The following is a 121,896-nucleotide window of genomic DNA, read 5'->3' as shown; positions in this document are numbered from 1 at the left end:
TACAAGATGGACAAACTTTGAAGACATTATCCTGAGTAATGTAAGCCAGAAACAAAAGGATAAATATTGTATGATTTCACTTACAAGGTTCTTAGAGTAGTCAAATTCATAGAGACAGAAAGTAGAGTAGTGGGTGCCAGGGGATGGGGGGATGGGATACTGGATGATTTTTGTTTAATGGGTTCAGAGTTTCAGTTTATGACTGTGTATAAGTTCTGAAGGTAGATGGGGATGATAGTTGCACAACAGTGAGATTGTACTTAATGCCACTGAACTGTACCTGTCAAATGGTTAAACTGGTCAATTTTATGTTATGTATATTTCACTATAATTTAAAAAGTCATATCATTGCAGACGTTCTTGATCACCTCACATAAATAGTACTTAACATAATAGGTTCTAAATAAATGTAGAATAAACCAATACATTTTCCAGGAGCTCTGAGGCAAGTTATGAAACACTTCTGTAAATCTTTTATTTAGTTATTTTTTCATTCATTATAAAAATCTTTAAGCATTTATGCATAAATTGTGGGGGAATTCAAAAGTGAAATGAGACAGCATGTTTTTTCAGAAATGAAACTAGCTCTTGCAAGTAGAAATGCATTCCCAGCCTTTGGTTAGTTCTCGGCTAGAGCTGGGTCAGAACAGCACACAGATTTCAACTCAGTGTGACAGATCAAATTGTTTAGTATTAGCTGCTTCCAGAGTTTGTTGAAAAGGATTCTGAGGCCCATCAGGGCTCAGCAGTAAAATAAATATCATTAAAAAAGAGTTAGCTTTGTAAACTTAGACAAGTTAAAAAAAATTAATAATGTTTACATGAGCCCTTGAAAGAGGCATGATGGCATGGGTATTGTGGATTTTGCTATCCATCCTTAGGCTTGTCTCTCACCAGCGGTGTTGCAGATGTGAAGCAGAAATCAGATTGAACCTGAACTAATAGATGACTTCCAGGTCTTTTTCAACCTGAGGGTCTTTGAGAATAAAAATGAGTGCCAGTGCTTAATGGTCCTCATGGAGCTAAATAATAAGCTTCTTTAGTTTCTTTTCTATAAAATGAGAGGAATTATTACTGTTATTTTATTGCATAGGTTCACAGACATATCAAGGAGGTAGAATCCCTAAGATAGAGTCTGTAAGTGAACACACAGTTGGATATCTTTTGAATTTTGATGACAGCAAAAGGAATGAATATCAGATAATAAAATTATTATTACAACTGACATTTTTGAGAATCTATTGTGTGCTATGTAATACGTTAAGTATTTAAGGTAGCTTATAGCATTGTGCTTTTGATTTTGTTTTATTTTATTGATACAGAGTCTTGCTCTGTCACCCAGGCGGGAGTGCAGTGGCACAATCTTGGCTCACTGCAACCTCAACCTCCTGGGTTCAAGCAATTCTCCTGACTCAGCCTCCCAAGTAGCTGGGACTACAAGCACCCACCACCACTTATGTTTGTATTTTTAGTAGAGATGGAGTTTCACCACATTGGCCAGGCTGGTCTTGAGCTCCTGAACCTCCCAAAGTGATCCCCCCGCCTCAACCTCCCAAAGTGCTGGGATTACAGGCATGAGCCACTGTGCCTGGCCATAGCGTCATATTTTAACAACAAGCTGATACAGTAGGAATTCTTACAGTTTACAGAAAAGAACAATAACTCATAGAAAAGCTTAAAAACTTGCCCTAAGTCACATTGTTAATAAATAATTGATCTGGGATTGAACCCACATCTTTTCACACATCAAGGAGACACTGTAGGGACCCAGGACTGCTTCTCAGACATTGCAATCTCACAAAAGGGCAAGGTCAGACTTGCTGTTAAAGGCAAATGTCCTAAGTACCTGATCCTTTGTCAGATGTTGATGTTCTTTTTTTTTTTTTTTTTGAGATGGAGTTTCGCTCTTGTTACCCAGGCTGGAGGGCAATGGCGCGATCTCGGCTCACCGCAACCTCCGCCTCCGCCTCCGCCTCCGCCTCCTGGGTTCAGGCAATTCTCCTGCCTCAGCCTCCTGAGTAGCTGGGATTACAGGCATGCACCACCATGCCCAGCTAGTTTTTTGTATTTTTAGTAGAGACGGGGTTTCACCATGTTGACCAGGATGGTCTCGATCTCTCGACCTCGTGATCCACCCACCTCGGCCTCCCAAAGTGCTGGGATTACAGGCTTGAGCCACCGCGCCCGGCCTATGATGTTGATGTTCTTGTCCTCTCTCCCAGCTCCTGTCCCACAGGCAATCAGGGCCCTCACACTGTCCACCATCCTTGTCTACACACTCACCCTGACTGAGGCCCTGAGCATTCCCAGATCCCTCACTGCCTTCCCACCCAGGGCTTTGTGCCTAGAGAGCTGCTCTTAAGCCCTTCTCTGAGGTCTTCTGAATATCCCTACTCCATCATCAATCAGAGCAGCTGTGCTTTTTTTTTTTCTATATCTGTTAGGCTTCTGTTATTTTGAACCATGGGAAACTGCTGATATTCAACCATATTACATTCAAAAATATCAATTTCATATAATTCAATATAATACATAAACTTCCTGTGCCAGGCGCGGTGGTTCAAGCCTGTAATCCCAGCACTTTGGGAGGCCGAAGCGGGTGGATCACGAGGTCAAGAGATCGAGACCATCCTGGTCAACATGGTGAAACCCCGTCTCTACTAAAAATACAAAAAATCAGCTGGGCATGGTGGCGCATGCCTGTAATCCCAGCTACTCAGGAAGCTGAGGCAGGAGAATTGCCTGAACCCAGGAGGCAGAGGTTGCGGTTAGCCGAGATCGCACCATTGTACTCCAGCCTGGGTAACAAGAACGAAACTCCGTCTCAAAAACAAAAAAAAAAACAAAACAAACAAAAAAAAAACTTCCTTGTAAACAGAAAGTCTGTGGCTAAATATTTGAAAGTCATTGCCCTAGGCCTTTAATGAGCTTGATGTTTTGCTTGGCCTAGTAAAATTAAACTCTATTCCTTCTCAGACATAACTTGTTGAAGAATAAATGGGTACAAGCCTTTTCCAGGGCAACTTGTCAAAACATATTTCTTAAAGCTTTCCAGTTCTGACATCCAATAAAGCAGTAAATTTACTTCCAGAGATTTATTATAAGGAAATGATTAAAGAAATGAAAAATATTTAGCCACCAGGATGTTCACATCTTTGTATTAATAGTGGAAAAATGTAAAACATACCCAACCCCATACATATATAACTAAATGTTCAATATCAAGAGTTTGGTTAACTCATGGTATTTTTATATAATGCAATACTATACATTCATGAAAAACTATATATAAGCAATAAAAAAGAATTCGGTAAAACAAAAAAATGTAAATTTAATATTGAATGAAAGAATCTATAGCTTTCCTATGCACAAATGTATTCAGTTGGAATGTATCATGAAAGAGAAGATCCCATTTAAAAAAGCAACAGGCCAGATGCAGTAGTTCACACCTGTAATCTCAGCACCTTGGGATCACTTAAGTTCAGGAGTTCAAGACCAGCCTGGGCAACAGGGCAAGACCCTATCTCTATGAGAAAAAAAAAAAAAAAAAAAACTAGCCAGGTGTAGCACACACCTGCAGTCCCAGCTGCCTGGAAGTCTGAGGCAGAAGGATTGTTTGAACCTAGGAGATCAAGGCTGCAGTGAGCTATGTTTATGCCACTGCACTCCAGCTTGGGCAACTGAGCAAGACCCTGTCTCAAAACAAAACACCAACAACCAAAAAACTATAAAATACCTAGAGAAAAAAGTGGAACAAGAAACATACAAAACCTACATGAGGAAAACTTCAAAACATTTCAGAAAGACACAAAGTTAAATGAGAATTATTAGAACACATACTATATTCCTGGATAAGAAAATTCATCATCATAAAGATGTTAGTTCTCCCGAAATTAACCTATTTATTTATTTATTGTGATTCCAACAAAAATGCTAACAAGATTTTTCATAAAGACGACAAGATCATTCTAAAGTCACACGGATATACCAAAATCAACTCAAGATGGATTAAAGACTTAAACATAAGACCCAAACCTATAAAAATACTAGAAGAAAACCCAGGGAAAATTCTTCTAGATATACGTCTAGGCAAGAATTTATGACTAAAACTTCAAAAGCACAGGCAATAAAAACAAGCAAATGGGACTTAACTAAGTGAAAACACTTCTGAACAGCAAAAGAAGTAATCAACAGAATGAACAAATAACCTGCAGAATGAGAGAAATATGTGCAAACCAGCCTACAGGCAACTAATATCCAGAATATACAAGGAACTCAAACAACTCGACAGAAAAATAAAACCCAAATACTATCATTAAAAAGTGGACAAAGGACATAAATAGACATTTTTTCAAAAGAAGACAAACAAATGGCCAACAGGTATATGAAAAAATGTTTGACATAACTAATCATCAGAGAAATGCAAATTAAAACCACAAAGAGATATCGTCTTACCCCAATCAGAAACTATTATTAAAAAGATTTTGGGGAGGATGTGGAGAAAAGGGAATTCTTATACACTGTTGAGGGGAATGTAAATTAGTACAACCTCTATAGAAAACAGTAGGGAAGTTTCTCAAAGAACTAAAAATAGAACTACCATTTGATCCAGCAATCCCATTACTGAGTATTTCGCCAAAGGAAAAGAAATCAATATATCAAAAAGATACCTGCACTTTTCAACTACTCACAATAGCAAAGATATGGAAGCAACCTACGTGTCCATCAACAGGTGACTAGATAAAGAAAATGTGCTATCTATACATAATGGAGTACTATTCAGCCATAAAAATATGAAATCATGTATTCTGCAAGGATGTGAATGGAACAGGAGGTCATTATAATAAATAAAACAAGCCAGACATAGAAATATAAATATTGTATATCCTTACTTCTAAATGGATGCCAGAAAAGCTGTATGTATGTAGAGAGGGTAATGATAGACAATGAGACTCAGAAGAGTGAAAGGGTGGAAGGGGTGGATAATTAGAAATCACTTAATGGGTACAAAGTCATTATTTGGGTGATAGATATCCTAAAAGCCCTGACTTCACCATTGCATGTAATAAAATTATACTTACATACCATAAATTTATACAATTAAAAAAATAAAGCGATATAGGAAAAAGGACAAGCAAGAATAGCCAAGAGGCAAGAAAGACAAGCGCAATGGTGGGGACAGGAGCATAGCCATATCAGATATGAAATCATATTGTAGTTTCTATAATTAAATTAGCATAATAATAGTGCATGATTGGACAGACAGACCAATAGGACAGAATTTGAAATCTTTAAAATAGGCCCAAACACATACATACATTTAATATGTACTATAGGTGACATCTCAAATCACTAAGTTTGTGAGGTGAGGGTAGGAAGAATGAACTTCTTAATACATGATATTGAGACAAATGGACAACTATTCGAAGAAAACATAAAACTGGATCCATTCATCATACCATGTATCAGTATCAACTCCAATTGAGATAACTATATGCCAAAAAAATAAACCACACAAATACTAGAAGAAAATACAGGTAAATTCTTTTATAACCCAGGAATAGGAAGGCCTTTCAATTCATGGCTCAAAAATCTGGAAACAATAAAAACTTGATGATTGATGATATGGTTTGGCTGTGTCCCCACCCAGAGTTGTATCTCCCAGAATTCCCACGTTATGGGAGGGACTCGGGGGGAGGTAACTGAATCATTGGGCGTGTCTTTCCTGTGCTATTATCATGATAGTGAATAAGTCTCACAAGATCTGATGGGTTTATCTGGGGTTTCTGCTTTTGCTTCTTCCTTATTTTCTCTTGCCACTGCCATGTAAGAAGTGCCTTTTGCCTCCTGCCATGATTCTGAGCCCAATTAAGCCTCTTGTTTTGTCCCAGTCTCAGGAATGTCTTTATCAGCAGCAAGAAAACAGACTGATACAGTAAATTAGTACCAGTAGAGTGGGGCCCTGCTGAAAAGATACCAGAGGCTGGAACTGTTTGGAGGGTTCAAAAGAAGATAGGAAAATGTGGGCAAGTATGGAACACCCTAGAGACTTGCTGAATGGCTTTGACCAAAATTCTGATGATATGAACAATAAGGTCCAGGCTGAGGTGGTCTCAGATGGACATGAGGAACTTATTGGAACTGGAGCAAAGGTGACTCTTGTTACGTTTTAGCAGAGACTGGCAGCATTTTGCACCTCCCCTAGAGATTTGTGGAACTTTGAACTTGAGAGAGATGATTTAGGGTATCTGGCAGAAGAAATTTCTAAGCAGCAAAGCATTCAAGCTGTGACTTGGGTACTGTTAAAGGCATTCAGTTTTAAAAGGGAAACAGAGCATCCAAGTTCAGAAAATTTGCAGCCTGCCCATATGATAGAAAAGAAAAACTCATTTTCTGGAAAGAAATTCAAGCCAGCTGCAGAAATTTGCATAAGTAGCAAGAAGCCTAATGTTAATTCCCAAGACCATGGGGAAAATGTCTCCAGGCCATGTCAGAGACCTTCACAGTAGCTCTTCCCATCACAGGCCCAGAGGCCCAAGAGAAAAAAGTGGTTTTGTGGGCCAGGCCCAGGATCCCTTTGCTGTGTGCAGCCTAGGGACTTGGTGCCCTGTGTCCCAGCCACTTCAGCAGTGGTTGAAAGGGACCATCATGCAGCTTGGGCTGTGACTTCAGAGGGTGGGAGCCCTAAGCCTTGGCAGTTTCCACATGGTGAAAACTGTTGGATGCACAGAAGTCAAGAACTGAGGTTTGGGAACCTCTGCCTAAATTTCAGAGGATTTATGGAAATGCCTGGATGCCCAGGCAAAAGTTTGTTGCAGGGATGAGGCCCTCATGGAGAAACTCTGCTAGGGCAATGGGGAAGGGAAATGTGGGGTCAGAGCCCCCACATGGAGGCCCTACTGGGCCACTGTTCTCCAGACCCCAGAATGCTAGATCTACCAACAGCTTGCAACATGCACCTGGAAAAGCCGCAGACACTCAACACCAGCCCGTGTAAGCTGCTGGGAGGGAGGTTATACCCTGTAAAGCCACAGGGGCAGAGCTGCCCAAGATCATGGGAACCCACCTCTTGCAACAGCATGACCTGGCGTCAAAGGAGATCACTTTGGGGCTTTAAAATCTGACTGACCTGCTGGATTTCGGACTTGCATGGGCCCTGTAACGTCTTTGTTTTGGCCAATTTCTCCCATTTGGAATGGCTGTGTTTACCCAATACCTGTACCCCCACTGTATCTAGGAAGTAAGTAGCCTGCTTTTGATTTTACAGGCTCAGAGGAGGAAGGGACTCGCCTTGTCTCAGATGAGACTTTGGACTGTGGACTTTTGAGTTAACGCGGAAATGAGTTAAGACTTTGGGGGACTGTTGAAGGCATGATTGGTTTTGAAATGTGAGGACATGAGATTTGGAGGGGCCAGGGGCAGAATGATACGGTTTGGCTGTTTCCCCACCCAAATCTCAACTTGAATTGTATCTCCCAGAAATCCCACATACTGTGGGAGGTACCTGGGGGGGTGGGGAGTGGGTAATTAAATCATGGGGCCAGTCTTTTCCATGTTATTTTCATGATAGTGAATAAGTCTCACAAGATCTGATGGGTTTATCAGGAGTTTCCAATTTTGCTTCTTCCTCATTTTCTCTTGGCACCATCATGTAAGAAGTGTCTTTTACCTCCAGTCATGATTCTGAGGCCTCTCAGCCACGTGGAACTGTAACTCCAATTAAACCTCTTTTTCATCCCAGTCTTGGGTATGTTCTTATCAGCAGTGTGAAAATGGACTAATAAACTTGAGAAATTTTTTAACATAAAAATAGTTTTTTTTTTGAGACAGAGTTTTGCTCTGTCACCCAGACTGGAGTGCAGTGGTGCAATAATGGCTCACTCCCTGTCACCCAGACTGGAGTGCAGTGGTGCAATAATGGCTCACTCCAGCTTCAGACTCCTGGGCAAGCCACCTAGGCCTCTTGAGTAGTTTGGATTACAGGTGCATACCACCACACCTGGCTAATGTTTCCCTGTTTCCCTGTCTCCCTGTCTCCCTGTCTCCCTCCCTTCCTTCCTTCCTGTTCCCTTTCTCACAATGTTGCCCAGGCTGGTTATGAACTCCTGGCCTCAGGTGATTCTCCCACCTCAGCCTCTCAAAAGAGGTTATAGTTAAAAAAAAAAAAAAAAAAAAAAAAAATTGTATCACAACAATCACCTAAGTAAAGTGAAAGTACAAATGCTTAATTAGCAGAAAAATATTGGCAACCTAGAGTACAAAGGGCTTACCTACTTAACATAAGGAGTCCTTAAAAGGAGAGGGGGGAACAAAGTGTAATAGAAAAATGGGCAAAATACAAGAATAGGCAGTTTATAGAAAAAGACAATAAATGATCCTTAAACATATGAACAGATGGTTAATCTTCCTTGTAACAAGAGAAGAGCAAATAAATTCATAATGCAATTAACATTCCTGACCTATCAGACTAGCAAAAAAATCTAAGTTTGAGAATAAAGTGTTAATGGGGCTGTGGAGAAACAGGTAGTTTTGTACACTACTGGAGAGAGTACAAAATAGTGCTTGGTCCCTGTGAAGAGTAATCTAGCAATATCTAAATAATTGTATTTACTCTTCAATCCAGCAACTCCACTGCTAATAAAGCATTTAGATGATATATCTCCACCAACATGAAACAGCATGCATCCAGGAGTTTTCATTGTGGCCTTATTCACAGTCAAAAAATATTGGAAACACTCCAATGTGCATCAATGGGGGATTTGGTGAATATACCACAGTAACAACCACACAATGGAATATAAAGCAGTTTTTGAAAGAATGAGGAAGATATCTATGTACTAATATGACATAATCTCCATGATACCTTAAACAAAAAAAGCCCTTTTTTTTTTTTTTTTTTTTTTTTTTTTGAGACAGAGTTTCACTCTTATTACCCAGGCTGGAGTGCAATGGCGCGATCTCGGCTCACCGCAACCTCCGCCTCCCGGGTTCAGGCAATTCTCCTGCCTCGGCCTCCTGAGTAGCTGGGATTACAGGCACGTGCCACCATGCCCAGCTAATTTTTTTGTATTTCCAGTAGAGACGGGGTTTCACCATGTTGACCAGGATTGTCTCGATCTCTCGACCCCGTGATCCACCCGCCTTGGCCTCCCAAAGTGCTGGGATTACAGGCTTGAGCCACCGCGCCCGGCCGAGCCCTTTCTTTTTTGTAATACTTTGTTGTTTTTTAAGAGATCTTTGCCTCCTCTGATACTCCAAGGTATCAGAAACTTTTTTGTTTTCCCCTAAAGCTTTATTGTCTTACCATTCACATTTAGATTAACAATCCAGCTGGATTTATTTTTTGAGTATAGTGTGAGGAAGGATTTTTTGAGCATAATGTGAGAAAGGATTAAGAACAAGATATATTTTTTCCACATGGATATCCAGTTGACCAGAATCTTTTTTTTTTTTTTTTTTTTTTTTTTTTTGAGAGTGAGCCTCACTCTATTGCCCAGGCTGGAGTGCAATGGTGCGATCTCGGCTCACTGCAACCTCTGCCTCCCAGGTTCAAGTGATTCTCCTGCCTCAGCTTCCCAAGTACCTCAGATTACAGGTGCCTGCCATCATACCTGGCTAATTTTTGTATTTTTAGTAGAGATGGAGTTTCACTGTGTTGGTCAGGCTGGTCTTGAACTCCTAACCTCAGGTGATTCACCTGCCTCACCCTCCCAAAGTGCTGGGATTACAGGCATGAGCCACTGCCCCCAGCCCAACACAATTTTTATTCATTCATTCATTCATTCATTCATTTTTTAGAGACAAGGTTTCACTCTGTTTCCCAGGCTAGAGTGCAGTGACATGATCATGGCTCACTGCAACCTCATGTAGCTGGTACTACAGGTGTGTGCAACCATGTCCATCTAATTTTTAAACACTCTTTGGTAGAGGTGGGGGCCTCACTTTATTCCCTGGGCTGATCTCAAACTCCTGGCCTCAAATGATGCTCACGCTTTGGCCGCACACAGTGCTGGGATTACAGATGTGGGTCATTGCACTTGCCCAACATCATTTATTAACATGATCATCTATTACCACTCACTGCACAGCAGTGTCATTTTTGTCCTAAGTCAGGTGACTAGTATGTGTAGATTTGTTTCTATCTTTGCACCAATTGCACTCTTAAGTTGTATTTTTACAAGATCAACATAAATAAAATAAATTAATTGGGTATCTGTTACTGCATCACAGTAGAAGATAGTCGCGTGGGATTTTGATCAGATTTGGAGGGTCTGGCTATGAAACGCCTGATCCACAGTCATAGAATCCTAGACAATACAGCATCTGATCAGGGAACCTCCTGAAAGTATGGGAGAGAAGGAGGTATGAGAGTGAGCCATAACCAGGAGACTTACTGGTCATATCACATACTGCCCCATCCAGAAGCTGCCAGCCTGTTAGAGTAATGAAATGACTTGCTGAAAAGCACAGCTGAAACACTAACTCATAGGCAATACTCTGCAAAAGGCACAGGTGAAATACTAATTCATAGGCATCCAATAGGATGCAGTACAGATACTGAATCGGACACCTCTATATGGTGCTGGGTCTCCAGCAGGAACCAAGGTATAAAAGCAGAAGTGGCCCTACTTAACATCATTTGCAATGACCCACTAAAGGACTTCTATTTCTGTCCCCATAACTCTGGGCTCTGCAGGATTAGAGGTCCTGATTCCAAAAGGGGACACACCCTTGCCAAGAGACACAGCAAGGCTTCCATTAAACTATCGGCCTCGGCTGCCATCTGGGCACTTTGACTCTTTACATTCAGGACCAGCAGACAAGAACAGGAGTCATTTCCTTGAAAGGTGTCATTGGCCCTGACCAGCAGAAAAAGGTGAGGCTTACACCTCTTTCTTACACAATCGAGAGGAATATGTACAGAACTCAGGTGATCTGCAGGGGTACTTCCTGTTACTCCCTTATCCAGGATGGACAATTGCAGCCATCCTGACCTGAAAAGAGTGTGATTACCAAGGGTGAAGACCCGTGACGAATGGGAGTTAGAGTCAAATCAGTAGGTAAGCCATGGAGGTGGCAGCTGAGGAAGCAGGGAATTTAGAATGGACATTGGGTGTGGAAAGTGGGGATACGGAATGCCAACTGGAGCTTCCAAATTCCCTCTTCTCAGTTTCCCCTTAGGAAGAGAGGCTCACTGGGACCCCAAAGAAGCTGCTCTGCAAATGTATATGGTGACATGAAGCCACACAGTACAAGGGTGGATTGTGGCAACCATGGAGGTTTACTGCTCAGAACTCCCTTGAAGGAAAAACTTGCTGGCAGCCTCAGCTGTTAATGCATTCAGGATCTGCCTTCACTTTTAAGCTGAATCTGCATTCTTCCAAGGTAATCCCCTGCCAGTGACTGAGCACAGCGAGAACACTAAGGCCTGGCCATTTCTGTGGGCTTCTTTAACGAGCAATCTTTGCTCTGGAGCTCCCTGTTGGGTCGGCTGAGATTCTGTCGGATCTGCATCGTGGTCTGAGGTTCCCACATCTGGAACCTTAACTATAAGAAAATCAGGACATGGAATTTTTGGCTTTCCAGCCTGTGTAGTACAGGAAAGCATCCAAGAAGGAGTGAGAAGGGAGGCTGAGCACTATTCTACCATGTACCTCACTGCCTCCAGGACGAAAAAGCGGGCAATGGGTTCCGGAAAGCCACAGGTCAAGGCATTTCCTGGTTGAAAAACAGAAATGGTAACCAGGAAAGAGGAAAGAGAAAAGCATAACCTAGTGGAGCATGCAAGCAGGTCCTATGTGGACAAGCTTTTCTGAATTTCTGGAATCCCTATCAAATGCTGCCCTCTGATGTTTGTGGAATAAACTACCTTTGAGAAATGCTAAAATAGCCTGATAAGAGAATGCATCTAGCTGTAGTTTTCTGGGATAGTTTTAGATGTCTGAACCTCATGGAAACCAGGAAATATCCATCAAACTGGGCACCAAAACTACTTCCAAATGATTGGGTCAACTGACATACAGATCAAGTTTTAACGAGGTGTTATTAACTTAGACCTCTAGGTATAGGTTATCTTTTCTTCCACAATCACAGTGGGGCAGTTTTAAGCATTCCTCGTGGTTCATGGAATGATCAGAAAGCACATGGTCAATTATGAATCATTTATACAAGTTATGAATCCAAGTGAAGTCTTCCAATAAAAGTGTTTTATTTATTGCCAGTATTATTCATATCACTTCTCTTTATAATCTGTCTTTACAAGGTGCCTCCCAACCATAAATTTTGACTAGGAAAAGAGTGACATCATTGATTGTCAGAATGCTATGTGCCAGCAGGGAATAAGTTTATGTCAACAAGGTTTAAGTTTCTGAATATAATACTGACCAGTACAATCAAGGAATGAAAGTCACAATGCTTGAAAGTATTACATCTCTAGCTATCAGTCGAGATACAAAATACTTGCCAGAGTTGCAGATTAAATAGTAAATAAAAGCCAAAAATCAGAAGATGACCCTTGGACATGCCAAGCATGCTCCTGCCTAAGTGTGCTCACCTTTCCTGCTGCTTGGAACACACTTTCCCTCAATATCACATCCACAGGAGTGTGGTTCTCTCATCTTCCTTCCAAGCTGCTAAAGTGGTAAGGTCCAGGGTCTATGTTAACAGAAGTTTAAGTCACAGTCACATCTTCCTATTCCCCCTTTATCCCCCATGGTCATTTTGTGGTCCACTGGAACTATGGTTCGGGATCTTTGGATGGAGGAAGGTGGATTAGAAAAGGTCTTGAGGTAGACAAATTTATCTGAGTTGTCTCTATTGGGGTTGGAGGTCAAAAGCACCTTTATTGTGTTAGTTTGTTTCCCTTTGCTAACCTTCTTTCAGTATATGCCTTCCTTTGCTATTTATTCTTTGGCAGGATTTAAATATTCATGGGTTTCTGTCCCTAGTAATTTCTGATAGCCCCTCCATCTCACTCTGATTCCTAACGGGAGTCACACTAGAGAAGCCAAGTAAATTGCAGCACTCTTTTCTGAGAATTGTCTCCACCCTAAGACCACCATCTTTGAGAACCTCTAAATATTTGCAAACTATTTGGCAAACAGTATCAAACCATCCAAGTTTGAGGCTAGAGTAGTAACTAAAATACGACAAGCTGGAGATGCTCAGCAGAAACTACTCAGTGCTTGTACAGATCAAAACTTCAGTTTCCAGGTGCCGGAGCTGTCCCCATTCTCACTTTTCTCTTTAATCCTCTAGTACTAGGAAAAGGTATTTGCAAACAAGGCAAGGCAGAGATCAGAGCATGTTCCCCTCTGCATAGCCTGGGGGATGCATATCACACTCTCCCTCTCCACTGTTTGCTTTCCCACTGGGGAAGAGCGGGACTCATCTCCAAAATGCAGGGATGAAAGGCTGCAGAAAACAACAAGCTTGGGGCTATGTGTGGGGTCAGAGCTGTGTGTGATCAGTCATTAGGGGGCCCTGATCTGCTGATCTGCTTTAAGGCTTTGGAATTTGACTTAAGGGATGTCATCCTGCTGAGTTCACAGAAGAAATTCCCAGAGGCTAGAGGTAAGGTCTAGCCACAAAAGTGAGATCATAGATGGAGAAACACTTAGAAAAAGTTTTTAGTGCTGTTGTTGTGGTAATGAGAAGAATAATAAGCTGACCACAAAGATCCTCCCAAATCTCTCATGTTGAGTAGGTTAGTCATTGTACAATAAAATAGCATAGCTGTGAGAGCTAGATAAATATGAGATAGAGAAACAATTACAATGTTCACAAATGACAGATAAATTCAACAAATTACAGCATCCCTACCATAGAACAATACGTAGTCATTTAAAAAGAACGTACTACACTGGAGGGCAACGTGATACAATGGATTAAAAAAATACAGATTCATATACCTCTAATCTAGCATTCCACTTTAAGAATTTAATCTATCTTACAGGTGTATTCATAAAGGTGCAAAATAACATGTATAAGATTATTTGCCCTAGAAGAAAACCTAAGCAATACCATTCAGGACATAGGCTTGGGCAAAGATTTCATAACAAAAATACCAAAAGCAATTGCAACAGAAGTCAAAATGGACAAATGAGATCTAATTAAACTAAGGAGCTTCTGCACAGCAAAAGAAACTATCATCAGAGTGAACAGGCAACCTACAGAATGGGAGAAAAATGTTGCAATCTATCCATCTGACAAAGATCTGATATCCAGAATCTACAAGAAACTTAAAACAAATTTGTAAGAAAAGAACAAATCCCATCAAAAAGTAGGTAAAGAATATGAACAGACACTTCTCAAAAGAAGACATTTATGAGGCCAACAAACATGAAAAAAAGTTCATCATCACTGGTCATTAGGGAAATGCAAATCAAAACCATAATGAGATACTACCTCACAGTAGTTAGAATGGTGATCATTAAAAAGTCAGGAAAAAACAGATGCTGGAAAGGATGTGGAGAAATAGAAACACTTTTACACTGTTGGTGGGAATGTAAATTAGTTCAACCATTGTGGAAGACTGTGTGGTGATTTCTTAAGGATCAAGAACCAGAAGTACCATTTGACCCAGCAATCCCATGACTGGGTATATACCCAAAGGATTATAAATCATTCTATTATAAAGACACATGCACACATATGGTTGCTGCAGCACTGTTCACAACAGCAAAGACTTGGAATCAACCCAAATGCCCACCAGTGATAGACTGGATAAAAATATGGCACATATACACCATGGAATAGTATGCAGCCATAAAACAGAATGAGTTCATGTCCTTTACAGGGACATGGATGAAGCTGGAAGCCATCATTCTCAGAAAACTAACACAGGAACAGAAAACCAAACACCACATGTTCTCACTTATAAGTGGGAGTTGAACATTGAGAATACATGGGCACAGGGAGGGGAACATCACACACCAGGGCCTGTCAGGGGATGGGGGCAAAGGGAGAGAGAGCATTAGGGCAAATACCTAATGCATGCGGTGCTTAAAATGGGTTGATGATGGGTTGATGGGTGCAGCAAATCACCATGGCCATGTATACCTATGTAACACGCCTGCATCTTCTGCACATGTATCCCAGATCTTAAAGTATAATACAAATAAAAAATTAAAAAATTTAGAAAAGATTATTTGTTTCACCACTTTCTGTAATACCAACAGTTCAGAAACCTGTTTTTAAAAAGTTATGGTATAGCCATACAATGGAATACAATGCAGCCTTTTTTTTTTTTTTTTAGAAAAAGAAGCTCCCTATGTCCCAATATATAAAATAACAATAACCCCCACCAGAAAAAGAACAAACCTATTTTTATATTACCACTGGAGGTTAATAATGTAAAAAGGCCTAGAAAGGATATTTGCTGGATGAAAGGTGAGCAGTCTAATCCAGCTTGCCATTAGCCTCTCATGCCTTCAGCCTCAGTCTATTGGATACTGAGCTGTACCTGAACTGGGCAGCCTTAGCTGAGGAAGAAGCATATATATATACTCTAGTACAGTAGATTTTAAATTTTAGTGAACATAAGAATCATCTGGATTCGTTGCTGAAAATGAAGATTTAAGGAATCTGTCTTTAGAGATTGTGACTCTAAATCTGGGGTAGGGCTCTGGAACTGGTGTGTTTTTTAACAGGAACACCAGGTGATTCTAATGTGGCAGATCCTTGGACCAATCTCTAGGAAACCATGCCATAATGACCACAGAATCAGCACCTGAGGTGAACTAAAGCCTCCTCACAGTCCGCTCCAGGATCTATGAGAGGAAAATCTAGCTGGGTGATTTGGCATCAACATCAAGCTCACAGGGGCCTTGAAAAGTGGCTACTGCTAAATTTGCTTATGGAAGCAAGAGCCCTTTCCACAGATATTTATATTTTGGTTCTTTTGAGCATGAGGATATCAATATCATTTTCTAATCCTTATAATGAAACCACAACAGAAGTAATTTCTGGTTGCCCAGATATATTCCGATAGAAAGATGAATTTACGAGCACAAAACAATTGGTTGCCCAGTTTATGGCTTAAGGGTGTTTTATCTACTTCTACTTATATAATGACAGCTTTCTTCTCAGAGACCAATTTGAAATAGATATATCCTCAAATGATCATTCACATAATTTCATATAATTCTGTATTACACATACCATAGTTCATGTGCATGTACACAGTGTGTATTATAACTTCATTGTTCTGTCAATTATTTTTGCTTAGTCTTTTTCGGTATTAGTTGTCTCTTGCCATTTCTATATTGTGTTTACTTTTTAATTTTTAAATAATAATAATTATTAGTGGGTGACTAGTTCTCTCTCACCTTAGTGGGAGGGCAGTGGTGTGACCATAGTTCATTGCAGCCTTGACCTTCCAGGCTCAAGAGATCCTCCCACTTCATCCTCCTGAGTAGCTGGGAGTAGAGGCATGTGCTGCCACACCTGGGTTTTTTTTCTTTTTTTCTAATAATTTTGTAGTCCCTGGGTCTCACTATGTTGCCCAGGCTGGTCTCGAACTCCTGGCCTCAAGCAATCCTCCCACCTCAGCCTCCTAAAGTGCTGGGATTATAGGCATGAGCCACCTTGCTCAGTCCACTTTTTTATTTTTAGATGTTATTTTTGGATTCAGATGAAATAGAAATGCACATATACATGCAATATTTATAATTTTTTCTATGTTGATATTTATCATTTTTCATCAGTTCTGTCATAGTCTTCAAATCCACCAATATTTGTAGTTTCATTTACAATTGAAAAAGTTCTGATTACTCACTGAATTTCCAAGACTGATATTCTATTCAGGAAAGTACACTGTCACCTTTGTTACATACTGGATGAGTAAGAATTTAGGAATTTCAAAATTTGTGCAATTTCACAAAATTTTGTTCTAAGACACAGGTTTCCTGATATTTAATGCTTACTATGTACAGTATTGTTCTATATGCTTGATACATACTAACTAATTTGATCTTCAAAACAGGACCGTAAGGTAGGTGCTACTATTACTATGCCACTGTCAATATTGTTTTCAAACTTGGACTTCTAACCCTAATTGAAATCCATCTTGAATTGAAATCTCTCCATACTCTCCTAAATTGAAGAGTAAGAAATCTCAAAATCAGAATGCTCCAACCTTTCCTAGGGCTCTCAGAAGAGTTTATCCAACATCTCTTACTACTCCAGGTCAGTCCCAGCAACTGCATATTGTCTAGATGGCCCTGCTGGAACTGGGGCCCTTTCTTGAACTCGGGTCTTCTTGACATCTTGCCATGCCGTTGGCTTAGAAACCTTCTCTGGTGTTTGTCTCCCTGCGTCTCTGCCTGGCTTAGTGAGCCATTACTGTTACTATGACTTGTCTCTGAGTATTGTCTGTTGCCTGCATTCTCTCTGAGACCTGCACGTTTCACCTCCACCTCATCCCTAATTGGGCCATTGGATTGGACCATCTAGAAACTGGTATCTACTTGATCTAGTCCTGAATTCAGTAGTCCCTTTGAATGCCGACCATAAATCCACAATTGGCCAGTTTCTTCTAATCCAGTTCTGACTTCCTACTGCCATTTTGGGTGCTAAATCCAAATTCAACGAATCTATCTAAGCTATGACACTTTTGTCAGAGGTGAACCTTCCTCTGATTTGGAAGTGATCAGGGCACTGACAAGCTAGGTTTCAGTGATGTGACTCAAAGCATAAAGCTCTCGTGCTGTCCAAGGAAGGAGTTGAAACGTGACAGAAGCCCTGTGGCAAAAGGAAGGTTAACTGACTACCCTCGACCCCTCCTGCTACAGTTTCCTATGCTGTTTCATATTTGGTGTACTCTTTCAATTCATTTGAAGAACCATCTATTTAGAAATTGTAAGAAGTGTTTTCCCCCAGGTAGTGGTACTGTTTCCAGCTGGGCAACTCAACACATCTGTACAACCATCCTGAATTTAATTTTCATCAAATTTACTTCTCCCCCTAAGGATGGTGTTCTCATTGGAAGGAAGAGCAAGTGCTCAGCCTTACAAAACCCTGCTTCACATCCAAGACTCTGTGTTAACACTGGAGTTGGTTCATCAAATGAAAATTCTGAGTGCTCCGGAATTCTCTAGTGTTTATTAACTTGCTGTTTTTATCTCAAACACACTGAATCAGCCTCTTTGAAGGTTTTTGTTTTGTTTTTGTTTTAGACAGGGCACCCTCATAGAAGACCCTAGAAGAGCTGAAAATGTTTAACAAGGGATCTTATTGATTCACATATATATTAACATGAAAAGTGTTTTATCTTGTCTACTTTCACTCATTTTTAAAATTCAGTGTTTACCAAGTACTGAGTATATGCCAGGCAGAATTCTAGGTACGGTAGTACAACAGAGAACAAAGATTTCTGCCCTCCTGGAGTATACAATTCCTAATAGCAATACATAGTCAACATAATGAGGAAATTATATAGTATTTAGAAGTGTTAAGGTCTACAGAATAAAGAGCCAAGAGAGATGGGAGTGTGGGCACAGAGACACACGTTGCCGTGTCGAAAGATATTTAGAGTGATCCTCTTTGAAAATACGACATTTGAGAAAAGACTTAAAGGAAAAATAAGGGAGAGACACTTATGGATCTCTGGGGAAAGAGAATTACAGGAAGAGAGAAAAGCCAGAGTAAAGTCTCAGAAGTGGGTACATGGTCTGATGTGTGTGAAAAATAGCAGAGGTGAGGAAGAAAGTTATGGGTAGAATACTAGAAACTAAGGTCAGACTTTAGGATAGGGAGTGAATCTGTAGCAGCACTAATAGGTCTGGTTCAAGAATGAGTGACAGACTTTTACTGCTTTGAGTAAAGATTTATTCTTCTGCATATTTCCAATGCAATTTCACTTTCTCTTTAATATTTGTAAAAACCTAAAACATATAACTTTATTGAAGTGTAATTTATGTACAATAGGCCGTATTCATTCAAACCATACAAGTCAATAAATTTTGATAAAAGGTTACACTGAACTCACCACCACACTCAAGTTACAGAACATCTCCATGATCCCTAAGAGTTTCCTCACAAAGCTTTGCAGTGTGTCACTCCATCTACACCAGTACCAGGGAATTAACAGTCTGCTTTTGCCACTAATGACTGGTTTGCATTTTCTAGTATTTTAATATAAATGGAATCCTACAGTATATACTCTTTTATGCCTGGCTTCTTTTAGCACATTTTTGAAATTTATTCATGCTAATGTACACGAGTAGTTTCTGACTTTTTATTGCTGAGCATTCTATCATATAAATACACCTTATTTAGTTTATTCTTTCCCTGATAGGTAGAAATTCGGTTTTTATACCTCCCATCAAATTATAATACATTAATGTTGCTTTTATCAAGTGCATTCAGTAACAATTACAGTGATCACACTATCCAGAAATTTTAAGTACTTAAAGCCTGAAGACATAGGAAATCTTAAAAGTTAAATCCAAATTTATATAGGTATTCTTGCTCCAGAAGAGTTATGATAAGTTAATAAATAAAAGACATCCCTAGTTCTCCTCTATTCTCTTTTTGTGCCTGTTTTTTCCCTCATCTTTCTTTCTTGTTGTGATATTCCCTACAGTGATGAAAGATGAAACCAGGATTTGAGATCAATGCTAAATTCCATGATTAATTAGCCATGTTACCTAGTAAATAATCTATAAAATGAGTATCATTGTTGTTTAGTATGGTGAGGTGAATGGTAGGCCCAAGAAGGAAATGCTTGCACCCTAATCCCTGCAGTCCATGAGTATTACTATAAAGCAAAAGATACGATTGAGTTTCTTGAGATGAAGGTTTTTCTGATTATCTGGGAGGACCCTAAATGAGATCACACGTATCCTTGGGAAAGAAAGGCAGATTGAGTTTGGGGACACATAGAGAAGAGATATAAAAACAGAGCAGAGGGAGCTGCAGCCATCACAAGCCAAAGAATGCTGACAGCACCAGAAACTGGAAGAAACAAAGAGCAGATTCTTCCCTAGAGCCTCTGCAAGGATTGTGGTTCTGTTGACACTTGATTTTTGACTTCTGGCCTTTTAAAAATTCTTTATTTTTTAAAGACAAGGTCCAGCTCTGTTGTCCAGGCTGGAGTGCAGTGGTGCAGTCTCAGCTTACCGAAGCCTCAAACTGCTTGGCTCAAGTGATCCTCCCGCCTCAGCCTCCCACGTAGCTGGGAATACAGGTGTGTATCACCATCATTACCAGCTAAATTTTTACTAGAGATGAGGTCTCACCATGTTGCCCAGGCTGGTCTCAAAACCCTGGCTGAAGTGATCCTCTTGCCTCAGTCCCCCAAAGTGCTAGGATTACAGGCATGAGTCAGGATTACTTCTAGACTTTACAACAGTTAGAGAATAAAATTACATTGCTTGAAGTCACCGAATTTCTGGTTATTTGTTACAGCAGCCACAGGAACCAAATAATCCTGGTTTACTTCCCAACACAAAGAATAAGCCAAACAATGTACAAGTGCTTTATAAACTAAACTGTTACACAAGTACAAGCTCTCTTTACTGGTCACTTTCCACAGGGATTTCCAATACCATGTACGCAGTTATTGTCATAGATCAGTATTGATGGAAAAGACTTCAGGAGAGTTCCTGGGGCTTTCCTGTCTCACTGCATACCCTTCTCCCTAATCCTTCTTTCCAAAAAGTTTAGTATTTCTTTCATTAGTGGTGTGGATATTGCTAATTTTAGCAACTCCAAAGAAAAAGAGTAGTTCTAACTACCTTAGCCATGTCTCTTGAATCTGGCAAGCAATTATTCTCTTTATTACAAGATCCTATGTCAGTTCAGGATATGGAGCAGGTTTTCTCAACAGCAGCAAGACTGGTGTTTGGGACTGGACAATTCTTTGCTGCGGAGAGAACTCTGCACATGCTGTATGTTTAGCAGTGTCCTTGTCCTCTACCTACTAGATGCCAGTAGTACCGTCCCCAGTCATGACAATCATGTATTTCTCAGAATAATGCCAAATGTTCTTTTCTCTTCTTTTTTTTTTTTGAGACAGAGTTTTGCTCTTGTTACCCAGGCTGGAGTGCAATGGTGAGGTCTCGGCTCACCGCAACCTCCGCTTCCTGGGTTCAGGCAATTCTCCTGCCCCAGCCTCCTGAGTAACTGGGATTACAGGCATGCGCCACCATGCCCAGCTAGTTTTTTTGTATTTTTAGTAGAGCCGGGGTTTCACCATGTTGACCAGGATGGTCTCGATCTCCTGACCTCGTGATCCACCCGCCTCGGCCTCCCAAAGTGCTGGGATTACAGGCGTGAGCCACCCCGCCCAGCCAAATGTTCTTAAGCAAACTGCTCTACCCTCACTCCCCGACAAACAAGTCAAGAAACCCTGCTTTAGAAGATGCCAGGATATGACTCGCCAAAGATCTATCTAGTGTGACTGAATTAGGGAAGCAGAAGCCTAGAAAAGCCAGTGACACATTTTAAAATCAACTCCATCTTAAACTTCCCAGTCATGACCCATGGTCCTAAGATGGTCACAGCTAAGAAAAAACAGCTTCAAGACACCTCTAAGAACAAACTCCTACAACACAAAGTCCAGATGTCCCAATACCCATAACAATATATGCTTCGAAGAATTATAGTAATGCTTTGATGCACTTACACACTAAGATGTCAAGGATGGATGGATTGATTGATTTGAGATGGAGTCTTGCTCTGTCACCCAAGCTGGAGTGCAATGGCATTATCTCAGCTCACTGCAACTTCCGCCTCCTGGTTCAAGCGATCCTCCTGCCTCTACCTCTTGAGTAGCTGAGATTACAGGTGTGCCCCACCACACGTGGCTAATTTTTATATTTTGTAGTAGAGATGAGGTTTCACCATGTTGGTCAGGCTGGTCTTGAACTCCTGGCCTCAAATGATCCACCCATCTAGGCCCCTCAAATTACATGCGTGAGCCACTGCACCTGGCCAAGGATGGAGTTCTTTAAATCAATAAAGGACTAAATTTGGTCATGCTATCTGCATTATCTGCCTGTATACACACCTGAGTCTTTACATAGAGAAGACCCCTATATAAGAAAAATTTAAAGACAGTGCATTCCTCTACTTGTTTCCTGAGGACACCCTAGTCTGTAATGGAGCTTTCAATAAACTATCTCTTCTCACTGCACTTTGCAAGTCATTTTGAATTCTTTCCTGTGCAAGATCCAAGCCTCTCTTGGGGTCTGGATCAAGATCCCCTTTTCGGTAACAGCTCTACCTCAGATAGATAACCCCAATCTCCATTCATACATTAGGATTTGTCCTAGACCTCAAAAGAAGATATACAACCTAGCAGCCTGATGATTTCATCATGAAATTGGTCTTTTTGATAGTCCCATCAGTGTTTCTTTTTTTTTTTTTTTTTTTTTTGAGATGGAGTTTCGCTCTTGTTACCCAGGCTGGAGTGCAATGGCGCGATCTCGGCTCACCGCAACCTCCACCTCCTGGGATCAGGCAATTCTCCTGTCTCAGCCTCCTGCCATCAGTGTTTCTTAAATGATGATCAACATTCCTATTTGTGGTAGAATCACTTGAGCTTCTTTTTGACCTGCTGAGAGAAAGATCCAGGAATTTCCATTTTATAAGTTTTGCAGATGATTCTTAAAGTTTCTTTGATAAACATTAGTTTGGAAGAACTTCAGACTCCAGGTGGATGCCATTATATTTATTCTACTCTCCTGGTTCTGGAAACACATCCCACTTCTCCCTGACAAAGTCCTCCTTCACACTTGCTGTCAGTTGAACATCTGATTCTGGAGACCCCAGCCTAACTTATGCCTACACTGACATCTCAGGTTGTCTATCTTCACTTACAGTACTGATGCCTCACCTTTCTGTCCCCAGTAGTATTGATGTCCTTGAATGCAAGCTCTGATTTCTTTGGATGCATCCAGAGCTCTTATGTTTGTCTCTATACAGATAAAACCTTGCCTATGACTAATGTAGTAACTCTATCAACACTTACAGCCTTAACATATTTTTGTATTCCTTCCTGCATCCTAAATCCTGGCCTTGTCCCTCCCACCTCTTGACCCCTGTGGATACAATAGTCTAGAGAGACCAGAAATCTATAGGTCTAGGTAGAGAAATAATCAAGTTGAAGGAATTCGGTTCCTTTTTCAACATTCCCCATCTTGGCTGCCTAAAGAAACTTAAGCATAATCTTTTCTATATTTCTCTATCTTATCTCACACTCCACCAATTATCAAGTCCTGTGGATTCAACCTCTTAAATATCTCTTGAATAAACCAAATTCTCTTCATCCTGACATGAGACAATGAATGCCCTGTTCCTCCTGCCTTCCCACAAATACAGAAGACTATTAGCTGCATGGTAGCCACTCTCACTGGTAGGTTAGCCCACAATTGTGCTCCAAAATTATGTAGAGAACAAATTTATAATCTGCCATATGCAAGTTAATATGAAGATGCCACTGATGACACAGAATACTAGAAGCTAATATACAAAAGCACCAAGTTTAACTATAGACCCAACATATCCCTGTCAAAACCCAGCTGGTTTCTTTACAGAAATTGACAACCTGATCCTAAAATTCTTATGAATATGAAAGAGATCCAGAACAGTTAAAACAATCTTCAAAAAAAAAAAAAAAAAAAAAAAAAAAAGCAAAGCTGGAGATCTCATACTTCCTATTATAAAACTTGTTAACAAATTACAGTAGTCAAGACAGTGAGGTACTGGCATAAAGGTAACATATAAATCAATATAATAGAATTGAGACTTCATATATAAACCCAAAGATCTGTGGTCAATTGATTTTTCACAAGTGTGTAAAGACAATATAACAGAAAAAGAATAATCTTTTCAACAAATGGTGCAAGGAAAGCAGATATCCACAGGCTAAAGAATGAAGCTAGACACCTATCTCACATCATATACAAAAAGTAACTCAAGATGGATAGACCTACATGTAAGAGCTAAAACTATAAAACAGAAGAATATACAGAGGGTAAATCTTCACAATCTTCAGTTTTGCGATGGTCTTTTATATATGACACCAAAAGCACAAACAAAACGAAATAAACCAGACCCTATCAAAGTTAAAATTTTTATGCTGCAACTGATACCATCAATAAAGTGAAAAAACAACTCCTGGGAGAAAATATTTGCAATTAATTTATTTTATAGTGGCCTTAGATCTAGTATATATAAGGAACTCTTGAAACTCTGTAATAAGTGAGATAACCCATTTCAAAATGGGCAAAGAATTGAAATAGATATTTTGCCAAAGACATACAAAGTAGCCAATAAGCACATAAATGGTCAAAATCATTAGTCTGAATGTTAACACATCAAAATCCTGAAATACTTCACACCCACTAGGATGGCTATAACATACAGTAACAAGTGCAGGATTGCCACATACATGATTCATTCACTATCAGCCACTACTGCCAGCTTAGGAAGTTAGGAAGCTCTGAGTTATAGCACTACTCCCACAAACACTACATACACATTTTTTAACCTAAAGAACTTTTTTAAAAGGCCAGTTCCACCCTCCAGATTCTGGCCCAGGTATCCGCATGCATTAAGAGTTGATCCTCCTCAGCCACTGTTGAGAATCACAGCACCTGGCTTAAAAAAAAAAAACCTACCCTACATTAGCATATCACTCTACTTTCCTCAGTTTAAGTAAAATATTCACTGGAGACAAAAAAGCAAACCTTATGTCTATGCACACTTACCCCTTTCCTGCCCCCATGCACCCCCTAATTTCTCTCCAACCACCTTAAGGGCTTTTTTTTAAGATAGGGTCCCTCCATGTTGCCCAAGCTTGAATCCAACTCCTGGGTCAAGTGACCCTCCCATCTCAGCCTCCTGAGTAGCTGGGACTATAGAAACCAGCCACCACACCATCTCCATGCATCTTAGGGTTGATCTTGTTACTAGCCCTCACTACTCAGAATTGGTGAGACCTCTCCATTTCTGCTTCACTCACACTATGTGGTTTGCTCACACGGACACCAACAAATACCTGTCAATCCCTATGTCCCTCCTATCTTCCAAAAATACCTAGAAATTGCTGTTCTATTGATGGTGTTATTTCTTGTTTTCTAGTGTTGCTATTATTTGTCTACTGTACTTGGTTTTGCATTTTAGTCACCTGAATGATATTTGGAAGAAGGTGGTTTCACCATTTTCAAATCTTTTTTTCTTCACTTTATTGTCATTTAGGTTATTACAAATAGTAAGTAGAAGCTCTGCAAAAGTAAAAATTGAGTGGGAGGAAATCGTTTTGGGAAAATATTCTGAACTATTTCAGTCCAATTAATATTTGATACTAGGCTTCTACAACATTAGATGTTATTTATGTCAGCATTAGGAGAAAATTCCTATACTTCAAAAAAATTCTCCATTACACCCATCTAAATATTGCCTGATAGTCACAGTATAAATTCCAGCTTGGAAAAACTACTGGCATCAGTTAAGCATCCACTGACACTAAAATTCCTCTTCATCTTAGTTACACAACTACTAATGACCTATTCTAACTGGTAACTTAGGGGAAAAAATAAAGAAATGAGTAAGATGGTTGGTAATATTTCAGCACTTTTCAATGATTAATAAATTTAGAGCCATTGTCCCATCACTTAATCCTACCCAACATTTAATGCACAAAATTTCCAGTTAAAAAAAAAATAGAACCTCATAGATGGGTCTAAATATGCACTTTCTAAAAATATGAAGGCTAGCAGTCAGTAACTTATATAATAAAAAGTCACCATGTCCTAACTATGTACACCTTTCGTTCTCCCCACTGTATACCTGATTTTGGGGAAGGGGAAGATGAAATGGAATAAATTTTAAATTAATACTGGCAAAAAAGAATAAAGTCAGAGATTTTCTTAGACATCACATATGTAAATCAGAAGCCAATATATAAATGATGATCGGTGATTAAAAAATGTTTAGTTTATTTAAAATTCTTGTTTAGGGTCAACTTTATTTACTGGCTCCTTAACCAGTGAAACATTTTGAAATGTATTAGAGAATGGTTGTATGTTTTACATATTTCATATCAAATATAATCAGTGATTTAATAAACTATCAAAAGTTCTTCATTTGTGAACGACGTGAGAGACTGACACTAGCTTTATACGGTTTTGCTTTCTGTTTGAAAAGCCTTACAAATTTAAAGTAATAAATGTATTAATATTCTTATTCTTTCCAGAAGTTCAATTTTAAAAGGAACATTACTGCTTTAAAATTTCAAAACATACAACATAGTCTGTGCTTGTAACATTTTCAGATTTGTCTGTGATAGCTTGATGCTATGAAGAGAAGGAGGGAGAGTAGCTGTGAATGGAGAAAAGAGGGAGAGAATATTCTTACAGTAAATGTTAGTAAAATTAAGAGAAATAATGGGGACTGTCACTCACAATATAAAAATTTCCTGCTGTTTTAGCACAACCTGGTGGTGATAAATTTTAGGTACAGAAGACATCAGAAAAATATTCTAATTACTTTAAATCTACTTAAGTATGCTACTATAATTTTTTCAATTCAGAAATCGAAATATATACATTCAGAGCAGTCAGAAAAAAATAACATACACCCTGTACAAAAAAAAAAAATGTGTTTCCAAAAAAGGAGTTAGCCAAAAGCAATAACATAGTTACAGAATTATAGTACCCTGAATTTGTACATACTATTAAGATCAGAAAGTAAAATAAACACACAACCCTCTCTCCCCTCATCTAATTACTTTTATAAAACCTAGTATTGGTACTCCAAAGAACAAAAGTATAAAAACTACTGTATGACTATTCATGACAGTATACACCTTGCTTTATTTCATTTCTTCAGCACCTTTCCTTCTACCACTCAGCTCCTATGACAACTACTTTGTTGGATCAAATTAAGAAAAGTCTAAAAAATAATAGCCAGGTCTAACGGTTTGCACCTATAATACCAGCTACTCAGGAGGCTGAGATGGGAGGATCTCTTGAGTTCAGAAGTTCAAGGCTGCAGTGAGCCATGATCATGCCACTGCATTCCAGCTTGGACAGAGCAAGACTGTGTCTCCAAAAAAAATAGTAAGGCTTTATTTACGGCCAAGCATGGTGGCTCACGTCTAGAATCCCAGCACTCTGGGAGGCCAAGAAAGGAGAATCGCTGGATGCCAGGAGTTTGAGACCAGCCTGGGCAACACAGCAAGACTCCATCTCTACAAAAAAACACAAAAACTAGCCAGGCATGGTGTTGTGTGCCTACTGTAATCCCAATTATTTAGAAGGATCACTTGAGCCCAGGAGGTCAAGGCTGCAGTAAGCCAAGATCACAGCATGACCTCCAGCCTGAGCAACATGGTGAGACCTAACACACACAAACACAAAATAATAAGGCTTTATATGAGTGATCACTGGTTACTGATGCTCTTATTCTTTATAACAGAAAATACATGTCTACTGTTAAAGCTCAATAGCATTTGGTATATGGCATGTCAGTCTGCCACATGTACTGAAGTTCAAGAAAGGCTTGGATCCAGTGTGCATTCTGGATGTCAGGAGGGGAAATAAGGCTTGGAAAACAGATATACTATTATTTAAAATATTAAAAATTACATTATTTTAGGAACAGAGAACCAAATCCAATTTGAAATTACCATTAAATTATCATAAAATCGTTTTGCTCTAACTCTTCACGTTTACACCTTTCTTCCCTATATGAAGTTGTAGGTATTTGAGAAACATACTTAACACTGAACTTCCCAATATATTTGGGAAGGTATGATGTGAATATTAATTATAAAACAGTACAGGTAGTTAATGTTACAAGAGCTCAGAGGAAATTTCCCTGCAGAGTTAACTACGGCAATGTTTTTTATGCTGCATTTGTCCTGAGATGTTTGCATAACTCATTCCTCTACCTCACTCATTACAAACACTCCTATGTGCACTCTGAGCTCATCTGAACAGAATAGAACTGAGTCAATGATTTGAGTTACAATTGTCTCCATTCTCCTAAGGAGATGATACAGGAAATTAGGGCTGCATTTTTTCCTGAAAACCTAATTGAGAAAGCCTGTGACAGACGCTAGCACACCTCTCTTTCCCCCTACTCCCAAACTGCTGGCCTCAAACCCATCGTATCTATTTCACCAATGGCTGACACTGTCCTGTCTACACCCAGAGGGAGAAGCAATCATAGGGAGAAGTTTTTGTAAAACATCCAAACTTTATATATTTAAGTCTCATCTTTCCTCATAAACTATTATTTTTTTCTCCCATTTCTACCTTTGTCAAACTCAGCACATAACAAGTCATCCTTTTGTGACATCAAAGGCTTCAAAGTCTTTCTGGAGATCTAGAGTCTACAATTTCTAAATATTTTGCATAACGTATACAGTGCATATAAATTGAGTTATCCTGTACCTGTGAACTGATGATGAAAGATGAGGTCAGGCGCGGTGGCTCATGCCTGGAATCTCAGCACTTTGGGAGGCTGAGGCGGGCAGATCACAAGGTCAGGAGATCGAGACCATCCTGGCTAACACGATGAAACCCCGTCTCTACTAAAAATACAAAAAAATTAGCTGGGCATAGTGGGCACATGCCTGTAATTGCAGCTACTTGAGAGGATGAGGCGGGAGAATCACTTGAACCAGGGAGGCAGAGGTTGCAGGGAGCTGAGATCGTGCCACTGCACTCCAGTCTGGGCAACAGCAAGACTCCATCTCAAAAAAAAAAAAAAAAGATGAATTATTCTGCTCAAACAGGTGGCGTGGATTTTGAAAACCTTTGCTTGCCTCTCCTGAAAGGATGAACAAATGCTAAAGAAAGCTGGCTTTCAACAATAGTGAGGTTTTTGTGATATGTGCCAATTGGAAAAGGTACATTTTACTAAGCCATAGCAAGTAATTTTAAAAGACTCTCATTCCACACTATATGGATCTTTTTCATTATACTGCAATGTAATTTGAAACTAGATTATTTTCCTTGCTAATACTGAGAAACAATTTGTTAGGCTTACATAGTGATAACCTATTTTCTCTTAAAGGTGACAATAATTCTAAAACCGTAATATCTGAAAACAGTTGAAAAAACTATCCCAACACCTCAATACATTGGAAGTCATTAATATAATCACACTATATTATAGACCATGAGTTGGCAAATTTTTTCTGTAAATAGACACAGTAAACATCAGGCTTTACGAAATGTAGTTTCTTTGGCAGCTACTCTGTCACTATAACAGAAAAGCAGCCATAGACAAGTAAAAGAACGATCTTGGTTCTGTTCCAATAAACTTTATTTATGAATATTCATGTTAATAATTTTCATGTATCATAAAAGTCTTTTAAAAAATTTAAAATTATAAACATAATTCTTAGCTCACCGGCCATAAAAAGCAGGCAGCAGGCTGGATTTGGCCCACAGGCCATAGTTGGCTGTCTCTTACACAAGTTTTTATACGTTATGCAAAGTGTTTCAAATTCCAGAGACTTTGGAGACTTTTCATTTTTTAGATTTCTCATTTTAAAATATATACAGGTTTTCTTTCTCATCAATATACTCACATGAGAGAAAATAATTCAGAAAAAAATATAATTCCTTACTTAAAAAAAAAGAGAAAAGCTGTAAAACAAATGTTTCATCTTAAAATATATAATTAGAAAATGTAAAATTAAAGATTAAAATTTTGATTCTATGCAACATAAAATAATATGCATAGATCTGGTACATAATTTCTTAGTTTTCACTTTAGAAAAAAGACAGTGAGAAAAAGGTTTATAAATTTCTCAGCCCCTTTTATAAAAAGTTGCAACTGAAACTAGCAATCACTTACATGTACAACCATGAATTATACCTAGGAACTGGAATTTACCTCGATGAGTTCAGGCTGCTTTTTGAAAAATGCACAATTATATCACAGAACACTGTGGCTTCTACAGTTTGTAACAATTATGAAAAGGAAACTCCTGCCTCCATAACATAAGGAAACAAGAATACTCTTTACATAGCCATCGTCTGTACAAAAAAACTTCATAGTCTGATTTACCTTTATCAAAGGTAAAATAACTCACATTTGCACGGATTACTTTGATCCTCAGTAGTTCCTAAATACAAAATAAATTTTGCATAAACCTTTATCTGGGTTTTCCAAAGCAAGTATTACACTGGCAGAGGTCCATGAGCTGAAGAAAAAGAAATTTCTAATTTTATGACAGCTTCAGGGATTGAGACCTAACTGGTTTCTTGTGCCTATCCATTGTGAACACGTCTCAATCTTCTAATACATCGGTGTCATCTTTTGATGGTTGCTTCACTCTTCGTAAAAGATCCCTTCTCCCAACTTCAATCATCTGTGCTTCCCAAGACTTAATTTCATTACTATAACGAATTTTATCATCTTCAGAAAGCTGAACATATATCTGAGAAAAAGCATAACCGTTAAAATGATTTACTTATTTACTAAAATAAAGTTATTATTTAAAATAGCAATTAATTTCTGAAATGCTTCTGTATATACTTTAGAAATTACATTACCATTCAGCATGTATAAAGGGAGACTGGAGAAGAAATATTTTCATGAGATAAAAGTTAGATGAGGAAAATGTAAAGAGATAGACCGTTATCTCTTTGAAATTGTTACAAGTTCAGACTATGAGGTGTAGGAAGGGATAGCAGGGTATGCAGCAGCAGGGTAGGACTGCCACTCAATACAGTGGACACTCGGGCTTATGAGTGCTATGGTTTCAAATACCAATTTTATTTGCAGATAAAAATTACCAAAAGAAAAATGCCAAATTGGTTCTGAGAATATAAAAATTATTATTACTAATAATATAGGGTTGCTTTCACATTAATCAGGACTTGCCCTAATACATTCTCTCATAGACATCCTAACTAGACACTTGAGACTAACAACCACAATACTCACTTTCTTTTCAGAAAAAGGCAGATTTTTCCAGCTTTCAACTACAGCCTTCAGCTTTTTCTGTAAAACAATGTATGTTTAGGTTAAGGCAGTTAAGGGACTTCAGTGAATAAGGACCTTTATTATTCATTCCAACAACAAAAACTCAGATAACAAAAATTACAGGCAAAGTATCATCAGTTCTTAACATCTTTTCTCTTTAAACAAAAACGATCAAATTGTTAACATTTACAAAAACGAATTGAATGAGGCACTTATTTTTGATTCAGAAACATTAACATTCAGGTATAATCTATATGTTGTCATAAACGAACCTCAAAGTCTATTTTTATTCCTTCCCTGTAGCTTTATGTTTCACTTAAAAATTTGTGCTTAAATGTTTAGATACAGTAATAGGAATAACACAACACAAATCCAGCAAATCTACTTAGCTGAACTTAATTATATGACCTGGAAAAAGGTCATTTTACCTCCCTTGGGCTTGGCTCTTGATTTATAAAATTAAAGGGAGAGGAAATGTTTTTTTGAGACAAAGTTTCACTCTGTCACCCAGGCTGGAATGTAGTAGTATGATCACAACTCACTGCAGCCTTGACCCCCTTGGCTCAAGTGATCCTCCTGCCTCAACTTCTGGAGTACCTGGGACCACAGGTGTACATCACCATGCCTGGTTAGTATTTTTAAAAACTTTTTTGTAAAGATGAGGTCTCACCATGTTGCGCAGGCTGGTCTTGAACTCCTGAAATCAAGCAACCCTCCCACCCCAGCTTCCCAAATTGTTGGAATTACAGGCCTGAGCCACAGTGCCCAGCCAAAGATGCTGACTTTTGCTCCCTCTAAAATCCCATTAAACAATGAAACCCTTTTAAGGCATAAATTCACATGAACAAAGACAACAGAAGAGGGCACTATCAACACAAAATTCTGGAAGCTGAAAAGCAAATGCATGAGTGGCAACTGACTTAACTGATGAAAGAAAGCTAACTGTAAAACTGGCAGTGGAGAAAACCTAAAAGCAACTTGATTTACAATACAGAATTCCAAAATATCATAGGAATTGGCAGCACCAGATAGGTGTAAAACAGGTGAAGCTAAGGTTAAACACAAAATTGGTTGAAAGACTGTTTAAAAAGAGATTAGGTCAGGTGCAGTGGCTGACACCTGTAATCCCAGCACTTTGGGAGGCTGAGGTGGGTGGATCACCTGAGCTTAGGAGTTCGAGACCAGCCTGGGATAATAAGGGTGAGACCTCTGTCTCTACTAAATACTCAAAAAAATTAGCTAGGCTTGGTGACTATACACCCAGCTACTCGAGAGGCTGAGGCGGAGGAATCGCCTGATCCTGGAAGGCAGAGGTTGCAGTGAGCCAAGGTCGTACCACTGTACTACAGCCTGGGCAACAGGCTGCTTGTCTCAAAAAAAAAAAAAAAAAAAAAAAGGTTAAATTTCTACCGTGGCAAATTTTAGGACATTTATCCTCTCCAGAGAGTAAAATACTGTCACTCTGTAAAAACCAGGTACAGTTGGGGGAAATGGTACCATGCTAAAAGCAGAGAGAGAGATTAAGTTAAAATGTATACAGTAGCTCGGAGCGGGGGGAGCAAAGAAGGCTAAAGGAAAACATTACAGAAAAAATAAGAAAATTAGAGGACCAGCTCAGAAGATGCATATACAAGTAAAAGGAGTTAGGTCTAAAGGAGAGGAAAAAAAAGTGCCAGATCACATTCAAAGGACCAATAATCAAAACAGTTTTAAATTTATCAAAAGCAGTACAATAAGGTAGTAGAAAAGGAATTTTTACATTTTGAAGGAACATGCTTTCCAAACTAGAATTCTATGCCCAGTCTAACAAATGAACGCGAGAACATTTTCAAACATGCAAGAGTCAAAAACTTAATCTCCCATGCACCCTTACTGGGGAAGATGCTATAAGGAATCAGAGGTAAATCAAAAAAGTTAACAACAGAAGCAAAAGCAGCACCACAAGGATAATGAGGGAGATCCCAAGATGTTAGCTATATACTAGGATTAGAAAGCAACAGTCAAACTGAACAAAACCCAGTTTTCAGAGTAAAACTGAAGGAAAAATACTTCCTAAATTTACTAAAATCTGGTGAATACTGAGGAGTTTGAGGGTGAATTACTGGTAAGTACAAAAAAAAAAAAAACCCTAAGTGAACAAACAAAGAGACATAATTAACTTCAGGGAAAATAAGTTTTGTAAGAAAGAAAAAATAATCATAGCATATGACATAGTTCAGCTGTGAACAGGGCTTACATAATCATAGTCACAATATTAGGATGGTACAGAAGTAACTGCTGTGTTTGCCATTACTTTTAATGACAAAGATCACAATTACTTTTGCACCAACCTAATATAAACATACAAGATAACTATATTGCGAGGTAGGAGAATGCAAACATGAGAACAGTGGGATGACAGTTAAACGTCTATCTTAAACCGTGGAGGTAATGCTTAAAACATAAGATAAACAATGATTAAAGTTGAAAAAAATCAAGAAGCAACAATATAAGAATGTTACTTAGGCATATGGAAACAGAATTTCTAAAATGAACAACAGATCTTATAATCCTGAAGGCAGAGTGCCAAAAACTTCATATATTAACATGGGTTAAGGATCTAAACATCAATTTCTTTTACCAGGTTATATGATACAAGGAAAAAAAAGCAATCGCCCATTTGGAGCTTCTAAGAACCAAAAATTAGGTAAGACTAAGCCACAGCGGGGATTGACAAGCTTCCTTTTTTCTTTAACACACTGATATGACATTCACATGTATAACATCCCCATGGGCATAACCAAAATTTTATTAAAAGATATAACATGAAGCAATAGGTTACAATCAATTCCCCATAGAAAATATTCCAGCTCTACTCTCATTCTCTGTAGTGATTGTAAAACAGTTAAGAACTGCTGGACCAGAAAAACCTCCAGAAGAACTTTAACATCCCCACATATTTTAAAAATGTAAGTATTTAAATTTAAAAAGTTGGCTATGTATGTATGTATGTATTGGCAACTACATACCCAAACTGATTGTATGTGGTAAGAAAAAGGTTTTTCTTTAAAGGCGGCCTTATCAAAAGAGTTTAATGTCTGTAATTCACTACTTTTCTTCATCACCTGACACATAGCACCCTATATTTTTCCAGTATAAATATTTTTAAAATTAAACAAAAATGTTATTTCAGCTTTACCTGCGGTGTATCACCCTCAGTTTCTTGGAAGTGTTCAGCTACATAAATGTTAAAAGCTGAACGAGCTTTTTTTGGTTTTCCAAGCAGTGATAACTCCTGAATAAAAAAAAAGTAGAGGGTCAGAAATAGTGTTAACCTCCATGAAACTTAATTTTACCTAAAGAAACTCTACTCACTACTACATTACAGAATGTCCCTTAAAGTGAATGTTATGATTCTTATATAGGGTGATTATTACATCTTGGGGTCAGAATTTTTTGACAGCAGTGTTTTAAAAATATTAGATTTTATGAGTTATTTTCCATACAAAACCATTTCCTTTACCTATTATTCTCATGATCTCCACAAACTAAATAACTGAATATATACATACAAAACCTTTTTAAAAGATAAAACAATCTCAGGTTCATCCTTGCGAGACACTACGTCCCCTTGACCAAATCACTGCATGCTTCCACCACAACCCACGAACACTGGACTATTGTTTAATAATCTTTCATCTCATTCCATTCCCTGAATGTCTCTACCTTTAAAGCTTCACAGTTGTGTTAAATTCAATTTTACTAGTTACCAAAAGGGAAGAAACTATGGAAAAGAATACAAGTATCCCTTACTATCAGTTTAGTTCCTGAGTTCAGGGAATGATATTGCATCATCATACTTACTTTCTGAATTTGGATAGTAAGTAGTACGTATAATTTATAAAGTTCTGTGGCTCTTAATAGCAATTTGATTATAATCAATAACAATTCCAACTTTTATTCCTAAGTATAAGCAGGAATCCTCTGATTTAGTTTCTTCTTCCTGAATCTCTAAGTCACTAAGTATTGAAACCACCATAGACTTTAAGCGCTTTACAACTTAAAGTCTTATTTCCCTCTCTGTTTCTAGAGCTATCACTAGGGATTTCTCTCCTAAGGGTTTTAGCTGTAACTTCCTAGTCCCCACACTTCTCAACTGATTTCTGAACTAGTTGGTACTGGGAGTCTTTAACAGGAAGAACAATTACAAAAGAGAGAATGGAAAGGAAACTTTAAAAATGCCCAACTGTCATGTCTGGTCCTCTCTAGTTTTAGCACAGGCTGGGTGCATTAAGGAGGAAGGAAGAATGAAAGAGGGAGAACATACTTTAGTAATCACTCTTCCAAATACCATCCTTATGTAGGTACTCTTATTTTTCACTCTTAGTATCTCTTCTGGCTCCCTTTTACTAATTAGATTGGCCACCATAAAGCAGCAGCTTCATGGACTTGAAACTGGGCAGGTCCTTAACCCTAGTGCTAGGACAGTTTAAAACATTAGGGTAAGGGAAAGATGTATTAGCATCTCACATTCAAAGCTGTAATCCAGTCTTTCAAAGAAATAGTTTTAACTCTGATGATCATTTTGTAATAGTGTAGGTGCATGACTAGCAAACTGACCACTTCACAATACTGGCTCTATGAAATAAATGTATAACTTTCACATGATGACATTTATGTGAATTAATACACTAAGCTAGGAAGTACAAATTTTGAAGCATGTGAGGTTTTTAATAGTTATTCCTTTGAAGAAAAAAAAGAATTCCGTCCTAAAGGCACTTACTTGATTAGATAAATTAGCACTTTTCTGATGTGTTAATGAATTAATGCAGTCTGATGTGTTAATGAATTAATAAATACTTGGCAATATTCCATATCAAACTCACCACAATCTATAGAACAATTCAAATTAATAGGTTATTCTAGAGAAGACTCAAAAGCAAAGATTTGGTTATAATCAATAACAATTCCAACTTTTATTCTCTGTTCCTGTAGTTTTCATTACTGTTTTACTAATGTACACCTTAAATGTGGATACATCTGAAAGCAGCAAAAAAGGATTTCCAAACAGACTCAATGACAAGTGGTCCTAGTGGCTATCTCACTTTTCAGAAGAGAACGATCCCACTTTTGCCTAACTGGAGAATACCTAGTAACATTCTACCATATTGTATCTGCCTATTATTAAGAGAAAACTATCTATATTCATAGTTACATAAATCTCAAATCTTTACTGTAACAAAAAAGGTATTTCAATGACACTTACTTTCTTTCTTAACGTAAGTTTCCTTCTTAAATTTTTGTGTACCATTTCTTTTTTCAAAGAGGTAATCTGACATGGAGTTAGTTGTTCTTCAATTCTGTTCACCTCTTCTCTGTATACCACCCAGGCTGCCCTAGATGCATCTTCATATATCTATAAATAAAAAACCCAAATTAAGTCAACAAACCATTGCTGGCAAATTCAACATAGCATGTGCCAGGGAAAGGCAACTGCATGACTTCAAATAGACAGATTTTTCACCAGGTGGAAAATGTGCTCTGGGATGAGATGTATCTGGATTAAAACATGCATTTTCCTTATACATACTAATCAAGGTAAGAGTTTAGTAATCAACCTCCATTTTCAAACTGCTGCCACTTCTTCACCTCCACTCCATACAACCATATTCTCATTATTTATATAGATCAGAAGATATAAAGTTTCTTTGTAGGTAACAGATTATTTTTTTAAATTTTTTCTTCCTGGAAGATATCACACTAGTCCAAATAACAGATTATTTTTTAAAGGTCTGATTCATCTAGTCCTTTAAAGGACATGACAATTGCTCCCAACTGCTGAATAACTGGTCAGCACTGTTGAAAAATTTATGTGCTTACTTTTTTCTCTGACTCAGGAAGTTCCCTCCAACGCTCGGCGATCATTCTAACTAGTTCTGTAGTTTTTGCATCTATGGAATGAAATAAAATGAAAAAAGATGCCACAATTTTACATCTCAGGATTAATTTCTAAAGATTTCAAAGAAAGCACAATACATAGGACACATTATACAATGATTTAACTTTCCCTTATTTAACTAATTTAAATATGGTAAGTAATTTATCCAACATTATTAAAAGTCTGTTCTCTAACTTCTAAGGAGTATATCATATACCACGAGAAACAGTCTACAGCTTGATTACTAGGTTTTGTTTTTTGTTTTTTGGGTTTTTTTTTGGAAACAGGGTCTGGCTCTGTCACCCAGGCTGGAGTGTGGGAGCACAACCTCGTCTCAATGCAACCCCCTCCTACTGTGCTCAATTGATTCTCCTGCCTCAGCTTCCCAAGTATGTGGGACTACAGGTAGATGCCAACATGTCCAGCTAATTTTTGTATTTTTAAACAGATGCTGTTTCACTATGTTGCCCAGCCTGTTCTCAAACTCCTGAGCTCAAGCAATCTGCCTGCCTCAGCTTCCCAAAGTGCTGGGATTACAGGCATGAGCCACTGCACAAGGCTGATTACTAGTTAAAGAAGATGAATGATCGACTGCTTCAAGTTTTTTACTTCCATATTTCAATCAAAAACACTTTTTCAGGTCTTTGAGGAATTATTAAATTTATAAAAGCTAACAACAAAATAGTCTTGATTCATATAACACAGCCTCATATTTCAATAACAAAAATACCATTTGGAAATAAGCTATTTGAAATTCAACCTGTTATTCTCCACTTTCTTCTTCATCTTAACCGGAATGATGGCGTGCAATTGATTTTTGTTGTTGTTTGCTTGTTTTTGAGACAGAGTTTCACTCTTGTTGCCCAGGCTGGAGTGCAATGGCGCGATCTGGCTCACCACAACCTCCACCTCCCAGGTTCAAGCGATTCTCCTGCCTCAGCCTCCTGAGTAGCTGGGATTACAGGCATGCCCCATCATGCCCAGCTAATTCTGTAGCAATTGATATTTAAAAATATCTGTTAGTACCAACTCTTACATTTAAAAGATGTGGGTACTTAAGAATGTCTCTGAAACTAGCTCCTTAGCTATAATGTGAGCTTTTAAAAAATTAATTATTATTATTATTATTATTTTGAGACAGGATCTCACTGTCACCCAGACTGGAGTGCAGTGGAGCAATCATGGTTCACTGTAGCCTCAACTTCCCAGGATCCAGTGATCCTACCACCACAGCTTCCCAAGTAGCTGGGACTATAGGCACCACGCCCCCACACACAGGTAATTTTTGTATTTTTGGTACAGACAGGATTTCCATGTTTCCCAGGCTGGTCTTAAACTCCTGGGCTCAAGCAATCCACCCACCTTGACCTCCCAAAGTGCTGGGATTACAAGTGTGAACCACCTCACCCAGCCTAATGTGAGCAGTTTACTACAGTTGGTTAGATTTTCACAAGTGCCCTGTGATGTCTTAGAAATAAAAATAAAAAATTAGCTATTATCTTTACACTATAACTTACAATAAGAGCCCTACAGGTTTTCTAAGGAGTCAATAAACATCCTACCTGGAAATGTTTTCTTGGAACCCAAGACAATAAAAGATTTATCCTTTACAACCCACCAACCCCTTGGCAAGGTCGAGGTCTGAATCAAAGAACCAGGGTGGCTCTGAACTCCTAAGATGGAAAGGTTTATCCTTTCTTATCTTGAAAGCCCTTGAAATTAGCAGTAATTTGCATAGCGCTTTATACTTTATGGATGCTTCCACAGAAGCTTCAACTTTATTAACAATTCCCTGAGGCAGAAAAAGGAGGAGCTAAGCAAGAGAAAATAATTCATCAGTGGTCCTCTAGACCAAAGGCAACTAGGCCCCAAATTCAGTATTATCCTCTTCCTAGGGTGCTTTCAACACTATATGTTATTTTTAAAATACCTTTTATTAGTTCTCATTTATGTTTAAAGCATTTTTATTTGGTGTAAAATAGAACTTCCTATTTTACAGACATCAAATGATTGTTCCTGCAGTCACTGAATGCTTTAGTACTGCAATTCAGCATTGCTATTAAAACTGCGTAGTGGCATTTTTATTACGTGAGAAAAGGGTACACGCCCCAAAACTCCTTACCTGGGTTCTGAGCTTTAAGTATAGGTAGTTGTTCCTGAGAAAATCGAATGTAAGAACTTACAGGTTTCTTTGGATAATGTGCCACGACAGATGAAAACCATTTCGGTGAATAAACAAAACTACATATAAATAAAAAAAAAAACAAACCAATGTCAGATGTTTAACTGTCAATATTCACATGTATATGAACATAGATCCCAAATAAGAGATGTCATCAAGACACTATGTATCTAACACCTTCAACAAGAATGCTAGAGACTTATTAAAACCCCGTCCCAACCGGAGGAGAGCGTCTGCGGGACTGAAGTCTCAAAGCTCTCATCTCCTAGGAAGGGCAGGAACTGGAGGAAAGCGTCTGCACTCCAGCTCCTGGGCCCCGCCTCCTCCATGCCTAGACGACCGCTGGAGACTCGGCGGGAATCCGCAGAGGCCGCGGAACCGGTCCAAAGCTGGACAGTGGGGAGGGGTGGGAAGAGGGACTGGTGGGTAGCAGGAAACAAGATACAGGGTACTAAGGGAGTAAGCCTCAAAGCCACCGTCCCTTAGCAAGGTCGAGGTTTTTGAATCAAAGAACCAGGCTGGCTCTGAACTCCTACGAGGAGCAGAAAGTGGGGGACAGGGTCTACGTTCCAGTCCCTGGACATCCTGGGCCCTGCCGCCCCTTAGGGCACAGGTGAGCTGGCCTACCTGAAAGGGGAGCGCAGTCGGCTCCCACAGCCGGTGCACAGCTCCGCTCCGGACCTTCCCAGGGCACTGAGCACGCCCCACATGCTTCGGAGAAACGCCATCGCACCAGCCGATGAGGCAGACAGCGTGCCCCAATTTCGGAGAACCTCCTGGCACCACAGAACAACCCCAGCAATGACAACCCGAACCCGCGTGCGACCCTCCGGCGTTCGCTATCAGGCCCACCATTCGCGAGGAACTATGGGAAAGTTGTTAACATCCGGTCGGCAGGCCGGGGGCGGGGCAGGGCGGAATTGGCGCAGGCGTCGGAGAACGTCCCCGGCGGGTGGCGGAAGAGGATCCGCGGAGAAGAGAAACCGCGAGCTGTTAGCCTGGGGAGAGCTCAGGCCTCGAGGGGGCGTTGCTGAGCCGCCTCTGGCCCGAGCCGCTTCTGGCCCCAGCCGCCCGCAGCAGTGGGTTCCCCGCCCGGGCCAGGAGGGTGATGGAGGGCCCGCAGCGGCCTCACCTCGGCCTGGCGTTGACCGTTGTCCGCCCGATGACGGCCACAAGGGCTGTACGTAACAGACAGTCCTGCATCCAGGACCCCGAGGTCGGGTCGGCGGCTGCTGCGCGCCCAGCCGAGCCTCTTAGTTCAAGCCGGGGCTGCACCTCGGAGTTCAGAAATAGTACCGGGAAACCAGGGGATTCGCAAACTTAAAAATGCAAATTCCAAAGCCTTACCGCAGAGCTTAATTCCGTGCAGGGCCTGTGAATCTGCATTTTAGCGAGTTCCCCAGAGTTTAACAAGTTATAATGTCCGTGGTCTTGGGACCAAATTTAAAGTAACATGGCTTTGGACTGTTTATCCTACCATCTGCTGCAGTCTTCCAGTCTGACCTCCAATCTGCTTAATTTGAGCAGCGGAAATTGGCTAGTTGTCCACAGTCTCTAGTCTCAGTTCTAGTTCCATTAACTTCTTGACTTGAGAATACTGCATTCCCTCGTTAAGATTCAAAGATTCAGTTTCCCTTCTGCAAACGAGGATATTAGACTAAATCAGTTTCCCCTCCAAAGCCATGAGAACGTGTGACAAGTATTGCTGCACGATTTTTATTTGTGTTAATAGAAATACCATTTTCTGTATAGGCAACGGCATGAAAAAGATTAGAAAGACCTAACGATTTCTAAGGGCCCTTCCAGCCCTTAAATACCAGTTGTTTCCAAGCTAACCACCTCCTGAGACAGTCTTTCTTCTGTTAGCCGTAATTGTTAGAAAATTCTTACCAGTGTAATATTGAGCTGACGGTCTATTACCTTTCTGTAACTGTGAAAATATTGGCCCTCTGGAAGTAGGACTAAGCATACTTCTATTAAGGGGTAAGTAATAACCACTTCCCTTTTCACAAACTCTAAAGGTTGAAAAGGACTTTCCAGGTTATCTGTTCAAACCTCCAGAATGGCATGGAATAAACAAGTATTTTTTCCTTAGTATATGCTATGTACAACGCCCTAAACAGAAATAAAAGACACAGTGTTGTGCCCCAGACCCCACCAGCCCCAAAGGTAAGGCAAAGTAGTAAGTAATTACAACATGGGGCTAAGATAGAAGTTATATTTAAGTTGATTTCTAAAATAATTTGTTTCCCTCTTTGTTCTAGAATATTTTTGTTCTTTCAACTGTTTGACATAAACTTCTTTTGAATATTAAAGAAACTTTTTGTTGTTTTCACATTTCATTTTTATAACTCTTGCTGTAAAGACCTTACAAATCAAATCCATAACATTTTTCATCAGATACCAATTTTCCTTAAAACTTACATTGGAGTGATAATTTTACTTCTAAAAGCAGAATTTACAAAGAAACATTACCCACGTATTCAAACTGACTGAACAAAAAGACGTGGTTTATAATTACTTTATAAAACATGAAGACTTAACTGCAGCCTTTCCCAGGGCCCATTTGTTGTGAAGTTCATCCACTCCCACGACTCCTATTAGTTACAGCCTCATGACTGCCATATTGAATCCGGACCTCTCCTTTGAGTTCCGTATCCATATAACCACTGTCTTCTGGACATCTTCACCATCATGTCCCGCAAGTACTTCAATTTCAACATTCCCTCAACAAAATTCACTATCTTTCCCCCATCTTGAAGTCCTTCTGTTGGTAAGAGGCACAGTTTTCCCCTTTAATCATCCAAGCCAACAACTTGATAAATCATTTTAGAATCTCTCCATTGACATGCCACCCCCCATTAACCAACTGATGATGAGAACTGCTGATTCTACCTCATTCATCCATCTAGTATGTACTTCCTCCTTTCCAGTACCATTGCTTTTGCTTTTGTTCAGGCCAGTAATATGCTGGTAAATAGCTCTCCAAAAAAGAAAGCCCCAATATGTAGTGTTTGCTGAGTTCTATGGTGTAAATATTCCCACCGTGGCAGATTTCATGCTACCAACTTGAAGTTTTTCTTTTCCAATTAACATGCAAACACACATATTATATAAACAGCATTCCTCCTCTCTTCCTATTGAGCTCTTAATATTTCTTAAATTATTAACGTGAGCAGAAACATTGTGGTAGTTGAGGAAAAATTAAAACAACACATCCTTAAGTTGGATTGCACTTTAATATTCTCAGAACTTTTTATATAATTTCATTTGATTGTACGACTCACAAATCAAAGAAAAAGATAGAGAAGGTATTGTCATGATCATTATTCCTAATTTCCAGATGAGAAAAATGAAGTTTAGAAAGCCAACTCATAATATTCCAATAGTAAGTTACGTAGGTAAAAACCTGGTCTTGCAATTCATTGTCCTGTGCTTTTTGTTTATATTAGATCACTCTCAGACTCAGTGAACATACCACATTATTCCAGCCCAAAATATCTTTCTTGGATCATCTATAGTGTGTGAGCTCATATCACTTACTTGTGATATCACGTACCACTATGGTTTCTGATCTTTTTCTCTATATATGCATATTTTTTTCCTCAATAGATGGTAAGTTGCATTAGGAAAAGACTAAATCTTATGCCTTCTTTAATCCCTATTGTACCTAGCACAGTACGTTATGATGAATGAAGAGATGGATGGATGGATGAACTGACAGATAGATAGATAGAATAGATGATAGAAAGACAGACACATATAGATACATAGAGAGAGATGGATGATGTGAAAAGGTTACTATGCACAAATTATTTATATACAAATTTGGCCCCATAGAGAACAACTACCTGTTAGAAGTGTCATTTGCTAATAGAATGCACAGTTATGTGTGGAGATGGGAACCATGTAAAATTCTAGAATACACATATAAAAGTAATGATTATGGTTCATTGATACTTGCAAATTGGTAAAGCAAACGGTACCACCAATAAACAGCAGGAGCAGCCAGAAACCTGGATAATTTCCTGACGAATAATAGAGTTAGATGCACAGATATCACTCAGATGAAGAAAAAAATGTTGCTAAGAGAAAGCAGCCTTACTTTTTTAATTAGATAAATCATTTAGCTACAATAGGAGCAATAACCTAATAGGTTTTAGCAGAATATATAGATATGATTCTGAACATGTAAGTATGATATTTCTAGCAATAAGATCATGCTATAAACACCACATTTAAAGACAATTTCCCCATCAGCAATTACATGGCACTGTGATAAGCACTTGAAAGGGGCACAAAAACAATAAGACATTGATCCTGCCCCCACAGACCTTACAATGTGATTGGGGAAACAAAGAATAAAGACACAAAAAGAATAAAAGTATAACAGTGCATTGCAGCAATATGAGAAAAAAAATTTACACTTTGAATACCTACTAGCTTATTTTTCCTGTGAATCAAGATGAGAAAAAATTTTATACCTTGAATATCTCCTGGCTTATTTTTTCTGTGAATCAAGATTTTAATAAATTATGTATGAAAAACTAGTTGCATGATTTTTTTCTTTCAAACCATTTTTATTGACATAGAGTCTATTTTTATACCACTAGAGTTTGCCTTTAAAATCATACAAAAAGAAGGAAGGAAAAGAGAAGAGAAATTATAAGGAAGACCTTTTGCATGTTAATTGTTCCCAGCTATCCAAAGTTATTATTATCTGTGAATTATTTCTCAATTAGAACAAAGTCTGTGTGCAGCCTTAATTATTAAGAGCATATCAGAATTATTTTAAGCCATTGCTGTAGCAGCATTACAAAATAATGTAACTTGTCTATTTTAAAGCTGATTCTATGAGTCAGCAGGAGGTAGGACAAGCAAAAAGAACAGCTATAATTTTATGCAAATGTATAAAACCGCAATTTATATTACTGAATGTTACTGAAAGCTGACTTCATATCACTGAAAGCTGACTTAAAGATTGAAAGAAATCCAGAATGATTACATTGAAGGAATAATGCTGTTAATAAGGCTATATATCCTAATGTGTCTGCCTTCTCAGTCATAGTAAAGTACCTGATCAATACAAATGGTAATAATTATAATTTGTTGCTCAACTACATGCAAAGTATTTTACATACATTATCATGAATCCTTTCATAAATCAAATAAGATGCTATGATTTCCACTGTATAGCTATGAAAACTGGTATTCAGATATATAAAGAATAGAAAGAATATCTTCTTCGTTAGCATCTTACTAATAAAAATTGCCACCTCTGAATCCACAGTTTGCAGCTTTGAAGTTATACTTGACTCTATGTAGACACATTACAGGCAAATCAGTCATGAAGCTGTAGTTTTCTTAAACACCTGCTCACTGGATTGCTGTGTGTGGTTGAAAAAAAAATACATGCTCACATTCTATTATTTGTTTCTAGTCCCCATAAATACTTTTTTATTTAACTGAGTGGCTTATTAAAATATCTTAAGCCAGGGCAGTGGCACACCCCTGCAGTCCCAGTTACTTGGGAGGCTGAAGCAGGAGGATTACTTGAGCCCAGAAGTTTGAATCTAGCTTGGGCAACATAACATGGCCCTTTCTCTTAATAAAATACAGGGAAAATGTGGCACATATACACCATGGAATATTATGCAGCCATGAAAAATGATGAGTTTGTGTCCTTTGTAGGGACATGGATGAACCTGGAAACCATCATTCTCAGCAAACTGACACAAGAACAGAAAAATCAAATACTGCATGTTCTCACTCATAGGTGGGTATTGAACAATGAGAACACATGAACACAGGGAGGGGAGCATCACACACTGGGGTCTGTGGGGGAGAACTAGGGGAGGGACAGAATGGGGTGGGAAGTTGGGGAGAGATAGCACGGGGAGAAATGCCAGATATAGGTGATGGGGAGGAAGGCAGCAAATCACACTGCCACATGTGTACCTATGCAACAATCTTGCATGTTCTTCACATGTACCCCAAAACCTAAAATGCAACAAAAAATAATAAAATAAAATAAGTAGTAAGTATTTGATCACCCAAAAACATAGTAGGTTTGGATTTAACATATGCATACATATATATATGAGTGTGCATGCATAAATAGGAGTACAGAATAGGACACACAAAATTTGGTTAAATAGTGGTTGTATCTGAGTATTGCAGGAATGTGTGGGTGGTACTCATTTTTAACATATATTATCTTAGTCTTCTTGTAAAACACAATAGTAATATTCATGTTTTGGTAATAATATTTTAAAACTCAATTCCTAGGAGAGGCCAATACTAGTGCTAGACACTGTGCTAAGCTCTAAAATATGTGCATATGGGTGGGCACAGTGGCTCATGGAGGGAGGATTGTTGAGCCTAGGAGTTCGACACCAGCCTAGGCAACACAGTGAGACCCCCATCTCTATGAAAAAAATAAACAAATAAATAAAACATACAAATATGATTAAGGCCTGATCATCCATTTAAATCTACCTGGGAGATTAGGGGATGGCTTTATAGACTACATGCATTTGAACTGTTTTTTCAAGTGGGGAAAGGTCGAGATGCCTTCCAGAAAAGGGGAACAGTAGCAACAGTATGTACAAATCAGATACTCATGTACATCATGAGGGCATGATGTACATATGAAAACAAAATATATGTGAAAAGGAATGATATGAAACAAACCTCTTTAAGGTTGAGTGGGGTTGGGTTGTAAAGGACTATGTATAATTTGTTAACTTTGTTAGCAAAATATAGCCAAACAACTTTTTAAGCAGGTTACAGTCACAATTAAACTTGTTTTTATAAAAATCCCTTTGGTAGGAGCACAGAGAATGATGGGTGTGAGGAGACTATTGCCACAATCCTGGAAAGGAGCTGAGATTCTGAACTAATAAGGTGCCATGGCTCATACTCCAAAGGCCTTTCTAAGTATAATTGGCAGGATTCCATTGACTGGTTAAGTATATAGAACACAAGAATGACTTTAAAGATTCTACCTTGATAGACTATTCCAATACAAATTGTGTGCCCTGCTAAGTAAATATCCCCAAGCAAATGCTTTCATTATATCATTTGGCTGGTTAAAAGCTTACACACTTCTTGCTATCGAACCAAGATTTCATATCCAGCAGATCTATCTTCTCCACCTAATCTTTTCTCTCATTCATTGCAAAGAGACTGCCAAAGCCATTCTCACTTATTTCTACTTTATTACCTTTGTCTGGATTCTCCTGTTTTCATTAATGCGTTCCCCACTTAAATATAGCAATTAGAACCCTAAGTATCTTCCAAAGCCTATTTCATTCATTTATTTAGTGAACAAATATTTAAGTACTTGTGTGCCAGGCACCATAGATTCCAGTGAGTATAAAGATGCACTTTGGATATCATGGTGACATTGATGAGAACTATTATTTCCCCAACAGCTAAGAAAATGAGTGACATAAAAATTAAAGATTTAAAGGCTAGGGAAAGAGGACATTTTAAGCAGAATGAACAATTTAACCAAAATCTGAGAATGAGAAGTACTATTTTATACTGGAATCGGGGAGAGGTTGGGATCCAATGGGAACTGCAGGCAGTTTGGTAGGAGGCAGGAATGGCAGATGAGACTAGAGATGCAAGCTAAAACCACAAGAGTCTTGAGAACTTGGTACTTTATTCTGTGGGTTCATGATTTAAACAATGGGAAAAATCCTGAGAACCCAAAGGGTCCTGAAATACATACCAGATAAAAATGAGCTTCACTGTTTGAAGTTAGTGTAGGGCAGGAGGCTAAAGAGCTTAATTTCTGAAAAAACCTAGTGTAATTTTCTTTTCTTAGTGTTGAGAAGATAACAGCATGACAGAGGAAGGAGTTCCCAAAGAAAAGCCTAGGAGGGAAAAGACTGAAGTTGTTAACTAACACCAGTGATTTACAACCTCTCTTCTCCCTGGGGCACTTGTTGATTTGGATGTGGCTTAAGGCTGAGGATTCAGACTTGATCCCTTACAGGTTACTGTTCATGACAGAAGAACCAGCAGTAGTTTGGTGGTTGCATACAGCAGATGCAACATAATTGCAGATCTGAAAGGCTTTAGAGACAGCGAGTTTCTTGTTCAAGATGTTTGCCAAAGTCTTAAGTCTCCCAGGAGCAATAGGCTAAAACAGTGAATCAAAAATACTGAAAAGCAAGGTGGAATTTCCTGTAGTTTCTCTGTGCTGAGAAAAAGACAGTAGAAGAGGGCTATGTACTATAAACAAAGATAAAACAGATACAGTTTGGGTCTGATAAAACTGCACACCAGCCTCAACTAAGCACAGGCCCTGATTGCATTAAGGTGGTTATCTTCACATTTGACTAGCAGAATACATCCTTTGTTGGAAGAAAACATCAGTCTTCACAGTTTTTTTGCACAATGTCTGGCATTCAATAAAAGCAGACCCACAGGTAACTCAGATAACAGAGTTAGCAAAGACTTTTAAATAACTGTGTTAAGAACTTCAAAAGCGGCCGGGCGCGGTGGCTGAAGCCTGTAATCCCAGCACTTTGGGAGGCTGAGGCGGGTGGATCACGAGGTCGAGAGATCGAGACCAACCTGGTCAACATGGTGAAACCCCGTCTCTACTAAAAATACAAAAAATTAGCTGGGCATGGTGGTGCGTGCCTGTAATACCAGCTACTCAGGAGGCTGAGGCAGGAGAATTGCCTGAACCCAGGAGGCGGAGGTTGCGGTGAGCCGAGATCGCACCATTGCACTCCAGCCTGGGTAACAAGAGCGAAACTCCGTCTCAAAAAAAAAAAAGAACTTCAAAAACTGGAGAAAAATATGGGGAAAGATTAAACAACTTAGGAACTCATCAAAAAACTGAAATATGTAAGAAAAGAAAACAAATAGTAACTTAGAACTGAAAAACAAACCTGGAATTAACCACAATGTCTGAAATGGAGTTGATGGGTTTAAAAGCATATTGAAAACAGCAGGAGATAGGATTAATAAACTGGAAAAAAGGTCAATACAAAACTGATGCACAGAAGGACAAAGGGGGGGCAGAGAAAAACATAGAAAAAAGGTTTGAACGATAAAGGGGATATCACCACAGATTCCACAGAAATCCAAACCATCATCAGAGATTATTACAAACAACTCTATGCACATAAATTAGTAAACCTGGAAGAAATGGATAAATTCCTGGACACCTGCACCCTCCCAAGCCTAAACCTGGAAGAAGCCGAAACCCTGAATAGACCAATAACATGGTCTGAAGTCGAGGCAGCAATAAAGAACCTACCACCCAAAAAAAGCCCAGGTCCAGATGGGTTCACAGCTGAATTCTACCAGACATACAAAGAGGAGCTGATACCATTCCTTCTGAAACTATTCCAGACAATCCAAAAAGAGGGAATCCTTCCCAAATCATTTTACAAGACAAACATCATCCTGATACCAAAACCCGGCAGAGACTCAACAAGAAAAGAAAATTTCAGGCCAATATCCATGATGAACATAGATGCAAAAATCTTCAATAAAATACTGGCAAACCGATTGCAACAGCATATCAAAAAGCTCATCCACCATGATCAAGTAGGATTCATCCCGGGGATGCAAGGCTGGTTCAACATACGCAAGTCCATAAACGTAATTCACCGCATAAACAGAACCAAAGACAAAAACCACATGATTATCTCAATTGATGCAGAGAAGGCTTTTGACAAAATTCAACAACCCTTTATGCTAAAAACCCTCAATAAACTAGGTATTGATGGAACGTATCTCAAAACAATAAAAGCTATTTACGACAAACCAACAGCCAATATCATACTGAATGGGCAAAAACTGGAAGCATTCCCTTTGAAATCTGGCACTAGACAAGGATGCCCTCTCTCACCACTCCTATTCAATATAGTACTGGAAGTTCTAGCCAGAGCAATCAGGCAAGAAAAAGAAATAAAGGGTATTCAAATTGGAAAGGAGGAAATCAAATTGTCTCTATTTGCAGATGACATGATTGTATATCTGGAAGACCCCATCATCTCAGCCCAAAATCTCCTGAAACAGATAAACAACTTCAGCAAAGTCTCAGGATACAAAATCAACGTGCAAAAATCACAAGCATTCCTATACACCAATAATAGACTTCAAGAGAGCCAAATCAAGAACGAACTGCCATTCACAGTTGCTACAAAGAGAATAAAGTACCTAGGAATACAACTAACAAGGAACGTAAAGGACCTCTTCAAGGAGAACTACAAGCCATTGCTCAATGAAATAAGAGAGGATACAAACAGATGGAGAAACATTCCATGTTCATGGTTAGGAAGAATCAACATTGTGAAAATGGCCATACTGCCCAAAGTAATTTACAGATTCAACGCTATTCCCATCAAGCTACCAATGACCTTCTTCACAGAACTGGAAAAAAACACCTTAAACTTCATATGGAACCAAAAGAGAGCCCGCATAGCCAAGTCAACTCTAAGCAAAAAGAACAAAGCAGGAGGCATCACACTACCGGACTTCAAACTATACTACAAGGCTACAGTAATCAAAACAGCATGGTACTGGTACCAAAACAGAGATATAGACCAATGGAACAGAACAGAGGCCTCACAGGAAATACAGCATACCCACAACCATCTGATCTTCGACAAACCTGACAAAAACAAGCAATGGGGAAAGGACTCCCTGTTTAATAAATGGTGTTGGGAAAACTGGCTAGCCATGTGCAGAAAGCAGAAACAGGACCCCTTCCTGACACCTTACACCAAAATTAACTCCAGATGGATTAAAGACTTAAACATCAGACCTAACACCATAAAAACCTTAGAGGAAAATCTAGGCAAAACCATTCAGGACATAGGTGTAGGCAAGGACTTCATGACCAAAACGCCAAAAGCAATGGCAACAAAAGCCAAAATAGACAAATGGGACGTAATCAAACTCCACAGCTTCTGCACGGCAAAAGAAACAGTCAGTAGAGTGAATCGGCAACCAACAGAATGGGAAAAAATTTTTGCAGCCTACCCATCTGACAAGGGGCTGATATCCAGAATTTACAAAGAACTAAAGCAGATCTACAAGAAAAAAACAAACAAGCCCATTCAAAAATGGGCAAAGGACATGAACAGATACTTTACAAAAGAAGACATACAGGAGGCCAACAAACATATGAAAAAATGCTCATCATCACTGGTCATCAGAGAAATGCAAATCAAAATCACATTGAGATACCATCTCACACCAGTTAGAATGGCGATCATTAAAAAATCGGGAAACAACAGATGCTGGAGAGGATGTGGAGAAATAGGAACACTTTTACACTGTTGGTGGGAATGTAAATTAGTTCAACCATTGTGGAAGACAGTGTGGCGATTCCTCAAGGACCTAAAAATAGAAATCCCATTTGACCCAGCAATCCCATTACTGGGTATATATCCAAAGGATTCTAAATCATTCTACTACAAGGACACGTGCACACGAATGTTCATTGCAGCACTGTTTACAATAGCAAAGACCTGGAACCAACCCACATGTCCAATGATGATAGACTGGATAGGGAAAATGTGGTACATATACACCATGGAATATTACGCAGCCATCAAAAACGATGAGTTCACGTCCTTTGTAGGGACATGGATGAACCTGGAAACCATCATTCTCAGCAAACTGACACAAGAGCAGAAAATCAAACACCGTATATTCTCACGCATAGGCGGGTGCTGAACAATGAGAACACAAGGACACAGGGAGGGGAGCACTACACACTGGGGTCCGTTGGGGGGAAATGGGGGAGGGGCGGGGGTGGGGAAGTGGGAAGAGATAGCATGGGGAGAAATGACAGATACAGGTGAGGGGACGGAAGGCAGCAAACCACACTGCCATGTGTGTACCTATGCAACAATCTTGCATGTTCATCACATGTACCCCGAAACCTAAAATGCAATAAAAAATAAATAAATAAATAAAATAAAATAGAAAAAAAAAAGAAAAAAGGTTTGAAAACATGTTGGATACAGTCCAAAGATCAAATATATTTTTTGTACTGGGGCCCTTAACAGGAGAAATAGAATGGGGCAGAAGTAATATGCAATAAAATAATGGCTGAGATTTTCTAGAACTGATGAAAATGTATCAACCTACAGATTTGAGAAGCTCTGTGAACCTCAAGCAGGGTAAAGACAAAGAAAATTACATCTCATAACACCATAGTAAAACTGCTGAAAACAGATAATCTTAACAACAGTCAGAGAAATCAGACATATTACTTTAAAAAAAGCAATAATAAGACTAATAAGGCCAGGTGCGGTGACTCACGCCTGTAATCCCAGCACTTTTGGAGGCCAAACTGGGTGGATCACTTGAGGTCAAGAGTTTGAAACCAGCCTGGCCAACATGTTGATACCCCTTTTCTACTAAAAATACAAGTATTAGATGGGTGTGGTGGCATGCAACTGTAATCCCAGCTACTCAGAAAGCTGAGGTAGGATGATCGCTTGAACCTGGGACGCGGAAGTTGCAGTGAGCCGAGGTCACACCACTAAACTCCAGCCTGGGCGACGGAGCAAGACTCCATCTCAATAAAAAATAGACTAATAATAGTCAACCTCTCAATAAAATTATGGAATCCGGAACACAATGGAATGACATCTTTAAACTGCTGAAAGAAAATACCAATCTAGAATTCTATTCCCAGTAAAAATATCCTGTAAAAATGAAGGCAAAATAAAAACATTTTCAGAAAAACAAAACCAAGCAGAATATTTGTCACCAGATGTGCACTAAACAAATTTCTAAAGGGAGTTCTTCAGTTAAAAGGTAAATGAGCCGGGCGCGGTGGCTCAAGCCTGTAATCCCAGCACTTTGGGAGGCAGAGGCGGGTGGATCACGAGGTCGAGAGATCGAGACCATCCTGGTCAACATGGTGAAACCCCATCTCTACTAAAAATACAAAAAATTAGCTGGGCATGGTGGTGCGTGCCTGTAATCCCAGCTACTCAGGAGGCTGAGGCAGGAGAATTGCCTGAACCTGGGAGGCGGAGGTTGCGGTGAGCCGAGATCGCGCCATTGCACTCCAGCCTGGGTAACGAGCGAAACTCCGTCTCAAAAAAAAAAAAAAAAAAAAAAAGGTAAATGATCCCAGATGGAAACAGGAAAGCAATACTGGAAAAAGTAAAATTGGAGGTAGGTATAATGACATTGACATACAAAACATCAGTGTCTTGTGGAATTTAACATATATGTCAAATTAAAATACATGACAATATGGCAAAAGGTAGGAAAGAGACAACTGAAATCCAGGTGGTCTAAGGTGTTCACAATTACAGGAAAAATGGTACAAATAATAATTGATATTAAAGTATAATCAAAGATAGATCTTCTAATATAAAGTAATCACATGTACAAAAAATGTCTAACAAATTATCAGAGGGAAAGAAAATGATACTTTATGAAAACTGGTTAATACAAAAGAAGGTAAAAAGAAAGGGGGAAAAAAACATGGCTAACAAGAAAAAAAGGCAAAAATGGGAACATAGTTGGTATAAACCCAACTATATCAGTAATTCCATTAAATGCAAAAGAATGAAATACTCTAATTGAAATACTAAAATGGTCAGATTGGATAAAAACCAAATTAAATAAAACCCAACTATAAAATGAGTACTGGAGAGAACAAAAAAAGTCAACTTTAAGAAAATTGCTCTACAGATTCAATAAATCCCAATTAAATCTCATGACAAATGGCAAATCTGACTCTAAAATATATATGGAATTTCAAGGAGCCTGAATAGTCAAAACAGTACTGTAAAAGAACAGAGTTGGAGGGCACACACTTCTCCATTTCAAAAGTTACTACAAAATTACAATAATCAAAACAGTGTGGTACTGGGGTTAGGCATATAGATTGATGGAATGGAAATGAGAGTACAGAAATAAACCGCCATGGTCAGTTGATTTTCAACAAGGGTACTAAGGCCATTCAAGGGGAAAGAATAGTTTTTCCAGCAAATTATACAGGCTGCCTGATGTTTAGAAGGGCCTGTTTACAAGGTTTGTCCTCGGCTGACATCTAGAAACCTGGCTTCTGAAACCATCCCTGAGTGATAAGATGTGCTTGCTGTGCTAGCCTGACTAGACTTCTTAAATAAACAATGTGATTTATGGTGAACACCTGCTTTCCTTCCAGGAGACTAGAATTTTGGAGAACAAAGGGTGCTTACGTGATTAGCCCCTAATAAAAACCCTGGACTTTGAGTTTCACACTGGCTTCCTTGAGCAGAAACACTATACCCATGCTACTACTAGAGGAAGCCTTTACTCTGTGGCCCCTTCAGGGAAAGCACAGGGAGCCTGCACGTGACTCCTCCAGACTGCCTGGTCAGTTTTTCCCCCTTACTGCCCCCACCGTGTATCCTTGCCAGGTGGCTGTAATAAATCTTAACTGTGATGACAATATGCTAAGTCCCGTGCATTCTTCTATGGACATACTGAAAGTGTGGACTATGACTGCCAAAACAAGTGTACTAACAGTGCTAACGCAAGTGGTGTTACAACTGTTCCCACAATATGTATTAACAGTTTATACTGAAATATTTGATATACAATTCATAGTGATCTATGCACTCAAGAGAGCTTAACAGTTTTTCCTTCTAAGTATATTATATGAGGAAAGCATAGTTCAGACTTTCAGCATGTACCAGTTTAATAAAGGTAACCTCTTCATGAGAGAAGAAAGATACATCTCTTCCTTGATGACAGTAGGCCCTAAGAGGGTGCTAACCAAGTTTTTAGAGAAATATCTCTTAGTATACAAAATGCCCCCCAATACTAATACTTTCAGGTGAATTTTCTCTCTTCCTATTAGTTCAGTTCATTTACAAGTTAAAACCATATTCTTATATACATATATATAAAAAACAGGATAATGGGAATAGAAATGTAAATGTAACAAAATACAAATAAGTGATAAAACATCTATTAGGCTGTTACCAGGACACTATCAGCTTCTACAAATTTTCAGTTATCACTACTACTGACAAAAACTCCTAAAGAAAACATATTAATCGTACAGTTTAAGGAGAGCTTACAGACACATTACTCAGTTCAAAAAGAGAGAGAGAGAAAAGAGTAGGAAGGACTAGTTATTTACACATAGGAACTTTATAAGTGAAATTAGATGAGACTCTACCTGCTGCCCTATTTGTGCAACACAACCATCAAAATGATAAGAGAAGCATTATAAGATATAAGACCTTTCATAAATAATCTGCATTATATTTTACAGCTATTAAATTGATTAAGCCTCTGCTTTAAAGAAAAAAAATTGTGAAAGTCCTACTTTACAGCTTACAGAAGTGATAAAATTAATTTTTAAAAATCAGATTTATTATTTTATTAACAATCACTTAAAAGATTGAAACAAACAAAGATAAACAGTATTTCAACAATCTGAATACAATGAAGCTCTGTTTTTATGGCCATGGCTAAAGCATTGATCACATTTTTCATAGCTAGTCCTAAGAAGATAAGAGTAACAGGACTGATGATTATACTGCAGAACTCAAATTCTAAAGCATAAGCAACTGGACTGGGCTTTTGTGCAGTTCAAACTAACTACCAACAAACAGGCGTGATATAGTTACATAATCAAGAACTTCTTTTAATTTGGGAGGGAAATTAATTTCCTTAATCTCTCCATTTAAAAAATACAGAATTGTGGGAGAGCAGGATCCCGACAAATGTCAATGACTAAATCATCTAAGATAGATCCCTGTGATAAATAAGGAAAATATAAAACTGCAATGTATTTTTATCATTTAATAAAGTAACTTTTGAACATTAACTCTTAAGAGTTGCCCTTGATATGTAGTTCATTTATAAAGTAATTTTTAATTTTTCCTATCAGAGTTTAAGAGGGGTAAAACAGGGAGATAATACAAAAATGAATAATTAAATATGGTTGGCAGAGGCATATATGTAAAGCTTGTACTTCAGGAATCATGCTTTCAAGATAGTTGGAGGATGGTGGTGAGGCTGCCCTTACAACCCGTATCACTGATGTGAACTGCTGTACATGGCAGTTACAAGTGTTCAGAATCCAATTTGAACATGGTTTTCAACTATGCAACTTCAAGAGGTGGGATCCTAAATTCCCAAAAGACTACCAATTTCTCTCACTCCAAGGAAGTCCTTAAGTTAATGCTTAATCTATGAAAAGGCCCTGGCTTTTAATCTATAGTTTTAATGAGTAACTGATGTTCTCCCTTTAGAATTATGCAACAATAATATGCCCAAAATGGTGATCTGACTGAGCATGATGCCACTATGGAACTCAAGGTTTTTAGTTAATTATGAGAATTTCGGCTTACTCCTTGAGTCTAGTACAATCCAGATGTAAGCAAAGGCAAACGAGTTAGGCAAGTTTCAAAAACTTTAATAAAGAAAAAAAGACACTTCCAAAAATAAATGCCACACAAATGAAAGTTGTTTTCTTTTTTTAAGGGAAGATACTCAAGAAACAAAACCCTTTACTATCAAAATATACTAAATACTTAAATCTAATGATGTTGAGTGTTCAAATTCAGGGCAAATGTAGCTTATAATAACATAGCTAGGTAGAATTTTTCATGATATGGCTGTTTTAAGACATCACTTTATAGAGTTACTTTTTAAACCTATATTTTCTTAAACTTCCATTTCACAATTCATTTATTTTACATTCATTTATAAAAACACATATTTTCTAACAATAGGTTATTTTGTGCTTTAATAATAATGAACCATGACAAAATACTCAAGTGATTTAAATGTTTTGCTAATGACTACACCCATCATAGACTCTTACACACTTCTACAGCTACTGCAATAATCAGAAGGGCTACAACTGTTCTTAAAAATGACACTCGCTCAAGGTTGATAAGCATGCTAAACATTAAAGAGATGTATTTTCCCCCACATTAAAACATTAATACTTTCTAGTTTTCTTTAAAAAATCTATAAAGATAATCTGCTTATTTAAATCACTTTTGGATGGCCACTTACAAAAACAGAGGGAGGCATAATTTTAGAACTTCCTTTGTAAGTTCTACAGTAAAAAAAAAAAAAAAAAAAAAAAAATGCTTTTCAAATTGTGATGGCATTAAAATTCCATGTTAGAAATTCTAGATTTTAAAATTTTAAGAAATATGTCAATTACATAGGGGTGGAGTATTTTAATGAATTAATCTAGTGATTTGTACAGGTCTATAAAGACCTTTCTTCAGGTTGGGTGATACTGCCTCATACTCATTTCAGTACTTTTAACAAATAATCCATTTAGATATAATCCCAGACAAACCCCAAATTATTCTAAATTCTCTTCCACAGCAAGGGATCAACATATATCATCTTATAGACTGATAATTTAGTAAAGAGATACTAACCTAAAACAATAAAATTTATAAAACTAATGGTGACTAATGCCAAACATAATAGATCTGATTTTCACAATTTGGAAGTAATTTTCATGCAAAATTTTAGAGTTTTGATCCTTAATTATATTTTTATATTTTTAAGTAATCAAGACAAATAGTAGAAAAGGCATTTTATTTATATGGAAAAAGCTACAGTAAGATCTGTAAAAGGTGTCAATATAATATTGCCTATACAGGAAAAAATTCAAATGTGAATAGCAACAAATAAAAGTTACACATCTTCCTACTTAGCAGTGCAATTAATTCACATTGCAATAAAGTTAAGTCAAGTATAACAAAATCAAAACAAGTGTTTCTCCATAATCAGTATGCTGATTATTACAGTGTAAAGATCATTTCAGATTTAAGAAATCTGCAATCAATCTACAGAATATCCTAAGACAAGGGAGACACAGTTAATTCACTTAATTATCAGCCGCTGGGGTTTTTCAATACTGTTCACAGGGAAAAAGTAATGAGTTGACATACATGTAAATAGAATATATTTAGTCTATACAGTAAAAAAATACAAATTATAAAGTGAGCTAACAAAGAATGAAATCTGAATACAGATTTATAAAACTGACATCTTAGACAACACGTACAGTATTTCTCATGTAAAAACATCTAGTTTCAGCAAAAAATAATTTGGTTGCTTTTCAGCTGCATTGTAGATCTTGTAAGCTGAAGATGCAGATGTCCAAGTATTTTAAAAACCATAATAAATGTCTTTCTCAATGCATACAAAATGATAAATGCTCTCATCACAGTCTTAAGGGTATTTTTGGAAGTTTGTTTTGTCTTGCTTCAGAAACACATTTAAAATGGGTAAAAATCAAATGGTTTCATGGTACAATGAAACAGTAAACAGTGCTCAATTTACTGCTAATGTTGAAAAAAATCTAGATTTTACAGTACTCTGGTATATATGAAAATGTTTTTCATTTTACATTGCATATTTCTGAGTCCATTCTCTTGCATGTCTGTTGTATCTGTAGATATACAAAAAGAATATAATAAAAACATACAAAATTAATATTTTAGAAGCATCTGTCTATATAAAACTATGTATTCCTTGTATACTTAATTGCAATAATGACACATATATCAATTATTGGGTCAATGGGACTTAGGTTCATGCAGAAATGAAAAAGGAAAAACAATTTTTCAACTAATGGATTTCTCTGCAATCTGTATGAAAATGTATCCAAATATACAAAAAACAAAATGCAGAAACCAGCTTCTAATAGAAATGTACAAAGCCAACCCTGAAGAAGCATTATCTACAAATTGCAAATAAACCTACAGTACTGGCAAGATGAAGCAGCTTGAGAATTAGGTCAGTGGGCATAGAATTAGGATGGGCATAGAGAGAACTCATCTTCCTGGGAGAAGATAGGCAATACAATATTTAATACTTTCCAGTGATTAAATTCTTTACCACCTAGAATATATGTATTTATTTTTCAAATACAGACTATATACTATTGAACAGGAAGTGAGAAGAAACAGGACTTATTGTAAAAGGAGAAATTGAGTTCTAACAGAAAGGTTTACTCCATTGGAAAAAGATAAAACTATATGCATAACAAGCTGTACTCAAAATACACTGATGATATTCATGTTTTAGCATACTATATAGGATTGTATCCATATAGAAACTAAGATAAGTAAACACTTACTTTTCTTTGTCTGATTTATAGATTTGTGCAATATCTGGTACTAAGGGGTCATCCGGATTAGGATCACAAAGTAGAGAACATATGGACAATAAAACTAGATTTAAAAAAGAACATCATATTAGACAATAATCTTTCCAGTTCATATAAATTACACATGTGAAAATAATTTTAGTGAATACAGATACTAAATTTATTAGAAAAACAAAAGAAAATGAACATATCAAATTACATTTTATTCTATCCTGGTTGATAGTAAATTGATCTTTAATTTTTAAAGTTATAAAATTACCCTAGGATGGATAAAATATAAAATTATTTTAGCTTTTGAAGTTTTAACTTCTATTTGAGTTTCTATTTATTTAAAAAAGTGACCCTCCAAAGTAGCTATTAACAACCTTTAAACTTGAGAGTTCTCTACAGAACAATCAAATTACACTTAACAGTCCATATACCATTTGGATACTGTGCTCAGACACTCTTTTACTTTGGCTTAGAGCTATAGTCTATCTACAAAGAAGGAAAGTTTGTAAAATTTTTTTCAACGAATCTTTACTTCATGTACTTTATTCATGTTGTATGCATTTAAAAATAATGTGAACAGCTATCTTCATATAACTTGCGTATTTTAAAATAGAAATGAAAATTTAAAAAGTAGTTGTTACTCCAGTATGTCAAAATCCTAATGCAAATAGCTACGCTAAAAAGAAGACAATCTAAGATCTAAGTATCTGAAATAAGAGGGAACAAGGACTGTGGTTCCTCATTTGTCTGTTTCAATTGCATGCCACCACTTCTGAGGAGTTTCAGGGAACCTCTGGACCAACCTCCCACTTCCACTTGCCCCTACCTCACTGTGTTTCCTTTCCATTTTCCTATTCTTTCAAGTCCAAAGGTGGATTTATAGAGCAGCATTGACTCTTACATGACAGACAAATGGGGGGGTATTATGAACTAAAGAAAAAATTAGTATTTTATGTATCTTTCTTATCTTCTATTTGCCCAGTGAAACTTCAAGCCTTGTATATTAAACCAACAGGGTAGATTTTCTGGGCTAACTTACAGCCCCAGAATGATTCCAGACTAACCTCATGATAAAAATCAAAAGAAGTCATTTAAAATATGGAAAAGCTCCAGGCATGGTGGCATTTATCTATAATGCCAGCTACTTGGGAGGCTCAGGCAGAAGGAACCTTGACCCTAGGAGTTCAAGACATCCTGGGCAACCCAGCAACCCCATCTCAAAAATAAAAAAATTAAAAAAATAAGCTGGGCAAGGTGACTCACACCTATAATCACAGCACTTTGGGAGACCAAGACAGGAGGATCACTTGAGGCCAGGAGTCTGAGACCAGCCTGGTCAACACAGCAAAACTCTGTCTATATTTAATTAAAAGAAAAAATTCAAGATAAAAAAGTTAGAAATTAAAAAAATAAAAATATATAGAAAAGTAAAAAAAAATACCAAAAAAAAAAAAAAAAAAAGCAAGGTGCAATCTATCTTATAAAAAATAAGCAAGAAGGAAGTTCCTCCTCTGCCCACTCCTACTGCCAGGAGCCATTTGCCTGAATTTTACTATGATGCACACAAACCATGTCTATCCTTTAAGGTAAGGAAAAGGGTAACAGTTAACATTCATGGAAGTGCCCATTATGTGCTAGGAACATAGCAACCCTATATGGTAATACTGTAAGACTCCCATTTTACTTATAAGGAAACTGAGGCTGTTTCATTTCTCAAAGGATGGTTTCTGGAATCTAACACTACTGATTCTTTATAAAAAGCTACCAATGTCAGAAGATAAGTACTCAGCATCTGACAGTCTGCCATTTCTTTTCTATGTATAAGGACTTAGCTGTTTGTGCCAAATGAGATTCACTTTGTGACATCATTCCAGGAAAGAGCATACGAACTTGAATTACCCTTCAACACAGAATCTTTCATATATCTAATGCGTGACAGTCACACTGTGTGAACGATTCTTAAAAGAACATGAGAATCTATATGAATATTATAGATGAGCATCTTAGGTCAGAAAAACTACCATTCATAAATAATTGAACTGAAAGAGCTATTATTTATCTAACACTTGAAAAATCTATGGCTGTGGACTCTGCTTCCTATAAACCTTATTACTTTTAAAAACATGTTGTATATTCAAGCAGCAATTATTAAAAATAAAAATGAGAATAGATTTCTTCCATAAATCCCTTCAAGAGAAACATTTTCTTCAATTTTATAGAAACAGAAAACTTGATGGTTACTTCAGTGCAGCTGCTTCTAATCTAAACAGTATTTTCCAACTGTCAGGTTCTCTTCTTTTAGAGAAACAAGACATAAATTAAGAGTGCTAGTACAGCCGGGCACAGTGGCTCACTCCTGTAATCCCAGCACTTTGGGAGGCCGAGGCGGGAGGATCACGAGGTCAAGAGATCGAGACCATCCTGGTCAACATGGTGAAACCCCGTCTCTACTAAAAATACAAAAAATTAGCTGGGCATGGTGGCACATGCCTATAATCCCAGCTACTCAGGAGGCTGAAGCAGGTGAATTGCCTGAACCAGGGAGATTGAGGTTGCGGTGAGCCGAGATCGCTATGTTGCCCAGGCTGGTCTCAACCTCTTGGGCTTAAGCAATTCTCCCACCTCAGTCTTCCAAAGTGTTAGAATAACAGTCATGAGTCACAGCACCTGGGTAGTCTCTCTTTTTTAAAAGACAACACCCAAGCTAAAAGTATTAAATGTCAATAGGTTTATTCCCAAAGTTCTAGCTCTAATATTTTAAGTTTTTTCTCATTTCATCGGATTTCTCCATCCACACTCCCCGCAACCAAAGCTAACTGCCAAAAGCCAGAGTAACATAAGAGCAAAGAGAGCAAAACAAAATCAAAACAGAAGAAAGCACAGTTGATTGTTTTCTTAAAACTTTACTCCACAGGCAATTCTGCTGTATTTTTACTGTTTCACTGTTATCAACTGTTTTAAATCTGATCAATAAAATTACCTTTTGATACAGTCAGAGCTGGTGACCATTGTGACCTCAGAATATCGAGACAAATACTTCCATTACTGTTTATGTTTGGATGGTAAATTTTTGTTGTGAAAGCAATCTAAACATAAAACAAAAAAACAAAATGTAACCTGTGCATCAACTATGAATAAAACAGAACCAATTTTCTCTAGGATAAAAATATCCTCAACTTTACATAACCTTAGAGGAGAAAAGTCTTCAGCACAAATAAAAGAATCATCTACTTTGTGTTACACACAGTTCTAGCTAGTGAGAATGTGAATACAAATAAGTCAGCTTCCTTCCTTCCCCCTCCAAGGAACTGAAAAGTATTTTGGAGCGTGTAATAAATAACTCTGTAGTAGCTGCTATGACTGGTTGAGTAGCATCTAAAGTAATTAACCATGGCTTTCATCATATGTAGAAGTAATCCTGTTCTTAATTTGATTATTGGTGATACCTGGAAGTGATAGTTGGATCTAAAAACGGGGTGCTGATGCTATTTCAGCGCAAAGTTGAGGGGTCTCAGCTAAGAAATCCATCAAGAATCCTAACCTTCCACAAGAGCTGTCATATCATTTCATAAATACAATGTTAATCTGTTGTTATTAACTATTTAAAATAATTATTTCCTGAGTGACAGAATCTGCTCATTTTTTCCCTCCCTGATAACCCCGTCATTTGTTTCCTCTTTAGAGCAAATCTAAACTTAATAAGAAGATGTTTTTCTGTCTCCTACCATATTAAATAAAGGGACTGTTTCATATTTACTTTTGGATTCCCCAGTGTAGAACATGGTAGGCACCAGTAAATGTTTATTGAATACTTAAAAATAAAAGGAGAAAGAAGGATCAAGGATTATCTTAGGAAAGACAATTCCATGAATACAAAATCTGACTCTTAATCATAAAAACGTCCCAAACTACATATATCCAATAAGAAGGGAAAGAAAAGCAAGGAATCTAATTTATAGCATGACAGATACTGATTTTTGTTTAGAGACTCAATACAATATTTCATATAAGAAAACAGATTTTACGGCCAGGCGCGGTGGCTCAAGCCTATAATCCCAGCACTTTGGGAGGCCGAGGCGGGTGGATCACGAGGTCGAGAGATCGAGACCATCCTGGTCAACATGGTGAAACCCCGTCTCTACTAAAAATACAAAAAACTAGCTGGGCGTGGTGGCGCGTGCCTGTAATCCCAGCTACTTAGGAGGCTGAGGCAGGAGAATTGCCTGAGCCCAGGAGGCGGAGGTTGCAGTGAGCCGAGATTGCGCCATTGCACTCCAGCCTGGGTAACAAGAGCGAAACTCCGTCTCAAAAAAAAAAAAAAAAAAAAAAAAAAAGAAAACAGATTTTAGATTCAGTGGTTTTTACAAAACAGTTTGAAAATGCTAACCTCCCACAGTCTTTGACATCATGAAATGAGTAATAGATAAAAAGTAAAATCCCTTACACAAGAGTCACATCAATCATAAAAATAAAAATACCTTTGGTGGTTTAAAAGGATAGTCTGTTGGAAAATGTACAGTGAGAAAGAAGACTCCACCTTGATATGCGCTATCAGGCTGAAATTACAAAAGATTTGCATCAGCATTTGGTTACTATATTTATAACAAAATTATTTCCCCCAAATATTATCAGTTTGAAAAAAAAATGCCATCACATTTAAAATAATTTTATTAAATATTGCCAGTTTGAAAAAATGCAACCATTTTGCCATAAGTTCAAATCTTTACCTTGAGAACAGGTTTCTCTTTGCAGGCACGAAGGAGGATTTTCCAACAATTATGCCGACATCATAAAGTTTAAAACAAAACTAAAATAGGACGCACACAGTAGTGTGACTTGTCCAAGCAAATCTGGTTATGAGTACAAATTTTTAAAGATCAGTATACACACAAGACTGCTGTGAGAAAAGATCATTTTCTGCAGCCATAATGAGTATTTTTTTTCAAAAGCATTAGGGCTAGTAAAACTTAAGTTCTGATGGTCACTTAAGAGCCAGGAACGGATTACATATTCATACTACTATCAAATTGGCAATCAACTTTACTGGAGAAATTTAAATTTGACCATGTTTCTTTATGGCCATTAGAAAATATAACATTGCAAGCAAAACTATAAATGAAAAATGATAGAAAATATATCTACAATTCTATTTTAATTCTTTCATATTTAATTAAATATATGATGTTATATTAGCATTTTGGTAACAACAGCAAAACACGACTGTCATTACTTCCTCTTTAAGTTTCAACATATATCCTAGAGGATTATACTGTATAATAATTCTTACTATATATATTAATTCTAGTTTACCAACAATTGTTAAGAAATACAGAAAATGAAGGTAAATTGCAATGACAGATACGGTCTGCTGAGATATTCAAATGATAATACAGAGTACTGTAAATATTTATATTACCAAAGGAAGGGTGTTATGAAGAATGCAATCATAACCATTTGTTACATGTAATTCACCTAAAGAATATTTGTGAAAGGCCATAACTCAAAAGGCAAGGATTGGCCTTTAAATGAGAATATTTTTGAAGGTTCTTAGTAACTAATTAAAAACAAACAGAAATAACTAGATTCTTATTGAAAGTTGTTACATAAATAAATACGTTGTATTTTACCTTAAAAAAAAAAAAAAAAGGTAAAACTATTTAGTAATTTGAGACAACTGCCCAGAGTCCTGCTTTGAAATTCAGTAGTTTTAGTGTTTTTTAAAGTTAAACACAAGGATTTATGATTAAAAACTCTGTAACTCACTAGATAAAGCGCTTTTAGGGGAGGGAGGAGAGAATGATGCTCATGGAAACACGTTACTAATGTACTCTCACCCAGAAAGTAGATTTGAGCTGTCAGTGCTCATTCTTATGCAATCAACTTTTTGTTCATAGAAAGAAAAGGCCTGTTTCAAGTCTCGTAACTGCCTCTCAAGTATTGAAAGAAATAATTTTAACAAAGGTATTAAGTATTGAGAGTAGCCAACTATAAAACAGTAGACAATTTTGTGTTTAGGACAATCCAATAAAAGTAAAAGCAGCAAATTTATAAGGTGGCAAAGATAAACCCTCACTGTAATATTTTATTGATTCTCTTTCACAAAAAAAGAACAGTGATGAAACGTATGGCAAATTGACGTTTGTTTCTTGTAGGAATTCCATTACTGGCTTCATTAGACTAATTACTAACCTACCAAAACTGTGGATGTGAGAATGATTATGCTTAATCACAACTGACTCTCTGTGACAAAACAAACAAACAAACAACAACAACAAAAAAGATAAAACACAGAGCTTGGTTGCAAGCTGTGGCAATCTACTATGTCCACTGATTTGGGATTCAGCAAATATTTGCCACCAATGCTCTAGAGAATCACTGTAAATCCTTAATAATATTTTGCTTCCTAGGTGATTCAGAGTACAAGAATATTCAACCTTCGTCACAAACATCTGATCAAAGGTGAAATGGCAAGAATGAAGTATGGCTGAGGGGGTTAATTTCATATATATGAATCATACTTACAGGCCCCATAATAGTGGCTTGCCAGTGGAACACTGAAACAAACAAAGGAGTTTTGGAGTCATTAACAAATGTTCAAACCTACATTTTTAATGGTAGCAAAATCCCAGAAATAGAGCAAAGCTTACAGTCATCTCCCACAGGTCCTGCTGAACAGTGAGCAGGTGGATCACGCTGTAGATCACTTAATTCCTGAAGGAAAGCAAAAACATGTAAGGTTAATTCACTCTTTTCCCAATGAAACAAAGGTAATAATCCATTAAGATGCAAACTATTAGCTTAGCTTTAAAAACATTTAAAGCATTTCTATTCAAAGTATAAAAACATAAAATGTACTGTCATTGACTGGTAGAAGAAAGAAGTTACTCAATTCTTCCATGAGACAGCTCCAAATCTTGAAAAGATTAAATGGAATAAAATACTATTTTTCTTTAACATCCCTAAGACAAAAAATATTGAGTAACTACTGTATGCAAGGTAATTTAGGTAAGTGCTAGGTTGATAATACATATCAAAAAACAGGTCCTACTTTAACAGGTTACAATCTAATGAGGGAGAGTAAAGGCTCAGAAAGAATAAAGGAAAGCCTTTTTTTTTTTTTTTTTTTTTTTAAAGACAGGATCTCACTTTGTCACCAAGGATGGAGTATAGTGGCCCAAGAGCTCACTGCAGCCTCAATCTCCTGGGCCCAAGGGATCCATCCTCCCACCTTGGCCCCCCGTCCTTAGCCCAAGTAGCTGGTACTATGGGAAAGCGCCAGCACGCTCAGCTAATTTCATTTGTAGAGATGGGGTCTTGCCATGGTGACCAGGTTGGTCTCCCACTCCCAGGCTCAAGTGATCCACCTTCCTTGCCCTCTCAAGTGTGGAATTACAGGCATGAGTCACTGCACCTAGCTCATTTATGGACCAATTGAAATAGGAAAGAAACGAGCAGCAGTGAGGCCATGTTTTAAAACCAAGAACATTGATTCATATGCTTTTTCCTGCCCTCAAGGCACCAAAGATCACAGAAAGGACTCAGCTTTAGAGTTTATCCCCTCGGGTTGAAATTCCAGTTCTTTTTATTTTTTTTATTTTAATTTTGATTTTTCTTCTTTTTCGGATTTTTTTTTTTTTTTTTTTTTTTTTTTCTGTAACAGATGGAATAATTCCAGTTCTAACAGATCTCACTCTATGGCCTTAGGGAAGTTACTTCACTTCTTTACCCACAGTTTGAAAGAAACTGATTATCCCAAATAAGAAAGGTACACATTCAATATAAAACACTATAACTGAAGAATGTAATTTAGTTTGGAAGATCAATAATCATCTCTGAGGAAGTGACACTTAGGCTGAAATCTAAGTGATGAGTAGGAGTTACTTTTGCAGGAAAAGAGTGACACTGGGAGGCAAAGTGGCATAGGATGATGCTGGAAAAACAGGCAGAAGCCAGGCAGGGAACAGAGAACCATACAGACCACATGAAGGATGTGGGGTTTTAAAACAAATGCATTGGGTGGGGGGTGAGGGAGGTCTTAAGAAGTGGGGCATGCTCTGATTTAATGGATGGGCTGTGACTGGATTAGAAATGGGAAAGAGGAGGAGCTACAATATTAGTTACTACATAGGCAAGGAAAATAGGGGCTTAGATTGGAGAAGTAGCAACAAGATGGAAGTGGTAGATCTAAGACACTCCGAAGGGCCTACCTATGAAAGGATTTGATGAATTACACGTGCAGAGTAGGGAGAGAAGTCACATATATGTACGATAAAGATTAGGGGCAGCTAACATTTATTCAATGTCTTAGTCATTTTAACAGTCCTCAGAGATAGGTGTTATTATGTTCCCCATTTGACAAGTGAAGAGTTAAGGTGACATATCTCACTGCATGCTTGAGTAACTACTATAGGGTGGAACTGGGATTCAAACAAATGGGGATGCCATTCACTGAGATGGAGAATACTAGAAGACAAATTGATTTGGAGAAGTAGATATGTTGAATCTGTAATCCCTGTGCTATGAAGAAAAAATGTGGTTCAACATAGAAGGGTGGACCTTAAGAAAGGCTAGAAATTGGAAAATCATTGCATAGATCTGGTATTTAAAACCATGAGAATGATGTAAACATCTGTGTGGGAACACATATAAATAAATACTGTACTTAATCAAATCTGTCATCAACTGTAAATGACATCCTTAAGTACCAGTAATTAAGGAAAAATGCTGCCAATTTATTTCAAAACACCATCAGTTATAAGATGCATCCACACTTTACAAATGTTAAAATGTGAAAGATGTGTACCTTAGAATCACTGCAATAGGGTAATTACGGCAATGAGTTCAGTGCTCTAATAGAGACAAACAAGGAGGGCATGGCAGAGAAAGGCCTTCCTAAGAAAGTGATACATGAGCTAAGTAACTGAGCCAAGTACAGACTCAGGTCTCCTTCCAAGCTCAATATTCTTTTCCAGTATACCTTGGTACCTTAGTTTTTGTTTTGCTGCCTTTTTTTTTTTTTTAATAGCTGGTGCAGTGTTTTTTTTTTCCTAATAAGAATTAACCAACAGGGTTAGCTACTTCTTCAGTTCATGTTACAATTAAGCAATAAGGGGCCGGGCAGGCTGACTCATGCTTGTAATTCTAGCTACTTGGGAGGCTAAGGCAGGAGGATCACTTGAACCCAGGAGTTCGAGGCTGCAGTGAACTATGATAGGGCCTCTGCACTCCAGACTGGGTGACAGAGAAGACCACATTTAAAAAAAAAAAAAAAAAAAAAAAGCGATAAGGAGATGGATTTCAGACTCTGACTTAACTATGCTGGTTAAAAGCAGCAAGGCTTTGAAGTTCAAGTCTGGATGCCACCATTTACTTGCCACATGATCATGGGAAAAAATTTTTTTTTCTCTCCAAAGCTCAGTTTTCAAGTGGCACTACCTCCATCCATAGTTTCTATGACAACCAAGTGAAATGATACATGTCAAGTGTACAGCACAGTCTCTGGCACATAGTAAGCATTCAAATAAAGGGAACTGACAGCCTTCCAATTCTCTAGGAGCAGAATACAATTATTAAAATAGTTTAAAAGACAGAGGGAGGAATAGTTCCCAAGTCACAGCCCCATTTTAGAAGGCTCTGCCTTATAACAGTTTTCTAATTTGGGCAAGATTGCTTCTGTAATTATTCATCATGTTGAATTTTCTAAACATTAGTGTAAATGGGATTTCTTTGCCCTCATTTTAACTAGAAAACTAGTTAATCAGAAAATGACAGTCTGTAGATTTAAAAAACTGTTAATGACTTGCATGTATATATTTGACAGAGATAATGTATATGTGAATAAATCATATATATGCACAAATACATATTGATTTTGTTGGTTAACAAGAAAAGTCAAAACCTTACTTTAGTTGGAACAGCCTTGAAACATATTCAAATTTCATATGTCAGGCTGTTCTTCAAAACCCTTTAAAATATTATATTATATATAAAAACAAAGGTTATCTTATTATTATTGATGTCCTGATTCTACCTCCTCTGTTAGAAGTTAGGGATACGGAAGAGAGAGTAAATCTAACACACACCTGAAAAAGCTGAGTTCTTAAGCTGTTACTTTATTATAGCTCATCCATATAGAAAAGAGGCAGCTGATAGTACATCAAACATCCTTAATATTCACATGGATCATTATTTGTTACAAATAATTACAGTAACGCTTTGTGGAAAGACTTACACAATCTGGACCTTTTAGGAGAGTCTAGATTCCTAATGTTCTATCCCAGGCGTCCCCAAAATTTTTACACAGGGGGCCAGTTCACTGTCCCTCAGACCGTTGGAGGGCTGCCACATACTGTGCTCCTCTCACTGACCACCAATGAAAGAGGTGCCCCTTCCTGAAGTACAGTGGGGGGCCGGATAAACGGCCTCAGGGGGCCGCATGCGGCCCGCGGGCCGTAGTTTGGGGACACCTGTTCTATCCCTTTGTCAATCCATGTGTCTGGAAATACTTCCTGTTATTTTTTTAGAAATATGTAACTGAAACTAGGATGCATATGTGCAGACAGAATGACCTACAGAAAACAAAAGATACATTTCCACTCTGGCCCACAAAAATACAGACCTTAAATTTGAAAAAAGAAAAAGGAAGATATTTTGGAACATTCTGAGATGTGTTAATGAGGTGAAAATGTAACTACAACTAGACAAATGAAACCCCCACTATTTTCGCTTAGCCTATGTAGCAGCCAGTGTACTTTTAGATGACAGACAAAATCAAGGACCGCTTTTATTTGTTGAATTCTTCATTTTGATTTAGATTACTCTAAGTTTTTCTGGAATTGCCTTACTAGCTGATTTACGCTTTCTCTGCTATAACTGCCATTCTTAAGTATCTACTTTTAGCACCACTGCTACATATAGGATATTAAAGATAATTTAATGATTTTTGTATTATACCAAAAGAATAAGTTAGGATCAGTACTACCTTCCCTTGCCCTTCTCCCCTACTCACTATGTAAGAATTAACACTGAATTAGATAACTTGTTCAAGACGATAGGAGCCTCATAAGAGGCAGGGCGTAACTCCACATTCTTCACTCTCATAGAAGTCCCTCCTGAGGACAATGTATGACCCCAGACTCCCACTTCTTGAATACTTCTTCCTATTCCACCACTACCTAGAAACCTAAGATGCACCCTATAAATTGCCTCCCAATAATGATTTCATAAGCCCCTCAGGCCTCCTGCCAAGAACTCTTTATGGCCATGCTTTTGTCTTAATAGCATGTTGGATTAAAAGATCTCAAAGACAAAGGATTTAAAAGCATTCAATTTTTTCATTAAGTATTTTATCTATGTGTGTGTGTTACAAAAGCAAGCAATGATTTGTAGGAAAAAACAGAGAGAAAAATGTATAGTTAAGCACCCACAAGACTGTTACCTGAACCAAACCACTACTGTCAGTTACAATATATCCATCCACAGCTTTGTTGGGAAATAAGCATGTTACTCAATGTAGGAGGGAGGGTAAGTTGATAGTCTTTCGGAAGACATTTGGTAATAAGTGCAAAAGTAGAAAATGCATATGGTTTCTGGCCCAGTAATTCCACCTCGTAGAAATTAATGCCCAGGTAGCTAAAGATACACATATAAGGGTATTTAGTGCAGCATCTTGTGTAAATATGAAAAACTGAAATAACCTAAAGGTCCATCAATAAAAGAATGGCTTCATGAAATGATACAGCCGTATTATGAAATACTGAGTAGCCATTTAAAAGGGTGAAACAGATCTAAATATGTTGACATTGAAAAATGTTAAGTGAACATAATATAGTCTTTAAATGAAAAATATAAGTTAGAGGATATTATGCCAATTATAATTTCATATATATAAACTCTACACGCAAAAATAAAAGGATGCACAACAAACTGTTAATGGTAGTTATCTCCGGAAGATACTAATGGGTTGCTGTTACTTTATGTTTTCTATATCGTTTACATTTTTATGATACTTTTGTAACTTTTTAAAGAAAGACAAAGATTTTTATTCAGCTTTTTATGCATTTTAAAAGATAAAATATCCCACTCTGAGAGAATGGAGATAATACATAAATACACAAATATAAAAAAAAGATAAAATGGCATTGAGTTTTTTTCCTCTATATATATGTTAAGCATCTTCTTTTTTCATTAAAAATATTTTATAAGACAATGAAAGAACAACTGAGGAACTGTCACAGATGGGAGAATAGTTACTAGGAAGATATAACAATTAAATCCAACGTGGGATCCTGTAACAGGAAAAAGGCATTAGTGGGGGGAAAAAAAAAAAAAAACAGTGAAATTTGCATTATGTATGTAGTTAATATGTAGTTAATAGCATTATACCAAGGTTGCTTTCCTTGTTTTGATAACTGCACAGTGGTTATATAAGTGTTTTAGGGGAAGTTGGGTTAAGGATATAAATGAACTTTATTATTTTCAGAACTTTCTTGTAAGACAAAATTATTTCAAAATTTTAGAAGTAAAACTTTTTATATACAATCTAAAACTTAATTCCCGGTTCATGGGGAAGATGGCCGCCTAAGAACAGCTCAGGACTTCAGCTCCCAGTGAAAGTGCAGAGGGTGAATGGACGCCGCATTTCCAGACGAACTCTTATTGCCCACAGACCAGGAGATACCCAGGCAGAGGGGTCGCCAGCGTCGCAGTCCCAGCCGGTGCGGCTGTTTTGGCCCCCTCGGGGCTGATTCCGCCCACGCGGCTGCTGTGACCACGCCCTGTTGCTGCGGTTCACCGTACAAAAGCCACTGGTCTGGGAGCCCTCTTAGCTGGCGAGCAGAGCCCTGAGACGGCAGAGCTGCCCATTCATCTGAAATAGCGAGTCAGGCCAGGAGATTCCTAGGCAAAAAATCCGCCAGGAGCCGGCGCCGCAGTTCGAGCCGACTCCGTGAGTCGCAGCACGGGAGATCCCGGCGCCTTTTCAACAAGCGACCGGAACGCGGGGTCGTTCAACTTAAAAGAAAAGACTCTGAGTCAGGGAGCCAGGTGATCAGGCTCGGTTGGTCCCACCCCTCCACCCCCAACAACAACCAAAACAAAAACAGTAATTGGAAACCCTCTGGGTTGAGCCCTTCAAACCAAGCACAGCTGAACCTGGACAGTCCGGCTTGGTGGGGGAGGGGCTTCCGCCATTACTGAGACTCTCCACCGCTACGGAGGCAGGCTGCTGTTGCCGAGGCAACCTGCCACAACAGAGAGAGTCCGCCATAACAGAGGCGGGGCCACCTTTGCTGAGACAGTTCTAACTACGCCCTTATAAAAAGGACTACAGGGAAGAGCTCAGGGCAGCTGGGCGGAGCCCACAGCAGCTCAGCAAAGCCCCTGCGGGCAGGCAGTGGCTAGGCGTGCTGCTAGCTGGGCGAGTCCGACCTGAAAGAAAAATCAAAAAAGGCAGTAGTGCAAGGGAAACTCATAAAGCTCCAACTCCCTGGGACAGAGACAGACAACAGGTGGATAAACCCACAAAAATGGGAAGAACCCAGCGCAAAAAGGATGAAAACTCCCGAAACCAGAACACCTCTCCTCCTAAAAGGGATCACAACTCCTCACCAGCAAGGGAACCAGACCGGATGGAGAAGGAGGGTGATGAAATGACAGAATCAGACTTCAGAAGGTGGGTAGAAAGAAACTACAATGAGCTAAAAGAACATGTTCTAACCCATCGCAAAGAAAATAGGAACCTTGAAAAAAGATTGGACGAACTGCTGACGAGAATGGACAGCATAGAGAGGAGTATAAATGAATTGATGGAGCTGAAAAACGCAACACGAGAACTTCGTGAAGCATGCACAAGCTTCAACAGCCAAATTGACCAAGCAGAAGAAAGGATATCAGAGGTCGAAGATCAACTCAATGAAATAAAAAGAGAAGGCAAGAACAGAGAAAAAAGCGCAAAAAGGAATGAACAAAATCTTCAAGAAATGTGGGACTATGTGAAAAGACCTAATCTACGTCTGATAGGTGTACCTGAATGTGATGAAGAGAATGAATCCAAGCTGGAAAATACTCTTCAGGATATTATCCAGGAAAACTTCCCTAACCTAGCAAGGCAGACCAATATTCAAATCCAGGAAATACAGAGAACACCACAAAGATATTCCTCAAGAAGAGCAACCCCAAGGCACATAATCGTCAGATTCACCAGGGTTGAAATGAAAGAGAAAATGCTAAGGGCAGCCAGAGAGAAAGGTCGGGTTACCCACAAAGGGAAGCCCATTAGACTCACAGCAGATCTCTCAGCAGAAACCCTACAAGCCAGAAGAGATTGGGGGCCAATATTCAACATCCTCAAAGAAAAGAACTTTCAACCCAGAATCTCCTATCCAGCCAAACTAACCTTCATAAGTGAAGGAAAAATAAAATCCTTTGTGAACAAGCAAGCACTCAGAGATTTCATCACCACCAAACCTGCTCTACAAGAACTCCTGAAAGAGGCTCTACACATGTAAAGGAACAACCAGTACCAGCCACTCCAAAAACACACCAAATGGTAAAAAAGCATCAACACAATCAAGAATCTGCATCAACTAACCAACAAAACAGCCAGGTAGCATCAAAATGACAGCATCAAATTCACACATAACAATACTATCCCTAAATGTCAATGGACTAAATGCCCCAACCAAAAGACACAGACTGGCAAATTGGATAAAAAGCCAAAACCCATCAGTGTGCTGTATCCAGGAAACCCATCTTACATGCAAGGATACACAAAGGCTCAAAATAAAGGGATGGAGGAAGATCTACCAAGCAAATGGAGAGCAAAAAAAGGCAGGAGTTGCAATTCTCATCTCTGATAAAATAGACTTTAAAGCAACAAAGATCAAAAGAGACAAAGAAGGACATTACATAATGGTAAAAGGATCACTGCAACAAGAAGAGCTAACGATCCTAAATATATACGCACCCAATACAGGAGCACCCAGATACATAAGGCAAGTTCTTAATGACTTACAAAGAGACTTAGACTCCCACACAATAAGAGTGGGAGACTTTAACACCCCATTGTCAATATTAGACAGATCAACCAGACAGAAAATCAACAAGGATATCCAGGACCTGAATACAGACCTGGAACAAGCAAACCTAATAGACATTTACAGAACTCTCCACCCCAAATCCACAGAATATACATTCTTCTCAGCACCACATCACACCTACTCTAAAATTGACCACATAATTGGCAATAAATCACTCCTCAGCAAATGCAAAAGAACAGAAATCATAACAAACAGTCTCTCAGACCACAGTGCAATCGAGTTAGAACTCAGAATGCAGAAACTAACTCAGAACCGCACAGCTTCATGGAAACTGAACAACTTGCTCTTGAATGTTGACTGGATAAACAATGAAATGAAGGCAGAAATAAAGATGTTCTTCGAAACCAATGAGAACGAAGACACAACATACCAGAATCTCTGGGACACATTTAAAGCAGTCTCCAGAGGAAAATATATAGCAATGAGTGCCCACATGAGAAGAAAGGAGAGATCTAAAATTGACACCCTATCATCAAAATTGAAAGAGCTAGAGGAGCAAGATCAAAAAAACTCAAAACCTAGCAGAAGACAGGAAATAACTAAGATCAGAGCAGAACTGAAGGAAATAGAGACACAAAAAACTCTTCAAAAAATCAGTAAATCCAGGAGCTGGTTTTTTGAAAAGATCAACAAAATAGACAGACCACTAGCCAGATTAATAAAAAAGAAAAGAGAGAATAACCAAATTGATGCAATAAAAAACGATAAAGGTGATATCACCACAGATTCCACAGAAATCCAAACCATCATCAGAGATTATTACAAACAACTCTATGCACATAAACTAGTAAACCTGGAAGAAATGGATAAATTCCTGGACACCTGCAACCTCCCAAGCCTAAACCTGGAAGAAGCCGAAACCCTGAATAGACCAATAACATGGTCTGAAGTCGAGGCAGCAATAAAGAGCCTACCACCCAAAAAAAGCCCAGGTCCAGATGGGTTCACAGCTGAATTCTACCAGACATACAAGGAGGAGCTGATACCATTCCTTCTGAAACTATTCCAGACAATCCAAAAAGAGGGAATCCTTCCCAAATCATTTTACGAGACAAACATCATCCTGATACCAAACCTCGGCAGAGACTCAACAAGAAAAGAAAATTTCAGGCCAATATCCATGATGAACATAGATGCAAAAATCTTCAATAAAATACTGGCAAACCGATTGCAACAGCATATCAAAAAGCTCATCCACCATGATCAAGTAGGATTCATCCCGGGGATGCAAGGCTGGTTCAACATACGCAAGTCCATAAACGTAATCCACCACATAAACAGAACCAAAGACAAAAACCACATGATTATCTCGATTGATGCAGAGAAGGCTTTTGACAAAATTCAACAACCCTTTATGCTAAAAACCCTCAATAAACTAGGTATTGACGGAACGTATCTCAAAACAATAAAAGCTATTTACGACAAACCAACAGCCAATATCATACTGAATGGGCAAAAACTGGAAGCATTCCCTTTGAAATCTGGCACCAGACAAGGATGCCCTCTCTCACCACTCCTATTCAATATAGTACTGGAAGTTCTAGCCAGAGCAATCAGGCAAGAAAAAGAAATAAAGGGTATCCAAATTGGAAAGGAGGAAATCAAATTGTCTCTATTTGCAGATGACATGATTGTATATCTGGAAGACCCCATCATCTCAGCCCAAAATCTCCTGAAACTGATAAACAACTTCAGCAAAGTCTCAGGATACAAAATCAACGTGCAAAAATCACAAGCATTCTTATACACCAGTAATAGACTTCAAGAGAGCCAAATCAAGAACGAACTGCCATTCACAATTGCTACAAAGAGAATAAAGTACCTAGGAATACAACTAACAAGGAACGTAAAGGACCTCTTCAAGGAGAACTACAAGCCATTGCTCAACGAAATAAGAGAGGATACAAACAGATGGAGAAACATTCCATGTTCATGGTTAGGAAGAATCAACATCGTGAAAATGGCCATACTGCCCAAAGTAATTTACAGATTCAACGCTATTCCCATCAAGCTACCAATGACCTTCTTCACAGAACTGGAAAAAAACACCTTAAACTTCATATGGAACCAAAAGAGAGCCCGCATAGCCAAGTCAATTCTAAGCAAAAAGAACAAAGCAGGAGGCATCACACTACCGGACTTCAAACTATACTACAAGGCTACAGTAATCAAAACAGCATGGTACTGGTACCAAAACAGAGATATAGACCAATGGAACGGAACAGAGGCCTCAGAGGAAATACAACATACCCACAACCATCTGATCTTCGACAAACCTGACAAAAACAAGCAATGGGGAAAGGATTCCCTGTTTAATAAATGGTGTTGGGAAAACTGGCTAGCCATGTGCAGAAAGCAGAAACAGGACCCCTTCCTGACACCTTACACCAAAATTAACTCCAGATGGATTAAAGACTTAAACATCAGACCTAATACCATAAAAACCTTAGAAGAAAATCTAGGCAAAACCATTCAGGACATAGGTGTAGGCAAGGACTTCATGACCAAAACGCCAAAAGCAATGGCAACAAAAGCCAAAATAGACAAATGGGACGTAATCAAACTCCACAGCTTCTGCACGGCAAAGGAAACAGTCAGTAGAGTGAATCGGCAACCAACAGAATGGGAAAAAATTTTTGCAGCCTACCCATCTGACAAGGGGCTAATATCCAGAATTTACAAAGAACTAAAGCAGATCTACAAGAAAAAAGCAAACAAGCCCATTCAAAAATGGGCAAAGGATATGAACAGATACTTTACAAAAGAAGACATACGGGAGGCCAAGAAACATATGAAAAAATGCTCATCATCACTGGTCATCAGAGAAATGCAAATCAAAACCACATTGAGATACCATCTCACACCAGTTAGAATGGCGATCATTAAAAAATCGGGAAACAACAGATGCTGGAGAGGATGTGGAGAAATAGGAACACTTTTACACTGTTGGTGGGAATGTAAATTAATTCAACCATTGTGGAAGACAGTGTGGCGATTCCTCAAGGACCTAAAAATAGAAATCCCATTTGACCCAGCAATCCCATTACTGGGTATATATCCAAAGGATTCTAAATCATTCTACTACAAGGACACGTGCACACGAATGTTCATTGCAGCACTGTTTACAATAGCAAAGACCTGGAACCAACCCAAATGCCCAACGATGATAGACTGGATAGGGAAAATGTGGTACATATACACCATGGAATATTATGCAGCCATCAAAAACGATGAGTTCACATCCTTTGTAGGGACATGGATGAACCTGGAAACCATTATTCTCAGCAAACTGACACAAAAGCAGAAAATCAAACACCGTATATTCTCACTCATAGGCGGGTGTTGAACAATGAGAACACATGGACACAGGGAGGGGAGCACTACACACTGGGATCCGTTGCGGGGAAATGGGGGAGGGGCAGGGGGTGGGGAGGTGGGAAAAGATAGCATGGGGAGAAATGACAGATACAGGTGAGGGGACGGAAGGAAGCAAAGCACACTGCCATGTGTGTACCTATGCAACAATCTTGCATGTTCATCACATGTACCCCAAAACCTAAAATGCAATAAAAAATAAATAAATAAATAAATAAATAAATAAATAAAAACTTAATTCCCTACTTACTTTCCCAAGCTGACTTCTTTTCCTGTACTCCCCATGCCTGTTAATGGGACATAAGCCAACCAGTCATGAGGCTCAAAATCTCAGCACTGTTTTGACTTTCTTTGTCTTGTCCTTCATATTTAGACAGATATACGGTACAATATATTCTACCTCAAAACACATTACATTACTTACCAGTTACAGGTATCTCAAACATCAATTACAGTTCAATTATAACTACTTCCAGTACTCTAGGCATTACTCGCAATAAAAAAATCTTCTCATAGCACAGCTCTTTTTATTTTGCTCTTCTGCTTTACTTCAGTGGCTCCCCATTGCTTAGTAAAGACCAAATTCCCCCAATGAACATCTTTTCATTATCTAGTCCCAAACCTACACTCTCAGTTGGGTTCTCTTTCACAAACTAGCCCAGTGATTCTCCAAAGAACCCCCTTGGGTTTTCTGAAAACACTTTCAGGAAGTCTATGAGATCAAAATTAATTTCATAATAAAACTCAAGATGTTATCTGTCTTTTCATTCTCAGTATCTCATGAGTATACAGTAGTGTTTTCCAGAGGCTTAATGACATGTGGTATTTTAACAAATTAATGCATAAGCATATGTGGAAATCCAGCTGTCATCTGTAAGCCTGACTACAAGATTTGAAAACATAAAACAATAGCACTCTACTTTTTGTTTGGAAAATATAGTTATTTTTCATAAAAATATTATTTATGTTAAACTGCATTATTTGCTAAATATTTAAAATGTTTGTTTATTTATTTGAGAGACAGAGTCTTGCTCTGTCGCCCAGGCTGGAGTACAGCAGTGCAATCTTGGCTCACTGCAACTTCTGTCTCCTGGGTTCAAGTGATTCTCCTGCCTCAGCTTTTCAAGTAGCTGGGACTACAGGCATGCACCACTATGCCCAGCTAATTTTTGTATTTTTTAGTAGAGACGGGATTTCACTATATGTTGGGCAGGCTGGTCTTGAACTCCTGACCTCAGGTGATCCACCTGCCTTGGCCTCCCAAAGCGCTGGGATAACAGGCATGAGCCACCACACCCAGTCAAATATTTAAAATGTTTTAAACTTTCATATGGTAAATAATAATACATATAATCCACAGAAACAAAAAATTCTTTGGATTCTACAATACTTAAGAACATTAAAGGTTAATTCATTCAGCGGCAACAGAAAAAAAAAAAAAAAAAAAAAAAAAAAGAACATTAAAGGGGTCCTGAAACCAAAAAGTTTGAGAACTGCAGTTATAACCTGACTGCTTGAATGTTTCCTAGACACAGTTTTCTGGCCCTTATAATTTTTCTTCTTCTAAAATAACCTTCCTTCCATCTCCCCACGCTCAAATTTTACCTGTTTTCCTTAATGCTATCTTTTCAAAGTCCAATTATTAGCTGTGTGACCTTGGGCAATTTACTTAACCTCTTTGAGTCTTAAGCGTGTCACATGTAATATATGGACATCTCTGCTTACCTTTAAGAACTGTTTTGAGAATTAAAATTTCATACCTATGTATGAAAATACATAGGTAAAGCACCTAGCTTAATACCTGACATGTATAATAGATGCTTAATAAATGCTAACTTTCCCCCATCTGTTCCTCTTTTATCGGATTTTTTTTTTTTTTTTAATGGAGTTTTGCTCTTGTTGCCCAGGCTGGAGTGCAATGGCACAATCTCAGTTCACTACAACCTCCATCTCCTGGGTTCAAGCAGTTCTCCTGCCCTAGCCTCCTATGTAGCTGGGATTACATGCATGCGCCACCATACCTAGCTAATTTTTTATTTTTAGTAGAGATGAAGTTTCCCCATGTTGGTCAGGCTGGTCTTGAACTCCCGACCTCAAGTGATCCACCCACCTCAGCCTCCCAAAGTGCTAGGATTACAGGTGTGAGCCACAGCATTACAGCCTGGCCATGGAATGCTTTTCAAAATAAGAATTTAATGCACTTTATTTATGGATCCCTCCATAATACTTAGCATAATGCCTTTCACATAAGGTGTTTGGTGTTATTTGAATCAGCAATAAAATTTAATTTAAAAAGTCATTGACAGAACATAAACATCTCAAATTTCAATATTTTACAAAGGCAAATGATTCGATTTGAGAATAGAATTAAAATAAATTATTCTTTTATACAGATATGCAAATTGCATATGGTAAAAAGTATAACAGGTGTTAGAATAGTGCAGGTCACTTGAAAACACTATGGTGAGCTTTCAAATAACATGGTGAAATATAAAAATGAGTATCAAAAGAATACTAAGATATTATGCCACTGTCACAACTATTTTCAATTTATAGAATGTATTATATATTCTAGCAAAGTATCCAAAACCATCAAAATTCCTGTTAAATTTTTGTTTCCATTTCTTTGGTTTAGAAGATCTCAAAGCTCTAAATATTCCATCCTTAATGTTTATTTAGGATGGTATTGACCTACTTTCAGGACACAGCTTTGGGTTGCTTTCCAAGGGGGGTCAGGGGTTTGTGCTGAGCTGATCTCATCTCAAAGTAAGTCGTTTTCTAACCACTGGCAATCCTTAGTGACAGAGCTGCCCACAGACAGGGCTGCAGTCTATGGCTTGGACAGAGATTTTTGTTTGTTTATTCCAGAGTTAACTTAACCAGATGGGCTAAATATAGAAATTTGTTGAGTACTTCCATATCCTTTCTAATAGGCACTATTCAGATTTTACACTTTCATCCCAACTATACTCTTCCAAGGCATTAAAGATTTAATGCAATAGTATCAGATTATGATGCTAATAAAAATCCTCATAAATCACTGGTCAGGCACATTTGTTTATGATTAAACTGGGGCATGAAATTAAAGGAGAAGTCACTCATTTGTGGAAAAAAATATTTTTATAAGATGTAGTTTAAAAAGCGTAGTAAAGAGGTCCTCTAGGTTCTTAGAAGCTTAAAAGTAGCTACAGCAGTTCTACCTCCAAGGATATACATGTAAGAGTACTTACTTATAAGCCTCAAGGGTCCCCTTCTGAATGTGTTCAGTAAAGTTTAGAATACTGTAGGGAATCCTGGAAAGAAAGTTTCTCCTAGGACAGAAGGGTGACTTAGTAAGGAACTAGTGTAAAATAACTGATGTAAACTACCTTCTAAATCAAAAATAGGAACTGATATATGAAACATTAAAAAGTAAGGTTATAAGATCTGGTAAATTCTGAAAAGTCACAAGGATTGCATCAGAGTTTACTTCCTATCCAACTCTTTAAACGTGGGGCACACTTTAGTACTGTATTTAAATATATATATTTTAAAAAACATTATTTGTTAAATGGTAGATTGCTGGGGGCATAGAAAATGTTAGTGATTTTTTTTTTTTTTTTTTTTTTTTTGGTAAGAGATGGGGTTTCCTTATACTGCCCAGGTTAGATTCAAACTCCCGCACTCAAGCAATCCTACCACCCTCCCCTCCCCAAGAAGTTGGGATTTCCAGGCACATATCACTACATCCATGACTTTTTTTTAATTTGCCAGTTATTACAAGTAGGACTCAGGACTGATGCCATCTTGCCACACAGACCGTGTGCCACCGACAACAAGGGACACCATTCACATATACCACAAAGTTAGTGTTGCTCCCTGGGAGTTCTGCAAAGCCTTAATACAGAAAATTGTACATAGGAAATGAACACATCCTTTAAACCTAACTTAGCATGTCATCACTGTCTCAGGCAAACAAACAGTATTTTTGATGTGGAAGCAAAGTGATGGTGTTTGGCATCTGAATGGGACCAAGAGTAATTATTTTACCCTTAGCTACTGTGACAATGTGTTGAAAATGGGGGGGAGGGGGGGGAGTCAAACCTGGAACTCAAAAATTAAAAATTGAAAACAATGACATTCTAGTAGAGGGAAAGTTTTTTTTTCAATAGCTTGTGCTGGGTCAATTAAGTATCCACACGAGGAAAAAACAAGCAACCTTGATCCCCTTACCTCAAATAATATACAGTTATGTGCCACACAACGTATCAATCAACTGACTGCATATGGAGTGGTCACATAAAATTATAATGGTGCTGAAAAATTCCTATCACCTAATGACCTTGTAGTCATCCTAACATCACACTGCAATGTCTTACTCACATGCTTTAGTATGCTGGTGTAAACAAATCTATTGTGCTAGTACTTCTATAAAAGTATAGCACATACAACTGTGTACAGTGCATAATAAATGACAGTGATAACAAACAACTATGTTACTGGTTCATGTATTTACTACATTATACTTTTAATCACTACATCAGTGCATACTCTTTCTACTTAGAAAATAAAATAAACTGTAAAACTTCAGGCAGGTTCTTCAGTAGATATTCCAGAAGCAGGAACTATTATCAGAGGAGATGACAGCTCCACGTTGTCCCTGAAGACGCTCCAGTGGGACAAGATGTAGAGGTGTAGAGGTGGAAGACAATGATACTGAGTATCCTGACCCTGTGTAAACCTAAGCTAATGTGTATCTTTGCCTTAGTTTTTAACAAAAAAAAACTTAAAAAGTAAAAAAAAAAAAAAAGAAAGAAAAAAAAAGAAAAATATTAAAATAGAAGTTTAAAGAATAGGAAAATAAAAGGAAATATTTTTATATGGCTATATAATGTATTTTGTGTTTTAAGCCAAGTGCTATTACAAAAAAAGTCGAAAAGCTAAAAAAAAATTAAAGTTTATAAACTAAGAGTTACAGTAAGCTAAATTTATTATTGAAGAACAATATTTTCATATAAATTTATATATACTAAGTGTATGTACAGTGTTTATAAAGTCTATGGCAGTATATAGTAATGCCCAAGGCCTTCACATTCACTCACCCTCACTCACTGACTCACCCAGAACAACTTCCAGTCCTGCAAACTCCATTCATGGTTAAGTGTCCTATACAGGTGTACCATTTTTTTTCTCTTTTATATTTTTACTGTATCTTTTTAATGCTTAGCTATATTTAGATGCACAAATATTTCCCAATGTGTTACAACTGCCTACAGCATCAGCACAGTAACTTGCTATATAGGTTTCTAGCCTAGGAGCAATAGACTATGCTATATAGCCTTGGTGTATAGCAGGCTGTACCATCTAAGTTTATGTAAGTACACTCGATGATGTTTGCACAATGACAAAATTGCCTAATGATGCATTTCTCAGAAATTATCCCTGTCATTATACAATACATGACTATACAAAAATCAATTCTAAATAGACTGAAGGTTTAAGTGTGAAAGGTAAAATAATAAAGCTTTTAAAAAACCCATAAAGGCAGAGATTTCTTAAACAGGACACAAAGAGTACTTAAAAAAAATGAATAATTTGGGCTTGATTAAAATTAAGAACATCTGTTCATCAAAAGACACATTAAAAGTGTGAAGAGACAAGCCACCAAGCGGGAGAAAATATTTGCAATATTACATATATCTGACAAAAGGCTCATCCAGAATATGTAAAAGATATTCCTACAGATCAATTTTTTAAAAAGTAGTTTAAACAGGCACTTTACAAAAGAAGCTACCCAAATGGCCAATACATATATATGACAGAAGAGGCTCAGCTTCATTAGTCACCAAGGATATGCAAATTTAAACCAAAATGCTATGCCACTACGTATCCAACAAAATGATTTAAGTGAAACAGAAGAGAGTACAAGTATTGGCAAAGATGTGAAGCAATTGAAACTCTGGAACTCCTGGTGAAAGAGGAAAACTGATAGTAACCACTAATGGTAAACACAGAAATACTCTGACCTAGCATTTCTACTGTTAGGTATATACCTAACAGGAAAGTGAATATATGCATGCCACAGTGCCATTATTTGTAATAGGCCCAAACCAGAACAAACCAGAAGCAACCCAATGTCCACCAACAGTAGAATGAATAACTTAAAGTATATTCATGCAAGAAGAATGAATGAACTACAGCTCCAGGCAACAATATAGATGAATCTTACAAATATTGTGAGCAAAAGCAGCCAGAGAAAAAATGATACACACTGTATGATTCCCCTTAAATAACGTTCAAAAACAGGCTATAGTAATGTACAGTGATAGAGGTTAGAATAGTGATTTACCTTGAGGACAGAGATAAAGCTAAGAAGGAAAAAGAATGGGTTTCTAGGGTTCTTGTAATACTATTTCTTGAGCTGGGTTCTGGTTTCACAGGTTTGTTCACTTTGTAAAAATTGGTCAAGCTGTATACTTTATGTCTGCATAACTGAAACAAAAAGTTTACATTATAACTTGTAAAATGTATTTTGCCACAATGAATAGCATAATGATAACATAAAAAAGACGGGCAAGGATATACAGAATTCACATAACGGAAAAGATGGCTATCAAATAATGAGACGAGTTATAAATACACATATGAAAAGAACTCGTTAAAGAAACACACTGTGTGAATATACATATATTTTGTTGTGTGTGTTTTGGTTTCACTTCTGGTGACTTTTAATCTAAAATTGAAATGCATTGTTGATTCTATTTCCTTCTTCCCCTTTGAGATAAAAATAAGCTTAAAACAAATCAACCCTATATCTAAACAAATCAAGCAATAAATATCAACTAGTGAAAGTATGTTCCAGAAAAAAGTAGTCTGTGCCAATGAAGCAACTTTCTATTCTAATGTGATTAACATTCAAACACAAAAAACTAGCTAGGAGTATCTAAATTTTAAAATAAAAATATATTAATAATCAGTAGATTAAATGATGTCTTAATATCATGTCTAGAACTACAAAAGCACTTATAATAAAGCCACAGAAGTGTGTATTTAATGGATTTATATAGCCTTACATGGCTAAGCACCTCTATTCTAGTTCAGATTTCTATAAACAACTAGACACAAAGTACTGAAAGGTCTGAAACTGAATTTTAAATTGCCACAGATGGCATGTTTATAACACCCCCACAATATGCTAAGTGTTCTCCATAAAACCAACCTAGACACAATCCCTGCCTCTAGGGGACTTAAAATCTAAAAGTAGATGAGGCAGCCTGATTCAAACAAAGTAAACAAACAAAAGGAAACAAAGAAGGGAATGTAAGACAAGGGGCCTGCATTAATCTCCTGGCTCCCAGAAGGGTAACAGGCCAATCTGAACAGAGAGGAATGAAAGCTAACAAGTGAGAACTGCCTTATTTACCATAAAACTTAATATGACACAATGCAGTTAATATTTTCTAAAAAATTATGCTGACCAGACTGAAAATGCTTTGTTGTTTTCTAGCTTCAACAGTCAGAAGATCTAAATCGCCATAATGGATATAACACTGGGTGTGTGTAAAGGACATAAAAGAGTCCATGCAATGGGCTGATCTACAACCCAAAATTTAAATTACTGAATCCAAAGCCTATGAAAACATTATTTCAAAACTCCTGGCTCAACTGGTAATTAATTAACATGACACAACCATCTTTACCTCAAAGTTCCTAAAACAAGACAGTGATTCTTACTGGATTGCATTTTTCATGTTGCCTCTAAAAGGATATATGAGCTATATTTGGTTTGTCTGTAAATAAACATTTCATGGGCTTACAGTTCAAGCCCTGATCTCCTTATCCAGTTGACTAGAGCTATTTCAATAGAAAAATGTCAAATGATCATCAGAAATGTCTCCAAATACAGAACCTCTTTAAGCCTGTGAATTAAAGTACATCTAAACCATTTAGATTCTTCCCAGAAGACTTCAAAATGCTGACAACATCCAATTAAGTTATAGGAACCAAACTCACTTCAACAAACTGGTCCTGGCTGCTTTGCTGCCTCCTTGGATCAAGTTTTTTTCTGGCAAAAGCTGTTTATTTAAAAAAATAATCATGCAGCCAAGTGCCACAAAAAAGGAAGACGAAGAAGGCAATGATACCTGACTTTGCTGCATCAGTCATATACATTGCATGTGAACTATAAAGAGTGTAATTTAGAATAAAAGCTTGAGATCAGAATTACAGACATTATTTACTCAATGCCCCAGTTTTCTCTGCACAGCCATATGACTCAATTTCCCAAAATGCCATCTTGCCTCTACTTTCAAATATGGTTTCCTGTTCAGATGGAGGACTCTGACTCTTGATCACACTCTCTACATACAGTATTTCCATCAGAGAAATTACATAAATAAAAATCTATTTTAGACAAATCCAAAGTAGGTGAGTAAAAGCTGTATTTGAATCTGTTTTACACTAAAAATGCATCTATTCGTTCTAGTAATTCAAACTCTAAACCTTGGAGTTACCATCTCATTCCTTCTCTTCACATTCCACTCCTCAACAATTTGATCAGTACCAAATTGTTCAGATTCTCCTTCTGTCTAGATCCCTCCCTCTGAAAGGGTCCCAGAAGGCCGATCAAATAGTAAAGCTGAGGTCCAATGTGCAGAAGACTCTGACATGAGCCAGAGGAGAGGTAGCTTAGGAAAAGAAGCCAAAGGTTTCAGCCAAGCAGACAATATTAATATCTGGAACCAGACTGGATAACAGAAGGAGGAATCTGAAGAGACTGCCTAGACCAAGGAGCCTGTGATACTTGACTCGAAAGGCCAAGTAAGTGTAGGCATAGGTGGATCACACCAACTCAAAAGGGCCAGGTGGTGCAAACACCCTGTAAATTATTGTCACATACTTCTCTTTTCAATGTCCTCTGCTAACACCACAGCTTATACCCTCTTTGGATCTCACTTAACAAGCGCAATATCTTAACTTACCTACTGGCCTCCTATTTCTCTACCTATACACTGCTGTCAAAAGCATCTTCTTGAATTGTGATTTCAAATCTCTTCAATGTTTTCCATCACCTTCAAGTAAGACTTATAAATCCTTAAAATGACTTACCAGACCTTCCAAGATCTGACCTCTCTAGCCTCATATCTGCAATCACTTTTCCCCAGTGCTCTCTGCACCTGCCATAACTTTTAATTCCTCCACATGCTATCTTGCTGTTAGTTTCAAACATGGCTTCCTTTTAGGCAGAAGATACTTAATCACCTCCCCTTCCCAAAACACACTGTATCCCTCAGTCAGTCATTCATTTTATCTACTTTTACTTTCGTGTCTCATCTTAAACATCATTGCCTTCAGGAGGTTTTCACTGAACTCTATATTCCTAGAATACTGTGTGTGTTCCTTTTCACGAAATCAATCAAAATTATAATGACAAACAGTAAAAAATCTTGATTTGATGAGGGCAAGAATGCATTATGATTAAGAGTCTTAGTTCCAGCCAGGCATGATGGCTCACACCTGTAATCCCAGCACTTTGGGAGGCCGAGGCAGGTGGATCATTTGAGGCCAAGTGTTCAAGACCAGCCTGGCCAACATGGTAAAACTCAGTTTCTACTAAAAATTACAAAAATTAGCCGGGCATGGTGGCACACGCCTGTAGTCCCAGATACCGGGGAGATTGAGGCAGAAGAATCACTTGAACCCAGGAGGCAGAGGTTGCAGTAAGCAGAGATCACACCACTGCACTCCAGCCTGAGTGACAGAGTGAGACTCCTAGTCTAAAAAAAAGTACTAGTTCCTGTTACTCAAAAACCTTCAATGGGTTCCCAATCTTCTGCATTAAGCACATATTTCTCAGCATGAGCCTTCAAGGTCATCCACAATATGAAACTTTATAGTCTACTGTTTCTAAATGATTCTCAAAAGCAGCATTATCTGCTTCTTCCCAGATAAGCCAAGCACATTCTGGTGTCTTCATTTCTGTAGCTTCCTCTACAAGCCTGGCTCCCCTAAGTCTTTCAAAACGCTATTCAGTCTTGCCAACCTGTATCAAATTCTATCTTCTCCACAGTCTTTCCTGATTTTCCCAAACAAATTTGGTTTCTCCCATCTTTGACTCCCTTTCTGTTTAAATAATTGTATTTTCTGTTTGGTACTTTCTTAAATCCATCTAGTTGTCACAGGACTTTTCTTATACTTATTAATTTTAAATTTCTTAGATGATGGTGATACCTTGTTTTTCTATATAACTAGCATCTCCTTACTGCCTTTAGTATATGCCTTATACCAGAAGGTATTCAATAAATGCATTAACTTGAATCTTTTGAGACAGGGTCTTGCTGTCGCCCAGGCTGAAGTACAGAGGTGCGATCACAGCTCACTGCAACCTTGAATTCCTGAGCTCAAGTGATCCTGCCACCTCAGCCTCCCAAATAGCTGAGACTACAGGCATGTGCCACCATGCTGAGCTATTTTTAAATTTTTAAAAAATAAATGGGATCTCACTATGTTGCCCAAGCTGGTCTCAAACTCCTAGGTTCAATCTTTTCTTCTGCCTAGGCCCCCCAATGTGCTGGGATTATAGACGTGAGCCACCATGACTAGTGCTGAAAATCTATTAGATAGGCCGGGCACCATGGCTCTCGCCTGAATTCCCAGCACTTCGGAAGGCTAAGGTGGGTGGATCACTTGAGGCCAGAAGTTCGAAACCAGCCTGGCCAACAGGGCAAAACCCTGTCTCTATTAAAAATACAAAAATTAGGCCGGGTGCAGTGGCTCACACCTATAATCCCAGCACTTTGGGAGGCAAGGCGAGTGGATCACGAGGTCAAGAGATCGAGACCATCCTGGTCAACACGGTGAAACCCTGTCTGTACTAAAAATACAAAAATTAGCTGGGCATGGTGGCACGTGCCTGTAGTCCCAGCTACAAGGGAGGCTGAGGCAGGAGAATTGCTTGAACCCAGGAGGCGGAGGTTTCGGTGAGCCAAGATCGTGCCACTGCACTCCAGCCTGGGTAACAAGAGTGAAGCTACGTCTCAAAAAAGAAAACAAAATAAATAAAACTAAAAATACAAAAATTAGCTGGCCATGGTGGCGCATGCCTGTAGTCCCAGCTGCTTGGGAGAGTGAGGCATGAGAAATGTCTGAACCCAGGAGATGGAGGTTACAGTGAGCCGACATCACACCACTGTAGTCCAGCCTGGGTGACAAAACCAGACTTTGCCTCAAAAAACAAACAAACAAACAAACAAACCCAAAAAACAATTACCTATAAGGCAATTGTCTAAATATGTAGATAAAACAATCTTTTTAAGTACAAAAGCTACCTGTGAAATAGAGAGAAGCTAAATGGAATTAGAGAAGCACATTATGTTACCTGTACAACAGAAATATATTTTATTTGCATCATAAATAACTGCTCTTTAGAGAGTAAGATTTATTGACCTTATATGATACATTAAGAGATGTCAACATTTATTTCAAATCTGGTATTTCAAAGTAAATGGAATTTTAAGTCAAGTCTCATATAGCTGCAGAGCACAGTGCCAAAGCTCAATGTTTGTTTTTGTGATCATTATTGCTGTTTGCTGCAAACAACAACAAACAGCAAATAACATTATTTAGGTTTGCCTAAAATTATGACTCAGAAGGGATGATAGAAAGTATCAAGTTCAATCCACTAAATTTCCAGGTGAGGAATATAAAGACTATGAGTCTCTTGGCCAAAGTCACAAAGTGAAACTAGGACAAAGGTTCAGACCATCTGACTTCTACTCCAGCACTCTTCCCACCCCAATCCAACACTCACCTCAACACTGTAACAGCTACCGCACATTATTTTCAACCAATACTGAAGCAAACAATGCTCCAGTACTGTATTAAGGCCATTTGCATATTTTAAACTATGCTCCAAAGAAACAAAAGTGTGATAAGTGAAGGAATGAGAAGGAATTCTTTTTTTTCTTTTTAAATTTTACTTTAAGTTCTAGGGTACATGTGCAGCTCTTGCAAGATTGTTACATAGGTATACACATGCCATGGTAGTTTGCTGCCTCCATCCTCTGTCACCTACATTAGGTATTTCTCCTAATGTTATCCCTCCCCAATCTCCCCACCTCCAACTATCCCTCCCCTAGTCCCCCATACCCCAACAGACCCCAGCGTGTTGATGTTCCCCTCTCTGAGTCCATGTGTTCTTATTGTTCAATACCTACTTATGAGTGAGGACATGTGGTGTTTCATTTTCTGTTCTTGTGTCAGTTTGCTGGGAATGATGGTTTCCAGATTTATCTATGTCCCTGCAAAGGACATGAACTCATCCTTTTTTATGGCTGCATAGTATTCCATGGTGTATATGTGCCACATTTTCTTTATCTAGTCTATCTTTGATGGGCATTTGGGTTGGTTCCAACTCTTTGCTACTGTCAACAGTGTCGCAATGAACATACATGTCCATGTGTCTCTATAATAGATTAATTTATAATCCTTTGGGTATATACTCAGTAATTGGATTGCTGGGTCAAATGGTATTTCTGGTTCTAGATCTTTAAGGAATTACCACACTGTCTTCCACAATGGTTAAACTAATTTACATTCCCACCAACAGTGTAAAAGTGTTTCTATTTTGGAACGAGAACAAATTCTTATCTTTTCTCAGGAGCTTATACCATATAAACGGTTAGAAATGAATACTACTCACAAGCTTTCAGGAGAGTTGTGTTCAAAGACACTGAGAGGCAAAAAAAACATGATAGGAAATTATACACAACCTAAAAAAAAATAGAATTTTGACATAAAATATGCTACATGGAGCATTTTGAGTGCTCCATTATCAAAACTTACTATTTACTTTACAGTAACCAAAGAAAAGATGGTGCTTTGGGGAATAAAAAAGGGGAAAACCTAGCTGCTTATTTGTTAAAACACGTGTAAAACATGAACATACCTACCAAATATTTGTTATTAAATATTGCTTCTTACAACTCTACACCTAATAACTGGCATAGAGTGGATACTTAAGTGTTTCATAAGAAATTCACTACTCTGTTAGTATCACCCAGTATTATTCTTGAATATTATGGTTGTACATCAGTCACTAAAATGTTGCCACTTGTAATAGAAACCAATGAATACAGACAGTCTGTATCAAATGGAAATGTTTCCAAGGCTAGAACAGTTTATATTATGTGCATCAATATACTTGTGTGTCTCTGTGTGTGTATATGTGTATCCATTTGCTCTCCCTATATAATATATATATGTTTGCATGTATATATGTGTTTGTATAGCATGTATTTTTTGACAACATTAATTTTACTTAAGGATCTTATGTTATGGAACAGTGATTTTCTAGCTTTCCTTACAGCAATTTATAATAAGAAAAACATTTTACATTACAACCTAGTAAACATACACACAGAGATACACATACATAACTAAAACAAAAGTTTCATGAACACCACCCTTACTACACACAAAGCACTAATATTTTCTATCCCATTTCAAAAAGTGGATGTTTATTATTCATTAAACTGTTTGAAAACTCGTAAAAGAGAAAAAAAAGATACTGGGAAGGTGTACACCTTAATTTGGTATCCATTTCTTAGAAATAAACTACAATCAACAGAAATACCACCAGAAGATACCAAAATGAAGTCTAAAAACTATTAAACATCGTTCATTCAAAAGTGCTGTTGAATACCTGAAAGCCTGGGTCATAAAACAAGTCCCCAGTTGGGAGGACGAGGTGGGTGGATTACCTGAGGTCAGGAGTTCAAGACCAACTTGACCAACATGGTGAAACCCTGTCTCTACTAAAAATACAAAAAATTAGCAAGGCATGGTGGCAGGCACCTGTAATCGCAGCTACTTGGGAGGCTGAGACAGGAGAATCGCTTGAACCCAGGAGGCAGGGGTTTTAGTGAGCCGAGATTATGCCACTGCACTCCAGCCTGGGCGACAAGAGCAAAATGCCATCTCAAAAAAAAAGTCCCCACAATTTAAAAGCAGTCAAATAATAATGGAATTTGTTCTCTGACCACAATGGAATTAGAAATCAGTAAGAGAAAGCTATCTGTAAAATCCCCAGACATAAGGCAAATAAATAATATACTTCTAAATAATCCAAGGGTCAAAGAAGAGATAAAAAGGAAAATTAGAAAATATCGTTAAAGTTAAATGAAAATAAAATATAACAAAATTTGAGGGAAGTAAAACCCTAAGCCAGAAATTCTCTGGTTTAATAGAAGAGAAGAGGCTGGGCACAGTGGCTCATGCACTTTAGGAGGCTGAGACAGGCCTCCCTCCTAAGCACTTTAGACAGAACCCCAGCACTCTAGGAGGCTGAGACAGGCAGATCACGAGGTCAGGAGTTTGAGACCAGTCTGGCCAAAACTGTGAAACCCCGTCTCTACTAAAAATACAAAAACTAGCTGGGCATGGTGGCATGCACCTTAGTCCCAGCTACTTGAGAGGCTGAGGCAGAAGAATCACTTGAACTCAGGAGGCAGAGGTTGCAGTGAGCCAAGATCATGCTACTGCACTCCATTCTGGGTGACACAGCGAGATTCCGTCCCAAAAAAAAAAAAAAAAAAAAAAAAAAGAGAAAGAAGATAAGAACAATGAGCCCAGACCATTCCTTAGGTCCACTTGGTTTTCTCTAGAGCAATCCAACCATACTACTCCCAAACTCTGTTCACATAAGGAGGGTGGTCACCTGGAATGAGAACAATCAGATTAATATTTCTGGAAGCTTAAGGTGAAAGAATCAACTCCTCAGCTTACCCCCACTGGAGAGATTTCTTAAGTCTGAAAAAAAAAGACCAAGAATCTAAATAAGCACTGTGATGTCACTAAAGGAGATGGGCCATACAAACAGGACCATATGAATAGAAGACAGTGGAAAAAACATTTGGAAAAAGGCAAGACAGGACAATGCAGAGCATGATGGTGGAATGGACAGCACCAGACTGTATGTTTCTAGATAGCAGCTTCCTCCCCATGCTAAGGACAACTCCTGGAACACAGTAGCCTGTTATTATTGTCTAACGTGTGAAACTGAACTTTCACAGATTCATCTTAGAACCAAATTAAACGCAGAAAAACCTTAGCTTCTCAGAGACCATCAAGACCAAGATGGGCCAGAAATAAAACCTGTCCTGCCTTCAGACACATGTGCTAAGGTGGCCTGAGGACCCGCCCCTTCAATCCCCAAACTCTGCAAATATGGGTCATATTATATATTCTAGTATTATTTATTCCAGCATTTCACAGGAGAGGAAGGAGGACAAGAATCTCATTCCTGTTGTTAATTCGATATGATATCAGTTTATTCACTATTAGAAAGGAGGGGGCTATTACATTAGTAGACAACCAATAACTCAGTTTTATGGCTAAATATTAGGTTTATCATTTCTATTAGTAGCACTCATTAAAAGAAAATAAAGGGCCCATATGTTTTCTATGTGTATTTCAGGCAACGAAAGTGAGTAAGGACGCTATTCTGCTTTCCTGGAGGCAATCCCACATCCTGCTAGGTTTGGTTTTCATATGTGCCTGGCTTCTTAAAATAGGCATAAACAGTCTTATTGAGTTCTAGGCTATTTATTTCCACAGAGAAGAAATCTCAGATCTTTTTAACTATCATAGGTTACCTCATTTTTTTACACCTTGATTGTGATAAAGAAAGAAAAATATGGTATCGGGGCAAAAGAAAGAATAAGCTTAATTACAAAAATTTAAAAGAAACATTTATATGGTGGCTTATTAGAGAAAGAACACTCTCTCTCCCATCTCAAGGAAAACCATTTATCCCAAAAAGCACAAATACCGCGCTTCTTTTTCTGTAACTTATATCCTTCTTTCTAGAAAGAACTGGAGTCTTGGATTTAATCTCATAACATTAACAGTTTGCTACTGAAAACCACCACAGGAACTAAATGACTCTAACAATTCAGAAACAGTTATCTCACATAAAAACTTCACAATGCAATGATACTTTTGACAGAGCATTTACTACAACTAATGTTTCTAAATCCTGTGGGAGGACAGAAATTTAAAGTGATTAAAACAAAGATGACCAAAGTTATATTACTGATTTACAATGTTAAACAATCTCAGCATACATTACTTTGGAGCAGAGATTTACAAAGCACAATCAACACATTTGAGCAATGTGTCAGTGAAAATGATTAAATATGCTGAGGTCTTAATTATAACACCATTTTACATTTGCATAGAACATTCCAGTTTGCAAAGCACTTATATCCTATAAACTCATTTGACTCTATGCCTTCCAGTTTAAATACAATAGACATGAGTCCATATGGATAAAAGAAGCTATATTCTGAAGTGATTAAGAATATGGAATTACATAAGATATATTAAATTTAATTTTGCTTTCTTCTATTTCCTTTTGTAAAAAAAATGTGGCTACTAGAAAATTTAAAATTAAATGTGTGGTTCACATTGTATTTCTAGTGGACAGCATTGTTCGGTCAGTTTATTGACAGATTTTATTTGTTAGCCTAGAGGGCACAATCACTGGTGTATAAAAAAATTAAGACAAGGAAATAACACCCTCTCCACTAAAGGATTTGACATTTTAAGTAGAGTGTCACAGGTTTAACAGTAATATTGCAGTCAAATTTAAAAGCAAAATAAAAAGTAAAGTCATATAAAACTTTCTCAGGGAATGTGGCTGTTCTCTTCTATAAATAGATTACTGATATTAAATTACAGAAAGTGAGTTAAGAAACAATGTTACCCTCTTTAAAAGCCACAAAACTTGCTCTGCCTGAACAAGGAAGAAAATGCCCTGCCCACATCCACTTTCTAGAACCTAAATGTAAAGACAGAATAAAGCAATTAGGTCCTACAAGGGGGTTTCACCATCTACTCTGATATGATTTACTCTCTCATTTTATAAAGAAAAAAAAATGAGTCTTAACTGGCTAGGTGGCTTATCCAAAATGTAATCATTTCAAAATGTAATCAATATAAAAATATCTGTTTATAAATATCTCATTAGTTATAATTATTTAGATTTTTATACTAGGTCTTCAGATTCAAGTATATATTTTACACTTCAGCACATCTCAATTTGGATACTATATTTTCATCAGTAATACCTGATCTATATTTAGATTTCATAAAGCTCAAGGTTGAAAACTAAATTTTCATACCCAATTTGTTTCCATGTGGCTAGTGGCTACATTAGACAGAAAGCTTTGTAGAATATCTGATGAGTTCAGCAATCTCAGTGAATGCTCTCTCTTCAATACTCAAAAAATATCATTCTCTCCTAACGACAGAGGTGGAAGAGAAGGATCCTTGACTCTCCCTTCGGAGAGGCAGTTTGGCGGTTTTCAGTAGCTACATGTAACTGCAACTATTTTTGTGTTAATTAGGCATGAGAAGGTATTAAATAAAAGATTGTAGACTAAAATATATACATGGAATTGAAGCCAACTGCTTATTTTGGAGCTGTAGCATTGTCACTTACTAGATAAGTTAATCATGAGTAAACCACTCAGTATCTTCCTTATGTCATCATCTGTCAAATGAAATAACACTGTTTCTACCTGTTGGGTATACTAAGAATTAAGTCAATTAACGTATGTTAACTACTTAGAAAGCACAAAGTAACCATTATACACACCCTGGTTTTTGAGGTCAGCAGCCTCATATGTATGGATATCCATATATATCTTGATATGTATGGAAAATATGTACTAGCCTCATTGTATGAAGCTAGTAAGCCACATAGCCAGAAATAAAAACCAGAACTTTGGCTGGGCATGGTGGCTCACACCTATAATCCTAGCACTTTGGGAGGCTGAGGTGGGTGGAGTTCAGCAGTTTAAAACCAGCCTGGCCAACATGGTGAAACCCTGTCTCTACTAAAAACACAAAAATTAGCTGCGCATGGTAGTGCGGGCCTGTAGTCCCAGCTACTTGGGAGGCTGTGGAGGGAGGATCACTTGAGCCTGGGAGGTGGAGGCTACAGTGAACCGAGATTGTGCCACTGTACTCTAGCCTAAGTGACAGAGTGAGACCCTGCCTCAAAAAAAAAAAAAATCCCAGATCTTCTTTTTCCATTTAATATTCCATCCAACCGTCGAGGGCTGGGTTAAGTAACCTAGGATTTTTTAGGCTGCCATAAACAGTTTAACATAAAATTCTCCGAATCAAAAAAATTCAGCAGCTCAAAACATTTATAAAATTTTACTTTAAGCTACGTCTATATATATGTTTTAGATTACGTTGATTATTAAAAAACAAAAACAACTGATGTTCCATTTGGGGGCCAGAACTACACACTAAGGAACTATCCTAAGGAATAGTTCTCTGGGTTTCTATATCTATAAAATAAAACTCTATTGCCTCACTTTTCAAAAGATAGACAAAAATGGAAATAAACCTATGACATCACAACACATTATGCAAGTATGATGTTCATTGTCTCAAAATCTTTATCAAATAAAATCCATGATGATGATAATGACTGTTTCAGGGTTTCCCTTTTTCCCCCCTTTGGTTTTCAAAACAGTCAATATTGGGATATTAACATCTGTGATTTAAAAAATAATCCCCTCCCCCTGGAAAAAGTATATCAGGAATGAAAATAGTACGGATAGAAGAAACACTTAGAAAATTAATTCTAGAAAATAGGTAACTAGCTGAAAAACTGTCCTCTTTTTTCAGACATGTTTTAGGTATCTTTCCTTAAGACTTCATTCAAACTTTTTTATTTGAATGATTTAGGTGACTGCGATAACATCTTTTACTGTATCTAAAAACAGGGCATGGGTGTGTAAATTTATGAGCTGGAATGCAAAACTGGCACAGGATGTCTAAATCAGAGCATTAAATCATTTACTATACTCTAATATGAAAATATATTTTAAGCATTGATTATCTCCATGCTCTATCTTTACATATTTTAATCCAATCATCTTTATTCTTTTCACAGTGAAGAAATGTGATATCATAAACTTTTTAACATTTTCAAATATGCCAAGCCAATTAAGAGATTATTGGCCAGATGGGGTGGCTCATGCCTGTAATCCCAACAATTTGGGGGGCCAGGGTAGGCAGATCACCTGAGGTCAGGAGTTCAAGACCAGCCTGGGCAACACAGTGAAACCCCGTCTCTACTAAAATGCAAAAAAGCAGCTGGGTGTGGCGGCATGTGCCTGTAGTCCCAGCTACTCAGGAGGCTGAGGCAGGAGAATTATTTGAACCAGGGTGGTGGAGGTTGCAGTAAGCTGAGATCACGCCACTGCACTCTAGCCTGGGCTACAGAGCAAGACTTAAAAAAAAAAAAAAAGAGAGAGAGAGATTATCCTTGGACAAAACACTCTTCCACTTCAGGCCTCTGGATTCTTCCTTGAAGAAGAAGGACAAGACAGAACATCAGTGGTTCTCAGTTTCTTTCCATCCAACCCATCTGAGGGATTAAGCATCTCTCCATTTACAGAAGTGATGATAGCCTGAAAACGTCCCACAGAAGATTCTGAGACACTGCCCTAGAAGTTGTTCCCCTGCTGGTACGTTCTACTACACTACTGCAGACTTACCTGAGGTTCCACACAGCTCTACGGCCTGCCACTTTAGGTAGAGGAAAATTATAATAATATTTCAATGAGCGTAAGAAGAAAGGCCAAAAGTTAGCATACATCTTCATTTGCTGGAACATGCAAGATCCAAATAAGAATTTGTCAGGAGGCTGAGGCAGGAGAATTGCCTGAACCCAGGAGGCGGAGGTTGCGGTGAGCCGAGATCGCACCATTGCACTCCAGCCTGGGTAACAAGAGCGAAACTCCGTCTCAAAAAAAAATAAAATAAAATAAAATAATTTGTATACTGATGGCATCAAAAAAGACTACGTAACTGTTCATATGGCAGGCAGCACAACTGACCTGGAATTAGCTTCTAATCAAGGAGGTAGGTAAAGGAGGAGGAAAAGTAGGGAATCAATCAAAATAATCACCCCTAAGGTTTGAGGGAATGGTTTGAATATGTGATTAATGGAAAGATTTGTCTAAGTCAACTTGCCTGGTATCAGAAAGGGAAGCCAAAGATGAACACATAGACATGTGATGGTATATGACCCCCAATTTCTTCTCCAAAATATCAATTTGTCACATTTGATATCAATTCTATGTATTTTTTTTTTTTTTACTGGACAACTCTATAAACTAATAACCGTAAATACTAAAAAGAAAAGATATGGACACATACCATATTATAAGTCAAATACACTAATTCGGCATGGGGATTGATGAAAACTGCCAATCATGGTATTTAAAAATAATGTCCGTATTGCTTTGAGTATCTACTTACTGTGGACAAATTACACAGCATTTAAAAGCTATTGTTAGTTGGGTATGGTGACTTGTGCCTGTAATTTCAGACCCTCTTGAGGCCAGGAGTTCAAGACCAGCATGGGCAACACAGTGAGACCCTCCAACCCCCATCTTTTTAAAAAAAAAGAAAGAAAGAAAAGAAAATTTAGAAAGCTCTTGTATGTGCAAAGCCATGTGAAAAATTCTCACAACTACGAAAGAAGGAAATAGACTTTGAAAACTTCCTTGGAAGATGTGCATTATCTGATCCAAATGTGAATCAATATTATGTCGTCATTAGTAACTATGCAACGTATGGTAAACATGCTGACTTCAAAATCAGGATATTTATATGAAAAAAATGTGTAATTGTACTACCTTCAAACAAGAAAACAGTATTACTTAATAAATGCTGATTGTTAACTGTATGTTTTACAATGAGATGACCTTTAAATAGCACAAAAAAAAAAACAGGTGAACCACAGATTCAGAATTTGAAAATAAAAAACTAGCAGGCTCTAAAAATTGATGTCCTCTGTACCTAAAGATGCCACCAGTGATGAATCAGAATACAATGTCACTGCTCTAACATATATATTGCTATATTGACTCCTGGTCAAAAAAGTCGATAAAAATGTTTTGTGGGCATCAATGTATTCTGAAACAACTATAAAACACACTGTCCATTGCTGCTTAACTTGCTGAAAAACACTCCCTATTTAACAAACACATTCTCAACGTTCGCAGTGTGAACGATAACTGTAAAACCTAAAACCTGGGTCAGTACAGAGACCAACAAGAAATAAACGTGAACAGAAAGAAATACCCGAATCTCAATTCCGAAATATGTTCACATCTGAAATGGTTGCAATAAATACTGTGAAAAGAAGACAATTCCATACACAGGGTTGAGATGGCTAAACAGTCGTTGGATGAAGATATACATTCCTTCCTTATTCTATACCCATGTGTCAAAGCATCAAAACAATTTAATTTGTGACAGTTTATGTTGTGTCTCGAACTTTACATCCAAGTTTATCATGAGGGGGAAAAAAACCTGTTTGGCTTGACTCACCGTGAATCACAGCCAGGAGGTCATCTTGTTGTGTATCAGCAACTATGTTTTCGCTAGAGCTATGTGACCTGAAGTGGCAGCAGCAGAGGCACCAAAATAGAAGGGGCAGGAGCCTTCTCCTGGCTTCTTGGCTGCAAATGGGCTTTCCAGCCCATTTGGGCAACTGAGCAAGAGCCAACCGCAGAGGAGAGAAAGAACCAACCCCGACAGCTCCGCGGAGAAAGGCTGCAGGCCCACCCCACCTTCCGTGCCCTCCCGGGGAGCCCGGAGAAGCAGGATCATAAAAGAGGTCAGGCTTAAGAAACAGCCTGGAGAAAACACAGCATGACAGGGGTCAAAACTAGCCCCATGGAGGGCAAAACCCAGCCCTGACCGTGAAGCACAGATTTCGGAGCGGTCTGGAGGCGGAGGAGGCTCTCTACCCCGGGGCTCCGGGAGCGCCTCCGGCGCGAGCGCGCAGCGGGCCCCCAGCCTTCAAGCTCCTCCAGCCGCCTGGGACCTGCCCCGGCTCCCACCTCACCTGTCCGGTGCCCGCTGGCCCGGCCGGAGCCTCCGGCTCCCTGCCCGGGCCCCGGCCCACCCTTCCATCCCGTGCTCTCCCCGCACGTCCCTCGGGACCACCGGCCGGGTCAGCCGGGGCAGGGGGCCGCCGCCCGCCCCGCAGCCCCAGGCCCGGCCTCGGCACTCACTTTCTGAATCCGCTTCAGCGCCATGGGTCCGGGATGGCGGTGGGGACACCGGCCGGCTGGGGGCGGCTGCGGGGCTCGGGGGCGTGGGTCGTCGCGGGTTGGGCTCCGGCGGCTCGGCTGGCTCCGCGCGGTGGGTCCCCGGCTCGCCGCTCCCAGGCTCGCTCCGGGCGCCGGTCCCTGCTCCGTGAGCGCCCGAGCGCGAGTGTGCGGGCGGGGACGCCGGCGAGACTCTTTTGTTTCCGCTTTTGCTTCTGGGAAGGAGCCTGCGCCCTCCCCGCCGCGCCCCGCCCCGCCCCGCCTGGCACACTGGGAAGTGTAGTTCCAGCCCTGTCCTCGGCCGCAGGCCCGCGGGCGCTGTCAGGTCACCTACTCACCGCTGACCTCGGCGGGGCAGCTTCGGGTGAGAGCTGCCGGGGGCTGGAGTCGCTCTCTGCAGTCTCATTTAGAGCACGTGACTCTGGGGCTGAGCATCTGGAAAACGGGAATAACAAACGAGCTGCTAACGCACTTAAAGGCATTTGTAAATCATCAGTTAGTAATTCCTTATCCGATCGGTGCCACAGCTAGTTTTGCTATTTTATCTTTAAAGATTTCACTTTTTCTCAAATATATGGATTGTCGCAATTTCTCACCTTGCACACATGCACAAACTCGTATCTATCGGATCCCTTACTTAACCTCCTTAGTTCTTATTGCCGAGAAAAAAGGTGTCTCTTCTGTCCAATGCACAAATCTTCCTTGTCTGAGTGCATTGTCTGCTTGTAGGTATACCCCTCCTCATAAATTACCCGCTTCGAATACCGAATCCTGAGCTGTCTGTCACTCCCCGCACTGGCTCCTTCCCTACTCATACACACACAGTCTCTACTCAACAGTCAACTCACACTCCCCACTCTCCAATTCCTGTGCACGTGTGTACCCATTAAAACTTGTCTTCTTGCCAGGCGCGGAGGCTCAAGCCTGTAATCCCAGCACTTTGGGAGGCCGCGGCGGGCAGATCACCTGAGGATGAGAGTTCGAGACTGGCCAACAAGGTGAAACTCCGTCTGTACTAAAAACACAAAAATTAGCCGGGCGTGGTGGAGCACACCTGTAGTCCCAGCTACTTGGGAGGCTGAGGCAGGAGAATCACTTGATTCCGGAAGGCAGAGGTTACAGTGAGCGGAGATCACACCACTGCACTCCAGCCTGGGCGACAGAGTGAGACTCCGTCTCAAAACAAAACAAAACCCAAAACTTGGATTCTGCTTTGAGCACCGCAGAATCAGTTTTCACCAAGGTCATCAGTTAGAAGCTTGAGCTTCTGATTACCAAATTCACCTCACTCTCTACTCTGCACCATGTTTTTGAACCACCTGTTTGCAGCCACCCTCTTGCTTTTCAAAACATTCACTGCCTCTGGCTTCCACCGTGCCATGGTAGTTGGGTCTTCTACTTGGTTGACTTTCCTTTTTCTGTCACTAGCTCCTTTTCTCAAGTGTTTGAGTGCTCCAGAGTTCCAAGCCTCCAGAGTTCACCATTGATATCTTTCTAGGAGATGGACCTCATGCTCTCCCTGAACTGGGTGTGGTTTGAGGATCATGGACTCTGAAGACCAATTGCTGTCCCTCTGACTCCTGCAAGCTGGGTGATCTTGGCCAAGCCATGTAAACTCTCTAAGCCCCAGTTTTCTTATCTATCAGTAGAGATGATAATCTCTAAATGTACTATTGTAAGAATTAATTGGTATTTTTATATGTAATATGCCCAACACAGTACCTATGTTGAAAGTGCTCTATGAGTATTATTTCCTGACTTATTTTTACTTATGTGGTGGTAACTAAAAAATTTCTTTTCAGCTCAAACTCTCACAATAGTTTCCATCTTAAATTTTCAAAAGCCCACTGGACACATCTGCCTTCCTTCCCTGTGCCTAGCCGTCAAGGTCTGTAACTACAAGGTGAGGATGAGAGACAGCTTACCAAGAAACCCGAAACAATAGCTACCAGAGCATTCCAAAGGCTGCAAAGAGCAAGGAACAAAAATCCCACTCCTGTAACTTAAGAGAAAAATGAATAATGGGGTAATGGCAGAATGATAGAAACAACCAATAAGACTTAAAACTTAATTTGGAAACCTTCCCTGCCCGGCACCAAGAGGGTTCTGGGGCCTGGCTACTTTCTTACCTTTTCATGGAGTCCTGCTTCTCCTTGCACATTGGACCACCGTCCTTTTTCCAGTTCCCCCTTTGCTTCTCTTCTACTTGGCTTGAGCTTTCCACAGCTGGTACTCCACTTTGTGATGCTCTTCCGGCAACTGCTTCAGATGTGAAATGACCAAGCCTTTGGTACTCCTAACTTCATCTTCTCAAAAGAAAGAATCTCATTGATGCAACTTATCTTTTTACTCCAAGCTATGCATTGTCAGCTGGTGAACAAACTATGAACTGGCTATTCTTGGGTCACCGCAGGTGACGACCCATGGTCCAATGAATTGCGGGAACTTTGGAAATACTATAGGGCAAAAGGGCCTTTGGAAAACTCCAGCAACATCTTTTCATCCTCCAGAAGTGTATTTGGGCTACCTTGAAACACCATTTTTGTACTCCAGAAACACTAGCTCCATATTTCTCTTGCTTTTTAAAAGGCAAGTATGAGAGTGTCATTGTAAATGGGGGATAAATGGTCTGGTCTTGGGCTCCAACTGCTTTGGGGAGTTGCATCCCCTTGCTGATAGCATTTGGATATGTTATAGGTAAGATCGTGTTCACCTGCTGTCACTGTGAGAAGCATTAGTTTCAGGTAGCTCATTGCCATGCAAACCAGGAGAACCTCTAGGTCATTCAGTGGACAATCTTGATCATCACTCTAAAATATGTACTCAAGCTGGGCATGGTGGCTCATGCCTGTAATCCCAGCACTTTGGGAGGCCAAGGTGGGCAGATGGCTTGAGCTCAGGGGTTCAAGACCAGCCTGGGAGACATGTCAAGACCTCGCCTCTAGAAGAAATTTTTAAAGTAGCCAGGCGTGGTTGTGCACACCTGTGGTTCCAGCTACTCAGAAGGTTGAGGTAGGAGGTAGAGGTTGCAGTGACTCATAATCATGCCGCTGCACTTCAACCTGGGTGATAGAGCAAGACCCTATCTTAAAACAACAACAAAACAACAAACAACAAGAACAGAGCAAAGATAAAAATATGTACTCAAGCAAGAGCTATGGTCAGGGCAGTTTTGTTCAAAAGGCATTGAGGGCCCGGGACTCTGGCATCAATTTCTTCCTTTTCCAGGATATCCTTCACACTACTAAAAGATGCACTGATCATGTCACTATTACTTTAAAACCTCCATTGGTTTGTACCATGGAAGCTCAATGCTTTGATTTAGTGCAAAACACACAATTTCTCCCCAAACTCTTCTTTTTCATTGTTAACTCATACACCACAGTTAGTCATGTGCCTTTGCTACATGCACTCACTTGGTATAGAACGACCTCCCAGCATTCACCTGACAAACTTCCATACATCCTTCAAGACCCAATTCAAAGATACATACCCTATAAGATCCTTCTCTGCCTATTTGCTGAGGTGGATTTATTAATGTCTACATTATTCTTTTAATTCCAGAAGCAAGATGTTCATACTTTGGGAATTTCACTTGTCTTGTTCATGGCTGGTTATCTCATTACAACATGAATTCTAAGTCCATATGAAAAATGTATTCCTTTTTTTTTAAGTAAGGTCAAATTTGAATACAATGAAATGTACACATTTAGGTGTACAATTTGATGAATTTTGACAAATGAACATACCTGTGTAACAACACTGTAATCAACATATAGAGCACTTCTTTCACCACAGAATATTCCCTTGTCACCCCTTGCAGACACTCTCCACATCTACAGGGAACCTCACCTTTGGCTTCTATTACCATAGATTAATTTTGCCTTTTCTTGAAAGTCACATAAATTAAAAAATAAATACAACATATACTCATTTATGTTTGAACTCTTCAGCTCAATGAATATTTCTGATTCTTCTATTTTGTTGCATGCATTAGTTCATTTTTTAAAGTGCTGAGTAGTATTCAATTATATGAATATACTATAATTTTTTTCTCTTTTCTCAGATTAATGAGTGGGTTGTTTCCAGTCTGGGTTTATTATAAATAAGGCTATTATGAATATTCCTGTGCATATCTTTCATGGACATATTTTGACATTTCTGTAGGGCAAACACCTTAAAATTGGAATTGCTGGGTTATAGGATAGTATATGTGTAACATCATAAGAAACTACCAAAGAGTTTCCCAAAGCAGTTATACAATTTGAAGTCTCCATTGGCTATTTCTTTCTTTCCCCCCATGAAATGGAGTCTTGCTTTGTTGCCCAGGCTGGAGTGCAGTGGTGTGATCTTGACTCACTGCAACCTCCATCTCCCAGGTTCAAGTAAGTCTCCTGCCTCAGCCTCTTGAGTAGCTGGAATTACAGGCAGCTAATTTTTTTGTACTTTTAGTAGAGATGGGATTTCACCATGTTGACTAGGCTGATCTTGAACTTCTGACCTTGTGATCCACCTGCCTCGGCCTCCCAAAGTGCTGGGGTTACAGGTGTGATCCATTGGCCATTTCTATGCTTTCTTTTTGCAATACCTTTTCTATACCTTTTAAGTGGAGCTTAATTTACTCTTCTTTTTCTAACTTCTTAAGGTGGAAAGCTTCAATGGTTTTACACCTTTTTCCTCTTCTAATAGAAACCTTGGAAGCTACTAATTTCTCTCTATGTACTGCATTCCACAAATTTTGTTATGTTGTATTTTTATTTCATTTGGTTTTAAGTATTTTCTACTTTCACTTGTGCTTCCTTGTTGACCCCTTACCATTACTAACATGGGTTATTTTCTAAAATGTGATGTTTAATTTCCAAATACATATTTAGAGCTTTTCTAGATATATTGCTGCTAATTTCTGTGTAATTATTTTGTCAGAGAAGAGGCTCTATAAGCTTTGATCTTTTCAGGATGATTGAGTTATAATTCCTGTCCCAAGAATGTTCTTTATAGCAAAAGGATCTGATAAGAGAGATGAAGTCTTGCTCTGTCACCCAGGTTGGAGTGAAGTGTGTGATATCTGCTCACTGCAGCCTCTGCCTCCAGGTTCAAGCAATTCTCCTGCCTCAGCCTCCTGAGTAGCTGAGACTACAGGCATTTACCACCACACCCAGCTAATTTTTTTTTGTATTTTAGTAGATATAAGGTTTTACTATATTGACCAGGATGGTCTTGATCACCTGACCTCGTGATCCACCCTCCTTGGCCTCCCAAAGTGCTGGGATTACAGGCATGAGCCACTGAGCCCAGCCTGTGTATTTCTTAATGAATTTGAAATTCAGTCTGACCCATTACTGATGTTCGTTTTGATCCCTTGATTAAGGTAGTGTCTGGAGGCTTCTCCCAGAGAAGTTACACCTTTTTGTTTTGTAAATAGTAAGTATTTCAGGTGGAGGTACTTTGAGACTATCTGAGCTATTCCTCATCAAATTGTCAATTTCATTTAGTAATTTATATTTGTATGGACTCATGGTTTCCTGTTTTATTCAGTGGGCCGTATTTGGGCTGTATTCTATCACTACCACTCTTTGTTTTGATGCTTAAATCATCCCAGATTTGGCCAGTGGTTGCCCCTTCAATGTGACTTCTTTGTTCTTTAGACATATCTTCTCATTCTTTAAGATTTTTCTTACTTTCTAACACAAAAACTGGCTGCAAGCTCATCTTTTGTTCCTTTCCTCCCCTAGCCTTGGAGTAAGCTATTTTCCTTAAAAAATTCTAGTTCCTTTTAATGGATATATTATTTAGAAAGCAAAATTTGGGCATTTGGTATAGCTGTTTCCAAGTCTTCTCAGTGGACAAAGCTAGGGAATATATGCGTTAATGCATATGCACATACAGACATTTACATTTATAGTCATTCTTATAACTAGATATATTGAAAACCAGGCATTCATAACTTTCAATTCAATTCTAACATTATGAGGTTCATTCTAGGTTTTTCCTTTCCATATTTTTAGCTTTTTGTTCTGGCACTAAGAACATGCCTCTTACTATACTTATTTAGTCAATTTCTCTGATGTAATTAACATCCTATCACCCCTGCTCCTGGCCCCTGAGCAAATTACCTGCTCTCTCCAGTTGGACTCCAATTTCTACACTAGGCTCCCATACCCCACTTCCCCGGCAGGGATACCCTTTCCATTCTATGCCTTTCTCAACTACCTGTTCTGGGCTGCGTCACTGCATAAAAGCCCTCTTTACGCACTCAGGCTCTGACATGGGGTACTTGGTTACCCTCTCCCTGCCCGTGGACCCATGGCCCTTTCCTTATCCTGCTTAGGCTCTGGCACCCATGTTGGATTACTCCCCTGTGTGAATCCATCCTTCACCGCTTTGGCTCTGATCCCCCAAACCAGGCAGCATACCACCAGGATACTTTCCTCACTCCACTTTGAGCTGGGCTGTCCTTTTTCATGAATTTCCTTCTCACCCAATTTGGGTTCTGTCACCTGGCACTGAGTCACACCCAGCTCAGGTTCTACAACCCATATTGTTCTGCCCTGACACATGAACACCCTTCTCCTTCAATTCCCCTCACTGGGCCACTTTCCCTCCCACACAAAAGCATCTGCATTCTGTTTAGGCTCTGACAAGCCACCAGTGCTACCCTCCTACACTCATGTCCTCAGGCACTCCCTTGGCAATGATGCCTTATGTTAGGCAATCCTCTGTGCGAACACGTTCCTAATGCCACTGGGACTCCAATATCCCGGGCTGGGATGCCTTCTACATGGATGTCCTCCTCATACCATGTAGGTTCCTACACCTTACACCAGGACAATTTACTTTGCAGACACCCTCTGTATTCGTTTTCTGTTGTATAACAAATCGCCACAATCTTAGTAACTTAAAACAACACTTACTCATTATTTAATGGTTTCTGTGGTCAGAAATCCAGGCATGGCATATGGGTTCTTTGCTTAGCATCTCACAATGCTGTTACATTTTCAGGGGGTGGGAGTCTTGGCAGGTTACTGTGGGTTAAATAATATCACCCACAAATGCATGTCTACCCAGAACCTCAGAATGTGACCTTATTTGGAAATAGGGTCCTTTCAGATGTAATTAGTTAAGATGAAATTATCCTGGATTCAGGGTAAGCCCTAACTCCAATGACTTGTATCTTTACAAGAGAAAGGAGAGGGGTATTTGAACACAAAGCCATACAGACACAGAGAAGACAGAGACACAGGGAAGGTCATGTGAAGACAGAGCCAGAGATTAGAGTTATGCTTCCATGGCCAAAAACACCAAGGATTGTTGAAAACCACCAGAAGCCAGGAGAGAGGCATGGGCCAGTTCCTCCCTCAGAGCCTCCAGAAGGAACCAACCCTGCTGACACCTTGAGTTCAGACTTCTGGGCTCCAGAACTGTGAGAAGAAAAATTTCTGTTGTTTAAGGCACTCAGTTTCTGGTTCTTTGGTATAACAGCCCTAAGAAACTATTAATACCACAGGAGTATATTAGAATTCTGACTCCCAGCCCTATTTATTCCACCCCCATGTGGACATCCTTCTTACCTTAGTTGTACTCTGACATGCTCTGGGCCATTGTGTTCCTTACAACTCTGGCATAGACACCGACCTTGCTTGGCTCTATCTGTTGGCTTTAGTTCTAAATTATTTAGAAAGGATTGGTGAGAGATGGGGAAGGGGAAGATGACAAGAAAAACCTTCCCATAGCTTCTTAGCTAATCTCATAAACATTTTTAGAAAAATATATTTACTCTGGGGATTAACATATGCATTATAGGCTGCATGCAGGAGCTCATGCCTGTTATCTCAGCAGTTTGGGAGACGAACGTGGGCAGATGGCTTCAGCTCAGGAGGTCAATTCTACCCTGGGCAGCATAGCAAAACCCCATCTCTACTAAAAATACAAAAGTAGCTGGTTGTGGTGGTGCATGCCCGTAGTCCCAGGTATTCGGTGGCTGAGGCAGAGAATCACTTGAACTTGAGAGGTGGAGACTATAGTGAACTGAAATTGCACCACTGCACTTCAGTCTAGGTGACAAAATGAGACCCTGTTTCAAAAAATAAGATAAAATATGCATTTTAGATTTATCAGTTTGTAGAAGATTAATATAACCATTTCACATACAATGTAAGAACTTACTAGCTAGGCATGGTGGCACACACCTATAGTCCCAGCTACTTGAAAGGCTGGGGCGGGAGGATGGCTTGAGCCCGAGTTTGAGACCAGCTGTCTCTCTCTCTCTCTCTCTCTTTCTCTCTGTTTTTTTTCTCCTCCCAAGGGTAAGTTCTAAGAGACCCCGTCTCTAAAAAAAGTAAGAACTTTACAATGGCACAACTGTTTTCTGTGTTATTGTTGTAATACATTTTACATTTAAATATATTATAAATTTCATATTATAATTTTACATTAAAGAGTCAGAAAAAATACAGTCTTTTATATTTACTGACATATTTACCATCTCGATACTTTTTATTTCTACGATATGAATTTTCACTTGGTGTCATTTTTTTCCTTCATTCTGAAGAACTAAAATCAAGGCATTCGCTGGACTTTATTCTCATCTGCACCTTCGATCTTTTTCTAAGCTTGTTTAGGTTGTAGACAAAATTAATTTTCTTATAGTTTTAGGACTGAGGTCCCCATGTTTTTGCTAGTTGTTAGGTGGATGTTACTCTCAGCTCTAAAGATCCCCTGATGACCCCCTTACAATTTGGCCGTTTATGACTTCAAGGTCAGCATCAGAATCTCTCTCTCCAGTCTAAGACAGAGTCATATAACATAACAATCAAAAGAGTCACTATGTCATTGCATTCATAGATCCCACCAACACTCAAGGTAGAAGATATTAAACAAGATAGTAATAGAAAATTAATACAGACACTAATTCCCAAATTCACTCTGGCTTCTACCTCCTACCCAATTTCTTGTTAGTTTATGGAATTCTACCAGAAGTCCACATTCCCCTTGAGAATCTACAGCAGTTTCCTGCCTTCAATTCCTATACCTGCTCCTCTGACTCTACTTTGGGTCCCACCAGCACCGAGGGCCAGGGGGGCCTCTCCCTTTCTCCTCTGAGCAGAAGTCCAGGCTCCCATGCAGACTTTCTACTGACCCCTCTGTCACCCACTGCCAGTCAGGGCAGTCCCTCATTCTGCGTTGGGAGTCTGGAAGAGGACTCTCCCTTCCCTTCCTTTGCCCAGATGCTGAGGGTTGGAAAAGCAAAAGCAGATGTGTGGCCCAAAACTGCTCCAAAGAAAGATGAGAACAGCTTAGTTCCTCCTGCTCCTGTGGACAGCGACGGGGAGAGTAATAACTCAGACCGTGTTCCTGTGCCCAGTTTTCAAAATTCCTTCAGCCAAGCTATTGAAGCTGCCTTCATGAAACTGGACACACCAGCTACTTCAGATCCCCTCTCTGAAGAGAAAGGAGGAAAGAAAAGGAAAAAACAGAAACAGAAGCTCCTGTTCAGCACCTCAGTCGTCCACACCAAGTGACACTACTGGCCCAGGCTACCTTCTCCATCTTTTTTTTTAAAACCCCATGCTTTTGTTTGGCTGCTGTAATTTTTAAGTATTTGAGTTTGAACAGATTAGCTCTGGGGGGAGGGGGTTTCCACAATGTGAGGGGGAGCCAAGAAAATTTTAAATACAGTGTATTTTCCAACTTCCTGTCTTTACACCAAAATAAAGTATTGACACTCACAAGAAAAAAAAAAAAAAAAAAAAAGGGCTTACTTTAGCTTGATGCCTTGATCCAATTAAACTATAATATTTCAACCAAGAAACATTAATTACCCACCGGCATAGGATTACAGAAATTCATTATAAATCCTTTCTCTGATAAAGAAGGTAATTTTTTTTTTTTTTTTTGGTGCAGAGGGAAGCATGATGGTTGATAAAAGGTTGGCATTGTCTGAAATGAAAGATTAGATAAAACTATACTCTCACAATTTGATACAAAAATGTGACTTGATACCTCTCTCTCTTTTTTGTTTGTTTGTTTTTTGAGATAAGGTCATTTTGTCACCCAGGCTGGAGTGAAGTGGTGCAATCATAGCTCACTGCAACCTCAAACTCCTGGGCTCAAGGTAACCTCCTGCCTCGGCCTCTTGAGTAGCTGGAACCACAGATGTGTGTCTCCATGCCTGGTTAATTTTTTTTTTAAATAGAGTTGGCGTCTCACTGTGTTGCCCAGGCTGGTCTAGAATGCCTATGCTCAAGTGATCCTCCAATCTTGGGCTCCCGAAGTGCTGGGATTATAGGTGTGAGCCACTATGCCTGACCTGACTTGACCTCTAATCTTTGATCTACCCAGAAATACCTTTCCATTCTCAGCCCAGCCTTTGCTTCACAGATCAGAGAGCATCTAAAAGTCATGATTTGATTTTAAATCTATTCAACAACCATAGAACTTAAGCTATCTAATCTACTGACTTACTCAAACTAACTGAAGCCCTTGTATTTTCTTTTTGAAGAGTTGACCCATGTGGAGAAATGATTTGATCCTGTGCAAAAGGAAGGATCTGGAGTAGACAGAGTCACACAGGGAAAGCTGTTTTAAATCAACCTGGGTGCTCAGTCACAGTGTACTGGATAAAGAAAATGGGGCATACACCATGGAATACTAGGCAGCCATAAAAAATAATGAAATACTATCCTTCGCAGCAACCTGGATGCAGCTGGAGGCCATTATCTTAAGAGAATTAATGCAGGAACAGAAAATGAAATGCCACATATTCTTACTTATAAGCAGGAGCTAAACATCAGATATTCATTGTATTGATCCATTTTCATGCTGCTGATAAAGACATACACAAGACTGGACAATTTACAAAAAAAGACGTTTAATTGGACTTACAGTTCCATGTGGCTAAGGAAACGTCACAACCATGGCAGAAGGCAAAGAGGAGCAAGCCACATCTTACATGGATGGTGGCAGGCAAAGAGAGAAATGAGAACCAAGGGAAAGGGGTTTCTTCTTAAAAAATCATCAGATCTCAGCTCGGCACTGTGGCTCATGCCTGTAATCCCAGCACTTTGGGATGCCAAGGTGGGGACATCACCTGAGGTCAGGAATTTGAAACCAACTTGGCCAACATGGTGAAATCCTGCCTCTACTGAAAATACAAAAATTAGCTGGGCAGGGTGGTGCATGCACCTGTAGTTTCAGCTACTCGCGAGGCTGAGACAGGAGAATTGCTTGGACCCCAGAGACGGAGGTTGCAGTGAGCTGAGTTAGTGCCACTGCACTCCAGCCTGGGCAACAGAGTGAGACTCCATCTAAAAAAAAAAAAAAAAAAAAAAAAAAAAGCTGGGCGCGGTGGCTCAAGCCTGTAATCCCAGCACTTTGGGAGGCCAAGGTGGGCGGATCACAAGGTCAAGAGATCGAGACCATCCTGGTCAACATGGTGAAACCCCATCTCCACTAAAAATACAAAAAATTAGCTGGGCATGGTGGCGCATGCCTGTAATCCCAGCTACTCAGGAGGCTGAGGCAGGAGAATTGCCTGAACCCAGGGGGTGGAGGTTGCGGTGAGCCAAGATCGCGCCATTGCACTCCAGCGTGGATAACAAGAGTGAAACTCCGTCTCAAAAAAAAAAAAGATCTCATGAGACTTATTCACTACCACAAGAACAGCATGGGGAAAACCACTGCCATAATTCAATTATCTCCCACCAGGTCCCTCCCACAATGGGAATTATGGTAGATATAATTCAAGATGAGATTTGGGTGGGAGCACGGCCAAACCATATCACTCATGGACATAAAGATGACAACAATAGACACTGTGGACTATTAAAGAGGAGGGCAAGGGTTGAAAAACTGTTGGATACTATTGTGAGTACCTGGGTGATAAAATCATTCATACCAGAAATCTCAGCATTACCAAGCATACCCAGGTAACAAACTTGCACATGTGTCCTCTAAATCTAAAATAAAAGTTGAAAACCAAAATAAAATAAAATAAAATAAACAAAAAAAAACAAACAAAAAAAAACAAAGAATATTGGGCCCCACTCCAGCCGTGCTACATCAGACTTTGCAGTTTAATAAGATTCCTAGGTGATTCAGATAAACATTAGGGTTTGAGAAGCACTATACTGTAAGTCATAAGAGCAGCTCCTAAAAATGCAGATTTCCTTTAAAGCATTTAATTTAGCAGAAGTTTTGGGTGAAGCTCTGGAGTCTAAACTTTAGAAGAAGCTTCCCAGGTAATTATGATGAAGGTGTCTGAAGACACTTTTGAGAATCTCCATCTTGGGCAAATCTTTAAATCCTTCTAAGCATCAATTTCCTCACACATAACTAACGCAATAAATGTTGTATTTGTTTAAAGTGAATGGAGCTGAATCTTTTGGTGCCCTTCAACTCAAAGGTCTATGATTTGCACAAAGAAAAGGGGGATTTTCTCATCTTTATGAATAGAAACCTAAAAAGTAAGCTTACAAGATTATTTTTGTCTTTCCTAGGGCACTTTACCTCCCAACAAAAGAGAAATTAACACCTACTAAAAAATCTACTTTGGCATCTTGCAATAATAGTTTACACTTTAAGATTGCTTTAGATAGACTGGGCATGGTGGCTCACACCTGCAATTCCAGCACTTTTGGAGGCCAACGCAGGTAGATTACCTGAGGTCAGGAGTTTGAGACCAGCCTGGTCAACATGGTAAAACCCCTTTTCTACTAAAAATTCAAGAATTAGCCAGGCGTGTTGGCACATGCCTGTAATCCCAGCTACTTGGGAGGCTGAGGCAGGAGAATTGTTAGAACCTGGGAGGCAGAGGTTGCAGTGAGCCAAGATAGAGCTATTACACTCCAGCCTGGGTGACAGAGTGAGACACCATCTCCCCCACCCAAAAAAGTTTGCTTTAAACTTTTCAAAACATTTCACACACATTTTTTCAACATGCAAATACATGTGCAACATGTAGTAGTTCAATGTGTTCTTTAATCTCCTACTCTTTCTCCAAGGGCATAATTTCAAAACATAGTTTGTGGTCAATTGCATAACTAATTCAAAAATATTACTTAATGCTTACTATATGCCAGGCACTGAAGACACCTGATAATGAAAATAGACAAGATTCCTACTCACAAGCAGTACATCAAAATCCTGTGGGATGGAGAGAAGGGTACAAGACTTGTTAAAAATGCACATGTCTAGGCATCAGGCCACACTGTCAATAAATAATCCCTGAATTACCTCTCTTTGGAATATTATAGTGTACTAGGTGGTAGAAGATATGCAAAAGAAAGATGATATTTTCTCCTATCTTCCATAAACTTAAAATCTTCATGGTAGGAAGATTAAAAACATAAAACAAATAAGTAGCAATGCAAGATATTATTCATTCATTTATTCATTCAGACAACAGCAACAACAAATTTCAGGAAAATTTCTTTAAAGTAAAACAAATAGTGCAGAGAATAAGGGCTAAAAGTGTTCAAAAAGGCATTGCCATGAACAGAGAGTATGGGAAAGCTTTGTAGAGACAACAGAAATTGAATGCAAGACACATTTGGGTAAGCAAAAGAATAGGTGAAGAACTTCCTTTCATGAGGAAACGCATGTGGAATGGACATCAGTATGAAATGCTCCACATGGAGACCAAGGTTCCTGTTGGAGACTAGCAAGGAAATACAACTAAGTCTAATGATTGAGATCAGATAGTGAAGGACGTTGACTGCTAATCTTAGAAACATGAAATTGGGCTTAAGTGCAACAAGAGGTTGTATATCAGGAGAGTATTATTGTGACAGTGATACATTCAAAAGTCTAGTGGAGGGACATAGAATGAGGAGAAAATGGAGAAAGGGAAACAAGTTCAATTGCTATTGCAGTATTTAGGACCAAGATAATAAGGACCTATACAAGGTCAATGGCACTAGAAACCTCAAGAAGAACCTATTTGAAACAAAAAGCCATGGAATTTGGTTGTAATTAGATACAGAAATAGAAATAATAGAAGAGTAAATTTGAACTCTAAATTTATGAGTGATTGCCTAGGATAAAGGTGTTAACATTAATAAGCTTTTGAAGGGGAGAAAGGTAAACTGAGTTTAAAACATACATGTATATGAAATGTATGTGGTATTCAAGTGGAACTTCCCTAATGGTAGGTAGAGATATGGGGCTGAGAATACGGATTTGAGAGAAATCAAGTGAGAGAAGGATTTTGAAACTATAAGATACAAATTGCTTCCCCCAAGAGGTAAGGGGAAGACAGAATAAAGAGAAGACACTAGAAAATGGGCGTTGGAGAGTAGCTACAGTGAAGACCTAAGAGGAAACAGATGGGCCATTGGTGGGAAAGTAAGTGGAATACCAAGAGCATTTTGTGTAGTGGGAGCCAACAAAAGTGAAAGCTTTAGGTAGAAAAACAGCTTCAAAAAGATGTATTTTGCAACAAGGATCTAAGGGAATAAGGAAAAGGAAAAGGATATCAGAATTAGTGAGGTGCTACCTTCAAGGATAGTATTTCAGAAGAATGGTGAATAAAGAAGACATTGTGAAGGATAAACAGGTAAATTAAATGGAGTCAACCAGTGCTTATTACACTTGGGAAAAGTCTGCCAGTGAGGAAGGGGCATGAGATAGGAACTAAAAGAGGCCCTGTGATTTTTCCAAATATAATCTCTGTATGCTTAAAGGTACAAGTGAAAGAGTTAGGGGGTCTGTTATTTATTGCTTCAAAGCAAATTACCCCAAATCATAGTAGCTTAAATCAGCAGTCAACATTTATCATCTCACAGAATTTCTGTGGGTCAGGAATTTGGGAGCATCTTAGCTGGGTGGTTCTGGCTTGAGGTCTTTCAAAAAGTTGTAGTCAAAATGTTGGCCAGGGTTGCTGTCATCTGAAGGCTTGACTAGAGATGGAGGATCCACTTCTAAGACACGTCGCTTACATGGGCAGCAGGATGGCCTTTGTTTCTGGTCATCTGGACTTTTACGTAGTGCTGTTTGTGTGTCCTCACAACATGACAATTGGCTTCCCCCTTATTCCTTCTTCCAAGGAAAGAGCATGTTGAAAATCACAGTGTCTTAGAAGCCACACACTGTCAACTTTACCCCATGGGGAAGGAAACTACACAAAGAGGTGGGCACCAGGATGTGGGAATCACTGTGGGGTCACCTTGGAGGCTGGCCACTACAGAGGGAAAGGAAAAGTTAATACAAGTGTTAAGGGAAAGGTCTAAGCCCTTGATACTCAAAGCATGCTGCACGGAGTGGCATAATTTGTGAAACAGTTAGAATTGTAGTATCTCAGGCTTTCCCTCAGAACTACCAAATCAGAATTTCCATTTGTAAAAGATCCTCAGGTGACTTATATGCATATTAAATTTTGAGAATCATTGATCCAGGGTATGGAAAGGATTCTCTTTAGAGAAGGAAATTGTAGCCTACACAGAAGGAAAGAAGAGTAGAAGTGAGTCTTGTGACAGAGGTGAAGGAGCGTAAATAAGAGTGGCTACAAATTGACTGCTTGCCACATAGAGTTAGCAGTAAGGCAACATACAACAAAATTAGACAACTTAATGAAAATAATCCTGTTTTTTATTTTATTTTATTGCATTTTAGGTTTTGGGGTACATGTGAAGAACATGCAAGATCGTTGCATAGGTACACACATGGCAGTGTGATTTGCTGCCTTCCTCCCCATCACCTATATCTGGCATTTCTCCCCAGGCTGTATCTCCCCAACTGCCCACCCCCCGCTGTCCCTCCCCTATTTCCCCCCAACAGACCCCAGTGTGTAATGCTCCCCTCCCTGTGTCCATGTGTTCTCATTGTTCAACACCCACCTATAAGTGAGAACATGTGGTGTTTGATTTTCTGCTCTTGTGTCAGTTTGCTGAGAATGATGATTTCCAGGTTCATCCATGCCCCTACAAAGGACACAAATTCATCGTTTTTGATGGCTGCATTATATTCCATGGTGTATATGTGCCACATTTTCCCTGTCCAGTCTGTCATCGATGGGCATTTGGGTTGGTTCCAGGTCTTTGCTATTGTAAACAGTGCTGCAATGAACATTCGTGTGCATGTGTCCTTATAGTAGAACGATTTATAATCCTTTGGATATATACCCAGTAATGGGATTGCTGAGTCAAATGAGATTTCTATTTCTAGGTCCTTGAGGAACCGCCACATTGTCTTCCACAATGGTTGAACTAATTTACACTTCCACTTGATCCTGTTTTTTAATAGGTAATTTAATGCAGCAGAAAGAGTATAACCTTGAAATAAAAACATGGATTTGTATTCTGATTTTACTGCTAATTAGCTGCATGTCTTTGGGCAAGTGTCTTAATCTCTCCAGTTCTTAATTTTTTTAAAATAATATGATGGCAATAATACCAATTCTATAAAGTGGATTAGAAGATGAAATAAGCAAACTATATAAAGCATTGAGTTCAGAGTAAGTATTCAATAATGTTATTTTCATTCCTTTCCTCCTTTTCTTCCAGTGCTTTAAACTTTCCATTTAGGTCCTATCTTTTAGTCTTTTAATCATAGTTGCCACCTGTAGGAATATTTCTGTTGAATTTTCTAGATTTTCTCTCTCAGTCTTCACGATTTTATTAGAGAGAGCACATTACATTTTCAAGTACATATCTGAGAAATTATAGATATTTTAAAAACACCTAAATCTTCTCTCATTTCATCAGAGTTGCTGGAATAAAAGGTGTTATATTGAGCATGTAGTACTGGCCAAAAATACAGGCCAATTGCACAAGAGAGGAGGGGATTGTGACTAGTGTTGACCTACCTAAGGTTGTGAATATCCCTTTCCCCACCCTTATGCCTAGTATTGGCTCTTCATCTCCATTGTCTACTTTGCCCCCACCACCAAGACTCCAGGTTTCCGAATGTTTCTCCTGGACACTCTTGGAAACCTATAACAGGTTTCCTATTTCTTCTTCTCACATCCTGTCTCTAAATTCACAGACACCTTGACTTTGAGACTCCTTAGAAGGCATTTTAATGTAAGTAACAACAAGGAAACTGATAACATTAGCATACATAATGAACTACAGTGGCATGACAAATTTATCAGAATTATTTAGCACAAACATACCACAAAACTATTAAAGATTGGTTCCCATCAAGAAAGTGAAAAGGGCCAAGTGTGGTGGCTTATGCTGTAATCCCAACACTTTGGGAGGCCTAGGCAGGAAGGTTTCTTGAGCTCAGGAGTTCAAGACCAACCTGGGCAACATAGCAAGACCTTGTCTCTACTAAAAATAAAAAAAAAATTAAAAATTAGCCGGGCGTGGTAGTTTGTGCCTGTAGTCTCAGCCAGCTACTCGGGAGGCTGAGGTGAGAGGATTGCTTGAGCTTGAGAGAGCAAGTGTGCAGTGAGCTATGACTGTGCCACTGTACTCTAGCCTGCGTGACAGAGAGAGAGAGAGAGAGAAGGGGAGGAAGGAAGAAAGGAAGGAAGAAAGGAAGGAAAGAAGGAAGGAAGGAAGGAAGGAAAGAAGGAAGGAAGGAAGGGAGAAAAGGGAAGGAAGAGAGAGAGAGAGAGAGAAAGAAAAGGAGAGAGGTAAAACAAGGAAGGAAGGAAGAAAGGAATGAGACAACCCACAAACTTGTAGGAAATATTTACAAATCACACATTTGATAAGGGACTTGTGTCCAGAATATGTAAAGAATTCTTATAACTCAATAAAATAAAGATAAATAACCCAATTTTAAAACAGGCAATAATTCAAATAGATATTTCCTCAGAGAAGATATACAGATGGATGATAAGCACATGAAAACATGCTCATCATTAGTCATTAAAGAAATAGAAATCAAGATACAACTTCATACTCATTGGACGGCTATACTTGAAAAGATAGATAATAACAAGTGTTGGAAAGGATGTGGAGACACTGGGATCTCTCACACATTGCTGGTGAGAATAAAAAATGGTGTAGTAACTTTGGAAAAGAGTTTGGCAGTTCCTCAAAATGTTATAAATAAAGTTTCCAATGACCTAGCAATTCTACTTCTAGGTATCCATCCAAGAGAAATGATAATATATATCCATGCAAAAACTTGTAGATGAATGTTCCTAGCAACATTATTCATAATAACCAAAAAGTGGAAACAACCCAAATGTCCTTTGGGTTGTTGGTGAAATGGTGAATGCAAAAACAAAACAATGGTATGTCTAAACTATTGACTATTATTCAGCAATAAAAAGAAATAAAGTACTGAAATATGCCACAATAGGGATTCCCAGCCAGTCTGCAGCCTATTCAGAACTGGGTCACACAGCAGGAGGTGAGTGGTGGGCAAGTGAGTGAATGTTCATCTGTGTTTACAGCCACTTCCGATGGCTCAAATTACCACCTGAGCTCCGCCTCCTGTCAGATCATCCCAGCATTACATTCTCATAGGAGCAGAAACCCTGTTGTGAACTGCACATCTGGGGATCTTGGTTTCATGCTCTTTACGAGAATCTAATGCCTGATGATCTGTCACTGTTTCCCATTGCCCCCAAGGGGACCATCCAGTTGCAGGAAAACAAGCTTAAGCCTCCCACTAATTCTACATTGTGGTGAGTTGTATAATTATTTCATTATATATCACAATGTAATAATAATAGAAATAAAGTGCACAAGAAATATAATGCACTTGAATCATCCTGAAACCACTACCCCATCATCGGTGGAAAAATGGTCTTGGACAAAACTGGCCCCAAGTATGGAAAGGGTTGGAGTCTGCTGTGCAACAACATGGATGAACCTAAAAACCACAGTGCTGCTGGGAGGAGTGGCACATGTCCATAGTCCCAGTTACTCCAGAGGCTCAGGTGGGAGGATTGCTGGGCAATATAGCCACCCTGACTCCAAAACCAAAATCAAACAAAACTCATACCATTATGCTAAGTGAAAGTAACCAGTCACAAAAGATTACACATTGTATGACCTCACTTGTATAAAACGTCCAGAGCAGGCAAACCCATAGAATTGAAAAGTATATTGCTAAGGGCTAAGGGCTGGGGGCAGGGAGGTTTGGGGGAGAATGAATGACTGCTTATGGGTATGAGGTTTCTTTGGGGAATGATAAAAGTGTTCAAAAATTAGAGTATGATGAAAATTCCTTAAACACACTTAAAACCATTGAACTGCACACTTATTAAGCTTTAAAGTATGTAACTAAATCTCAATAAAACTTTTTTTTTTTTTTTTTTTTTGAGATGGAGTTTCACTCTTGTTACCCAGGTTGGAGTGCAATGGTGCGATCTCAGCTCACCGCAACCTCCGCCTCCTGGGTTCAGGCAATTCTCCTGCCTCAGCCTCCTGAGTAGCTGGGATTACAGGCACGCGCCACCATGCCCAGCTGCCCAGCTAATTTTTCATATTTTTAGTAGAGACGGGGTTTCACCATGTTGACCAGGATGGTCTCGATCTCTTGACCTTGTGATCCACCCGCCTGGGCCTCCCAAAGTGCTGGGATTACAGGTTTGAGCCACCGCGCCCGGCCTAATAAAACTTTTTTTAAAAGTCAGTTCTGTCCTCATTGGGGTTTGAACCCTCAAGCCTCATTACTGTTACTCTCTTTCTTCGGGATTCTTTATGAGGACAGCCCTCTCTGCATGTAGCTTCCATCTCAAGGATGCTGCTTCTGTCTATCTCACCAAATAAGAAAGGAAACAAAATCTAAGAATCCCCCAGCCCCAGCATCTGTAAAGCAGTTCTCCGCCCTGGCTGTAAGTCACTTTTTAGAAACCCCGAGTGGCTGGAGGCACAGGGATCGCCGGCCCAGGCAGCTCATCCAACTGCCAGGCGAGGACCGCGTCTTGGCGCCCCGGCCCAGACCTCCTCGACCCCTCCCAGCCTCAGTTCTCTGGGGCTGACTGAGGCCAGGAAGGTGCTCCATGTGACCGTCACCCACAAAATGCGAAGCCTGGCCTTCCTGGCACCCCGCAGCATGGCTGCGACGACCCCATTCTCCCACACAGGCCCAGCTTGTGGAAGAGGTCACAGGGATCCTGCAGCCTCAGAAGCTGAGATTTAAGATGTCTCTGCAGGATGCTGAGCAACTACTGTCGGCGCAGGAATACAGAATGGTTCCTGGGTCACGATCGGGGGTTAGGTGGGAGGGATGGTCCAGAGAAAGAGGATGAACTAAGGAGATGGGCAGATTTGGAGAAGTCGTTGGAGAGGATCGCTGGCCAAGTGGAAGAGGCGGATGAAGAGCTCCCTGGGTGTGTTGCTGACCATGGCCCATCTGGAGGAAGAGTCAAAGCAACAGTCAGCAATAGGACAATGTATGGAGACGTTGAAGGAAGGAGTTGACACACGGATTCAATCAGAAATTTCAAAGAAAATAGAGTGAAAAGAAGGGTTTGGTGACAAGATTCAGGCATTCCTGGTGGAGGTGACATGGTGGAGCAGGACATCTACCAGGAGTCCCAGGGCTGTAGTCCATGAGCTTGGCCCTGACCGAGTGAGGCCAGTGCAACCTGCCTCCTCTGCAGGGGATACCATGACCAGTCTGCCCTCTCTGAACACAAGTGACCTCATTTCTCAGGTACTGCTGGGGACTGCCAGCCAATTTGCTAATTATACCTCTCCTCCGCTCTGTGAAGAAGTGTTTGTCTTTGCCAATACAGGAATCACGCTTTTTTGTTTTCTCCTTGTGCCATTGAGACTGTGCTGTCCAGGAGTGGTTTTCTGGGGACAGCCACCCCATCCAATGTCCCCATCGTTTTTGACCCGTGGGTGCTTTCTTTGGGGCTGGTGAGAGCACTCATTTGTCCTGGGGGCAGTTCTGATCTTACAGGCCACTGAGGCCTTCATATACAACAGGGCCTTTTTTCTTTCGTGATTGGGTAGTCCCACCACCTGTAAAACCAAAATCATCAGATTCTCAACCAGGAGAGCTGGGAATGGAGCTAAACCAGGAGAGCTGGGAATGAATGGCTTGGACCAGTGTTTGGCACACATGTAGGACAAGCATTTTTACTGTGCTTATTTTCTAAACAGCTGTCTGGATTGTCGGCTCAGAGATTTTGGTTTTATCTGTACCCAGCATCCCCAATTCTGTCCTGCTACAGGCCAAAAGATTTCAGGGGGACCATTCGCAGGATGTATCAACCTGTGGTTGATATATGAACTTCCTTGTCCCCCACAAATCTCTGTAGGGTTCGAACCCAGTGTTGAATGAGTCTCCATTTGAAACTAGGTCAGAACCACCATTTGGGAAGGGCAAAGAGCAGACACTGCCTCAGCAGTGGTGGCACCAACAATGAACTTCTCAGGAGTAACCTGTGTTTCCTTCAAGGCTATTTCTGTTATGTGTATCCTTCTAAGGCCTGCATTTTTTCCAGACTGGTTCTGTCCATCTTGTAGCCCATTTTTCTTCACTGACAATAAAACCAGTTTTGAACACCAAATAGCAAGCAGAAGAAGGTTTAAATATTTTTTGTATTTTTTTTATTGATGAGGTATGAGAAGAAAAATTCTTCTGTGGTTCTAGTTAGTCGTAATTTATTTTCATAAAGTTCTGAGGGGTCCTGGGAAGCTAGATCCCTTATTAAACAGGGCAGTTGCATTCCCCATTCTTCAGCACAGTGCCCAATGGACAGGCTCTTGATGGGCTGCTCTGAGGAGGAGGGGAATTTCAACAAAGACTCCAGAAGTTGGGACCGAGCTGTGGGAGCTGGGTCAAGGTGGTGGCAAGGGCAGAAATGTAGATGTAGCCCATTCCCTCTCATCCCCAGCTACAATTGGAGCAGTTTAGTATGTGCCTGTTTTTCTAAACTATCTGAGTGGACTTGGATAAGCTTCCTCATATAAAAGTTAGTTGAATAGCACCTACTTTGTATGATCAATGAAAAAGGAAGGTAATGTGTAATGCAACTAGCACAGAATGGGGAACATGGAGCTTGTTCAGAAAAATGGTAGCTATTATTGTTCTTGGATTTCACATAACAGTTTATTTAAAAAATGACTGCCAATACTTGAAAAAAAAAGTTTGGAAATCACTGATTTCACCCATGGTCTTTGTTAAAACAAAGAAAAAAATGTTTTGATAAATGATATGGAAATTCTGGCCTGCAATCCCAGCACTTTGGGAGGCCAAGGTGGGCGGCTCTTTTGAGGCCAGGAGATCAAGACCAGCCTGGACAACATGGTGAAACCCTGTCTCTACTAAAATATATATAAATATAAATTAGCCAGGTGTGGTGGTGCATGCCTGTAATCCCAGCTACTCAGGAGGCTGAGCCATGAAAATTGCTTGAACCCAGGAGACAGACCTTGCAGTGAGCCCAAATCGTTCCATTGTACTCCATGACTGAGAAGAAGGAAAGGAAAAAAGAAAGAGAGAGAGAGAGAGAGAGAGAGAGAGAGAGAGAGAGAGAGAAGGAAGGGAAGGAAGGAAGGAAGGAAGGAAAGAAAGAAAGAAGGAAGGGTTAAGGTGGTACATTTTGTTATGTGCTTTTTTTTTTAATCACAATTTTTTTTAAAAACAAACAAACGTTGGAGAGGATATGGAAAAACTGGAACCCTTATCCTGCTGGTGGGAATACAAAGTGTAAGTACAACAACTTTGGAAAAACACTTTGGCAGCTTATTTAAAACCTAAACATAAGCTGGGTGTGGTGTTGTGCTCCTATAATCCCAGCTATTCGAGAGGCTGAGGCAGAGGATTGCTGGAGGCCAAGAGTTTGAGACCAGCCTGAGCAGCATAGCAAGACCTTGTCTCAAAGACAAATAAAGCACACATATACAAAAGCTAATCCAAAATGTAACCTTATGACTCAGCAGTTTCACACTTAGGAATCTATCAATGAGAAATAAAACATATTTTTGCACAAATACTACGTATATGAATATTCCTAGCAGCTTTTACAAATAGATAAAAAATGAACATAACCCAAATGTCAATCAACTGGTGAATAGATAAACCGAATGTGGTATATACACACAATGGAATATTATTAAGCAGTAAAAAAGGACAAAGTATTGACACATGCTAAAACATGGATGAACATCAAAAACATTACACCAAGTGAAAAAAAAGAGCCAGATGCAAAAGACCTACATATTATATGATTTCATTTATAT

At 38.9% G+C, this 121,896-nt stretch overlaps 2 protein-coding genes across 3 annotated transcripts; both read right to left on the bottom strand.

Moving 5' to 3' along the window:
• Window positions 1–1,870: 1,870 nt before the first annotated feature.
• Window positions 1,871–39,949, bottom strand: TFAM (transcription factor A, mitochondrial). Its single transcript, XM_010339346.3, has 7 exons — window positions 39,681–39,949; window positions 38,994–39,112; window positions 36,814–36,884; window positions 36,200–36,349; window positions 34,133–34,228; window positions 30,916–30,972; window positions 1,871–30,406 (listed from the first exon to the last, which is right to left on the bottom strand). Exons 1-7 carry the CDS (start codon window positions 39,779–39,781, stop codon window positions 30,257–30,259), a joined length of 744 nt encoding a protein of 247 aa, XP_010337648.1. The 5' UTR covers window positions 39,782–39,949; the 3' UTR covers window positions 1,871–30,256.
• A 16,661-nt stretch (window positions 39,950–56,610) lies between these two features.
• On the bottom strand, window positions 56,611–98,994 carry UBE2D1 (ubiquitin conjugating enzyme E2 D1). Of its 2 annotated transcripts, XM_003928707.4 has the most exons (7): window positions 98,762–98,994; window positions 64,845–64,908; window positions 64,720–64,751; window positions 62,676–62,753; window positions 61,178–61,283; window positions 58,177–58,270; window positions 56,611–57,486 (listed from the first exon to the last, which is right to left on the bottom strand). In XM_003928707.4, the coding sequence occupies exons 1-7, from the start codon at window positions 98,783–98,785 to the stop codon at window positions 57,441–57,443; spliced, it is 444 nt and encodes a 147-aa protein (XP_003928756.1). In that variant the 5' UTR covers window positions 98,786–98,994; the 3' UTR covers window positions 56,611–57,440. The 2 variants fall into 2 exon arrangements, with proteins under 2 accessions (XP_003928756.1, XP_010337649.1); XM_010339347.3 differs by lacking the exon at window positions 64,720–64,751 and having other exon boundaries at window positions 98,762–98,992.
• Window positions 98,995–121,896: the final 22,902 nt, after the last annotated feature.

The sequence above is a fragment of the Saimiri boliviensis genome, chromosome 12 (assembly GCF_048565385.1).
Source record: "Saimiri boliviensis isolate mSaiBol1 chromosome 12, mSaiBol1.pri, whole genome shotgun sequence".
Classification (NCBI taxonomy): Eukaryota; Metazoa; Chordata; class Mammalia; order Primates; family Cebidae; genus Saimiri; species Saimiri boliviensis.
This window is presented reverse-complemented; position numbering and strand designations above follow the sequence as displayed.

Bases quoted from the DNA above. Each gene is read 5' to 3' on its own strand.
- TFAM (XM_010339346.3), bottom strand. From the start codon at position 39,781: ATGGCGTTTCTCCGAAGCATGTGGGGCGTGCTCAGTGCCCTGGGAAGG. The intron at 34,229-36,199 runs GTAAGTGTCATT...TTTTTTATTCAG, and splicing joins AACTTACGTTAAGAAAGAAA to GAGTTATCACTGCTTGGAAA. The intron at 30,973-34,132 runs GTAAAGCTGAAA...ATTGTTTTACAG, and splicing joins CTGAGGGTGATACACCGCAG to AAAAAGCTGAAGGCTGTAGT.
- UBE2D1 (XM_003928707.4), bottom strand. From the start codon at position 98,785: ATGGCGCTGAAGCGGATTCAGAAA. The intron at 62,754-64,719 runs GTAAGTATGATT...TTGTAATTTCAG, and splicing joins AAGCCACTATTATGGGGCCT to CCTGATAGCGCATATCAAGG. The intron at 61,284-62,675 runs GTATTTTTATTT...TTTTATGTTTAG, and splicing joins ATCCTTTTAAACCACCAAAG to ATTGCTTTCACAACAAAAAT.